The sequence below is a fragment of the Daktulosphaira vitifoliae genome, unplaced genomic scaffold (assembly GCF_025091365.1).
Source record: "Daktulosphaira vitifoliae isolate Bord-2020 unplaced genomic scaffold, ASM2509136v1 Scaffold_2, whole genome shotgun sequence".
Lineage (NCBI taxonomy): Eukaryota > Metazoa > Arthropoda > Insecta > Hemiptera > Phylloxeridae > Daktulosphaira > Daktulosphaira vitifoliae.
Genome location: NW_026099573.1, coordinates 20749149 through 20885937, shown reverse-complemented (window position 1 = coordinate 20885937; position 136789 = coordinate 20749149). Strand labels below are relative to the sequence as shown.

Sequence of the window (136789 nt, the reverse complement as noted above, 5' to 3'; positions counted from 1 at the left end):
TATAATCGTTGGTCTGGGGGACTGGACCGATAAGTATCCATCCAAACACTGAGCCAAAAGCCACTGGCAGCGACTCTCCGACGGAGACGCGATTACCGTCGAGTATACGTGCGAACAAGTCTGCGCCGAGCAATAAGTCCACATTATTAGGCACCGCAAATGACGGATCAGCTAAAGCTAGGTTATCATATTTCGCGGCTATGTCATCAGCAATACCTTCACTGGGCATCTGGACGGTAATAGTAGGAAACATCCATGCGTTGAATGTAAAAATAGGCTCTGTCGCGTATCTTGGTCGTATATCACACTTTACTAACCCTTGAACATTTGGTACTGATGTCCCTGACAAACCAGAAACCGGGGCCGTCCATCGTGTAACCCGAAGTCCTAATCGCGTAACACAGGCCGAAGTTATTGCATTAATTTGTGACGCCGAGTCAACAAGTGCCCGAACCGTGTGTAAAACGCCAACACAGTCGCGTATGTGTACGAGGACTGTTCCTAATAATACTGAATGACCAACAGTCGGGCCGTATCCAGTGAGTGACGCTGGAACAACAGTTTCATCTTGCAGTGGTTGACTATTGGTTGTAACATTGGACATCGGCATAATACGGACGTTAGCATCTGTGTGTAATAGTGGGTGATGTCGTTGAGTACAGTTGTCACACGCTATCGGTGCCCGACAATCGGGTGCCCAATGACCGACACGGAGACAACGAAAGCACGCTTTATTTTCACGTACCCATTTAATACGTGTGGCGGCGGCCCATGTTTTGAACGTTTTACAACTGGATACTGCATGCCCACCGTTACAAATTTTACACACACTGCTCGACCTATTGTTAGTGGATACTAACGACAACGACATTGGTTGTCTCCGATTTTTAAATCCTGTCTGCAACGTGTTTTGAAGTCTCGGCAGTTGCCTTTGAGTCCTTGGAGTAGACTCCTGTGGCACGCACTCAAGCACGNCACAGTAACTTTATTATACATATATATATTTATAAACTAATAAATATTCAATATATCAATATATTAACATTAGAATAATAATAGTAGAAAAAAAAACAAACAAAACGAAACATCACCCAGCCATCAGCTATCCATAGTGCAATTAACGTTGAATCGACTGCCAAAACGCTTCCCAAAGTAATTCTTCCTTTTGCGTTAGGAATGTGCAACCTCCGCTGCTCTATTTCCGTTGAGCACTCGAGTAATAGCACGTAACTGGTAATATAAAGTGTTGGTTGTCACCTAAACAGGCCAATACCAACCAAAAAACAATGAAACAAATTAAAAACACGCCAGCTCACTGGCCACGAGTCATCAGACTCAAGAGATGCGGTACGACATCAATCGCGTACACCGACGTAGTTAGTGACGGCAAACTGCCGGTAGTGCCGGACACGAGTGTCGTCATTACATGGAGAGGGGTAATGCGATTCGAGCTATGTGGGGAACTTGACCGGTACACACTTTAACTTTTGAACAAATAGATAGAGTAAAACTATGTTTTTGAATTAATCCGTCAATATAAGATGACAGCATTCAACAGCACAATTTAACAACAATCAACACTAAATGCAACAGGAAAGCAAACCTTCTAGTCAATTCTTTACAGGATATTTTATAATTAGAAATGGCTTACATCACAGATATGTCTTCTCAACATTTAATGTTCAATGAATGCGTCATTAAATTAATGCCTAAAAGATTTTTTAAAAATCGTATACGGCAGTAATTTAAGTAAACCTATGGAAAGTAAAGTTGGGAATATACTATAGCTAATCTACTACTAAAAAAGTTCCCACAGTACCTTGGTAAAAAAGTCGTAAAAAAAAGTATAGAAAATGTTTGAAGTATTATCAATAAAAATTTCGCAATAATCTTTCCAGTTTTCAAGAAATTATTTCAATATAAAGTGAATACTAAAAATATCAACATAATTATTTTACAATAATTTTTGGAACATTTCTATTTATTACGTGGATTAAGAGGAATAATTTAAAAAAATTACAACACCGATTATTTTAACTAGATACATTTATTGATCTTTTGACGAATCATTAGGCAAAATTGATCCCAGTAGAAGAAAAGTAACCTTGTGTAGTGACAAAAAAAAAACATGGCAAAGTAAAACAAAGGTAAAAGAGCTATTTAACAATGACTTTATCTATACATCAACATGGAATTTGATATAATCTTCATTTTTTTAATAAGACTTTTACATGTCTAGTTGTTCCAATGAAAATAACATCATCATTGCTTTAAAAGTGTTCTTATTTCCTATGATCAAACGAAGCGAAGGAAGTCATTTAGTTGAGATCTTGAATTATAACACCAAAATCAACTTACTACAAAAGTGAAATCTAGCAATCAAGAACAAATTATAATATTTTTTATTAATATATTATCCTCTTTTTTTTATTTTGTATAATATCTTTAATTACAATATTTACAAATCTATGTGCAGTGTTCAATAAAAATAGAAAACCTTTTTTTATATAAATAAATATATAGAACAAAAAAAAACATTAAAAAATGTACCATTTTAAATAAAATTAATTTATATACACACACATATATATAGATGTGTTTACACTTTACTAAATACTTTAGGACATTTTTTTTTTAGTTCTTTTGGGCAAAATTTGTCAACCACATCTTCAATTAAAGTTTTATAATCAAATATTTTTGATAAATGACGACTAACTTCTTCTAGTTGATCTCTAGTTACCCTACTTCTTTGAATATTATCCTAGAAAATATATATTAATAATCATAAATGAAAATATTCTTATTACATTTGTATAATATTTACCTTAATAAGTTCTACTATGTCATCTCGTAAATTTAAATCATTACATTCATGTTCAATTAATTGTAAAAGATCAGTCATCCTCTCAATGACATCATCTTCAATTTTTACCTGTAAAAAATTTAATAGTTACTTAGAAAATTAATATAAAATAAATATTATAAATATAAATATAATAAATAGGTGAAATATATGAAATAATCCAGAGGAGGTAAAATACAAGTAATTTAAGGAATAATAAAAATATATAAACAATGGTTAATTATAAACTACTCTATTACTTGCAAAATAAATACAATAATAGAAAAAACATTGTTTTTTTTTAGTAACATTTATTTTTTAGTAACAGCTCATAATTACTTTTTAAAATTATCCCTAATAACTTAAATGGATATCAACTTTTTATTTTTATAAAGGTGACATACATAATTAACTAACTTATAAAAAATAATGAAAATGACTGCTCGATAACAAGTTTTCACAACTGAATGTTTATAACTTTAGTTGTGTACATTTTCTTATTTTGAAGCTGGTTGAATTTATATGTTAACATTAAATAAAAACATAATTTGACAAAACTTTTAGGGGAAACTGGTAAAGAATTTTTTTAAAATTATAGAATGTATGATTCTATTGAAAAGAAAAAGATATAGCATGTTTTATATTTAAAAAAATACTATGCGAGTTATTGTTAAAAAATTACTTAGTTCTTAAAGAAATTGTTTAGTTTTTTAGTATTTAAATAATTTATGGATAACAAATTGACCATCAATTATTATTATTATGACTCATAAATTTATTTCTGAAATGTATATAAAATTTTTCAATTTACAACAGATTAAAAGCAATACCATTATAATTGATCTATTCATTAAAAAAAGGATAGCTAATATGTTTAAAATGTTGATTACAACTTTTGGATCAGTATTTCAGAAGTTTTAAAAATTTAAAGTAATGACTGGTGGTATGGAGTGGGTGCTGCTATATTTATCACTAGTCACTCTTCGTCCCACTTAAGTATAAAATTGAGAATAACTTAAAAATTACTGGTCCAGTTTCTTTATTAGATTATTTCCTTTTTTATACACTATATAAATAAGTATGTTGCTATTTAAACAATAAAATTGTACGAGATAATTTTAAAAAGTAATTATTAACTAATAAATCATTAAATATATGTAACTAAAAGAAATTAAAAAATTTCTTTCTAATATTGTATTTATTTTGCAATTAATTAGTAGTTCATGATAAACCGATCACTTTGTATTTATACATATACTGAATATAGGATGTTCAGTAAGTAAGGAAACGGGTTTCTATTATTCTCATTGTTTGTAACAATTTACTTGTTTCCTTACTTACTAAACACTCTGTATAAATTGAATATATAGAGAGGAGATAAAATATTATTAGGCTAATATTTTTGAGGAGTAATTCAACTACTAATGATCTCTTGAATACACCATAGCAATTATTTCAAAAATAAAAATTTTCAAATAACAAAATATTATACTTGATTTATTGAAAACTTTTTAAAGTAAATCAAATTTGTGATGTACAGTTATATGGGATAAGTCAAGTTTTGATTATTATTATACTAAGAACAATATAAATTAATATTTTTTTAGAATTTCTTATTTTTATATAAATTATTTAATATCACAATTATGTTAATAAGTTCTTGCATGGAATTTCACTAAATGTAACATAACATTGATGAAAATTATTGAAAATTTATTATGGAAATTATTTTATATAATAAAGAAAATTTTGTTATATACCTTAATATTGATGATAATTAATATCAAAGAATATTATACTTATTTAAAAAAAAATTATCTAATTAGTAATTGATTATCGTATAACTTTTATCAACACAAAACCAAACACTACAGANATGAAATAATCCAGAGGAGGTAAAATACAAGTAATTTAAGGAATAATAAAAATATATAAACAATGGTTAATTATAAACTACTCTATTACTTGCAAAATAAATACAATAATAGAAAAAACATTGTTTTTTTTTAGTAACATTTATTTTTTAGTAACAGCTCATAATTACTTTTTAAAATTATCCCTAATAACTTAAATGGATATCAACTTTTTATTTTTATAAAGGTGACATACATAATTAACTAACTTATAAAAAATAATGAAAATGACTGCTCGATAACAAGTTTTCACAACTGAATGTTTATAACTTTAGTTGTGTACATTTTCTTATTTTGAAGCTGGTTGAATTTATATGTTAACATTAAATAAAAACATAATTTGACAAAACTTTTAGGGGAAACTGGTAAAGAATTTTTTTAAAATTATAGAATGTATGATTCTATTGAAAAGAAAAAGATATAGCATGTTTTATATTTAAAAAAATACTATGCGAGTTATTGTTAAAAAATTACTTAGTTCTTAAAGAAATTGTTTAGTTTTTTAGTATTTAAATAATTTATGGATAACAAATTGACCATCAATTATTATTATTATGACTCATAAATTTATTTCTGAAATGTATATAAAATTTTTCAATTTACAACAGATTAAAAGCAATACCATTATAATTGATCTATTCATTAAAAAAAGGATAGCTAATATGTTTAAAATGTTGATTACAACTTTTGGATCAGTATTTCAGAAGTTTTAAAAATTTAAAGTAATGACTGGTGGTATGGAGTGGGTGCTGCTATATTTATCACTAGTCACTCTTCGTCCCACTTAAGTATAAAATTGAGAATAACTTAAAAATTACTGGTCCAGTTTCTTTATTAGATTATTTCCTTTTTTATACACTATATAAATAAGTATGTTGCTATTTAAACAATAAAATTGTACGAGATAATTTTAAAAAGTAATTATTAACTAATAAATCATTAAATATATGTAACTAAAAGAAATTAAAAAATTTCTTTCTAATATTGTATTTATTTTGCAATTAATTAGTAGTTCATGATAAACCGATCACTTTGTATTTATACATATACTGAATATAGGATGTTCAGTAAGTAAGGAAACGGGTTTCTATTATTCTCATTGTTTGTAACAATTTACTTGTTTCCTTACTTACTAAACACTCTGTATAAATTGAATATATAGAGAGGAGATAAAATATTATTAGGCTAATATTTTTGAGGAGTAATTCAACTACTAATGATCTCTTGAATACACCATAGCAATTATTTCAAAAATAAAAATTTTCAAATAACAAAATATTATACTTGATTTATTGAAAACTTTTTAAAGTAAATCAAATTTGTGATGTACAGTTATATGGGATAAGTCAAGTTTTGATTATTATTATACTAAGAACAATATAAATTAATATTTTTTTAGAATTTCTTATTTTTATATAAATTATTTAATATCACAATTATGTTAATAAGTTCTTGCATGGAATTTCACTAAATGTAACATAACATTGATGAAAATTATTGAAAATTTATTATGGAAATTATTTTATATAATAAAGAAAATTTTGTTATATACCTTAATATTGATGATAATTAATATCAAAGAATATTATACTTATTTAAAAAAAAATTATCTAATTAGTAATTGATTATCGTATAACTTTTATCAACACAAAACCAAACACTACAGATATATTTCATATAATAGTATGCATATAGTATACAGTATACTCATTGAAAATATTGAAAGTGCAGTAACTTAAATTATATTGTGTATATTGGGATATTTTGTTTTTAATTTGTATGACATTAAATTAGATTCTGTATTTAATTTTAACTTAAAAAAAGAAAAATATGGAAATATTCAACTAATAAGAATAAACATAATGTCGTTTATAATTGTTTTAAAAATTCCAAATTGTTCACCTAAAATAAATTATTTGTTTTATTTTTGTTACCAAAAATAAATTAATAACTTTACCTTTAAAATACACAAATATTAAATATAGTGGTTATTTTGATAACTGAATTATAAATTTTTGTAATATTCCTTTCTCCTCAAAATATAATATATTATTTATAAATATATATAATAAAAATACATTTATTAAACGGTTTACTATAATAATTCATTAATTTATTATTTTAATTATGTCAAAATTGAATATAAAATGATGACTTATAAAATTAAATGGTATTAAAATGATAAACGGTTACATTTGTGTAATCAAAAAAGTAATTATGCTACCAATCATAAAATGTGATAATTTCATATTATGCTATTATGTCTTACCATCTTAAGTCCGAATAAGTACTATTTTAATAGTACACTAAAATTAATTTGCATTTATGATAATTTTATAATACACAGATTCCCAAACAAACACAAAACTTTATTCTTAATATGAACATATCTTAATACCATTTTGTGACAATAGATGACTTTAAAAAAAAATTGATAAAATACAGATTACATAAAACTATATTTATGTAAGTAGTAGCTTTATATTGTGTGATGTTGCAACTCACCACATGATATGTAATAATCATCTATGACCAATCAAAATCATTCTCATTTTGTGTAAGTTTGGAGTGAACAATTAAACTATTTCTTCTCCACTTACTATATAATTTTTGCACTTTTTCTTGTATAAAATCATCATACCTGTTACCCTTTTAGTAACAGTTTGGATTCAATAAAATTCAATATACTAAAACATAGTCAATTTCCAAACATACCACTAAATAAATGTCACCTATTCATCTGAACCATGTATCAATTTAAAGTTTAAGAATTATAAATTAAATATATGGAATACAAAATGCATCAGTTTAAATAATAACATGATTTTTCCCATTTAAGCACAAGAAAATTAAAAAAGTTAAATTAACTTATATTTGGTAAAACAATTCAATTTTCTATATAACTTAAAATATGACTAGTAAAAATTAAACATGACTACTCACCATTCCATCAAATTGTTTTAACAAATGTCTAACTCTCCATCCAGATCTACTGTCTGGTGCCCATTTTTTAGCTTGTTGAATTTCAGCTAATTGTTTTTTATTTTCTTTTACTTTAAAATCACTATGTCTAAAAAAAGTTATTAAAAAATTATTTATTTGTATATTTTTAAAGTACTACTGTTTACTTTTGAAAGTGATGTGATTGACCACGCCAAGAGTTCTTTAACCTTCCTAAAAGTGTAGGTCTTTTGTTCGTTGGATTGTATGTTGAGCTACCATCACTTAAATCTGTTGATATTTTTCCATCCTCAAAATAAGTTTTATCAGCTTTCACATAGTCAAACCCTGAAATATTGATATGTAAAATGTACATAAAAAAAAAAGTAATATAAACAACATTTATATTTTTATATTATACTTTTATCTATTAAATACCTATAAGGGTAAGCAAAATTTAAAAAAATTTTACATGTACACTATCAATTTATTTATAAAAAAATTTGTATTCAAAAATATTTTAGTATATAATTTTTCAACTGTTTAATATCCCAAAAAAATATATAAAACTTATATAATCATTATATAGGATGATTCGGTTAAGCATAAACCACTCAATTGCTCAAAAAATCAACAATATTAAAATACAAAAAATTGATTTTTATTTAGTTACATATCTTGATAAATCGGCTAATAATTAGTTTTTATAACCTTATCCCTTATAACTTATAGGGTTGTCAACTTTTTTTAAAATAAGCTTATAAAGCAATCTAATTTAAAAAATTATTGTTCTACAACAAGTTTTGGACCTGTCTTCTGAATTGTCATTTAGTAGTTTTTATCATTTTATATACACTGGAGGTAAAGCATGATAACTGCTAATTTTATCATTAAACATTTTTTGGCTACATTTTTCTCCCTACCAAGATATAAAAATGAGAATAACTTCTAAAGTACTACATCAAAAATTGTTACCAACCAGTTATTTTCTATATTATATAATTTTATATTTTATAAGCAAATTATATATGTTTCACTATGAATAGTCAATCAAAAAATAGTGTTATGAATTGTGTTTACCAGTGGTATTTTCTCCCTAAAATTAGTGTCTGACAAATATAAGAAATCTGCATTTACCAAAATAAAATGAGTATAAATATTTCAGATGGTAAGTTACCAAAACTTTAATTACAACAAGTATGTATTCTGTCATATACAGCAAGTGGTTATCTGCTTATTGATTAAAAAAAAAAATGTATTACCAATACCAACCTGAAACTCTTTTAAACGTACAGATATTGAATATTGATTAGTCAATATAATACTAAAAAGCTAAGTAATATTTCTAAATAACTTTTGACCCAAAGAAGTCTAGTAATGTTATCAAAGAATAAAAATGAAACATGAAAAAATTCAAAGTTACACCAATAACAAAATTTTTATAAAATTTGGATTGTATAGAAAAAAAATGTAGTAAGTTAAAAAAATTAATATTAAATTTAAAAAAAATATATAAACATTTATACCACAGATTTTGTGATAACTTATTTATAAAAAAAAAATATTTGTGAAATAATATAAATTACCATTGTCAAAGTCATTCCCAAATACAGTATCATCTTCATCGTTTTCATCATAATCATCATCAGCTGGACAGTCATCATCAACATCCATATCATTATCATCTAGTTCATCCTCTAGTTCATCTTCAGCATCCCCATCACCACAATCATCATTACAATCCAACACATCATCATCTGGGAATTCATTTTTATTGTGTTTAATTACCTTATCTTCAACATATTCCATTTCATCACCAACAATTTTGAATGGACTATTTTGATTCACAGGGCTACAATATAAAAACTTATTTAACTTATTTATACTAGTTCAAAATTAAAGGAAAAACAGATTCCTACAGTAATTGTTTACGAGGTTTTTTACGTGGACTAATTTCAACCATTAATTGTGATTGTGTTCTCTGTAATGCAGCAATTCGAGGTAACACGACTTCTGACACTTGAGGAGCTGTAAGTAGTTCATCATGGCAAATGGTTGTCTCATTATAACCATTTCTACTAGGCATAGATTCTTCTGTAATACAGTCTTCTGGTTCAGGTTTTGTTAGAATTGGTATAAGGTTTTTTTGGGCTTTAAGTACACTATCAAAATTTAGAAGTATTTTTAAATAAATATAGTATAAATAAAATTTACATAAGTTAATTCCAGTTTTTCCATACCCATCTGCATCACGTTTTCTTAAAATACTAGGTCTTGGAGATATAATTGGTTTAAATACATGCTGGTTATTAGGTACATTAAGGTTTGATTCTTCACTACATCCTGCAGAACCTGAAAATATCAATTCCTGTTATAGAACAAAATAAAACGAACACCACATAAACATTGTAAAAAAAAACATCTTAGTTATTATTTTTTTCTATTTTTATTAACTAGTACCGTTTTTACATAGATACTGGTAATTATTACCATAACTATGTTTAAAATAAAACACAAACAATTTGAAATTAAACATTTCTTTACAATGGGGTTAACTGTATTAATTTAAACTATTTAATGTCATAAGAGTAGAAATATAAATCAGTTTATGTCTACATTGGAATTTCAACTTTTATTTCAGGGTGATTAAAATCTTGGAACTTAAAATTAAATTACCATGAACAGCTGTATTATTAACACTTGTTTTGAGGTGATAATTTTTGGAAGGAAAACAATTTAAATCATTCTGATGATAAATTTCTGGTGTACCAGGTATATTTGATTGATTACTTGTGTATTTTACTACACTATCATATGTTCCTTAAAAATAAAATAAATATAAAATAGGTGAGAAGAAAATTTTACACCTAATTCAAAAATACAAGGGTGGTTTGAAAAATAAGATTCTTGTGGTTTTTATAACAAAGGAAACCAAAATCTAAAGATGTTACTAAAAAAGATTTTTTTTACTGTGGAAATCTGGATTTTGTAATTTTTATAAACTTTAAATCTTTGTAGTGTGTCAAAGTATATCTAATGCTTTGCATTACACTTCTTAAATTTATCAATGAAAAATTTATAATCAGTATTTTATATTACTTGTATACAAACAAATTATTTATTTATTTTTCATAAAATTTACACTGTTGTATACTATTAATTATATATGTATATATATGTATCACTTGATCATTGTATACTATGCATCTTATTTTAAAATAATAATCAAGTTATGTTCAATTTAATACAATAAACTGAAAATCACTAAAAGTGCTCACGACAATATCCCAAGATGAAGATAATCAAAAATAATATAAAAAAGCTTAGTTATGCTTACACATCCTTGAGGGAGTCATTGAGAGAGCTACTTTTGAAGGTTCTAGAATCAATACAGAACTCAGAACTCTCTCGGCGAATTAATTCTTTTAACTGGCCGCGACCCCATGTTGTAATAGGTACATATTAGTGTGTCATTCATTTACATTTTGCGTATAAAAATTATTTATTATTCTTTCCAAAAACTTGGAAATGTATAAAAAAAATTATTGAAAAGACGCCGGTCTTTTTTGACTGTCACTAAATATTTTGAAATTAAAAGACAGGGTAAGTCAATTTACATTAATCTAAATGTTTACAGTTAACCCAACCCAACCTGAGTAAAAAAGGATAAAGCAATATATCAAATACTTTTATTAATTTTCAAACTTTAATTATCACTGATTAGTTTGTACCGTATATACCTAATCAAATTTCATGAGATAGCCACAATCTCATCGTTGCTTAAAAGAATTTAAAACTTAATGTGATTTCTACTGTATACATAACACTTCGTCTGAGTATTCATAAAACAACCTTTTGTTACCTTAGTGTTTTGCAGAGACTTACCAGTCAGCCTATTTAGATCATCTCTATAAAAAGGAACTTTAATTATTTCTTTTTATACCAACTTTTCTTTATTGTTCTAAGCCTTCAAACTATATAACCTAATAGAACCTCAATGCTAACTAATTGACCAAAACTCAAACACCCTACCTTGGTCATATAACCACATAACATATTACTTTTTTTTATTATTAAAAGTAGACAAATTATAAAATATAGATATTTCAAAATAATTACTGCATTTCTATTAACCAATGTGATTCTTATTAACACTAAAAATCTATTTTCTAGATTGGGGATTGTGATTGTAAAAAAAATCATAAAAATTTGTCATTATTATAACTTTTAAAAATGTTAAAACATTTATTTAAATGTTAAAATTTATATTAAGTATCTACTCTAAAAGGCTCTTTTAATACTAGACGATGAATTTTTTTTTAAATAATAATTATGTCGAAAAAATTATATTTGGTATTTTTTAATGTCATATATTTCTTAATTTAACAGTTATTAATTACTTTTTTAATTCATTCTTTATACCTTAATAGGGCGTTAAATTATTTTTTGTATAATTGCTATATACATATTTAAGTAGTTTATAAAATAAAAAATTACCTAATGAAAAAAAGACTAATGAATAACAATTATTGACCTATTATTTTGGAAGTTATTAACAATTAAAAAAAAGACTGGAATCAGGTGCACGTATGACAATTTTTAGTGTTAGATATTGCAATCCTATTGTATCTAGATATAAAAATGTAAATAACTTTCAAATTATTGATATAAAATTTGTTTTCTTAATTAGATAATTTCCTAATTTATAAATAAGTTAAAAATATATGTTATACTTTAAAAAATACCCTTATAAGGTATAGATTAAAAAGTAATTAATAACTGATAAATCAAGAAATATATGATACTAAAAAAAAGAAAAATAATTTTATTTATTTAATTATAATTAAAAAAAAAAATTGAATGTTTAAAATAATCATTCTGTATACATATATAGCACATATAGAGTATTTGAAGTAAATTTTATTTAAAGAAAAATATTTTTTATGGTAAAATGAATAACTTTGATGAATCTTATTATCTAGGAACTCAAACATATTGTATAAAAGTATAAAAACAGGACTCAAGTGATATGTTATCAATCCATTGTAAATTACATTAAAATTAAAAACTTACCAGTTTTATTTATAACTGAAAAATGTGGCACCATTGAATGAGCTGATACGGGTACCTTTTTTAATATAAACAAACAAAAAATAATATTAAATTATAATACAAAAACAACGTAAAATAATTATTTAATATCAATTACCTTAGAAGGTACACTTTCATTTGATGCATGAATGACATGTGCCATTTTAGAATGAGATGAAATAACTCTACAAGACTTCTTTATGTGTGGTGATGATTTACATGCTTTATATGCCTGTAAAAAAAAAGTTGTATATAAAAAAAAATAATGATAATGAATTCTATATAAAAGATATATTTATAACTAATAACATCAGAAGGGCTTTTTTAAAACTTTAAGAATGAAAAGGTTAAGAAGAGAGACTTAGATTTTTTTAACATCTAATAAAATGACAAATTTTTTGACACCAATACTCATAATTTTATTAAAAGTATTGGCCAATATATTAAAATTACTGATAATTATAATAAAAGTAATATTGTTATCTTCGATAACAACAAAATATATTGATATCTATTAAGTTTTGTTGAAACAAGCATTGTACATTAAGTAAAGCACTTTCAAAAGCAAAAATTAAAAGAATTAAAATAAAAAATAACATTTTATAGTATTATAAAATGTTGATTTAATATTAAGTTCCTAAAAAAAAATCTAAAAGTGTAATTACCTCTTTTATATGCTAGATTATTTATATATAGCATCAGATTTAAATTATAACTTAATAGCCTAGATGGAAACAATTTTTGCTGGAGTATATCTTTATGTTATTTAATACCACATTATATATTTCAGACATCCTCTACATACATTATTTTTAAACTTTTTAAGCAGTGGCCTGAATATTAGATAATTCACTACTTTTAAAGTTAAATAGTTTTTTATTTTTTTATATCAACAATCTTGAATTTTGTCATTAATATTTGAATCAATTTTTTTCATCAAATATGAATGAAAATTAAAAATATCATACAAACATTATTTAATATAAAATTTTAATGGGACATTTAAAATATAAAAAGTCAATAGTAATCACTAAAAGTTGTTTTAACAAAATTTTACTATACTTATCAATTAGACTTAATTCATAATAAATTTAATTGTTTAATAGTAATAATAAAATTTATAAACACAAATATATAAGAATGAAAAATTTTTAATTCAATAAATTTTAAACTAAATTACAACTCAAAAATGAATTTAGAGACACTATGACTTAACCTTAATGAAAAAATTACAGAAATTAAACAAATTAAACAAATTAGACATATGATTAGTGGTATTGTTTCTTATTCTCGTATATTATACAAAATAATTTAATTTGTAAATGTACCTATTTGATTCTAAAGATAAAAACATAGTTATTGGATAAACCCATTTTGTTATATTATAACTTGAACAGATAATTACTTTCATTTTCATTTACATATATATTTATAATTTTACCTTATTTAGTTAATAGTACACACTTTAAAAATTTTTATTTTTATTAATAAAGTTATATCAAACTTACTTTGGAAAAATACATCTACTATATTTTGATAATTACTCAAAACTTCAAATAAATCTAAATAATTATACAACTAAAACAGAATTTAAGCTAATTATGAAGTTTTCTTTTAACTTTATATTTGTGAAATTATTAATTTCCTAAATAAATTAAAACTTTTTTAATGATATTACTTTATGATTTTTATAATAAAATGTACTGAAATTAATTCCTTTTCATAATAGGTAAAAAATAATAATGATTAATTTCATAATAATGAGTAAAAATCCATAGAATAAATATACAATACCAACTGTATTATATCACAAACAAAAAAAAAAATTAAAAGTATATAATTTACCCAATTTATTATTATTAATAGAGGAGTTCTAAATTACAAATTTAACAATATGTTACATAAAGACACATTACACTGATGATTTTTAGTAAAAATCAGAATCTGAATGTAACTATCCTTAAAACTATCAAAATACTTAATAACATTTTAAAAATATATTCATTATATCAACAAAAAAAATAAATACATAAAATAAGATTTCTTACTGTCGTATGAGTCGAATTCAATCAATCTTATTTAGTAGCTAAACTATAGAATCATTGATTTTACCAATCTATACATAAGAAGATCCGTCTTCAACGTTTAGAAAACAACCACAATAACAATAATATTAACTCAAAGTACATAGGCCATAAACGACGCACTACAATCTGCAAACGAGTGTGGATATAATAATTCGTTTCCCAGTTATTTTTTGATAAGATAATTTCAATACGGCAGCCATTACCAACTTGGTACTTTTGATTATAAGTTAAAATACCAGCAACACGATCTACAAATAAACAGAATATCAACCACCAGATGTCGTACTATTTTAAAAAATCCTATCCACTTAGTTAAATTAATATAGGCTGATAAAATAAAATAAATAGACTTTTAATTAAAAATATCCGAGTTCTACTCATAGATTTGTTATCTATTATTTTTACGCTATGACCTTTACCCATTGACAGCCATAGCAGTCTCCCCTAAAGAGAAGGTTTCTTACCATGGATACTTCAGGACGGGTGGTTTTAAACTTTCTTAAATATTATTTTTTCTGAATATCTTTATAAAATGCATTATTTTGAAAATTATTTTACTTGTAAAAACTTTTATTTCTATTATATCAATATAACACTAACACAATTTTAATGAAAAAACTAGATTTTCTTAAATTAACGTATGACTTATTAATTACTAAAAAGGTATTCGTTTAATGAGCATTATTTTAACATTTTATAAAGATACTTGCATTTATTAAAAACCCGTATTAGGAAAGAGGCAAAGTTGAAACTAGTAAAGATTGATATTTGATAATCTAACATCACTATCACTAAATGCTTCAATGTGAATTTGCCTTAAGAAAATTTTGTTAAATTTTTTTTAATATAAGGAATTTTATTTTACTAAAGTAGAGTAAGCTCTACAAAATACGACAGTAGTGTAAGCAATATTTTATAGTAAAAATTACATAGAGAATATTTTATTTAAAACAAAAAAATGTTGACATATTTTTTACAAGTTCAAACCCCCCTTATACCTCGATTATAAATTTAATTTCCAAAAAAAGTAAATCGGTGGAAAGGTACTTGCCTATAGTATCAATAATTAAAAATAGTAATCCATTTTTTCTGTAAAAAGATGTATTAGTTTAAAATTACGAAAAAATAAAAAATTGCATTTCTCATGGATCGAATTTTTAAAAAAAATATATATATATATATTTATGTTTTCTTTAATTCCAATTTTTTTCTAATATAATAGAAAAAATTAAAAGTAAGTGTAGATGTACAAAAGTGCAATACCATTTTAGATGTGTTGATAAATTTATAAAATTCGTGCAATAAATAAACATATCGAACTCCAGAACGTTTATCAACAGTGCACTTAACAAATTCTTTCAAAGTTCTAGAATGATTACAACCCATTTAAAAAAATTTTTCTATATTTATAATATATATCTGGACTTCCTTTACAAATAACAAAAGGTTATTTTATTCAAGGGTCAAACAAAAAATTTTTAATATTTTTTGGGTAAAAATTTAAAACAATAGTGCATTACTGTAGTGTAAAATTATTAATCGGATATTAATATTAAATAATGTAGAGCATATTTAAAATTGTCCGCATTCTGTTGTTAATTTTAATTCTCTATAAAGTTTTCTAACCCAACTACTAGGTGACATAATTTTTGCTCAATGAACATTTTTATTGACAAGTACTTGATTTATTTCACAACTGGGTGACAATTTGAATGCGTTTTTTATGTATCCATTTTTAAATTAGGTAGTGAATAGACAAAAAAATTTCACCCAGTTCTAATTACATAAAATAATTTCTATAATAAAGTATAAATACTCCAAAATGGTTAACCATTTAGGAGATTCAGACACATTTCTGGATTCTGCACAATTTTAATAAATAAATATAACTTGTTATATTTTAATCACATTTTTAATCAATTTCTAAGTTCTAATAATATACAAGATATAGTTTATTACACAATGAAAATTCCATACAATCATCATTTTTAACTTTAATTTACTTTTTAGTAACATAATTAAATCTAATAACTGTTTTCAGTAGCTCACAACAATAAATAATTTATGAAAATAAATAAATAAATTTATAAGACAAACAGATCAGGCAACAAAATTTTTTTTCATACAACATAATACAAATGAAAATATATCATTTATATATACTTCTGTAAAATTACCTGATGATTACATAAGTGTAAAATAATACGGTGAAAAATATTATTTCTATTTAATTAGCAAATATATTCAAATTAACTAACAGTCTAATAAAAATAATACACACATTAATGTATTATTTGTACAGTTGTAACATTTATGAACATAGGAAAAACATATTCAGTTAACATCTGGAAATTATGCTATGGTTTTGGGTATTGTTAAAAATCACCACAGTGAAACAGTTATACTACAAATTTGATATTTACAACATTTTACTTAATGATTTGAAGTCACAATGAATATAAAAAATGTGAGGATGACAAATAGAAAAAAAGTAAACCTAGATCTAATAATTTTTATGAATTGTCTAAATACAAAACAAGGCATTTTTAATAAATAATTATTATAATTAAATCAAATTAATTATGTAATAGTCATTTTTTAAATTAAATCATAATTACAAAATTATAGATGAAAATTTTGCCAAGTATTTAAAATTTATGTGAGTATAAAAATGTTATTTTTAAATTATAATCATAAATATTTCTAATTTTAAAATTAATGGAGTACAAAAAAAATCTTAAAATATAGTTGAGACAAACATAACATTATGCCGATCTAGAGATCCTATAATCGGTAAATACCTAATTCAACAAATAATTCACAAATTTTAGTTTCTTAATAAATAATTAATCTACAAGTCTAAATTTATTTAGGATTACCTTCAATCAGGAATTACAACCATAATAAATATGTACAATATGATCAAATAACTTCTTACATAATGCATGTAGATGTAATCTGAGGCAATTTGCTCGATATTTGAGAACTCCTGGAATGCATAGGCAAAGTTTGATGATGGTTCGATTCAGAAAGTTTAACACGTAAACTAGTAGGAGTACTTTCTTGAGAATAATGTTGATGTTCAGTAGCTGGAGGTCGAGGAAGTCTACGACGCAACCAGCTATGCCTGAGTGCCATAGCTGGAGTAATACGTCGATCCGGATCCCATTCCAAACATTGAGAAATAAAATCTATAAACAGTGGATCATCACAGCCTTTTAGCGCTTTAGATAAGTCTTTGGAGTCTGGCGGTCCTCGAGGTTTTCCTTTACGGGATATACTTCCTTTAAGAACAGTAGTACCATCAGGTAATGTTGTTTGAGTACAATACCTTGGATATCCTCTAGAACTTATGAAATAATTAGCACGTTTAGAAGCATCCAACAATTTTTTTGGAGGCATTCCAAGAAGCTCTATGATGCATGCCAACTGATCTGTTTCATCTTCACCTGGAAATAATGGAAAACCAGTCAATAGTTCAACAAGAATACATCCTAAACTCCACATGTCAATAGGTAGTCCATATTTTGCTCCTAATATCACTTCAGGTGCACGGTAAAATCTACTTTGAATGTAAGTGTATACCCTTTGGTTTTCAAAGCAGCTTGAACCAAAATCAATAACCTGAAATAAAATATAAATATAAATAATCTAAAAAAATGATTCATTTCTATGATGAGTTGGAAAAAGTAAATGTTTCATTAGATTGGAAGATAAAATAAAAATGTATAACCCCTCTCATAAAAATCCTGAGCATACCAATATATTTTCTAAGAGGCTAATACAGATATTTATCAAAATTTATTTCAAATTAATTTATAAGTGTATATCAAAGAAAAAATTAAAAACAATTTTCATCCAAGTAGAGCATATTTTGAAAATAACATACATTCAAACATTTTACAGTAAACATTTATTTAAAAATCTATATTTATTTTCTTTTAAAAAATAGTTCAACTAAGTACCAAAAAAAGGAAATTTATTGTTTTATAACAATATAAGATATTGTTAGAAAAAATTAGTAATATATACAATTTTTATTAGTGTTTCTTTGGCTAAATACCAAAGAAAAATATGAAAATATAATTTAAACACATCAAATTTCTAAATTACATTAAAATATCAACTAGATTGCTAGGATCATAATAAAATGATTTTTAACCTATTCCAGCCCAAAAGTTATTGAATAAGACAAAAAAATAATGTCTACTATTAAATATAAAAATTTCTATACTTTATTTAAGAATTATGTTATTTATATCACTTAATGTAAATAACATATTTGCATACAATAACAAAAAGTTACGTTATAAATACAATAAGTGCTTAAGACACTAATTTTTTTAACTATTTATACCTTAATTCCACTTCGTCCATGTTGTTTGAGAAGAACATTTTCAGGTTTCATATCACAGTGAATAATTTTATTACGATATAATGCATCAAGGCATACTAATAACGAATGGCTAAATTTTCGTACTAACTGGAGACTAAATCCTTGGTACTTATTCTTTTTAATTAGTTCATAAAGATTAATTGACAAAAGCTCAAATGTAATGCACATATGTTTTCTAAATGTGAAACTGTCAAACATATGTATAATATTCATTAAATTATTCACATCTTGCTTACGTAAATGTTCCAATATCCTGATTTCTTCCTGAGCTTGTCGATAAAATCGTTTCTCATTTCTAACAATTTTAAGTGCTACGTATTCATTTAATTTATGATCATAAGCTTTAACTACTTGTCCAAAACTGCCTTTACCAATTACTTTGAGCAGTTCATACCGATAACCAACATGGTCATGGGCAACAAATATGTACCCTCCTTGTTCATTGTCATAAAATGAGTGTGTACCATTTACAGGTCCAGTTTTTTTTTCAGCTTCAATGCCAAAAAAATATACTTCAGGAAAACTAAATATTTCCATTTTCTCAAATTTACTTAAACTACTACTGTATTTACTACAAATGTAATCTGGAGTAAAACCTTTTTTTTTAGGTTTACTATTAGGATTAGCTTTTTTGGTACTTTGTCCATTTACTGTTTCTTCCTGTTTGGTATGGATTATGGGCTGTAAACAAGCTGTTGCTGATTTACTAACATTATATAAAACGTCTTTATTCTCTACATATAAATCTATACTATTAGGTTTTTGAATTTTATCTACAAAAATATCAAGAGAGCCAGGTTGCTGTTTTGAACACTTCTTTATCAGCTTATTTGAGTTAGATTTTTCTAAAATCTGTGAATACTTAAGTAAAGAAGGCAAATGATCACTACTACAATCTGACTGTGATATGCATGAATCATTTGATGTACTTGACGTACCAATGTTGTTGTTACTATTATTATTACTGCTATTTGATAGCAATATATGTGGTCGATTTCGAGATAAAGGCATCTCTTTGATGGTCGTTGACACAGGATTTATGGTAGTCACCGTAATACTCATAGTTGCCCAGTAGTATTATCGTACTAACCTGAATTCTTTAAGCGCTTATTTCACACACTTGAAAGATGTACTTTAATGAATTCATGCTTAAGCTCAGCAATAATGACTTAAATATTTAATGATAACGTATTTTCTTTAGATCAATTTGTCACAGTTGAAGTTGATATTAAGACTTGACTTAGACTATAGCAAAAACACTGACACATTTAGTAAAACAATCTTAAGTAATGAGAAATAAAATAATAAGTAGTAGTAGTATAAATTACAACACTAATAATTAATATGAATTATTCACAAAAAGTAATTATAACTAAGACATTTATGAACAAATTAAAAGAAAATAAATTGTACGGAAATCATTGTTGTCACTAATCTACAATAGTGAGCTAACACGAGAAGGAAAAAAATAGTGTTAACAATAATAATTATTTCTTAGTGCAATACACTCAGTAGTGGTGAACCCGATGATGTCAGTGCTGCCGATTTACGATAACTACCGTGAATATTATGAATAAAAAACAGAAAACTTATATTAATGTCAAAACTTTTCAGAGGTCAAAAAAACAATTTCGATTGATTTAAAATTACAAAAGTTAAATACTTATGATAGTTTCATGAGGAGTAGTTTTTCCCTCTAGGGTTTTCTTTTAAAAATTCGACCCTGAATACGGTAAAAATGTAACTAGTTTCACGGTATTTATGGTATACTTCGTCCACATTATACACACACACATGTACATTTTTAACTCAAAACACACGGCGATCGGTGATATCGAACTCTAGCGGCGATAGTGTTACTAGTAATGGTGAGGAAGTGGGGGAGGTCGGTTGTCGTCGCCACCGCGCACCAACTATTTGCTTCTACCAGACAAAGACCCGTTCCCTTTCTACGGCCGTCGCCCAGTTCAGGGCGGTGACTGCGCAACTTATAACCCAGACTTATGGAAGGGATGAATGCATGTGTTGTTAACCTATTTCTTAAATATTCTTTATTTTTTTAAAGATAAATTGTAATTTTACTTTGTACATTTTTTTATCAAGTACATACCATAAGTTTCCTAATTTATATTGAAAAAATCAGCTGTTAAAAAATTTAATATTAAAACTTCGGCTAAACCAATGTAAAAAGGGGAGGTATCACGGATATCCGGTCTGTACTAAACATAACCCATGTGTCTATTCCATATTACAATAAAATAGAATTCTTGAGATAACATCAAAAATAGCTAGTAACTGGTCAGTTTTTTAAACACCGATAGACTCAGATAGTCCTGATTAAACGGGGATAACAGTACACAGAATTGCTTATAAGTTCTACGTAAAAATAATCAAGGCTTAAAAGCTCATGCATTTTTTTTAATATTATATGTAGAATTTAATTAATATTCCAAAAGTTCAATTACTATTTTGGTTTTGATCATAGGCTCATTAAGGAGATTAAATTAAGTATAGTCCCTTAAAATTTTAAATATATATATATAATGTTAAATATATAATAAAGATCTGAATGTAACGTTTTCTATAAGCATAATTAGGAGACAAAAGAATGTTATTCCTCTGGACAGAATATTGTTAAACGCTAAATGATAATTTTTTTCTTACAAAAAAAAAGTCTTTTAACACAGTAAAATTTGATAAATTGAAACTTTCAAGGGCACACAATTTACACCCGATTGGTAAAATATTAATACACCTCTGATGTTCTCTTTGGTTATTTAAACAAAAATTGTCAATGATAAAAACTCTTTAAATACTAATAGAAATTAATAACATTAGGTACGATGCATTAAACGGCAGATACGTTAGAAAATTTCGAAAACCTTAATATATTTTAGATGAATTAATAAATCAGACGCTAATCAAAAAAACTTTTTGTTATAAATTTAGTTGATTTTACAATTTTATAACTAGATTTTTAAACCTATTTAAAATATTATAATAAAGTAGGAAATATTTATTTATTTAGAAATGTTTCTTGTGCATTAATTAAATCACAGAAATGACACGTGCTTTGTTTCATATGATGTCCGTTGGTATAGCCGAAATCTATAAAAAAAAAATCTTTTAAGGATATAATACATCCTTGCAATAAATTGTTGTGTGCAAAAATACACTAGTGCGCGTCATAGATGTTAAAGAGTATATTATTATCCGTTTAGTTTATCTCATGGTGGGATAGTAATCAAAAAATGAAATCGCTGCTCGCTACAGCAACAGCTGCCCAATTACTTTATTTAATGACTGCCTGATGTACTAAAAGAGAGATGACTGTACTCTTCAACTCGCGTTAATCATATTATGACTTAACAATCTATTTATTACCATACTATTTTACAAACATTTGACATACATTTAAATTTAAACTAAAATAGGAAAATTAAGTATAGAAGCTTAATAATAACTATTTATCTAAGTAGATTCGGCGGGACTCTCTAAAGGCATGTCTTATACTCTCTATTTTACACCATTTAATTTTACAGAATAAAAAAATCATCAATCGTTCAGTTAAAAACGTTATTCCTTAAAATTGTTAATAATTTCAACATGTTACTTTAATAAAATTTAGCTATCAGTATCATCATCCAGTCACTTATTTTAGTTTGAGTTCCAAAAACTCTGTTTAAAATTTCAGTCCTGATATTATTTTAATGAAACTAATAATTAATATTTATCGATAAAATTGTGTATAACATTATAAACATACATTTTTTCCTGGTGATATTTTAACTATAATAGTTGAAACCAAAACATGTTATTATGTTTAAAGTGAAATACACAATATACTAATAGACCAATGACATTACATACTCAAAATATTAAAAGGCAAGGTTTCAAAAAAACAGTAGTATTTATACGTCTTTAGAGGACCTTAATCTCAAAGCTCCTAAACTCCGTGTTAGGTAATTTTAATAATAATAATAATAATAAGGCAGTTTAAAATATTATATTTTATCGACTTTTCCCGACTATTATACATTTGAGTTAATATTTTGTTGATCACACCACATTATTTTACTTTTAGGCAACACAATGACTGTATTCAATACATTATACTATACATTTCAATTTAAAAATACAACCAATGAATACATTACCTTAACAATGTATAAAATTATTAACTCTAACTACTGCAGTCTGAATAGTGATTTGGGATAAAGTGGACTCGAGACCTCAATTTAAAGAGTTTTAATTTGAGGCATTGTTCTAAAAATGTATAATAGAAAAAACTCGTGTGAGAGAAAGACTATTATATATTAAGAAAAGGTGTCACATAGTGTTCATAAAAGAAAGATAAGTAAATTATAGACATTTTTAATTTACGTATCAATTTTTTAGGAAATTTTATGCTGAAAACAATATTATGTCCATGTAACTATTGATATCAAGTATTTAAAAAATAAAGTGTACGTTCTTATGAATGACGAATAATATTTTCCCTATATGGAACTGTTAACCACTTGTCCCATACATAAACTTTGTCCATATATATATATATAAATTCCTTTGGAATTAGTAGTAGTCTTTGTTGAAGCCCTTATTTCATAAATTAATTTTAAAAATTAGAATCTCTTGAAAACGCCTAAACTTGTAATGGAAAATAATATATAGCTGCAGAATCCTTAAATATCAAGTGTTATGAAACAAAATAGAATTGTTTATCAGCATATTATAATTTATTATTATTTTATCAAAGGAAGTTTATTATAATACGAGCTTCCTTTTGATATATAATTATGTCAATTGGCACAAAGGACACATAATTTAATTATAACTGCAACAAGAAATTTGGTAATTTGAATAGAAACTGAAAATATAACAAGCCATAAAATCATTGTCAAGAATTGAATGCTAATGTATTTACTACCATATTTAATCTATTTATATAGTAAAATACACAACCAAAATTGAATATTTTATAAATAATAATATATAATAAGTATTTTTAGATTTTTTTCTATTTATATTATTGACTGGTTTTATCATAATTTTGCAAATAACCACAAACTATACTTTCGTATAGTCTGTGAAATAACTATTATATAATGCGACTACTTTAAATGAAAATTGGAAAACTGAAGTTGAACAATCTCCTCTTAATGAGAGTATTCCAATAATTTACGCATGGATAGGTCATAGTCAGTGAATGTTAAATGGTTTCAATTCCAATAATTGAAGGACTTTAACAGATTATATTAAATTCAGAAAAATGTATCAATACTCAATGCGATTTTTAAGATAAAAATATTACCGAAATTATGGAAGGATGGTTATCTTGTTTAAAAGAGTAGCTACGCTCGTCTAAAAAATACTTGACAATTACGTGTTTATTACATTACAATATTGAAAATTGTCTCGCATAATTTTTATGATCGAGATAAATCGAGTATAATAACACAAATGGTAAGTAATTATTGTAATTAATAATTATTTTTATTCGTTCCTTGCGTCTGTTTATTGCCTACCATTTAAACCGTACCGAGTACATGAACGCCATCGCTTGTGTGTTATTACATTAGATGTAATCATTTTTACATGCGAGTGTACTTACTAGCGATCGAGGTAAAAAAAAAAAAGGTAAACGCGATGTGTCCAAGCGGAACAAGTTTGCAGCCAGTTTCCGCAGACGTACCACGGCCTAACGCACGCGTGGGTCGATAAACCCGATTTTTAGGGCTCCTCTCTAGTAGTGATAATCACAATAATAGATTTAGTGTACGCACCGCCGTCCGTGATCTCCTAAGTCAAGGTGAATAAGTACACGTGATGTTACTGTACACCAGACCAAAATCAAGTGACACAAACGTTTGAATTGTGTTGCATAATCGAGTTTTAATTAAATCACCTAATAAATATTTGATACTCGACCAATATAGTCGTATCGGGTGTTTTATTTTTAATTCACGTTTGATTGTTGAAATGAAGACAAGTAAATGTTAATGAGTAAGAAACATGGAAATAAACAAATATTGGTAACATTAGAGAAAATTAATAAAATATCTATCAAGTAATAATATATAAAAATGTGTTTTTAAGACTTGAACAAGGTTTTTATACGAATCGAAAAATAACACCCATAGAAATCCGGTCCAACATTACAAATAGCGTAATTAGTTGCATTCAATTCTGAGAATAAGAATTAAGTGGGATATCATTTTTATTTCCAAGCTCTTTATGGTATGTATAATATGTGTGCACACACACACACACACATACAGAGTTAACGTTGTATATATTTAAACATTATGCTGTTGTCTACGTTGTAGTGATGTTGAAACACTGCTGATCGCCGAGATAATAACCGTAGGTACCTGTTACGATAAAAGATGCACGTAACCATAAGTTTTAAAAACAATTGAAGGAAGCAATCTTCAAGTTGATATTGTGTTTTTACAGAGTTGTGTTTACAGAAGTTATCTGCATGGAATACAATTATATTTAATACATCAGAACGTAACACAACTATCTCATTTTAATTCGTATTGATGATTTAAATACATGACAACAATTTTTGTCAGTGAATCATAGCGTTCATTTACTAGCACATTTTCGGTGTAGATTTGTGCCATCTTGAGCTGTACACTTATATATATATATATATATATATATAGAGAGAGAGAGAGAGGATGTCGTGGCCTGTGTGATATGTGTATAACGTGCGGTATGCCGGCGGTTCTGGCGTGTGGTAAGGAGGAGAGCGAATAGGGGAATGTGGGACAACTCGACCAGACTGTTGTAATATAATGGAGGTACGGTGACGGGTGTTCATCAATGCGTTTTATAGGTACAACGACGTTTAAGAACCGACAGACTACTGTTATGTTAGGAACAATGCAGTACCCTTAGTTTTTGTCCAGGTTTTTGAGAATGACTTATATTATTTATTATTAACACTTTTTTCGTTATTATAATTAACAATATCATTCCATTGTGTAGTGTATTGTGAGCATAGCACTACACTTATGAAACTGTAGATGATATGTTAGGCATTCTTTTACTTATGTATATTTATTTTGTTGAAATCCGTTAGATCTCCTGAATTTTTTTAATTTTGAGTTCGTAATACTTTTAACTGTTTACATATTAAAATAGTTGAAAATAATAAAAACGTTTTAGAGGTGTTAAATATAGTTATATCACTTAAACAATATTTTTATATAAACATAAATGTAATTATTAAAAAAAATGTTTGGTTCTAAGTAGCTACATCACTCCTCTTTTTGTGCCAATACATATAATAAAAATTTAGTTTCAGTGCACCACATTAAATTAACTAGGTACTGACCCAATATCAGGAAATATATTAACTAAATTTTATTTAAAGTTTTGAAGTTTAAAAATATAATCTATTAAAAGTTGTAGCATACGGATAAATCCTTCAATGTAGGCTAATAACATTGGCTTGTGAACGCCATTTGGGAAACATAAATATTTACTATATTTGACATTTTATTTTTAGTTATGGTGTTAAGTTGTAAGATAAACGAATTTATATATAAAAAATTGGGTAATATGATCTATATTATTTCGTGAGATAGTATAATATAACAAACCAAAAAGAATATTAAAAGATATAGTAGTAAAACTCTGTTTGGTTGGTTTTTAACATATTTAAAATGATAAATGCTATTTTATAATAAATTATAGTTTTTGTAAATTGTTGTTAGATACTAACGCAGTTTGTTCGCCAAAAGTATTAAAAATATAATTTATTTTAAAAATATCGTAAATCATAATCACCAGACGTTAAGAACGACCATTCTGTTTAATTATTAATCGTCGCTTTAATACATAACAAGAATCGAATTATAAAACAACTATAAACTGTAACTAGTTGCCAAGTACAAAGCGTCAATTGTTTTCTTTTCTATTTTAAGTCAAGACATAGTATGTAGTATTTTACATAAATATACAGACAAAAAAAAACTTAATAACTGGAACTAAAATTTTCAAATATAATTTAAAACAATGCCAATCTCGTTTGTTTGATATAAAAACATAATTACTAGAACAATAATAACAATCTTAAATTGACAGATGTTTCTGATGATAATTGAATTAAAATACCATTACATCCATGTTATCTAGAAATGAAATATTGTGACAATACATTTTTTCATCCACGTTATTATTTACAATTGAGTCACGAAACCATGTAGTTAAATTGTAAAGTATTTTAACACTCAGGAATAAGTATTTATTTATAATTTATGTTGAATACATTTTAATAGACGCAATAAAAGCATAATTAGAATAAAATGAGAGTGCTAAATTAACTTTTTTCCACTCTAACCTTAAAACTTAACCTTTTAGCTTCGATGCGAAGCTGAGAATGTATTAATTTTACTATGATGTTTTTTTATTATTATTATGATGTTTTATTATTATTATTATTATTTTTTGTGACTGTTCCCACTTTTTCTCAGCTCTCACCGAACCAATTTCTCTCAACGATATGTCACAAGATCACAAATCGTATCTAGTCGAAGTCATTACCCTTAAAAATTGAAAAAATTTCCCTCGTTACCTGTAAATGGGGCAAATCTCCAAAAAATTAAAAAATTTTCAACATTTTTTGATAATTTTCGATATTTTTTCAATTTTTTTTACTTAAAATTGCTATAACTTTTTTAAAAATTAACATATCATGACATTTTTTTTTATATAGATGCATGATATCATTACCTTTTATTTGGTATATTTTATTTTATATCTGACTTTTTACCTGCCCACAGGGGGGATTTAAAATGACAACTTTTTCACAAAAAATTAATTTTTTCAACTTGATTTTTGAAAATGTTCCGGAAGGTCTGACACTTTTATATATATATTAAGTTAAAGCTAATGTAATTTACTTAATTATGCGAAAAAAAAATTTCGGACTTTATTTTATCTTCACGGTGAAAATGGCTACCGAATGCTATTTTTGTATGAAAATTCCCGATTTTATTTTTTACATTTTTAACTTTATTATGCTATAACTTATTGAAAAGTGTATGGATCAACATAATTTTTCTATGAGAAATACTATTTTTTAATAATCCCTTATTCATTCGACATACTTTATCTTAATCAGGATATTAATAAGGAACTAGCAGATTATGTAGCTTTTGGAATAATCCACCAATTTTTTTAAATTAAACACTATCTAAAGATTTGCATCGAAGCGTTTTTTTTTTATAGTGATTTTAATCACTGTCAGATATTGTTTTACTTGACTCAACTATTTCACGTCACCAATGTGCCGTGACCCCTCTGTGCTGGGTTTTTTTTATTTAATAATATTATTTTGAATAATTAAAATAATTTACCTTGATATTTGTAAAAAGGAGAATCCCCAAAAAATTACAATTTTTAAAATCGGTAATTTGGACATTTTTTTTTTTAGAACTGTTTTAATTTTATGAGAAATAAACAAATCAAAACAAATTTTATTTATATAAACATATTAGATATTTTTCTCACATTTTATGTAATTTTTTTGAAAATCTGTCCTTATATTTCCCAAAGGATGGATCAAAATAGCAATTTACGGACAAAAATTTAATTTTTTCAACTTAATTTTTGAAATTATTCCGGAAATACTGCATCCTTTAAATATATGTTAAATTAAAGTTTATGTTACGCGTTATAATTAAACAAAAAAAAAACAATTGTTCCGACAAACTATATTCTATGTACAAACTGTCAAAGTTGAACGAATAATGTAATTTTCGTTCAATCGTTATATTATTGTAGTACTTAAAGCAGCTATTACTTTTTAAAAAATTAACTTACCAAAATATTTTTTTTTTTTATATGAACACTTAATGTAATTTTCATTTATTAGATATAAATTTATTAAAATTCTGACCTTTTACCTGCCTACGTTGCCGCCTCGATAACACTATAGTCTTTCAAGCTCATGGTTTGAGGTTCGAACACCTTTTTGTCAAAATGACGTTTTTGCAATTTTTGTTAAATTATATTTAAGTTGGAAAAATATTCAAAATTTGTTTCATTTTTAACTCATTTAGATTGTATACATTTAATGAATATCAAGGACTCCATCATAGTGATAGTATATTATAGACTATAGTAGTGTCCCTCGTGAGAAGAAATTTCTTATTCATATTAAAATTATTTTACTATGTAGTTTTTTTTTGGTCATTAATTTTTCTAGGTTAAAAATCGTTCATTTCTAATATTTTCAAAGTAATATTATTTATTGTCGAATAAAGTTTGATATGATAATAGGTTTCAACTACAAAATTATTTAATTTTACTCTGTTGTCATTAATTTTTTGACTCTAATTGTGTAGTCTATTTCCGTTTATAGTATTCCAATTTTTTTGATAATATTATACCACATTAATAATTAAAATAAGAATATTTTGAGTTTCACTTGAATTTAAAAATGGATTTTTATAATTATAATCAATTTTTATTACACTTATTATTAAGTTAATTTTTAATTTTTAACCTGAAGATAAGAAGACATTGGTCTTTTATAACCTAATAAATTATAATAATAACATTTTTTCAATCAGTATAGTTCAAAATATATTTTGCTCAACCACGTATTAGCACTGATATAAAATCTGCAATTAGTTTTTTTTCATCGCCTCTTTTTTGGAGATTATAACTTATTTATAAAAACTAGTATTTACATAGAATAATTGAATTTGATTTTTAATATGTTCAAAATAATCCGTACAAAATTTCGATTCAAAATGTCATGTTTAAACTATTTTTTTGATTCTTTAAAGTTGATTTTTATGAAAGTTTATAATTTAAAAATATTGAACTTTTAACCTTTTTTTTAGTTTAACTTGCAAGCTTGCAAGAAAATTCAATGTAGTTTGAAAAATGGATTTGTTTAGATTGACGTAATATTTTCAAATGTGAAGTTGAAAATGTTAACTGTTAATAATTGCTTAAGGTATTTATTCAATAGATTCATCTACTTTTATAAAATTTATAAGAATTAAGTGATAAAAGGTTAAAAAATGTCACAATTTACTGATTTAAATAGTAATTAATAGTGATATTTATGAATATTAACACCACTTACAGAGAATGTCCAAGATTAATCATTGGGAAAATGTCCGAAGACAACTTATTAAATATCAAAGATCACTTTTTAAAAGTGGATCCATTGGAGCTAGATATATTATTTATGTGATTAAACTTAATAATATTATGTGAAAATTCCTTAAAAATATGTTTTCATTACTTCTTATAATGTAAATAATAAAATAATGTAATTTTTTTTGTAATATAAATAAATTTAAAATGTATGCAGCTGAATTATTTCACCATAATTTTAGTAATAATATATATAATTTTAATAGCTTTAATTGCGAATTACAAATATTTCAACTTTACATTACCGAGAAACACTATATTAAAGTATTGTCTACAGTCTATAGATGTATAACGGTAAATGTATTATTAACAATATTTTTGACATTATTATAAGTACCTATCCAAAAATTAATCCAATACAATAACTAAGCTATGCATTTTGTATACAATACAAATAGAAAACAATAAACAAACAAATGCAAAAAAAGATTTACTTACTTGAATAAATTACATTAATTAATTTTAAATTAATTTAGTTTTTGAAGGTTATCAGAAACTAAAGGGTTTTTACCTCTAAAATTAAATGTTAAGATAATTATGTACGACAGCGCTATAAATTTATGCAAATCCTAAAAATCTTCCACTTTAGTAATTATCTTGGAAAGTTTAGCAATAAAAAACATAATTATTACACTTAAGAACACACTGCTTAATGTTTTTATTTTATTGCGATAGCAATTTTCGACTCTTATGATTTTTCATACCTTCTGTTCAATAACAAAAACTTTTTTCCTTACATTCTTCTTGAAAAATGAAGTACCAAGAAACATTTTGATTTAATTAATTTTAATAAACACAGGAACGGACTAAGAACTAGATAAGCCACGAAACCTTCAAATTGGTACCTATCTACGCTCCTTGAGCTACAGGTCTTATCACTATATTAATATTTTTGAATATAAAAATTACAAGCTTTTTGACCCTTTTTTTTTTTACTCTAATCTAAGTAAAATTTTTTACTTGAATGTTTTCCTGGTATCTTATCAATTAAAATTTATTTTTGTCGCTTTCTCATATATCACTTCTATTGTTTGTATGTAGTAAGCTTTAGTTTATTAAAAATAATTTTATTATTTACGATTTAATGAGAAAATGTATGATGTTAAAATTACAAACAATTTTGATTATGCGTTTTATAATTTGTACAGTTAATACTAACAATGCAAATTATCTTTCTATTTGCAAATTACGATTCAGTGATTTTACATATACTATTATAAAGTCATAAAGTAGTAACTAGTAGAAATATTTAAATACGTACCTGTTAGAGCGATTAAATTAGTAATTTATCTATTCAATACTAGAGTTTTGGTTTTATTGTACAACAACTCAATGTTCATTGTGTATTATCTGCATAATGTTTAAATGCTATTTAATAGTATGAAATTACCTGTATCATCAATTTATACTAGTATAATTTATTAATTATGCGACGCATGCACCTTCATTATATCAAATTATATCATTATACACAAATATAGTGTGAAATGAATAGAAGTATTAAATGTCAAATTTGCATATACCTATAGCAAGAATAGTTCAGACAAGAATAATAATTCTTTTGTATTTTTTAAATGTAAACACTTATTTGAATATATATGCCTATTAATAACGCCCATATAAAAGAGAATCCAAATAAATAATTGAAACAAAATTACACCGCCAGTTAATAAAACGCTTCAAATATAAGCGCAATTTGAGGATATAAAATGAGCTCAGAACCCCCAAAATCTGCCATAGATTCTCCAAAATTTATGGAAATTGCATGTATTTTTATGAAAAAATATTTTTGAAATGAAAAAAATTAGACCCCGTAAATATTTTGTTAAAACTGCGTCTATGATTTCAAACTGAAGTTTAATTATTTTAGTAATAGTACGTATAACTATAATTTTAGGAAATAGCATTTTTTTAATAATATTTGAAATTGTTTTTAGTAAAGCAATTTTAGTGTCATAGTGAAAGAAAAATTTATTTATTCACTTGCAAAAATACAGATAAAAATTAATTACATTTTTTTTTTTTTAAATTCATCATGTAAGTTAATTGTAATAAACGATAAAAATAAAAAAACAATCAATTTTTTATTTCTTGAAAACTTCAATGCGAACCATACCCATAATACTAAATGACATATTTATAATGTTATATTAAGTTTCAAATCGTCCATATAAACCATAATAACAACAGCTTGATAAATGATATATTATTGTTAATTTATACTGTTGTACAAAAATCAAACCAACGTAAATGTATACAACTCTATTTTAAATTGCATCATCTTCCAAATCATTATATTGTACTGAATTTTATGAATAGTATGTGTTACTAAATGATTTTCTCTATATGAATGTTAATTCAAGAAATAAGAAGATTTTTCTAAAGTTAAGAAGTATAATTGTCAATGGACATTTATTTTGTCACCTCTGCTTATAATAAATCTTTATTAGTATAAATAAGAAGTATAAAGGGTTCTTTACATCATCCTTCCTTTAAAATGTTAATATATTTTTCTAATTAAAACAAGTGTTATTTTTAACTGAATAAATTATTTTTTCCTTACTTCTGAAGTATATTTCAGCAAAACCACTGTAATTTTATTATCAGTGTTGAAAAAGACGAGCAAATAACACTTTTTTCTAAATTTGAAATAAATAATTATGAGTTTACTTAAAAATGTTTTTACTCCCTTTCGGGGTTGCTGGGGTCGAAGCTACTGTCGAAAAAATCAAAAGAACGACTTTACATGGTACTAGCTAGACCAGTGATAATGTATGCATGTGAGACATGGCCCACGACCCAAGGAGATGAGAATAGACTAGCTATCATGGAGAGGAAATTCCTTAGGAGATTTTATGGACCAAAAAGAAACGAAGACCAAACATATGAAATTAGGACTAACAGAGAACTGCAGGAATTATTCGGAAAACCAGACATAATAGCGGAAATACGCCACAAGAGACTGAGATGGCTTGGACATGTACTAAGGGCTAAGTCAATAGCAAATGCGGTATTAAGATGGATTCCTCAAGGAAGGAGGCCAATTGGAAGACCGAAACAGAGATGGATGGACAAAAATAAAAAAGAACTAAATAAACTTGGGATAGACAATATTACTGAAGCGACTATGAACAGAGACAGATGGAAGGAGATTTGTTTTGCAGCAATGGGCCTTAATGGCCTTTAAAGCTGGAAGAAGAAAAAGAAGAAGAAGAGTTTACTTAAAAGTTTTTATACAATTCTACAAACTATTTTTAAAAATAAACACGTTAGATAACTAAAAAAAAATATTTATTATGTGAAAGTTGATTTATTATAAAATTTAGTTTCTAAATAAAATAAAAATATTATTATATGAAATCAGTTTTCTATTCTATTAGGACTTACATAAGTTTAAAATGTTCCTTATGATAACTTTGATTACTTTGAAGATTTGATAAGACTTCAAATTACATTCATATCTATAGTTATCAAATTTTATCCGTAGTCTTATATCTTGATTTTTGTTGAAATTTTATTATAATGAACAAAAATTTGTTACTAAAAAATTTTCTGTAACTATCACGATATCCAGGTTTATTTTGAATCCATTATAGCGATTCTGAAAACGACAAAATTCAATTTAAAGATATTTAGACAATTTAATAAGTAAATATTTTAAAGCTTTATTTACACAGTCTGTAATTTCTTTATATAGTAATTAATATAAAATAAAAATATTTTTACATGTCAGTAGAACATTTATATTACCAAAGAAGTCTCATTGAACTATTTAAAACAAATTAATACAAAAAATAGTCATTGGTAGTTTGTTATAGGTTATTGCACATAAATAATATTAGTATAACGAAGCCATAAGAATAAAATATATATTAGTATAAATATATTATCAAAAATAAAAGTATGGGAATATAAAAAACTAGTTTTTACAACGATGTCTTTATGAATTACAATAGTGCGGCGTTGTAAACTCTAACCAAAAATGATTTTGATTTAATCAAGTCAGTGTCTTTGGGATAGGCTAAGATTTCTCTTTAATTTATGCGAGTGAATAATTTATCTAGTATCAAAAACATGCATGTCTTTTGATTGACGAGATAATATATTTTATGACTTGGCTTTGTTTTAAACTGGACTAACTTATGAAGGACAAAAACAATATAAATGAATTGTAAAATTATCATTTTGTCATTTTTACGCAAAATGAATCTAATGAGATTAAATGGAAATAAAAATTTAGGATGAAATAAATGATATTATTTGAGGGGGAACAATTGCATGTGTCCCCTTCAAAATAAGCAAGCTATTAAATTAATTAGTGATTAACAAAAACAAAATTAATGTGTAGATACAATAAATTATACTCATATAATTGAAATGACGAGCATAGTGAGTAAATTTTTTTTTGATATTATTCAAAATTATGCTATCCCTTCTCATAAAAACTAATGTGACAAAACTGGATAAAATAACTGTTACAATCATAAATAAGATTTAAATGTTTGCTTATGAGTTTTGCTGATATTACCATAGGAGATCATGGAGGAGGTGTAAATAATACCAGTTGCCCTCTTAACTATAAGCTGGGTCAATTTATATTATCGTTGTGTATAGTAAAATTTTTTTTTTAAGTCGGTTCATTAATACATGTTTATTTTAAACACGAGTAGTATAATTTTGACATAAAATATCGAAAAATTGTACACAGATACAACATTTTTATTACTATTTATCAAAATTTCCTTTTGTTTGTGATTGAAACTTCCAATATGTCCATGTGAAAATTAGGTTTTATTTTTAGTAAAATAATTTTAAAATCGAATCTTACCTGTCATAAAAAAATCAAATTATATTATGCTACAAATTAAAAAATATAGTAGAAGTATGATTAAATTGTATGTCATATTAATGATTATATATATATAATTGCCATGTGGCATAAAGGCCCAAATTTGATCTTATGAACATATCTGATATATCATTTAAATAAGTTATCACATCAATACTTTTTTATTTATAAATAATGTAATGTTTGTATTATTTTTATTGCTCAGATTTTTCGATTATTAATGATTAATCTATAAATTATAAAATAACATAAATAATGAGTGTATGCTCTAATTTTGATTATGCTCATGATACATTTGCGATTGTAGATTTAATTATTGTCCCACAAATTTTTTGGTATTGATAATTTAATAAAACTTTTGATAAACAAGAATCATTGAAAATTATTGTTTACATCTTATTGCTTTGTTAATTAATGGAGCATATGATAGCTTCAGAAGATTAGTAATCTGTGTTAAGCCTTCATTAAAAATACAATTTTGTGAAATATACCAAGAAGGATTTAGTAAATAATATAGATGAAGTATTTCTGCTGCTATGAATGTGCAGTCAAAATCAAAATATCCAGCTATGTATTTTAATTTTAACTAGTAATGTACAATTAAATGTGTACCTGAAATATGTAAATCTTAGAAAGGCTTTACCTATCAAAGTATCGAAGGTACCATTTACTTGAGTAATATTAATTAATGAGCGATTTTAAATTTTTAGGAACTCCTATTATAGATGAAATCATATTTTGACTTGTAAAAATGAGTTGGTAACCCACAACGAATGCCAATGTGATAATAAGAGCACAAATGAAGGAGTCTAATAGGTGCTTACTTCTACACTTCTGTGCCACAAATTAATTCCTCCAGTTTGTTGTTAATTTTTTATACTTTTAAAGTAATGAAAAAATTGTAGTAATTTTAATTTTTTGTAATCGGTTTGAAATTACAAAAACGTTAGAACCCAAATACAAAAATTACTGTGTGCTGAAGAAGAATTTTAGTTACTAATAAATAGAGAGAATAACAATTTTGAGGCTTATTGATGATCAACAATTATTTTAAGGTAACCTAAATTAATTTAGTTTAATTGTCAACATTTATATATACTCGAAAGAGGATCTAGCGAGAAGAAACTAACACTTCTTGAGATGTATTGATTATACTAAAAAAATTGTTAATAAAGTCTTCAATTCAATTAGATTGACGCCCAAAAAAACGTTTTAAAGTATATTCATAAAAAACTCGACATATCTCTGATAATAATATTTTACATAAAATATAACGTACCTAGTCTAAAGCTCAAGATTTAAGCCAGTGGTTGGTAAATGTACAATGTCGCATTAAGTTTCACGAGCCACTAGAGGATTAAGAATTGTTTAAATAAATAACTGATTCATCTTTATCCGTCAAAACATTACTACATGGAAGTTTTTCTTTTTTTTGTTTATCTACTAATTTATAAAAAAAACCATAAAAGCCAAGAACTGCGAACACTAATAATGTAAGTATAACTAAAGATAATGTTGCATAAAGCGGAACATTATCGGAATTTGGAAAAGACATAACATTACACTAAGACAATCGTTAGAAATTTAGAAGTAACAATTATGAAATTATATAAATAGTAAAATAAATAAACATAAATATAAACCAACATATATTAATTTAATTTAAGTATAATTTATTTTAAAAAATCGACGAAGCATATAGTCACAACTAAATCAAATGTCTCTAAAAGCTCATAAAATATACTTAATTAATCCGTAAATTTAAACAATGTGAAGTGTAATATTTTTTTTTATTTTATACAATAACTGACTTAAGTATATTGACAATAAGTAAAAAATATAATTAGCCTAGGTATATAATATTATGTTATAAATGTATAACATATTAATTTCTATAGACCTAATGATAACAGTTTTTAATTTTATAAAAATAGTTCGCTTAAATCAATTCCATATCTTTTAACTCTCATTTTTGGAATTCTAATTATTATTTTTATTTTGTTATCAAAAAAGTTATTTAAAAATTAAGTTGAAAAAAGACTACTACAAAGCAGTTATAGGTGCAACTAAGGGCTAGAAATATGTTAAAACTGAAGAAGTATTAGTCCTAAAATTAAATTATATTAATTAATTAAGTTAATTAAATGAATAATTAAGTTTTACAATTCTTATAGTAATTTTAGTGACATTTCAAAATTAATTTAATATACTTGAGTTTTAAACAGGGCTTTGTTACTATCACTAGTTTAAGATATAGTGACTAGACATTTGTTCTCGACGAATTCAATTTATAATCAGAAAAGGAATCTATTCAAATAGATAGAGAATAATTCTCTGAAGCGAATCATTAAGTTAAAAATAATGTTTCTGGTGATAAGGTCCAATTAAGTTTATAATGTGAAGTATAAAATGAACTAGAAAATTACTTCATTAATTAAAATTTATAATTTTGTCCAAATTCGATACTACCTACAATACAATTAGAAAAAATGAATGATTCATAATTAAAAGTTGTATGATTCTTGAATCTTATTTATTTGGTGTAAGTTAAATTTTTTTGTAGATGCGACAATTTAAGTGAGTTATCAAGTACTTCATATTATTTGTATGAATATTAACCCAGCATAATAATGATAGGTGTGATAACTATTTGTAATAATTTTCTCAATTAACTCTATAACCTTATCACAATTATCTTATCACAATTTCAATGTCAGGTTATGTAGAATATCTGCACTGCGTCTCCCATTCTTCTAGATTCTGTAAACAAAATTTGTCATATTAGTACTAACGCGCATTTTATAATCATTAAATGTTTCATTTTATCACTTGTTAAATTTACTTTATTATTGTTTTTAACCGATTATGCGTCAAATTTTATTAATTTTCTGTTGTATTCTATGATGAAATTTCGGATGGTCCGGTGAAAGTAGTGCAAAAATATTTCGTAATCATGCAACTGTATAATATTAATAACTCAACTTTTGTTGTACTATCCAAGTGTAATTCAAGTAATTAAAGCGGTAATGTTACTTATACTACTATTGCACTTTATACTATTCTGTTACTAACGTTGTAAAATGGATAATGGATTGGATCATATTTGCACAAATTGGAAAAAAACATTGCCACTGACAAGATCTTTAGATAAGTTGTTTGAAGAAGCTAATTTGTGTGGTGAATTAAAACTTGGTAGCCGTAAACTAAAGTTTTTTCCCACATCATCAAATTATGATGTATCGGATATTATTGTTGCTGGTATTTTAATTCAGCATATTTATCATTATTTATTATTAACAAACTATTTTTAATTTTCTAGATCTTTCAAGGAATAATTTTACAATTCTACCCACTGAAATTTTTAAATTCTGGTCTCTAGAATTTCTAAGTTTACATGACAATATAATTCGATCAATACCAAATACTATATCAACTCTTCAATCATTAGTCTATCTTGATCTCAGGTAGTTTACTTAATACTATCAATTAATTTAATTTATATTAAAAAAAAAATTATAATTAATTTATCAGATATTGATAATTAATGTTTCTTGTTATTGTATTATTTTCAATACTGTGATAAATTACTGGTGTAATTGAAAAATATCAATGTCCAAATAATATTCTTGAGGCTCTTACTATGTATGATAATTTTATTCTTAATAATAAAACTTATCAACATATTTATTTGTATAGTATTACATGTATGTTGCATACAATGTAAAAATTTTATAAGTATATTTTAGTGTAGCTGAATATAATAAATAATTATAGCAATACATTTTTTACAGCCGGAATTTTTTGATTTCATTACCACCTACATTATTCCAGTTACCACTTGAAACATTGCTACTATCTAAAAACAAGTTAAAACAAATACCAGCTGAAATAGGATTTTGTAAATCACTATTAGAACTTGATATAAGCTTCAATAAGCTTACTCATTTACCTCCACAATTAGGACAATTACCTATTTTGAAATCTTTGAATGCACAAAACAATCTGCTTATTGAGTTACCACTAGGTAAGTTAAAAAAATTAATCTTGAATACTTAATAAGTTTAAAAAATAGGCACCTTAAAAATTAGTATCTTAGGTGATCAACTTTCCTATAATTCATACCTGATAATATGTAAAAGTAATGTATTGGCCAATTCTATCAATAATTATTACATTTATACTTTTTTACTTGATTTTAATGATTTATAGTATAATATATTATATAAAAATAAACATATTTATACATTTACTAATATAAATTAAGCAATCTAATTGCATGTCCTCTAATGTCTCTTTTGGATACGCCTCATTCAGTAATTTTTCAAAGTACCTTTTTTTCACATCATCATCATTCGAGAGTACCCTATTATCAACACTTTATACACCTTATATAATGATAATTTTTAGTCCTTTTCTCTCTTTTGCAAGTCTATAGATTTCTTTCTCGCCTTCCTTTGTTCCCAGCCTATTATACAACTCATCATACCTCTTTAACTTTGCCTTACTTACTGCACACTTGACTTCTTTGCACAAGCGTTTATACTCCATCTAATCTTCTCTCCTTTTGCTCTTCTGCCATACTTTTAATTGCTTTTTTTTACTTTCTATGATTATTTAATGTCTTCATCCCGGCACCAGGTTTCCTTATTTCCTGGCATTCTACTCCTACTCTTACCAACAATTTCCTTTACACAACTAGCATATAGAACTTATAAATAAAATCTTATTAAAAGGGAAAATTCCAAAGTAATGGAGGAATAATATTATGGTCCCGATATTTAAAGGAAAAGGTGACATATAGGAGTGTGGAAATTATAGAGGCATAAAGCTTATGAATCATAGTATGAAAATTTGGGAAAAAGTTATAGATAAGGGAATAAGAAATGAGACATCGGTATCTAAAAACCAGTTTGGATTTATGCCTGGTAAGTCAACAATGGAGCCATTATTTTGTGTGAGGTATCTAATAGAAAAGTTTTGGGAAAAGAAGAAAAAGCTGTGTATGGTATTTATAGATTTGGAGAAAGCGTATGATAGAGTGCCGAGAGAGGTTCTAAAGTGGGTATTACTGAGAAAAGGAGTTCCGAAAAGGTACATTAATTTAATAGAGGATATGTATGATGGTACTTGTACTAGGGAAAAAAGTGTGGGAGGAGTAACAGAAGCTTTTCGGGTAAGAGTAGGAGTGCACCAAAGTTTCTGCTTTAAGCCCTTACTTATTTTCTATAGTAATGGATGAAATTACTAGAGAAATACAAGGAGAGGTGCTGTGGTGTATGTTGTTTGCTGATGATATAGTGTTAATAGGAGAAAATAAGGAGGAAATTAATCAAAGGCTAGAGGTGTGGAGATCAGCTCTTGAAGAAAAGGTTTAAGAATAAGTAGGAGTAAGACAGAGTATATAGAGTACGAGTTTGATAAAGCAGGACATGAGGTAGGTGAAATGAGGAGATCAGTAAAATTAGGCGAGGACGTGATTGGAGAGGTCGAAAGTTTTTAGTATTATTTAGGATCAGTTGTGTAAAAGAGTGATGGTATTGACGAGGATGTAAGACAAAGTTTTAAGTGCGGGTGATTGAAGTGAAGAGAAGCGTCAGGTGTGTTATGCGATAAAAGTATTCCAATGAGACTGAAAGGTAAATTCTACAAGACTGTAGTGAGACCAGCTATGATGTATGGTTCAGTGTTGGGCGGTTGATAAGAAAGTAGAGCAGAAAATGAATGTAGCAGAGATGAGAATGCTTAGATGGATGAGTGGAGTGACTAGAGAAGATAGGATAAGGAATGAACATATAAGAGAGAGTATAGGTGTAACGTCAATCGTGGATAAGATGAGAGAAAATAAACTTAGATGAGGAAGAAGAAGAAGTAGAAGAACCTAATTGCATAAGAAGTCAAGTCGAAAATGCATAGTGTTTCTTTGAGTAAGATAACAGGTTTTGATTCCATTATGCTAGACTATTTCATATATTATATTTTTATTTAGCTGAAGTTCTAGTTGTTACAGAGATAGAAACAGACTGTCGCCTATTAATTCAAACCTGTAGATCCATTGTGTGCACTTTATATCAAATTATAATTGGTTTCATCACCAAAGTATTGTTACCATTGATTAACATATCTAGCAAGAATTCTTTGAACTAATATCATTTTTTTCAGTAGTAATTCAAACTTTGTCCTTGAAACTCCACTATTAATATTATTAATTGGTCTCAAATTTTGCAAAAATCAGTTTAAGACCAGATAAAATAAAAATAAGTCTGGTCTGTGGAAAAATTCTAAAATTTGTAACATTTCTGATACTGTAATGTATAATGTGACATCTATAAAAACTTTTGATCCAGTTAATATTTTGTGTTACTCTTTTAACTTCGATATGAAGTTAAGAAAGAATTAATTTTACAATGATGTAGTTATTTTTTTTTTTTATGATTTTTACAGTATTTAACTATGTTAAAAGCATTTTTTTTTTATTATTTGCCTCTAATAAAAATAATATTTTATTTAATTTTACAACAAATTTTTATGGGTTAATAACAACTTCAAGATAAGTACTTATTGATTTACAAGTATTTAAATACCTAGGAACATGGGTGGAATATAAGTACGTCTGTAAGAGTTGTACCCACCCGCCCGTGCTACATACTTAAGTGTAAACCTCCCCTCTTCCATAGGCAGGTTAATGATCAAATTAAAAAAAAATGTATATACCTATTAAAAAAGATAACCTAATGTTTTTATATTATTTACTTTTCCATTTTCTTAAATACATCATTATCTATTAAAAAAATTAATTTGACACCTCTATAAGTTATAAAGGATAATTCTAAAAAATAATTTATAGCTGATAAATCAAGGAATATACGTAAGAAAAAAAATGTTCTATTATTGCATTTATTTTGCAAGAAATCAAGTGATTTATGATAAACCATACACTCAATATATTTTTATAACATTTAAAAAAATATAAAATTATATATTTAAAAAACAATATTTAATATTGTTAATACTATAAAACAATTAATTAACAGATTACAAAGTGTACTTAAAAATCAGAAGAACCAATGTAAATTAGTCCAACCTTGAATTTACTCAAACTGAAGTGGGTTTCACATTAAAAATACAATATTTCTCACTAAAAAGTACTTAAAAATAGGCTTATGCAAAATGAAATAAATTGATTGTGATTACTCCTTGGTATTATACAGGATAATTGATTTATTGTTCGCTACTAGATTTCTCCTAAAATAATTTTTTTTTTACAGGGGGGGGTTGTGTAGTAGTATTTATTCTTTGATTTATAAGTTGTTAAATATTTTTAGAGTTATGCATTATCTATTATAAGGGTTCCAACTTCATTTTAGCATCAATGCAAAGCTGAGAAGGTATTAATTTTACTATGTGTTTTTTTTTTGTCTGTTACTATTTTTTTTTAGCTATTACCATAACGATTTTTTTTCAACAATACGTCAATAGATTATAAATTGTATCTAGTCGAAGACATAACCCTCAAAAATTGATAAAAATTTTCCTCGTTCCCTGTTAATGGAGAAAATCTCCAAAAAAATTATAAATTTAAAAATCAATCATTTTCAACAAATATTTTTACTTAAAACTGCCATAACTTTTTGAAAAATAGATGAATAGAATAAATTTTTTTTATTGTTAGATTAAGTATTTACCTATAATTTGGTATATATTTTTTGAAAATCTGACCTTTTACCTGTTTGACCCCAAAGTGGAATTAGAATTTTTGCATTTTTTTTTTTTAATTCTTTTTCAGTTAGGAAAATAATTTTCAACCAATTTGATTTTTATCACATTTAGATTCAATAACTTCAATGATTATCATGAATTTAAAGTATTGCATTAATCTCTTTAATTTTTATACACGATTTAAATGATAAAATGAATTTATTTATTATTTCTCCGTAAAAATTACAATATTAAATCAGTTAAACAAACTAAAATAATTTAAAAAAATTGATTTGAATAGTTAGCTAAAAAGTAAATATTACATTTCAAATATTTTTTTAAAACAATATCAAAAAAATGGGGGGTGATTAAAAAATAACTGTCATATTCCTTTTACTATTAAAAAAATTTTATTTTTATTCTATAAAAAATGTATTAATTGTTGATCTGTTAGCAATGAATTATTAATTGTGTAATTATTAATTTTATTTTTCAGAATTAACATACCTGAAACTTGTAAAATTAATATTCAGCCATAATAGAATAGCATCTTTACCCATCGAATTAAGATTAATGACTAGTTTAGAGAAATTAGATGTTGCTGAAAATCCATTGGTATCTCCTCCGTGTGCTGTGTGTACTAAGAAAAATTTTAATAAATTAATAATACTTAAAATAGTTGTTAAATTAATTATAAGATTTAGGTTTTATTTCTTTATTTTTTTGTTTGAAGGTTTGTTCAAAAGGACGAATTTTTATATTTAAATGGTTGGAAATGAAAAGTATTAAAGAAGGTCGTGGAAGAGCAATGTCTTCGTGGAAGTTCAACAGTGTAAAAAATAGTCATCATAGTTTAGATAGTAATATGGACAGTTTAAATATGTCAGAACCAGCTAGTCTAGTTCACTCTTCGGATGAGGTAAGAAAATTATTGTTTTAATTTGCGAAGAAAGTAAATAAATATAAAATAATTTCTAGGGTGCTAATGGTAGTTTAGAACATATTAATAAGGTGGATAAAAAAAATGGAGAAACAAATGGTTATAATTATAATGCTAGGTAAATTAAAGTTATTAATATATAAGCAACAAAAATTGAATTAATTGGTTATTTTTTTAGTCCTGAGTTTTTAAGAACAAGTAAAAGTAATGGCAGTACTCCCACTTATTTGAAAAAATTTACTAATGGTAGTAGTAACAATGATAATTTTGATGTTATTAAACAGAATGAGAAACCTACTATGCATACTCAAAGTTATAAGTATGTTTTTTTAAGATAATCCAGTGTATTATATAATCTTTAAATAATTTTGGTTCAAATTCTAGGGAGTATAAAGAGTTCCTTAAGCAACAGAGAACTCAAGACAGTATTTATAAAGGTAAAGTTCAAAAAAATGATCTAGGTAACGTTAATAAAAAAATAAGTAATATACAAGATATCCGTCCATATATCAAACCAACTGCACCAGAAATTAAACCAATTTCGAGCAATAATATTATTGCACCAGTACCATCATATCATCCACCCATGAAAGTTTGGTCCAATGACAATACAATACAAGTGACTAAAAGTAAATTACAATTCACAATGAAAAGAGAATATGAAAAGGCTAAAGAAGAGGCTGAACTTGTAAAACAATTAAGAAATGTGATTAATTATAAAATTATATTTTATAATATATTTTACCAATGAGTAAAATTATTTTTATAGACAATTGAATCACGGTTGAAAATGTCGCTACCAAGTGAATTAGCACCAGCTTTAAGTGATGGTGTTGTGCTCTGTTATTTAGCTAACCATGTCAAGCCAAGATCTGTAGCTAGTATCCATGTACCTTCTCCAGCTGTTGTAAGTTATATTAAATTAGAATATTATTAAAATCAATGCTAAATAATTTGTTGGTGCATTTTTTATTAAGTTTTTACTAAGCGACAAAAAACTTATAGTAAAATATGTATTTTTGTGACTATTGTGTGGCACCTAGTTCACTAGTTCAGAAAATCTTGTTCTAGATAAAAATAATAGCTAAAATCATAAAATATTATTTTTATTTTAATACTATATTGTTTTTTAATGTTAATTTTCAGTGAAACTTGGCTATTTCCTTTAAACACAATACAATTTTTTTTATTTTTATTTGATACTTTATACTACCTATATTAATAAAAATATGCATTAATATACCACACTTATTGCAGTATTTGGAGCATTCAACCAATTGTTATTATTCAATTATTATTCCTTAAAATTCTTTAAATATTTTTAGTGTATAAGCACAATATTTTAAATATTTGGTATTTAGATTTTAAAAATGTCAAATTTTATTATTTGTCATTTTTTCAAGTATAAAAATTACAAATATATTTTTTTGTATTGCTATCTTAAAATGGTCTTGCTTAAGTTTAGATTCAAAATTTTATGTTGTTGAATTAAGACGTGTTATATTTCTATCTCCTTAAAAATTATATAAAATATGCATAACTCTAATTTTATTGTGAATAAATCCATAACATTTAAATATAACTTTATTATCTAAAACATTAATATCAATTTTGAAGAATCAATTAAACAATAATTATGATAAATTTTTACTCATACTTTGTATAACAATACACCAAACATTTTGATTATAGCCTAAACTTACTATGGCAAGATGTCGACGTAATGTAGATAACTTCTTGGAAGCTTGTCGAAAAATTGGAGTTAATGATGTAATTATTTATTGTAATTAAAATTAAAAATTGTGCATCAGATTAAAATTATACATACATTTCAGAAACTTATATGCTGTGCAGTTGATATATTAGAAGGAAAAGGAATTGTTCAAATTGCTATTACAGTAGCAGAGCTTTTAAAATTTTATACACCAAAATCTCCTTCTCAGACACACCATATACAAACTATGGTAAATGTATAAACTTATTTTTAGAAAATAGAATAATAATCAAATGTATAAAATAATATATATGACTGATATTTCATGCTCATTAATTTTAAATGCTAGTTTAACATTAAAGACTGTTGTAATAAACCTAATTTAAAATATGAAATATCTCCCAAGTTTGATGGAGAGGCTAAATTATTTTGATAATAGATTTTTTAATCAAAAATTATTCAAATTAAATTTACATAGAATTAGTGTATAAACTACTCTATAATTTATTAGCTCTATAAAATCGTTATTAAAATAAATTTTTTGTAATTTATTTAAAATTAGTAGCTAATGATAATAAGTGAATATTCTTACTATATATGCCCTAAAAATGTCTGTGTTAACTAATGGTTTTGTCATTCCTAATTAAAAATAGTTATATTTATTAATCTACAAAAAAATGTATTTTGAACAAATTAGCTAATTTTAATCATTTAAAGTTAAATCCTTTTATATTATTTTTCACTCGTTTAAGATTTTCAATTTATTGATTAGAATATTCATTTTTATAAATAATATATTAATAAATCAAGTCACAAAAAATGAATTAAGTGATAATTCTCATTTAATTACTTATGCACCTTTAGATTCTTTATTATCAGGTAATCATAATTTTATCATTTTTTTCAAATTTAAATAAATAAAAATCTAATTAATAACTTATCTTTCTTAATATTTAAAATTATATATTGTATTGTATGTTATTTTAAAGTGATATTTAATACTACTTATGATTAGCAATCAATTATTTTAATTGTAACTTTTTATTTTTTTTATTTTTATAAAACTATTTTTTAGATGTAAATACTTTTGTTAATCTAATTGAACAATAATAAACAAAATCCATTGATGAAAATGAAATCTGTGAATAATATTTAATATATTCCAATCATAAACTTCTTATAATTAGTACAAATGAGTTTATTCATTCATATAAAGAAATTTGTTGACAATAGCAAGTGAGGCATAGCTGATTTCAATATTTTTGTATAAATATGAAAAAGACTCAACATAAAATTATTTTATTTCTATTCAAATCATGATTACTGTATCAAGTTATTAAGGATGTCAAAACCTAGTGGGAAATTCTGTACATATATATAAACCTATAGGATAAAGTGTGGCATAATGAGGGTGAGCTACAATAATTTTTCCTGGCTTTCATGAATTTTTTTATTAAATTTAAAATATCAATGAATTTAATTTAATTAATATATTTATTTTCTATACAAACTTATTGAATCTCAAAAATTAACTTGCAACATTTTGGTTCTATCTCATTTTGGTTATACATGTAAAGCGCTGTGTTTTGTTGAAAATACAATATTGTAATTGTGTTCTGAGAAAAAGAAAACTATTTTATCTGAATTTCTTCTAAAATATAGCCTTTAACATTATAATGATAATTCATAATTTATGAAGTATAATTTAACTCAATAAAATAGGTATTCTTATAAGTAATTTTTGTTATTGTAATTATTTATTTTCAGTATTTTATTGTTATTACAGTGTTTTACATTTTAAACACAATTTAAAATTGCCCTTCCTTTCATGCATAATTTTCTCTAATGCCATTTCACAAATTTTTATGTACTTAAATAATACACTAATCATTTTATTCACTTACATATCCTACATTAATATTATCTTAGATACTACACAATACAACATTTAAAATTAATTATTTAAGTTATACAATGCAGTAGTTCATAATTAACCCAAAAAAAATATACATTTAAAACAAAAGTAATTGGTATAATGACTAGAAATTTTTTTTTACATTGAAAAATTGGATTCAACTAGCTTAGATATAAATACTATAAGATGACGAGATGATGTGATTTTAGATAACCAATACATAATATGTTTTGGATAGTTTAATTAAGTCTTTATAAATTATATATGTCAAAAATCTTTCAGAACAAATTGCAATTGAAAATAATTTTTTTTGAAACTTTTTTATAACACAGTCTTATTAAAATGTTTAAAAATTTAAAAAACTAAAGCCCTGTTTTGGAGGTCATAAAAATTGTTTTGATTGTTTATAATAAAAAAAAATTTATAAAAAATTTGTTGAAAAACAGGCACTAAATTATATACTAATAATATAAGTTTCAATTGTAGAGATTAAAAATATTAAATCTATAACTTGTTTAATAGACATATTTTTTTTTATATGAAGAATTAATAAATTTCAAAACAAAAACCATTATTTATAAATTGTTATTAGAAAATGATACGAACATTAAACAAATTATTTAGAAATAAAAAAAATCTAATACTTTAATCGAAGTCATTATTTTTTAGTTAAAATGAATTTTTTTGACAATATCTACATTAGTTATTTGTGTGTTTTTTTTTTAATTTTTCATAATTAAGCTCAAAATTTGAGTTAGATCCAGTGTTCTTTACATTGGAATGTTTACTTATTACTATTTATACATCATTCATTATATTACACTTAATATTATAATAATAGTTTAAATCTCAACAAATTGAGTTCATCTTAACAATTAATAATATAAAATGTGTAGTCTTAACTTAATGCATTACATGATTACAAAGTTGTTGAACCAATATTAACAGTGATAAAAATGTTATCATAATTATAGTGATAATATGTTAGGATTTTAAAAAGTGAAATTTGATCATTTTCAGTGCAGCACTTATATCCTTAAGTAATACTTAGTATGCTAGCTATTCATTTATAAAATAATAGTTCAAACTATAGTTGCTGTGGTAGCCTGTGACCAGTTATTCTAGATTATATATAGATAGATAAAAAAAAAAGAACATTATAAACAGTGATATATAAACAAGGATAACAGACTGACCAGCGAGCACCTTTCGTATAATTTATTTAACTATTAATAAATTTTGTAAAAAAAAAAAAATATATATGAATATAAAAATGTAAAGAAAAAAAAATTCACTTGTACAAATTTTTAATGTTAATTTTAAACTTAAATTAAAGATTATAGTTAAATTTATTTAAAAATAAAACTAATTATATAAACTTATTATCATATAAAATTGGAACATCAAGTTTTAAACTAGGACAAAATTTCTAATGAGTTCTACATTACACAAATGTATACACAATAATAATAATAATAATAATTTAATTAATACAATAACAAACCCACATTAATTAAAGGATGAACATATACTGAAGAATGGGATGAAGGGAAGAGTACAACTCTTACTGTAAGTGAGGTAATTCTAATGTCAAATTTTCATTTTCTATAAAAAATGCTAATACATAACAAAAATATTACAATATATTGATAGAAAACTAATATTGAATATCATAATACTATGATTGATTAATTATATTTTAAGTTTTCAAATCAACGTTGATGAAATTATCACCAGTAGATATGTGCTGAGAGATTAAATTTAATTACATTTTCACACAAATAGATGATTAACTGCTATTCATAACTTATGTTATTTAAGAAATTTATTATTATTAATACGCATTTAAAACAAACTTTTAAAAAATATTTTTTGTTCAGCGTAGATTAATAATTTTATTGTAACAATTTTATTTTACTTATTTCTATAGTTTAAATTACCTTATAAAAAGCAAATTTATATTTATAAATGTAAATGAATTGTGAACTGTATATTGTGAATTGTGTATTCTAAGCCAAATTTGAGCATTTATTAAAAAGTAGCATTCACCCCTGCATTTATACTATTTATAAAAAATAGTAATTTCATTAATTTGACATTAACATTGTATATTTAAGCCTTTAAATAAGTAAATAATGTAAAAATAAAGAATGCAAAAATATACATTTTTAGTTAATGAGTTAAATAAATAATAATTTGGATGGCGGCAATCTAATTAGTAAACTAATAAATTTAATTGAAATTAATTATTCTAATAAGGTGAGATATGGTTAAAGCATTAATATAATGATACAATAACGTAAATGGCAGCCAAATGAGAATTTGAGATCGTTTTAATACAATTTAATAAAAAAAAATTGGGTAAGTTCATTTATAAAATAGTTATACAATTATGACTAGATTTTCAGTTCAGTGGATGTCAAAAATTGTACAGCTGACTAATACACAAAAAATGAATTTAAACAAATTACAATTGTGCATCATCTAGTTCAAGGTCACCAGTTCCATCTCTACTGTACATATCAGCTAACTTATCAAAATGAGATCCCCATGCCATCAAGTACTCATAGTCTTGATGGTCTTCTTCAGTACCTGTTATTATAAAAATATAGTGGTATTAAATAGTCAGGTGTAAAGAAATTGGTCTTAATTAATTACCTGTGTTCAATGAAGACAAGGATCCTGCAGTACTACCGCCTCCTTCATAAGCATAATTTCGTAGATCATCAAAAGGTGGAGCATTGGGGTCTCCATCAGCTCGTTTTTTGTGGTCTTCAATAAATATTCCAACATTGGGTTCAACACCTGTTGGCATTGTGGGATCTAAAAATTAAAAATTGTTTATATATTTATATTAAATACAAAAAATAAAAATTAGAAGCTTTAATATATCCATAAATATAATACACCAAAAAAATGATCAAATTTATATAATAAAAATTGTTAACTTGTAGCTAATTTTGTTTAAATATTAATTTAAACAGAAATGTTTAACTCAAAAAACCACAAAAATACTAAAACACCTGCATACACGTATGTGCGGTTTTATTTTTTATGGCTTTTTGAGTTTAATAATTTTAAATTAATATTTTATATATATTTTTATAAAATGTTAACTTAAATGAGTACTTGGAATAGACTGTATTGTTCTTCTTGAACAATGAATGGAAAAGTATGTCCAGAACCCTCACAATTTAAAGTCTTGGTACTAGACTAAAGAATTCCAAGTTTTTTTTTATTTGTAAAATAATGATCAAAAAAAATATCTTTAAATTATGATCAGTGTTTTGGTACTATTAGTCAATTTAAATTCATCCTTGTAAGATCTCTGGCCATGTTGGATAATTTCACAAGATATCTTATAAACTAGTGATAAAAAAAACAGAATTACATTTGTATTTTTGAGGATGCATATTATTAATGGATCCGCCTATGGGTATTTGTAAAGGTGTAATATCAAAAGCTGTCATGTCATCTTCACCACCACCTTCATCATCATAATTAATAATATTTTCTCTCACATCATCGTCAGGTCCTGGATATTTGATCTGTGATTCTCGTCGACGATTGTATACAACAAACATCAACACCAATACTGTAAACATTTGAATATTTAAGAAAAAAGTACATTATTTAGATTCTATCTTAATAAATAATTTAATTTAATTAATTAAAAAATTGTAAAACATTTTTAACATAATAATGTCAACAATTTTTTTTCTATTTTTAAGTTGATAATATTAACTTTTAATCAAAAATTCATCCTTAGTGGATTTTTATTAGCTGAAAGAGAAAGCTGTGAATAAGTAAATTAACAAAGGAAGTTTTTTAGCATTTTTCTAGGAAACAAATTTAAAAAATTTTTCAAACAATATAAAAAATGTTTTATTTTGATTTAAAATATGTGTTTGAGAAACACATCCAAAATTACATACTTTCTGTAGTTACTATGATGTAATTCTTAAAATCTACTAATATTTTTAATTAATTTTTTACTTACTGAGAATTATTAAAAGACAAACAAGAATTGCAGCTAAAGCACCTGTTCCAATTTTTAGTTTTTGACCTTCTTGAGCTAACTCACAATTTTCTCCCCAAAATCCATCTGGACATATGCAGCGATATCGCATTCTAGGATCTTGATTTAAACAAACACCACCATTTCTGCATGGACTATCAAGACATTCATTTTTATCAACGCAACCTTTACGGTCAGCAGTCATTATGCGTCCTTCTCCACAACTAAAAAGTAATCTTATAATTTTTAATCTTAAAAATTTAAGAAGTTACTCACGTGCAATCATAGTAATTCCAAAGGTCAACACACTCAAATGGCTCTTGACAAATAACATTGGCACAAGGTTTATTTGATGGGCAGTTTCTTTCTACATTTCGAGCCATTGTAGCTTGCCCCCATTGAGTGCCATTAGTAGCTGGTGGTAATGGCAGATATCTACCTTCCAATCGAATGTCATCCAAACAGCCTAAAGATTATATTTGTACAATTATAACTCGACTGTAAATTATATCAAATCTATCTTATTTACCTTTTTGGAAGTCCCCGTACACTTCAAATGTTCTAACACCTGTATATTCTGCTTTGCCTCCTGCATATACTCCTTCTTGTTTATCAACCATAAGCCATTGATGACCTTCAAATCTGTAAGTCTCATTGTAGTGTTTTCCTTCACCGCCATCGAGTTCAAGTATTGCTGATGAACCATATCTAGACACTCTAGCCAAGTGCCATTTACCATCATCTACAGTCACAGCACTTAGCCATACATCCTTTTCTTCTGTTCTTAAACTGTTTAAGTTATATCGAAAGTATAGTTTGCTGTCTTTTATCTACAATTAAAATTTCAGTTTAAGTAATATTACAAAGCTGAGAAAATTCTAGATACATAGTTAAATTATTGCTAAAGAAGAATGGTAACTCCCATAACTGAGTTAATCTCTCGCTCAGCAAATAGACCCTATTGTGACAGAATACATTAGGCACTGCAGTGTTACTGACTAGGCTATACTCTTTCGTCATTAATAAAAAAAAAAATACCTAATAACTTTTTCATTATAGTTTGTTTTTATGTTTGCCAACATTTATTTCAAGAAAAAAGTTTATATTATTATACTTAAAGATTATTACTTACCTCAAGGATAGCATATTCTCTATTGTGTTGGTCACTGACTCTAAACAACTCTCCATGTTCTTCTCTTGTTCTAAACCGTAACTGAATTTTGGTCATAAATTTGTCAGCATCAAACGACAAAGCATACTTGACATAACTCTGTGGTCGAAAAGTAGTAGGTGTAGTAGCAGTCATGCAATCAGCACCAGACCAACCAGGTAGACATTCACATCTTGCTTCATCCATACTTCCAACACAAGTTCCATGTTTCAAACATCCACGTGTACTGGTTGTTTGCAAACAAAGATCTTCTGTTTGAGGGCATTTTGCATAGCTATTTCGTGTCAAACCCGGTTCCGCCAAATCATAAAGCTACAATTATTTAGAAAGTTAAATTAAGTAAAAGTAAATCAACTAATATTATTATAATACTTACTTTACTATTGTGATACACATTTCTAATGCAGCCATCAAATCCTTTACCATAAGGAGCCGCTTGCCAATGATAGCGAGTTGGGTCAAAGTCTAACATATACCTTCCACCTAACTGAAGTGGTGTATTGATGTTCAAAAATTCATTAAATGGTGGTATAGTGCCTTGAGCTTGACAAGATGAGTCATCAAATTCAGGGTGAGAACCATCTTCCAGTTCACGTACATCAGCTGATCGACAGTTGTCAACAACTAGGCGTACATTCTATAATCAAGACAACATTTTTTTAATGAAATCATAACTATGATTGTCTATATTTTTTAGGAAATGGAAAAATGATTATTTCCCAAAATTTTTTTTTATCTAATTAGATTTAAATTACCTCAGTGTCCCAAAATATATCAATTTTGTGCCATTCACCATCTTGTAAACCTTTTTTAGTTTTTACATTAAGCTCTAAAGTACCTGAGCCAAAATCTATGAGCAAACGTGGTCTACCTCTATCTAGTTCCAATGAAATGAAATCTAACAATAAATGTTGATAAAAAATTTAAAAAAAAATTAAAAAAAAAAAAACAACCAAGTAGAATTAAAAATATGCTATACCAGATACTAAAGTTTCTTCAGGCTCAGGTGGTACAATCGGTCCATTATACAAAAGTAAACCATCAGCTTTCTTTGTAACAAATTCTAAACTCAAATGTGAATCTTCACACATTTCTAACGGTGGATACCATGCCCATCCATTTCCTCTAAAACTTCGTGATGTTTGCTGGCATCTTGGTCCATTAAAGTCAGAAGGACATTCACATATCGGACCATTTTTAGTGTCTGTACATCTACCGCCATTTAAACATGGGCTATTTCTACATGTGTCCATACTGGTGAAATTTCGTGCACCACATGTACATTCAGCATTTGAATCGATTCGAACACCAACTAAAGCTGTTTTGTTAGCATTCACCATGTATGGGAGTGCATTGATTTCTACTACATTGGTGCAACTAGCCTCACAAGTAGCATACTCATATAAACACTCGTCAATACCAACCATAGTGATATTGATACCAACATCTTTTTCAATCTACAATTAAAAAACATACAACAAATTCTTTTAATGATGTTTAATTAAGTATTTTAATAATCTATTGCCCGTTGATTTACCAATCAAGAAATTGGATAGAAAATATGTAAGAGTAAATTGTTGTAAATAATTTGAGGTAATGAAAGATTAGTAGAAATAAAAGAAGTGTACAGCATAAAGTACTTAACAATGATTGTTGAATGTAACACACATTTTGTTATAAATATACAAGTGATTAATGTAATGAAAAACACAGTCGTTATAGTATAAATAATGTGGAAGAGGAGACCACTTAAATACTAAAATAAATATATAATGGTGCAAATAACACAATTATGTAAGATTAAACAAACAACAAGCAAAGAAATATTCATTAATTTGGCCCTGTAGATAGCTTTGAGATAAAGTCAATCGAGATGAAGGATAAATGGATAGACAGGATATTGGATGAAGTATCATGCAAAACTTAATGACAAATTTGTAGGCGAAGAATGATGATAATAATGATAATTGGACAAGACGATTAAAACCAATGAGTCAATGGAGAAAGATCTATAAGAATTTCAGGATGACAGAGTTACACAAACGTCAAAATGTTTGCTGCAGGGAAAACAGGACCGTAATATCATGGTGTACAAAAAAATGACTAAGATAAAGAAAAACGTAAATTGCTACGCTGTAGAAAATGAACTTAGTTAACAGGGAAGCAGTCAAGAGGCGCATAGCTTGTCACCAGATGTCAATGTTGTCAAGTTAACTGAAATTTCTGTGGCAACCAAGTCTGACCAAATAAGTATATGTTACATAATTAAAAAAAAAGTTTATACTAATCGTTTTATGATAAGTAATTAATCATTTCTATTTTTTTAAAATTAGCTTACTTCTTCGCGGTGCATTAATATGAGCCCATTCAGTTTTACTGTTTTATAGTAAGGTGATCCATGTGCGGAAAACCTTATATCAGTTAACGGTGGGTATTTTCTTTTCAATTGAACACTGAAAACATCAATATTTTCTCTAGGTGTACTTAAAATATCAACTAACTTATCTTTAAATCTATCCAATTTGCTTCGGACCAAACTTTGAGTCTAAAATATTAAAAATGACAAAATATAATAGAAAAGTATAAAAAACAACATAACTTTACAAGAAAATATGTAATTAAAATATAGGAATAACTTACTCTATAGTTCCATATTCTAATAAAGTCTTCGTCGGTAATACCAGCAATACGAATGGATCCAGCATTTATAACTGCCTCATGAGAAATTTCTTTCACAGTTACAGTTACATTTGCAGAAATATCAGTTTGTGTATGCTTCCGATCATACACTTTAAAACGTAAGTGGTACTGCCCTTCTCGGGTACCATGTCGCATTGTTATCATTCCGGTAGTATCATTTAGTTTAAACCTAGGATGTTCTGTACCATCTGAATAGAATTTTTTGTCTGGCAAATCCCAGTCATCCAGATCATATACATATACACGACCAATCTCTGTATCGGGTGCTTGACCCTATATCAACAACATATAATAAATATTCATGATGCTGACTATAAGTAATAATAATATACCATATAATTGTAAACAAATATTTCTTTTGAACCCGGTTGCATCTTGTTATCATTTACATCTCTAATTACTACTGTTAATGTACTCGTGCCTGTCATAGCTGGATTACCAGAGTCTTTGATTACAATTGGTATAAGATATTCTTTTTGTTGTTCTCGATCAAATGATCTAAGAGATGACACTACAGCCATTCCGTCACCATTTGCACCCTCTAGAAAGAGTCGAAATTCAAACCATTATTTTAATTTCAAAATAATTTTTTTTTACTAATTGTTCGACTATACTCACTTTGATCATGCTCTACTTTGAAAGAAGCTCGAATAACATCATCTGCATTGGGATCCATTCGGAACGTAAAAGGTGGTCCATTGCTTTTAGAACGGTCGTCATCATCGGTGGCTAAAACTTCTACTACTTTGCGTGCAGGAACGTGTTCTGGTAATACCGGTCTATAATCTCTTAGTAATTTTGGCGCATTATCGTTGATATCCTGAACAATAACTGTTAGAGTAGCTGTAGCTGTTTTGGGCGGAATACCGTCATCAATAGCCAAAATTTTAACCTATATCCATCCAGACTATGTGAGTTAATAAAAATATTTGTATAGAACTTATATTATATCTTAACTTACCTGATGTCTGGGTGTTTCTTCTCTGTCTAACTGTCGTTGTATTGACACAGTTCCTTCTTGACTAATACGGAATTGTCGACGACGATCCGACGCTCGGTCAATAGCGTATGACACTTTGCTTTTACCTCCTTGATCTGGATCAGTAGCCTTAAATGTTTCCAAACTCTTTCCGATTTCTGCGTTTTCATAGACAGATACTTCAATGTTAGGTCTCTCAAATTGTGGTTTGTTGTCGTTTATATCACGTAATTTGACTACCACCCAAGAGTAAGCTACATGATATTTGTCGTTGTCATTGTCTTCTCCCTGAAATCCGATATATTTATAAATAAAACATAATGTAATTTAATATCCTTAAATTTTACAACAAAAAAAAATTTCATGATTTGCAATAATAGATACTTTATTATAGAGAAGTAAAATTTATTAAAAAAAAAAAACCAGCACAGAGAGGTTGCGGCATAATGGGAATGTGGCACAACTAAGAATAGTATAAATTATATCAAGCAGTCATTAAAATCACTATAATTAAAACTGTTTCATTAAATAAATTTGTACATAGTGTATAATTTTATAAAACTTGTGAATCATTCCTAAAACAACATCAACTCCTATTTCCTTAATTATATCCTGATTAGTAGTTCTTTGATTTATAAATATAATATTTGAATAAATACTTAGTAATTTATAGTTTTAGTTATAGTAATAAAACTTAGTATGAAATGATATTTAATAATTTAATATTGTAAATTTAGGGAGTAACTATAAAATAGTTATAAATTTTGCTATTTCTATGACAAACATATATCAAAATTAAAGAGCTTGATGCAAAACTTTTCAGAAAATAATTAAAAATAATTTGATCTAAACTGGTCTACAAGAATTTTCATCAGGGACCAAAATATACATTTCTAAATTCATTTTTGCGCTGCTTTCAAATCTGCAATTACATTTTTTCTACTTATCATCTACAAAAGTCATAACAATAACTTTTTTTAAATTGTGATTCATATTTTTCATTTAAAATACAAGAATAGTTTTAATAAATATGTGATACGAGTATATTCTTGTAAAATTATCTTACACTCATTTTTATAAAATAAAAATGTATAGTGATTTCCCACTAATCGACGTTTAAAATTTTTTTTTGGTTCAATTTTAAATTTATGTTTCTATTAGCTAAATGTTAAGTAAAATAATACAAAAAACAGTATAACTAAAAAAAAAAAAATGCCTAGATATTTAATAATACCTATAATTGTGAGACATATGAGAAGTTACAAGTATACTATGGGATAATATTATCACATTGTTGGGTTGACATCTCACATTAGTCCAATAATGTTATTGATAATAAGTGTGGGAGTTTACAAAAATAAGATAAATAATGAAGCTTTCAAGAAATCATTTGATCTAAGTAGTCAAATAAATTTTTGAGTGATAAATTTTTATTTACCCATAAAAAAAAAATGATTAAATTTACCATGCTCATATCGCTACTTTATTGTAACAAATTTTGTACACAAAAAGGTAAACCATATAAAGCTATATTAAAAAAAAAAAAAAAATGTAACTTGTGAGGGTTCATTTCTGGTGTCAAGAATTGTTCAATATATTAAATAGAAAATTACCTTATCATTAACTTGTATACGAAAACGGAATCCGTTACTTTGTAACAGATCTTCGTAGTCCAACGGCTGGACGATTTTCAGTGAGCCTGTACCATCGTTGTTGCGAACCATAGTGAATTTATCAGCACCATAACCGCTATTTTCAATTACCTAAAAATTGCAATTTATGTTATATTTGATATGGGTTTTATAAATTAAGGTAGTGATGAAATATTAAAGTATTGTCAGCTAATTTTATACCTTATATTGGAACTTATTTGTCTCGTCTTCGTCGTGGACCGTTACAGTCAAAATAGGAGTTTCTGGTAGATTTGCACCGTCAGTTTCATCAACTTCTGTCAACCATTCTTCTTTGGTGAATTGTGGTGGCATATCGTTGATATCCTTCACTCGTATTGATGCTGTACCTGTACCTTTTAGCCCTCCGCCATCCATAGCTACAACTTGAATAGAATAATCCGGTGTTCGCTCTCTGTCCAAACAACACACAGCTGTCTTGATCACACCCGTATCGGATTCAATTTCAAATATTGGTGTGCCAGTTTCTTCTTCAATAACATTTTTCTCTATCGAGTATATTAGTTTGGCATTAGTACCTTCAGCTGGATCGTCGTAATCCACAGCCGTCATAGTCATTACCACCATTCCTAAGATGAAATAAAGCATAAAATGAGGAAGTCACTAGTAACAGTTGATAATGATCGATGGATCATAAAATCGTTAATTTTCTATTATTTTTAATAAATTATCTAAATTATCGTCAATTATCTAAAATTAAGATAATTGAAAAAAAAAAATTACCAGCCGTTCCATTCTCAGTCACATTGCCCCAGTAAACACCCTGTGGGAACAATGGAGCGTTATCGTTGATATCCTTTAAATTCACTTGCACGTCCGCATATCCTACTAAGCCTTCGCCGCCTTCATCTTGAGCAAAAACAGTAAATCTCCATTGAGGTCTACCATTTGGTTGGTCTCTATCTAAGGGCTATAAATAAACATTGAAAATTTATTAATAATACCATTGAAGTATTATAAAATATATCTTATTATAATTACTTTGAGCACAAATATTTCACCGGATGTGCGGTTTATATCAAATTTACTATTGGCTGGATTATCGGGATCTATTCCCTGACCGGTGAGAAAATATACAATGTTTTGTGGACGATCCTTATCACCATCAGTAGCTGTAACCTAATTATAAGAGTAATTCGTTTAAATAAAAATTAAGTAATCTCAATGTTGCATTGATTTAGAATCGGGGAATGATAATTGCAATATAGCGACTAATATTATCTACTCTTCTAAAATTAAAACTTGTGCTGATGAATAAATAAATAAAAAAAAAATGAAAGGAGTACTATTTATAATCATTACCTGATATCCAGATAGTAAGGTTGGTAAAATATAGCTTTATCTTGTTACAATATAATTATAGACTTATGACACGTAGTTATTGTAAACACCCGTTAAAGAAGTAATTGCTCAAATTTTGGGTTAAATTCTATAAGATACTAACTTGTAACAAATGATGAGGATACTTTCCGACCAATTCTTCTTGCATTTCAGTGGCATACAAAGGAGAATTGAACACTGGAGGCATGTCATTCTTGTCGTTAATATGTATCACAACTGTGGTTTTACTGTCTTGGTAATTGTCGGAAGCAGCCAGAATCAATTCGTACTACGTTACACACATGCAAAACATACACTGGGGTGTCATTAAGGTAAAACAACTACATAGAACGCGGCCATGTGCATTTTATATACGTTTTTAACTCTATTTAAGAACTCTATATAATATAATTTGTACAATTTATTAGCTATAGGAATTTTTTTTTTTACATATCAATCAAAATTAATATGGCAATTATTTTATAAATCACATATAATTATTTTTTTTACAGATTAATTATTCGTTATATAGGATGACTAAAAAAATCGTGCTATATATTAATGGATGTCGAACATGCCAGTGGTAAAAGCTATATTACATTTTTAAACCAATAAATGAACTGGAACATATTTTTGTGGAAATAGAAATAATTCTTTAAATATCAAATCGATGATTTTGTAGGTTAAATAATTTTGACTATGAATCTATTAAATTCCAAGCTGAAATAATATAAGTTAAGTGAATTCATAATTAAAAAAAAACAGTTTTCATCTTTTTAGTTTTTAATTAAATTACTTAGTCCAGCTCATTTTTCGTTGATAATAGTGTGAATGTTTTAAATGATAACAAAATATTTCGTTTCATAAGGTATGGAAAAACATGCTACATGCAACGATCATGATGGGACAGGGGATATTATCGAACAGCGGACCTGTAATACGCGTTTAGGTAAATTGCGGTCGTCTTCTTCCGTGATCTGTGTCCTGTAAGTTGGCCGTTCGAACACCGGTGGATTATCATTGACATCTTTCACGTGTATCACCACTATGGTATGATTTTCTTTGAGGTTATCCGAAGCCGACAAGTGTAGTTCGTACTAAGCACACGAGAATGGCACACACGCGATCATCGTAAGTTAAATTATATTATAGTGTCAAATTTTTGAAAAAAAAAAAAAATAAAGGAAAAAAACGATATTAAAATAAAAATTATAAGTAATTTAAATAATAAATTGTACAAAAGAATCAATTGAATAATAGTTATCATTGGCGGGTTTAGTCAATTTTTTTTAAATTTGTATAAATTTAATAAGTAAAATTAAAATATAGTATTTTATAAAAATATAAATAATAATAACAATAATAATAATAATATAAATTATTAAGATAAAATAACTTTCATTAGATTCAAAATGAATGATGACTCACTCAATCGCTCGACCGTAATACATTTGTATGAATACAAGAATCCATTGTATGGAAAATAATTAAATAATGTTATTATTGATTGTGTTGTATAATCATTGCAGACGATAAAAATCAATTGCACTCGGCATCTTAATCTAAGAAAATTAAGATGAAGGCACGCAAAGAATTTTTTCGGTGGGTGGTCTAATATTCACTCTGGTGTTTGAGGTGTTTTGAAAAGTCTGTTACACATTGGTAACTTTTAAGAAATTTACAAATAAATTTAACATGACAAACATTTTCAATGACAATTCAAAATTTGGCACTATTATTATGTATATATAACAATTTAGAAACTTTTGTGATTTGATCTTGATACAACATACACTACTATTTAAGTCCTTATCATTTTTATATCTTTCATAGGTCATAAATAATTAGTTGATGAATAATATTACGGTCGTCGATTCAATTAACAAATTTCGCAGTTAATAATATATAAACTTACTCTTTTTCTAGTTTCATAGTCAAGAGGCCCAGCTACATAAATTGCACCAGTCATATTTTTAACAGCAAAAGCACCTCCTAAGTTACCCCCAGTAATTTCGTAACGAATACGGGACGCTATAAAAATTAAACATCGAAATTATTGATTATATAAACATTTGAAATAGTAAAACTAACATTCATCATGATCTTTGGCTGTCACAGTTAATACTGTGTGTTGAATATCTTCATTTTCGTCTACTTCAGCCTCATACAAAGCTTTATCAAAGTAAGGTGGATTGTCGTTTTTATCAGCGATACCAATACGAATAAACTTTGATACTATTCAAAAGATATAATTCATTTGAGACACGATATATGAAAGATAAAATGATGAGTATGGATGTTATTTACCCGAATTGGGAGCGTTATCATTTCCAGGTCGAGCTGATGGAGCTCCATCTCTAGCTTCTACTTCTAAGGCATAAGCTCCTTGTTTTTCTCTATCGAATACTACTTTAGTGAACACTTCTCCAGTTTCTGTATTAATTTCAAAATAATCTTTTCCTTCATTACGTGGTGAATCAACCACATAATAGTACACCTGTGGAAATAAATTATAAAAAAAAAATTAAGTAGGAAAATAAATAAACAAACAAAAACATTTTATTCCAATAATTTGAAGTTGATTATTACAGAAACTTTACATACCCGATTATTGGGAAATGTACCGTCTTTATCAATAGCGTTGACCTGAGTTACTTTAGTGCCAATAGGTTCGCCCTCGAGTACGGTTTCCTGTTCTCTTTCAGTAAACAATGGTATCTCATCATTGACATCTTCTAACATTATAAATACTGTCGCTTCTGACGCAAGTTGTTGAGCTCCGTTATTCTAAAAAAAAAAACGGATTTTTAGAAGGATCGATGAAAATATAATTAAAATAATAAATTTGTACATTGAACGGATAATAATTTGATATATACCTCAACACGAATAGTTAAATTATATTCTTTGTTTGTCTCAAAATCTAAAGGATGATTCACTTTGATGTCAGCCCAGGTAAATCCGTTGTCAGGTCTTTGTTGTAGATAAAAAGTGTGAAACTTATTAGTTTGAGCTGTTGATCCTGGCATTAAACGATAAAATACAGTTGGATTTCCTTCTATACCCGAACTAGAAAATGTTAACGAAAGCATTAAAAAAAACATGAAAAAAAAGATTACATTAAATAAAAAAATTGTTTAAAAAGTGTAAACAGTGATTGTTAAGAAATTATTAAGAACCATTAAAAATGCAATAATTTTTATAAAACGAATTAAATTAATTTTTTTTCATTGATTAGTAAAAAACAATTTTATTTAAATATTAAGTTTAAACAAACTAGATAAATAAAAAAAAAAATTTTAATTTATTTGACAAATATTGATTAACCTTAAATTGAATCAATATTTAAGTTAATTAAACGAACTAATAAAAATTCTAAACCAAAAAAAGTATAAATCATGCGATATTCAAAAAATGGCAATAAAAATCTAATGAATTTTTTTTAAATCATAAAAAACTTTTTCAAAAAACAAAAATTAAATATTACCTAGTTTTATTAGGTAAAATAAAAAGAAGTTATTCAATTTTATATTATGCATAATATAAAATGCAAAAAAGCAGTCATATAAAAAAAATCTACATCATCAAAGTACAACAACAAAAACAATTACATGTCACATAATTATGTGACTATCATTATAATTACTCAAATCAAAATACAAGAAAATTAAAAAAATGTAATCTAAATTGCACATCAATTTATTTTGAAAAATGAATTAAAATAAATATTTAATTATTAAAAATAGTACTGATAAATTTAAATGAAATATAAATAAAATCACAAATGCGTTGGATTACTGTGCGAATATCCAATACCCAGTCTTAAAGTGCTAGTTATTATTTCGTATTTAAGTTTTTTAGGTATACGGGGATGGAGAATTATAACAGCATTTAGTTATTCTACTGAATAATTCTAAAAGAGGATGATTGCTTGTAGCAAACTCTTGTGCTATTCTTCGGAGAGCGTAATTAAGTATTCAGAATCAAATATTCAAAGTACTAAGTCTAAAAATCAAAAAGAATTACAGATAGGTAAATCAACGAATTTTCAAAAAAATATATTTATACACCAGCCTAAAAGTAAGAGGAAAAATTAAACAACGGTTTATTATATAGAATATTAAGGCTATTAACTTTAAATTGTAATTCTAAAAATACATATATATATATATATTCTATACTTTTAAAGATAATGTGTGGAGTCATAGTTAAACAATTACTATATAGTGATCACGAGAATCATTGAAGTACCTAGACAATTAATGAGAAAATTAGCTTAATGTCGAAGAAATAATTTACCTTGCATCAAAATACCTTTATGAATAAATCAACACAAATAAAAGGTGATTCTTTTATCATTGACTGACCATTTAATTGATAAATAATTATAATATTGAAAATTTTACTTTTGATTTCTCTTAGTGATATATTTTTCTTAAATTATCAATTATGAATTATTTTTTATGTTCATCTATTATACATTATAAGGGTGCAAATTAAATTTTTTCAAATGGCTACATACTTATTTAACTAGCTTATTAAATAGAAAAAATTTAATTAAGCAATAAACCAATCGATAACAATTATTGGACCAGCATTTCAAAAATTATTAACAATTTTAAGTTATGGCTGGAGATGAGGTACGAGTTATACTAATTTTATCGCTATATTTTTAGGTCGCATTACTCCTCTTACCAAGGCATAAAAGTGTTAATAATTTACAAAATTCTGATCCAAAAATTGTAATCTACCAGTAATTTTCTAAATTCATCCTTAATAAGTTAGTTAATTATGCATGTTGCCATTTAAAAAATTAAGTTTGAATCCTTATAAGGTATAAGGGATAAACTTAAAAAATGATTCATAATTTGAGATAAATATGGAACTAAAAGAAACCAATTAAAATATTAGCAATATTGTTTTTATTTTGCGACCAATTTAGCGATTCGTAATAAAATAATCACCTGTATATTAATTTAAAAAAATAGTAAGAATAACTGAAAATTATTTTATTTACAATCCGCACATAGATGACAACGTGCACTATGCTTAGTGCGGACATGCAAATATATATTTACTCTCATGCACTATTTATAAATTAACATATTTTAATAGGCTCAAATTCAAGTTTTAATTATTTACTGATTATATAATAATAATATAATTATAAAACTAAGAAAATTTAATATAAATTTTAAATATCTATTTAATCAAGTTTATTTATCTGCACTATAAAAAATAGTGATAGAATTCAATTATTTGTTTAAAGGTTTACAATTATTTTTATTTTTTATTATACAACTGATTATTGATTAAAAAATAAATTTTATAACTTTAACTATCAACATTTTAAATTAATATAAATATACGCTTAAAGAAACGTTAAGTTTTATTTACTTTTTCATAAAAAAACAATAGCATTCTATTGAAAAATAAACTTCCAAAAAATAAAAATCATTAATTATAAAAGAATCCCTTAATATTTCTTATATTTTTATTTATTTTTTGCTCTTACTATTATTTTATACTATATCTAAAACAGTACTATTAAAAAAAAAATTTAATTACCATTAAGTAAAAATTTACATAGTATTAAAAATTCTATTAAGCTCACACTCGACAACACAAATTTAAATTATGCATTTTGATGTTCTATATTAAACAAAAAAATATATTACCCATATATGCATTTTAAAAGTTTAGTATACTAAGATATTTGAATCAAAAAGTGTACACCCATAAAAAATAATAATAATGTTAAAAGTTTCGTGCAAACAGATTTTATAATCTATTAAAAAAAATATGTATTTGCGGACAAAATATTTTTTTTTGACCGACCTGGCTTTAACGGATACCACTTTAGCCCCAACCGGCTTGTTTTCTTTTATGTAGATAGGCCCGTACACGACGTGGTCCCAAACCGGTGGGTTGTTGGCTCGATCCACCACGTCGATTTGCACTTCGACGCTTCTAGACAGAGGGGGGTAACCCTTGTCTTGGGCGGTTGCTTCCAGCTTGTATGTCTCGCGCTACAGTTTAAAATGCGGAAAGGGGTGACAAAGGGATGAAAAAAAAAACACAAAAATATTGTAATAAACCTGTGTAAAAAAATTTGTAGCAATTTTGCTACAAAACGTACATACAATACTAATTATTATAGTATGTTTGTTAACCAAAAACCGTTTTGCCATTTATAATCACACCACAAAATATAAAAACAGCACTATAATTATTATTCACCTATACGCGCTTTAAGGATCAAAATCAATACTTTCAATTTCATTTTAAATTTCAATAGTGATTATTTTTATTTACCATTATTTGCCATACTTAAATATAATAAAACTATTATTGAAATTTAGGGGCCTGAATACAAACCTAGCTTTCACCGAAATCACAATGGTACCAATTGTGACATTTTCTTTGATGTGTGTAGGACCGTACACGCTGTGTTCCCAAAGAGGAGGCTTATTGTTCCGATCGACTACATCCAACTCGATATCGACCTCAGCAAACGACGGTGGCTGACCACAATCCGAAGCTCTTACACGTAGACGATACCTTTCTTGCTACATGTATACACACATAATTGCCCCCAAGTTAAATACAAAATTTCGACAAAACAAAGTATTAAAAAATTATATGAACAAAAAATAAAATGAGAGCAGTAAATTATTTTTAATATAGACAAAACTAAAAAAATAATTAAATCAGAAATGTGACCTAAGTCATTAATTTACTTTGACAAACAACTAATCATTCCTTTACTATGCATTCAAAATTTTATTATTAATTAGCAATGGCTGTATATTAATATAAGTAAGCGAATAAGTATGAAAGTACTACCAACAATTACAGGATTTAAAAATTAAAATCATATCAATTAAACAAATTTAGCGGTATATATTTCTATAAAGGTTTAAATACGTTTTAATTTAAAGAGAGGATGCTAACATTTTTTAGTTATTATAATATGATTTTTTACGCGTTTGCACATAGTTTCCAAGAATCCATTGTCTTAAAAAAATCATCCATAGGCGGATAACCAGATCAACAACATTAATAGTACAAACAGTGATTAAAAAATAAAAATAGTTAAATCAATTTTTCTTTGAATTTTTTTTTAATATTTATAACAAAAAAATTAAAATAAAATATATAAAAACATGAAATGAAATAGCATCTTATTTATGATTTTGTCATTAAAAATACCCATATTACAATTTAAAATTGATATTTTGTTTATTAAATGTTTTAATTTAATGCATCTAAATTTTGTCACCTTTTATTGGGGAGACTTTTTGACGTTAAAAACTAATTAAAATTCTATAACTAAGTAGTAAATAACTAAAAACATGCTTCAATAAATTTACATGCTACGATAGTCAAAGAAATACAACATTCATAAAATGGATTAAAATAAAGCCAAATAAATTAACCAAAAAAATATAATAATAAACAAAGACAATAAAAATATTCCAATAAAAATTTTAAATATTATAAAATTAGTTTTTATAGTTTTTAAACTTAAAAAATATATCCAATAAAGTTATTAAAAACAAACTACCACAAAAATATGGAATATTTTTAATGATACAAAAAAATGATAAAATTTCAATTGAAATGTTGCAAAAAAAAAAAGTTAAAATTAAAAATGTAAGAAATTTCTAACAAAATTTAATAATTGGTTTGCAACATTTCTACAGGCTCTTTAAAATTACACATAAAAAAAATACTATAGCTAATGCAATTCAAAAAAATGAAACCTGTAATAGAATAACATTAGCACTACGCCTAAGCTGACAAGAAAGTCAGATGTTGAAAAAAATGTATTAAAAAATAAAAAAATAGTTGAGAGAAGCCTGATAAAAATTAAAAGCGCAATAACAATTTTAAGTAAAAATTTTGTTAGTTGCGTAAATATCACAGACCATGTACGGTTGTCCCAACACATTTTATCAATGTCACATTTAATTTGTATATCATACAACTGCTTAGAGGAAATAAGTCTCAAAAATAAAAGTTGACTTATTCAAAAACCTCTTAACACTGTTATAAAACTGGTAAAAATTCCACAAAAATACCATCATGTAAAATGTTAGCCAATGTTTTTACTCAAAAGTATTCATTTTTACCTTAGTGTATAAAAAATAAAAAATTAATGGAGATTAAAAAAAATGAGTCTTACAATACGTAATGACTATTATAGTTGTACAATATGCATACATATATATATATAATTTATCATATTGTAAAACATATTTTTTTGGCGAAAACAAAACAATTTTAAGGCGATATTAATCATAAAATGCAAATTAAATTAAATTAAAACAATGGTGTGCTTATAAATTCAAATACCGTGTTGGCCTATGATGTTAAGGATAGTGCAATTAATGTTAAAATATTTTATTCAATCTTGTGCCATTTCACAAATTAACAAAGAAAGAATGTGATAGGAAGTAAAATAAGTAGAAGCTTTTGGCTTTATTTACACAATAACACTCAACTGTATATGATTGAAAATTTACTACGATTAATAAAGCTTCTATAGTTTTTAAAAAGTAAACAGCATAAAAAAGAATAGAAAAATATTATTTTGTATTTAAAATATATTTATTTATATACAGTTGAATATTTGAGTAAAAATATTTATTTTTTTTTAATTTCAATTGAATCAATAATTTCAACTATATGACTAACATATCTAAATTAAGACTATTCTATATTAGCTGAATGTAGATTTATTCGAAATAATTTATGATCATAAATATCAATATAATTAAATTTATTGAATGAAGATAAAAACAAATGAGAAAACTCACTCTATATTCAGCTTAATTTCTTGCATATTTTGTTAATATTTATAATTGTTAGTAATTTTTATTGATGACAATGAATAAGAAACTTACATCAAGTGGTTTTTTCAATACAATCCAGCCAGATTCTGGTTGAATTTCAAAATAGTCCAAATCATCACCAGGATATGGTGCACTTAGTGTATAAACAATTGCTCCATTATTGTCCGCATCCTCATCAGATGCTGAAACTCTTAGGATATTGGTACCAATACTAGCATCTTGCTTTACATTCTCTACATATTTCTAAGAAATAAGAGAACATTTCAAGGTGTTATAGAAAATTAATTCTAGAACTATTTCAGTTTAAAAAAATAGTGCATATTAACCTACGACTTATTTTAAACATATCGAGTATTATAATAATTATTAACATTATTTTTTATACAATAATAATTTATAATGTTATTGCTTACTTGTCGGTCAAACAGCGGAGGATTATCGTTAACATCAGTTATTTCGACAGTAAATGAACAGACACCTTCTAGTGACGGATCGCCTTGATCAGTTGCTTTAATGGTGACTGAAACAAACTTACCATCGTCACCTTCTCTATCAAATACCTGAGGAAAAAATTTAATTTAAAAAATAAAATGATTCTATATAGAGGTAAGAACTTTGAAAAATGTATTAATAAAATTTACATTAAAGTAATTTTCATTAATATTTAAATTTTAACACAATAATTATTTTAGGTTGTGTGTAAAAAGTGTTCATACACAAATTAAATCCAAAATTTCTACTCCTTAAATAAAATTTATTTAAATCATTTAAATACCTTATTAGTGGATACTTCTCCGGTTTCTTCGTCAACAGTAAATTTAGTTCCTTTTTGATTTGGCTGCTGTACAATAGAATATTTCACTTGTCCATTTACTCCTTTATCTTCGTCCGTAGCGTGCACCTTTGGTATAAATCAAATTTTTTTTCAAATATTTTTTACAATTACATTTAATAAATTTATATATCAATAATTTAAAATGAAACTAATATCTCACCTTAAGCACAGGACTTCCGTTAGGAGCACCTTCTTCTACTTTAGGATTATATTTAGCACATTCTCGAAATACAGGCTTGTTATCGTTGACGTCAGTAATAAAAACCACCACAACTGCAGTACTCGTGTGAATAGTGGCGGCTCCATTAACACAACAAGCACCATCATCAACAGCTGTGACATTCAATTCGTACTTGTCTCGTTCTAATGATATAGACTTGGAATGGAGTCGTATGACACCAGTAATTTCCTCAATTACAAACTGACCAGAAGATGTGCCACTTCCAACGAATCCGAATCTGCGCGAATGTTAACAAATTTAAAATATACTTTTTAGTATAAAGATAAAAAGATAAAAAAATTATATTAAATAATTTTTAGCACTACTTTTTTATTTCTCAATAACCTCAATCCTACTAAAAAAAAAAAACTTTTAAGCACAACTTCTATGAATAATAATTGCGAAAGGTAAGTTGTAATTAACACAAAGTTAAATTACCTCACATTATCTCCATCTTTGTCAGATGCCACTACTGTAGTGACTAATGTATTTGGTCCTGCGTTCTCGTCAACATTAGGTGTGTACACTTGTTGTGAAAATTTTGGCTCTTCGTCATTTTTGTTTTTCGTGTAAATTCTGATGGTTGCCGTACCTGTTTTTGATGGTTCACCTATTAACAAAAAAACAATAGTAATCTAATGTAAAATGAAGTAATCGTTTAAAGTGAAATAAGAATAGTTATTTTAATTTTATCTAACAAGAATTATAACAAATATTGTTTTTTTCTTAAACTTTAAATCACTTTTACAAAGGTCATACCTTTGTCTTTGGCAGTCAGCACAAATTCGTAGTAAGCATTGTTGTTATCGGCATCCAGTTGTTTGTTATTATTAACAATCCCGGAAGAGTCAACAGCAAAGTGGTCATCACTAACGTGATATTCTATTTCAGCATTTTCTCCTGAATCTGCGTCCATTGCCTTTACTTTGAGTATAGATGTACCTAGAGGAATATCCTCATCCACATTGTGCGCTTGATAATCAGGCAATTCAAACTTTGGTGCATTATCATTAACATCAGTCACCCGAATAGTAAGCTAAAAATTATTTAAAAAATATATATTATATATATTTATCAATATAAAAGCCTCGTAAATACAATAACTCAGTTTAAAATACAATTGAAATTAATAAAATTTTACGATAAATAATCGAAAAAAGTATGCACATTAAATTTGGCTTCTCATTAATTTATAATACTTTTGAAATATTAGTATTGTTATAATATATAAATCCAATATTCTAAGAATAGGAAAATCACAAGATCTCAATATTTTTAGAATTTTTTTTTTTTATTGGGTTCTAATTTAAGAACAATTAACTCTCTAACTATAGTCCATAAAATAATAAAGGACATTGACTATTATCCACAGTACAGAAAGCAACGGAAAACTACTGCTCTTATTCCCATTTCCTAGGAAAAACACTAGTTCAACTATAGTTAACTGGATATGACAAGAATTAGTCTTTTGAAAAAAAAGAAAAAGATGACTAATATTCAAAAAAGACAAGATGTTAAATAATTACTAAGGTTCAATAGTTAAAGTATGATTCATTTAATAATTATATACCTCTACTGAAGTAGAAAAACCTCCAGAGTCTTCAGTGGCAGTGACAATCAAAGAATAAACATGTGGTTGTCTAAGATCTTCAAAGTCCAATTCTTTGGCTAGTTTAACGATTCCCGAAGTTGGTCCAATATTAAATGTACCAGCGCCTTGTCCTTGAGCTTTGAGTGTGTACCTTATTTCTCGATCCGCAAATGATTTAGCTTTCACTGATATAATACTGAAATAAATGAACGAAACAAACTTTTAACTAGTAAAAATAAAAATTTTACTTATTTTTTACTTTTAAATTGAACAGTTAAAAAAATAGGATAAGTTCATTCCTTGATTATAATAAACAAACATACCAACAAACCTTTACATTTTATGATTATATCTATTTGGGTTAAACTAACAAAATCATTGTATATAAAACGCTAAAAATAGAAGAAATATTTAGTGTTTGGTTCTCAATTAATATACTTACTCAGAATCTTTTTTTTGGTTTTCTGGAATTTCTGCTTCGTAAGATTGCATGTAAAATTGTGGAGCCCGTTTACCACCAACAATTGACAATCGTTCTTCGGGAGTAGATTGAAAACGCCGTTCATCCATTCGACCATTTTGGTCCTCAGCTTTAACATACAATACATACTCCATATCCAACTGGAATGGATCTGTTCCTCTGGTCCTAACTACACCAGATCGTTCGTCTACTTCAAACCTTCCACCAGCTATTTAACAAATATAATTAAGATTAATTAATAAATACTTATAAATATGTAAATCATATGAAAAATCATTAGTTTCTGTTGATTACATACTTCTATCGCGTACAATAAAATAATGAATGCTGTGATCAGTATCTGGATCTCTGGCTTGAAGCGTAAATATAGGCGTGTTTGGTGGTGCATTTAGCTGAACCACAGCTTGCATTGGTAGAGGACGATTTATAAAATACGGCGGTTCATCATTAACATCTTTTACATGGATGATGACCCTTTGATTATCGGTGTCTAGAAAATAATACAGCTGATTAATACATTTAATACAAGTTTACTATACTATTAAAGATTATATAATAACTACAAACATTGTCGCTAAATAATTACGATTGGAAACATGATACAAAATAAAAATAAAAATAAAAAGTATCTACTACTTAAAATTATGAACATTTTTTTTTTAAAAATTAAGCCTCAAAAGTATAATTAATTTCTAAACAGCGCAAAATTAAAATGTCCATCAATTGTAAAAATAGAAAAAAAAACTCTTTGAAAATTCATAAGATTTATTTTTCTACTAATTGCTATAATTTTTTATTGCATAAAGATCAATGAAAATTTACCGCACGTAAAATATGATCACGATGTGATTGTAAGTAATTTATCCAATGCAAAATATTTCATCACAATAGAATATCATGATTATCAAAAACGAAAGTTATTAAACAATCTAAAGAATAATAATTAAAGTAAAAAATTTAAATAATGTCTATTTTTTTTTTTTATGAATAAGTCATAGGATTTGCATCCCACATAATTATATTTAAAAAATAGAACAAAATAATATGACATGCTGCTTGATTTAAAGCTACGAAATATGAATGAATGTCTATGATGAACCCATAAACTCGTAATTTAGAACTAGAAAAGGTTATTTTACTTTATATTATACTTTAACTTCAATAATAACGCCTACTTTATGCATAGTATAGTGTTCATTCCGGTTTTTATTAAAATAAGAATGCCTAATTTTTATAGTTTATAAAGTAGAATTGTAACTGAGTCAATAAAAAAAAAACCAAGCGATGAAATTCAGTACCTATTATTATTATAAATGTGTATATATTTCTGATGAACCTACACATCAGTGGTAGAAATCAGGTCGATTCAAGCACATAAATCACAATTCGTGTGCATTGGCTTGGGGCAAATAGAAATATTTATAACAGTATTAAATATTAAAATTCTTTATTATTATATCTTTTGGAATTTCATTGAAACAAAACACACATTTTTTATGACGTTATATTACCTTTCGCTACTAATAAATGTATAGACCCTTAGGGGGCTAAATATTTTGTAATATTAGAAACGTGGAACACGGTGAAAAAGTTGTTAATATATGATCCGCTATAATTTGTGTCACACACTGCAGAATATATCAATGTCTCACAATGAAGGAGGAATATTATAAGTAGAACTTTTACAAAGAATTTGTTTGAAACATTTTTAATCATCGTGTTTAATATTACATTTAAGTATAATTTACACAAATCTTTGAGAAAGGATAGTTACACTGTTAATTTAAGAGCATTTCGCTTGGAGCAAATAATTAAGGGAAATTTAAGTTAATGATTAGAAAAGTGTGAACACTGAAGTAGCCAGAAAATGTTTTTGAAAAAATTTATTGCCAAAAATGTAATGAGTAAAAAAATATCAAAACCTTAATATGTATGTTCTTTAAATTTTTATATAAGAAATCTTTTATGTATTATTGTATGCAAAATTTCAAGATATTTTGCGAACTTAAAATATAATTTATAAAAATAACTCTTTTACTTTCACCATATCGCAAAAATGTATTATTTTATTAAATATAATAAGAATTGATCACTTGTGGATAATTAATTAAATAAAATTAAAACTAAAAATATTATTAATTTAAATAACTAAGAAATATTAAACTCAAAAACCACAAAAAAATTACTGAAAAGTCGCGGATATATATTTCGGAAATAATGTTACCATTATCAACGCTAAACACATACTGACAGTTTTAATTGAATTTAATTATTTTATTAAACTCTAAAAAAATCCAATGCATGCGAAAAGTATAATTTTTTTTTTTTTAATAAATTATATTTGATTAAATAATTCTAATAATATCTGTTATTTTATTTATTTTAATAGTCAAATTTTAAACATGTTTTTTAAATATTAAAAATATATTTATTTATTAGTTGATGTATATGAAATTTAATTTTAAAAAGATTAAGTTAGCACTTTATAATGAAAAATTATAACACAATGTTTTTGTAGGCACAAAGCTAGAAAGTGGTTCCTTTTAAAATTAATGAACATGAACGATATAAACAGTTCCTTTAAATTTTAATGTTTCTAAAAATGTTTTCCTTGTATCTAGGTGTTATAAATAAAAATTAATTTTCTATTAATATTTTTTGTATTGAAGTCTGACAACCCTAATTATATATCTGTATTATGTCTCCCATTATGTTATCAACATTTTATAATTTTAATATTCTACTACTATACTACTAGTGTAGTATATTATACTATAGTATACTTTTATTTATTTTTTTATTAATTTTTCAACAATATTAAATACATTTTTATACTAAAATCTTATTTCTTAAAAGCACAGGTTCATAGTCGGGCCTTAATTCTACCACAGGACCTCTCAAAAAATATAATCTATACTATAATTATAAACTATATTTATAATATTAATAAAATAATAGTAAGTATTTAGATAATTTTTTAACAAAAAAGGATATATAATGAGTTCTTATTTTAAAAATGAATCGTAGAAAGGAATAAGTTCCATTTAAAAAAGAATTTTTTTAACAATAAAAATAATAAATGTTTAAAGTACACACTACAACTCACTAAGAAATAAGAGAATTTCATTTTATATTTATAATATGCGGTAATGAGACCTAGAGTATATTTCTTTAGATGGAATTTTTATGAAAAAAAAAAAAATGTTTAACAATCTTATAAGCTATAATAATTATATAATCATATATAATATTTTCGAGATTTTCGAGAATTTAAATTTCAGAAAACGCGAATACTTTGCAAAATAATGTAAAGAAAGGATCTAATAATTTATCCTTCACGAATTACAAAATTAAACTAGCAATTTTAATTATGATTTTTTTATATTATATCATTTGATTTACACAAATCAACTAGCAGATTATTTGTTTGTAATAATGTTTGACACCTTTGGTACATTAACCAGTCAAATAACCGACATTAAAAGTATTTTACCGAGTAAGCTTTAAGACAAATCATAACAATAACGTATTATTATCTTTTTTGTACACAAAATGACTGAAAACAAATTGAATAAAAGCGGCATTACAATCGTTTACACTACATCTATACATGCATATACTAACAATACTGTAATACAAATATATTTTACAATAACGTTCTACGCGCACACACAAAGCCGAACAAATCGATAACAACAAAACTAATAACGACTACAAGAATAAATTAGTAAAAACTACTGTTTTTTAAATCATTATTTTCGATTTTTAGATATACTTACATTTGACTCCTTGAGGAATTAACATGAAAAAGAAAAAAATTATGTTAGTATACATTAATATTTAAAATACAACGGGAGTTTTAAAGTGTTACATTATTAATAGGATAGGTTTATACAATAGATAGCTAAACGAAAATTGTTCGTGGTTGTTATACACCCACATAAAACCAATAAAGAGTGATCTTGTCTAAAATAATAGTTTACTATTGTTATAATGTACTCGGCACATACTGATAGTCATCGGTCAGTATCGTCATGACGTTCATCATTTATATTCGTTTCAACCCTCGTGACAAAACTAATCATCTATTAAACATATATTTAGTGGAAAAAGACCAAGTCTTTGTCTAAATTAATGATAAAACTATTTAATAAACTTAACACTTAATCGAGTTAAGCAATTCAAAATAATCCTACGTTGTTTAAACCTTACAATCACATTGATTTCATTTCAATACTAAGGTAGAAGCAAATTACATAGGGCTTTTTTTCGTAATATTTAACAAAACCAAATATTGTATTTTTTTAACAATTCAATAATAGGGTGCTAATTTTAGTAATTGTTTATTTTTGTGTACAAATACACAATCATTATCTATTAAAATTATACGCATCTACCTTCACATATATTTCATTTCTTTATGCACTGCAATGAATTAAATAACAAGAGAAGTTTTGTTATTTGGACTTAGAGAAGCCTTCAAAGACAATGTCGTATTATATTTTTTATGTTTAATACGTGATGATTGTCATAATGGTGTATATTTCTTCTGACAAGAGTTGACAAGAAACAAGGAAAATTTAACACTGAATAATTCACCACCACAGCCCACCCATTTTTCACTGGACCATGTAATACTTAGTGATTTAGATGGCTTCGCCATGTCATTACTTAGCACGTACGCATATAGTTGGTGTCTTATTTTTGGAACAATTTGGCTTTTATGACATTCGATTGCACATTTTACGTCAAAATTAGGTTTACTGAGAACTGTAAAAGTTAGCCACGTTTATATTAAAACATGGTAATAAAAAGCAAAACATTTTTAAAGATTTCATTCAGTCAGATATCAAAAAATGCCAAACATACCTTTGAAAATAATATTAACTTGAATAAATTTGTACGGGCAGAAAACTAACACTGCATAATCAAAAACAGATTTATTACCATAAAATGTTTTAAAAGATATGTATAATTTATGAAACATTTTCAATGAAAATGAAAATGAATTCATTGCAAAATACATAGATAATATATTAAGGAGTGTAAATTTTAATTTTTGTCATCATCGTTTGTTTCTTAAAATATATCTTAAAATTTTAATCTCATGTAATTATCATGTTTCACGTATTACTTCTTAGGACCTGTGTTTAATTCTGTTCGATAAAATTGATCGCCTATCAAGAAATATGTATCTGTAATAATTTAGAAATGATATAGAACGCATAAAACAACATTAGCGTGGATTAACCACATATGCATCATATGTGGTTTTATATAATCTCATAGTATACATTATTAATAGAAGTTTTTCTCTTTTTATACTACTAAGTACAATTTTCAACTCATTTTTAGATTGTATATATCACATGTGGATCTTAATAAAAGCATAAGAAAATTTTTTAATTAATACAACTAAATGGACCTCGTCCAATGTTTTCTCACAAAATCCATAATGATATAAACCAGACCAACTTGAAATTTATAAAAATACTTGGTTACAATAAGTTTTAACAAGATAGATTATATTACATTTTTGAAAATCATAAATTGGAGATGAGTTCCTTTTGAATTAAAACAATATACCACATGCCTCTGTTTATAAGTGTTCTGTTTTACTTCAAGAACGACTTCCTGTTTATTTAAATCTCAAGCTACTGATCTTTATATAAAAATATTACTAAAAGTTAACGAATAAACTAATGAACAGTTGACATATATTTATTCATAAAAAAAAAAATATATATATATATATATACTTATGTTAATATACATTTATATTATAACGAACACATGCTAATCACTATATAAATTTCATTATAATTAAAAAGAAACGCTAAAAAAGTGAGATCATGAGAGAAAAAGTCTGTCAATAAAAACATAACAATACAGGAAAAATGTGTATTTTATTTTTTAAATGATTATTTTGATATGGTCTGTCATATTAGGAAATTTTTAATTATAATTTATATAGAAACAAATATTTTATAAGTGTTTAATTTATTTTAATAATACTATAAAAGAAAAATGTATGCATTACAAAGAATAAAAATTGTAGTTAATTCTAAGCGAAACTGCACAATAAATTTCAAAGAAGTTCTCAATAATTTTCTTATATATATATATTCTTATATATATTACAATAGACATGATATGAAGTAGCTTTTTTATTTAAGTCATTAAAAGATAAAACATAATTATTTACATGGTTACATTACTTCTATCATAAATATTAAGGAAAACAATCAAATTGATTTTTAGACGTTAATGGTTAGATTGTAATTTAAACATATAAATTTAACTATATGGAATTATATTTTACACGAAGATAACTTATGTATCTAAATAATATACATATTACAGTATATAATTATAAAAAAAGTTTGTAATGAGTAACTGTATTGCAAGAGTTAAATGCACTGAAAAAAATTATTTCCACTCTCTTTGGTGTTAATATAACACCAACCGAGTTATTCAAAAGTTATAATAGTTTTATTACGGAAATTCAAATTTAAAGAATATAAATATGTTTTTTCCCTTTTAGTTATAATAATAATATTTAGGAATGCACACGTAAAAAATTTGAGCATTTCATTTTTTTAGTAAAAATGTGTTTTGAAAAACAATAAACTGAAAGCCCGTTTTATTTTGAATAAAACGACGATAAGACTACATTGCAGTCAATTAACATAATTCAAATGAAGTCAGCTCAACCAAAATATCCGCAAAGGGATTTTGGATAAATCAAATTAGCAAAACTTTTAGTACACGTGTTCTCCTAAAAGAAAATTTAATCCCAACAAAAACACGGTACGGCTACTACAGCATCGCCCAAATGTGGGTGGATCGGTACAACTGCATGTATAGATAATAATTTTGTGAGTATGTGTACTAGTAAATAGGAGTGAAGGAAGAAGGCCAGGAGCAATTTTCACGTGGTCTCGAGCAGAACGCGTGTCAATGGAATGTGACGAGTAATCGTTACGGCACGAGTTTTCCTCTCCATCTCTTCGTTTTGAGATTCGACTTCGGTTTAATTTTTTATATACAATCACTCTTTGAATACAGACATAAGTATACGTGTGTGAATGTATATAACATTTGGAAACGGCTTCGTTCAACTGTACAGCTACAAGTGCGAACACTGCCACATAATTATCATCACAGTGGCTGATGCATCGATTGAAAGTAATTCGCTAGGTGTAACGCTATCTAACTGGTAACGCAGAGACTTTAACAATAGTAAATGACTTTAAAAAATGTATGTATAACGTTAACGTATTGTACAAAACCACATCAAAATTAGAATATATCTATAAATGAACTTATGGGTAAATAAAACACATTTAAATAGTCAGTAGTGCGTAAAAAGCAAAACTATAATTGAATACATATAATAATGAATGGTATATAATCGTTGGATTTGATTCAGCTCAAATAATTTCTATAATTATTTTAAATCTATCTATGTCTACAGTTATGGTCTGACGTTTCAAAATCGTTGCAGAGTCCATCTTCAGAGCGATGGTCACAGGTTCGATGTTGTAACTATACTGTCGGTTTAGCTTGTTTACGATATGTTATATCAGTTGATAATTGATAACGTTGATGTTTATTATCTGTTGTTGTTTTTGTCGCGTTGTTGTTGATAACAACTATTAATTTGTTGTTTTCGTCCATTTTTTGTATCTGTTGTTGTTTACGGCATTTTTGGCATTTAGCTTCACCTTTTTTGCACCGGTAATATTCTGATAAGTTGAATATAGTTTTTTCATACATTAAATTATTTTCTTTGTTGTTTATTGATTTTCTTTTTGTCTGATGTACGATAAACAACCAAGTCTTTCTAAATTTCTATCCATTTTCTCTATTGTAATTGTATGTATATCTTTCGATTTCTATTACTTCTTTGTGCATTCATTTGCCAAAATGAGCTTTTTTGTTCAATATATTGAATAACTTATTGAAATAACTTAATGTATGAAAAAACTATATTTAACATATCAGAAAATTACCGGTGTAGAAAAAATAAAGTTAAATGCTGTAAACAATAACAGATACAAAATACAAAGGAAAACAACAAATTAACAGTTGTTGTCAACAACAACACGACAATAACAACAATAGATAATAAACATCAGCGTTATCAGTTGTCAATCGATATAAAAACAAACACATAAACAAGCCAAGCTAGCAGTATAGTTAAAACAATAAACCTCAAACTATCGCTCCGAAGATGGACTTTGCAAAGCGTTCGAAACGTCAGCCCAAAACTGAAGACATGGATACATTTATAAACATTTCAAATAATACAACATTCCATGAAAGCTTTAACACATTCATAATTGTTGCAACTAAAGTCAAAAATCCCTTAATAATATTAAGCCCTACAATAAATTAACAAATTTTAAGTTAAATACATTGATAGTTTAAATGCAATTCTATTATTCATACAAACTAGGTAATCGAAATTATGCACTCTTTTCAATAACTATTACAGATACACGTTGTATTAAAAGTCGTTTTTTATTTCATTTAAATCATGATTTAAATGAAATAAAAAACGACTTTTATGCTATACGATTTCGAAATATTCACATTCTGACGAAAGAGTTATGTGAAGTTTTATTTTTAGAAAAGACATTAATAAAATAGGGAGCAGACGGAATTTTCTGTATGTAGGATATACCAACAATAACAATATCCACAAAGGTTTACCAGTATAATGTCACTTAATCACGTCATACATCATCACCACATTACACACATGTGCATCGGAATACATCAATAAAATATCGGAAGGTTTGGGATTACACATAAGCCTTAAATGCATTACGATATTTCCTTAACGATAATATATCCTTACATATAATATTTTTTAATACATTTATAAATTTAACAGGAAAAGGTATCCTCATCTGACGTAAAGTAAAATTTTCAAGGCTTGTATTTTAAGACAATATTGTATTGCATAACTAGAATTTATTTAATGATACAGGCCTTTCTTTAACAACCTGCATCATTAAATTAAATTTCGAATGAGTTAATAATTAGACTGAATAATAATAAAGTAAATACCAGCAGCATATTCAAGATTTTTTTAATGGGGACAAAAATCGAAATAATCGTTTACTAAAAAATTTTTTTTTAAACTCAAATAGTAAGTTTAAACGAAATCAATAACTAAAGGGTAGCTATTGTGTATCTTTTGGGTACGCAAATAATCAACACTATAAAATAATTTATACGTCACATTTTTGTTTTTTTGTTTTAACATAACATTTTAAGTAAAATACTATGAATTTTCTAAATTAATATAATAAAGAAAAAATATTTAATGAAAAGAATATGATACAAGTCCACTTTGTATCTATAAAATTATTTGGGTACGTACAATGACTACTTCATTTTTTCAATCACAAATTGTATGAAATGCAATACAATACTAATCGTTTTTTTAACTTGTCACTATAATATATTGATCAACAATTATTACACATAAAATATTGGTTTTCCAATTTTCGTTCAACTTAATATTGTAAATAGATATATGTGTGTACAATATTTGAAGAGGTTTTAGAAGAATACATAAGGGAAGAGCATGTAAAGAAATGCAATAGCCTTGAACAATAACGTTTGCACTCTGCAGACTTTTTGATATCCGACACCAATTCTACTGCAATTCAGCCATAAAACTCCAAACCATAGACATAAAGAAAAAAGAAATTTCATAATTCTAATTCATACCAGTTTTACTAAGTGTGTTATAGTCATACAAGTGTATGTTCTGTAGGCTCATTTTACATTACTTTATACTTTTTTTTTTGCAATATTTTTTCAAATCCCAAATAATATCGGCAAACATTAAAAACGCACTAATAATGAGTTTCGTCAGACCCTAACGCTATTCTGGAATTTATTATTCAAACAATTATTTTTTAAGTATAAATCAATGTGGTAACTCTATACTTTAACGGTGCTCTATTAAAATGGGCGAATATCTTAAAACACCAAAAGCTTTTTTTGGTAAAAAATTTTTTAGAAATATTTTTTTTTTTTTGAAAACTGAATATTTTACTTAGTTTTGGCTAACTTCCGAAAAAGGGTAATTTAGTGTACGCCCTTCTTTCTTATGAGGCAAATAAAAAAAACCGTCGTGTGTGTAGTATACTTTATATAAAACGTTGATACCGAAGTGAGTATTTAAAGTAATAATTTTTATAACACTTTTACGAATAGAATTATTAAGAAGTATGAATATTTATGTAAGTGTTATAATGTTTATACAACGAGCAACCTGTACGTTTTAACGAGAGACCATAACTCGTGTGTTTGTTTGAGTACAAGAAATAAAGAGAGAGGATTTCTAGGACGTGGTTGTCCAGTGCCCCAAGGCAAACCTTACGATTTTCCCATGGATCACCTGACAGCCTGTAGGTGCACAAAGCCTTCTACATAACTATGAACACGCCGCGGATCCATACACTGCGTATAGACGTAGCCATATAGGCACCTTACATTCATATCATTCTCAATTTGTCAATTAATTCTCAGCCAAAGCAATATTATTTTATCGTTAATGACCACCCCATAACATGATAAGGATAACAGTCAATCATGAATACTTTTTAAACATTATTTATTTAATAAGTACATTGGATTATTCTAAATTATTCAATTATGCCAACGACAGTAAAGAATGTTATTATTTCATGAAAAATATAGTCACTCATCAGGTGCGTTTATATGCGCTAGATTAAGTTAATGCAGTCCAAAATAAGTGATTTATGAATTATGTGATTCATATATTAAAAAAAACTCAATAATCCAATAGGATGGAAAAGGTGCTTAATACCACTAAGATATAATAATAAAATTATTGTAATTATATAAAAATATTTTTGTATTCAACATAATTTCTATCCAAAATTATCTCTGAGTAACAATAATATAATATTGTTTAGTGTGACAAATTTATATATATAAAAAAAAAACTATCATTGAAATCCAAATTTTCTTAAAGAACATCTTAATATATTTTTTGTTATTGTAAATAAAAGTAAGTAGAATTTAGACATTCCAATTTTGGTTTATAGCAAATGCGAAGCCGAGATTTTCTTTGGGGGACTAAAAATCTTCTTTTTTTTTTTGGCTTGTTAAATACTCTTCCTACTAATGCCCAAGTCATATATTGTTAATTGTAATAATTGTCCAACGGGGGTTTTAGTCACTTTAGCCCTTCCTTGGCCACGCCATTGGTTTATCGTTAAGTGATAATAGTTATATGAAAGAATTTACACAAATTTTTTTTTTTTTTATAATTAGGAATACACTTAAATGAAACATAAACAATGCAAGTTTTTAGAAATTCCACGAAACAAGTGTCATAATATGACATTAATATATGAATTAATGAATAAACGGCAACATTCGGTGTATTCTAATTACTCGAGCCAAATTAAGAATTACGCTCCAAAAAAATGTTGTGAACTAAAAGCATTTAAATTCGTCTCAAATAATGATTAGTATTTTCCAGCCAGCCAAAACTGAGTACAAATAAAATGTGCATAAAAAGAGAAACAAGCACATGACACACGCACAGGAATTGTAAGGAGGAAGTAGTATTACGATGCAGTGACGTAAATAGTAAACGTACATGGAACTTTGCAAGCGAAATAAGAGCTGGGAAAAACCGGAGAAGGTGTGCGAAAGGGACGCCGGCACGGCGGCGGTCTCGATCATGCGCCCCCTGTACCGGCGTATTGATTCGAATGCTCGCACCGGTGTAAAAACACTATCCACTTCTTTAAAAGTTTTCTAACGTATATATAAATATGGTCTGGCGGTGGTTACCATGAATGGTAGGTCATCTGTCGGCCCTACTATTAGCCACCACCCCATTTTACGCATGTACCTTCCACGGAGACGAGCAAAAATTAAAAGATGAAAAAAGTACTGTACGAGGGTGGATGAGAGCGATATTGGGAACAGACCCTTTATAGAAATGAAAGTATTTTTGTGCCGTACTGTCGCGCAACGTAGACGTATTCAGTAGGGAATTCACGTGAACGTAAAGAAAACAAAGATTGAGCCCATGAAAGAGTGCGATAGATAGACCACCGGAAGTCGTACGAGGTGAGTAGCACGCGCCTGCACTATAGGGGAGTGCGAGCGTATGGAAAAATATGGCGAAATTCATGCGGAAACAGGACGAACATAATGTAACACAATAAAAATAACCTAACGCCAGTCATAGTTTGCTAAACACGAATGCTATTCACATAAGACACACCCCGCAAAATAACCATTTCCGTTTAATGACCGTGTTGAATCTAATTCCAACAAATACAACAATTAAAATAAAATGATTACGCATTACAGTTCACAGAAGCGCAATGTTTAATAATTGTCGTTGGCTTTGTTGTAACTCATTTATTGTAGTTGCATTAGAGATGTGTCATGCAAAAAGTAACTTTGAGGTGTCAAACAAAAAGAAAGGAACACGTTAATACGACACACCTTATTTATTGTACTCGCATTTGTAAAATCGCAATAAGATAGGAAATGTACAAGGCCATTAGACCACAAAGGGATAAAAGGACAGTTTATTATTTTACCTATAAATTCATTATATTATCAATACTAGTTTAAAGATTTTGTTCGAGTATAAAGAATCTATACATTTTTGGACCTTAAATTCGGCATATTGGGGAACTGATTTATATACGCTCAATGTGGAGTGTTAAATGTGTTTGATATTCCAATGGACTCTTTCTATGCCATCTGTCTGCATTTAGGGAATACAAATCATTATGTGTTGCACGAGGACTCGAGTCTATTATATTATGTGTGTTATTATAATGACTGCCGGCGGTAGCGATTTTCAACTATAGAAAATAAATAACAACGATGAAAACTTGAATTGGATTAAAATCTACCCATCATAATGTACTTCCTGTGGTCGAATTATTTTAGTACGCATAAAAGAAAAGATTACGATTTTTGTTCTTAGGAACAATCCATTATATCCAAAAATGAAATAAATCAAGATAAACTTATTTCTATAATAAAAAACGCCAGTTTTTTTTTTATTTCACGAACGCATAAGTAGTAATTTTTGAACATGAGAGTATTTTCATGTTTTTTAGTCGACAAATCCACTAGATAGTAATATTAATCAAGTTTTCATCATTACAATTAAATATATTTGTATAAATTTATTAATTATTTAAAGTATAAAAAATGAATGCAATTTCCTATTACTCGCTAGAACAAATTGAATTTTTCAAAATTATATTCATCTGTGTCTATACATTACTAAGAAATGACAACGGTGTGGGTTTTAAGTCTATTCTTTAGATCATAATATTAATGATGATAAAAAAAATGACCAGACGTATAGAATGGACTATAGTAATGGTAGTAATAATGACGTTTTCCCACGTCAATTATTCCTCGCGATGGTTATCGCTGGGTACATATTGTATGTAGCATTGCGCCCGTGGTGGTCACATATCTGCTGTGTATGACCAACTGCCACAGAATATACGATAGACAGGTATACACTGTAAAAAAATAAAGTTCAACATTTTCTGGAGAGAGATAGTAATTATAGTGTTCAGACTCTGGAGCGACGATTCAACTACAAATATAGAGGAATATTTTTTAAATAGCACACAGTTCATATTGAATTTATTTCATTAGTTTGTATACCTATATAATACTATTTTTTACTTACAATATTATATTATAAGTAAACATTTGTCAGAATGAGATTAATAAATATATTTTTATTTATGATTACATATTTTAGAAAAAAATTGATACCATTCTATAAAACGGATAAAATAGCATAGATAAAAAACTATAATATAGTTTTGTTATTGCATATTAGTTAAATTTAAAAATAATTGATAATGATTATAAAAAATGATAGCAAGTTGAAAAATCTTAAAATAGAGTAAAGTCGTCCTTGGAAATGTTGTTAGCAAAGTTTTTACAGCTCGATGATTTTTGTTGACTTCTTAAAACATAAAATGTTCGCTCGCCTGTAATTTAAAAGGTCACGAAGGTTCTGTAAACTTTGTCCAATTATAAAAAAATTCGAGCACATTATTTATTTTACTTTTTCATAAAGAAAAGAAGAAAAGCGTTTTATTACATTGATACCCTTCAGTATAGCGAAATAATAACCCACCCACATACTGTACGTTTCACCCTAAGGTCGACGAAGAGATTGCTAGAAGTCTTCTCTCCCCCCGTTCCTACAACTCTATACTATATGTTCAAATACCCTGTATTTTTCCCTACACAGCGCACCGTGATACCTCTCTTTCCCAAATAGAAATATCCGTAAGTCTGCCTAGACTATACTGGGGAGAGTGAATCATTTTTGCTAAACAAATATTCGTGGTAAAAACTTACCGAGGGTGAAAATGTTCACATTCAATACACGAAATGAGAAAATATTCTGAGGAAGAAAAAGTTCAAATCAATGATTCAAACGAGTTTGATTTTGGACTCGTGCCAAATATACTTAAAAAAAGTACAGCTTAAAAAATGTAATATTTTGTTGTTTAATTTCAAATAAATAATCTGCATGTATGTATTAAACCATAGTTTGATTCCATTAGCTATTAAATTTAATCTAGAGTTAAAAATATATTTAAAATATTAATTTACACTAAAAAAATATTCAACAATATTTGACACAAATACTAGTATGTGTTTAGAGCTGATTACGGTAACATCGTTCCCGAAATATGTATACGCGGTATATTAGTATTTTTTGTGGCCTTTCGAATAAAATATTTTTTGAGTAATTAATAATTTTAGCAACAAGGGGTCAAATTGTATTATATTACTAAAGTTAATTTTTTAAAGCACATTCAAAATTAATCAACGTTATTTTATGAAAATTATTTGTTAATAACTATGCCGATATGAACAAAAATGTACAAGATCTCTTACATATAATTATTTTAAATTTATTGATTTTTGGACGTATTACTTGTGACAAGCGTTAGCTACAAATTAAGCTAACCACCAAAATTTGTACTACATTTTTACATGTAATAAAGGTAGATCATAGAGCCTATTGAAATATTGTATCTTAAGAATCTGTTTAATTTGTTTCACTCTCCGCCTTAACACTATATAGATGAGTTTTAAATAAAATTCTAGTATAAAGCACTTTATTGAATTTCCAAATAACAATTACTCGTAATGTTTAAATGTTGCATAACGTCTTAGATAGTAGGTGGAAAATTATTATCTTTGCCAACTATTAATCAAATGCACACAACACATTAGTTTTGGAATATTGTTCTTCGACCCAGATAGAGATAGTTAAGTGAATGTACATAACAGTTCTGACTACGAGGACATTAAAAGACCAACGAAGAATAATTAGACAAACACTTAACATAATAGTACGTTGCAATTGCTATTGATGGTATCTACCAAACTACAGTGACTGTTGACTCTTTGAAGGTTATAATATGACTTGATGAATTTTATTTTATATAAGTTACGTCAAAAAGACCTCAAAAGTTAAATTTCGAGTGAAAATTCCGAAGTATTTTTTAGCACCTAAAATATTTTGTTGAATAATTTAAGTATCTTAGTTTAATTTTTATGTAGTATACGCGTAATTAGTGTGATAGTCATTGTAAGATACAACCCTATCAACTGTATATAGTCGTTCGATTACTATTTGATTTCAGATATTTACTTCTCATCGAATTTAGTTACAACATTAAAATAATAGCACAACGAATGTCAATTACCCTACAATATAATTGAGTGATATTTTTCAGGTTAGGTAGTTATTAATTATTATTTTTCTATAGCCGCTGTCGCTTTGAGCTATTTAGTCTATACTTATTATGCTCTTTCGGTATTATTTAGATATACCAAAGAAGAATGACGATCATTAGAAACCATCAAAAGAAACATCAATTGTTGCTCATTGACGTTTAATTATTTTCACGGTAATCGCTTTACATTATCACCAGTAATTATAACAGTCATTAAATTATAACTCTTTTTGGTGCGCACATGTCGTACAATTCTTTTATAACTTGCCAAGATCATTGATCTAAGCAATTCGCTTAAGTGATTCACTGTAATTACAAAATGACCTTCACTTAATTCACAAAGTAACATTGGAACCATGATAACGAGATGAACTTAATATTTTACCGGAAGCCGGACGTGGCGATGGTAACCGCTTACTTGAGAATTCACGGTACACATATTATTACTTTAGTATGATTGCGTTTCTTTTATAGCAATATAAAGATACATATATGCAGTTACTCATACAAATGACAGAAGATAGATGGCACGTGTAATGCAAGATAAAAAAAAATTTAAGATACTACTTAAGCACATTGGATAGCACAATTCTTAAGTAAACACAGCAAGTTTTCTAATCGTAAATATCGGTTGTTTGGTCACGATCATCATCAATCAACTCAAAAAACATGATTTTATAAAAAAACATGTAACAAAAATGTTGTATTCATTAACACGACGTTCAGTGAATTAAAAATAGAATTGTTTTTTTAGTTATGTCGTTCTTGTTATAAACAAGATGTACAAAAAATAAATTAGTTCGTAAAAAAATTAAACTTTGTACATGTAAAAACCGTTGGTCATAATATTTCATCGAGAAAAAAGCGTGAAATAGTCAATAAATATAATTTAACAATGATTTATGAAGAATTAGACTGAACAAAAGAATATCGAAATTATTATGAGCTTTTTATTTATTTTATTGAGCCACTATCTAAAGTGTATACAATTACTAATCTATTAAGTTGACAATCAAATTACTACAAGCCAGTTGCGGTTTTACAAATTAAATACACATTCGGCGCCATAGAACAGTCTGTTTTTTTATTCTTATTATTTATATATAGACGTGAATACTTCTATCCAATTGTTGTACACAATTTTTTATAACCACAACAGTCACTTCTCACAAATCCGCTACGACAAAAATACACGAATTAAAACACTCTATCCAGCCTAATAAATGGGATTCGTAGAAAATAATCCAAAAACAGTAGCAGCATCAGGTACGATGACCGTACGGGAAACAAAAAATCATTTAACGAGCATGCAGGTTCGTCCACCTTTATGTAGTTAAAGTCAGCTGTTACGGGAAAAAACATCGCCTGGGCGATTCGGTCGACCGGAGACTGCCCTGATTAGTCATAGTAGCGTGGACAAGTCCGGTGCCGATGGGATTTACAATAATAACATATAATGTAATAGGAACCGATTGTTGGTATAAGCTTCACCGGAAAACACGTGATATAGAACGACTGTATTCTATTACCAATAATATTATTGTGTGGCAAGTTTTGTACGAAATGTATTGGATATTTTTCATCTTTAATTAATATTTTATGTATCATCATCAAGTTGATTTTTTCACAAAACTTTTACCTCTAAAGTACAATATTCATACATCGTTATTAATATTTTTTATATTAAAATTTAATCTACAAAATGATATGCTTTGGTTATTTACAGATGAAATGGCAAATATATTTTGTTCGGTACTTCACTCAAGAAATTCGTCTTATTTAGACCGAGTAAAGCTAGAAAATTCTTAGAAAGTATTTTCCTTTATTGAATTTTACCTACGTTAATGTTATGTAAGTTTATATTTTAAATAGCAAAGATGTAACAAATTAGATAGGCTTATAACTCAAAATGCTCTAAAACTTTCTCTAAAAACATATGTTAAGAAAACCATTTCATTGAATAATTACGGGGCGATTCAATAATTTAATGTTATCGGTCATTTCTAACGTTAATGATGAACCAATAAACTTAATTACAATCACATTGTTCCTGAAATGCAAAGGGAAACGACAAACGAATAGATTTCAACGTTGGTCAGATTCTCACGATTGCTAATACCCATTGAATTTTTTAATTATTATTGTTGTAATTTAGTTCGATTTTTTATTTTCTAAGTATTACTTTGAACGTTACAACTATTTTTGAGAATCACTGTGCGGAAAATAGTACTTATCTCCAACAGCGTTTTAAGTCTACTTTTTAGTTTTTTTTTTATTAAATTTTTTGTCATAGAGAGTTAAAAATAGTTATAGTAAGACAAATTGATTTAAAATGAAAATAATAAAAGTTTTAAAAAAATATTTTTTTTTATCACGATTCTAATAAAATGTAATTTAAATTGTCTTAAAATAAAATTATTTAACAATTGATCATTAAATAAATAAAGTCAGTCATTTACGAGATTTAAATGATTAATGAGCATATTGACACAATACAAATTTGATTAATCGTAGTCTTTATTAAATTGCGTTTCATCGATTGAAATGGAATTTATAATATAGTAATAACAATTCGACTAACATGATTTCAATTTCTTATAAAAATTCTGTATAAAAAATTACTATGAAATGTATCCTCAAAAAATATTATGAATAATATTCTTTATAATTTTTATTTCTAAATTTAAATAAAATCAACAATTTTAATGTAAATAATATTTTTTCAACGAATCTAAAAGAGAAGTATTTATTGGTGATGGGAAATATCGAATAGTAACTATCGAACTATTCGATAGGCATTCAAAAACTATTCGAATAGTTAAAAAAATATTTGATATTTTATGCTAAAAATAAAATATTCGGTGGTATAAACACAATTTGAATAGTTAAAATATTAAAATATTTGAAAATGCCCATCATTAATTTATTTTATTATTAATTGTTTTCTATTTATAACCATAGTACCCTGAATAAACAGTTTTAAACAATCCTATTTAGAATGTTAGTGTTATTAAAACAGCAAAACTATATATCTGACTATAATTTTACATAAGACCAATATTTTAGAAAATTTAATTTTACATATTTTTTTATACGAAACATTTTCTTATAAAATAATTATTTCGAAAATTAAGAATGATTTATATTAAAAAAAGGAATTTTAGCAAATTATTTTTTATTTTATTTTTTTGAGCAAGTAAAAATAATTTCAGAAAATTTTTGTAAATACCATTTTAGAATAAAATTTTATAATAATTTATATTCTATACATTATGTTATGCTAAGTGTGTTAGTTTTAAAAATAATAATCAAAAACTGAAAAATTACCTTTTTGAGCGAAATTTCAACCCCGATTCGGACTTGAAAGGGGTAAGTTATCAAAACCAAAATTTACATAAATAACTTTCATATAATAAAAAACAAAATTGGTGGGTATGGAGATCGATCAATCAAAGTTAATAAAATAAGTGCCACCCTAATATATACCTGCGACTCATCCCAGTTCATTTTTTAAAATGTTATAAATTCTCAAATAATAGTAAAATGGTACTTTTTACTATTATGAATTAGATAATATTTTATTTTAAGTATTCGTTAATTATCTTCTTATTATAATTAAATGTACTTAATAAAAATTTTAGATAGAACTAATCAAATATTTTTTGAAACCATTCGCTAGCCCATTCGAATATTTTTTAATACTATTCGATAGTTTATTTGAATAGTTTTAAAAACTCTTTAATAGTTTATGCTAAAAACACACTATTCGGTTGTATAAAAACAATTCGAATAGTTTAAAATATTCGAAAATGCTCATCATTAGTATATATGTATTATTACCGATATTAATATAATTTTGTATTTTAGGTATATTACACTAATATTTTCTTGAAAATACTTCGTTAAAAACAAAATAACAAGCAAAAGAAACTTCAACGAAAAATGATAACATACCTCCAACATCAGCGTTAGTTATTGTAACCCAAAAGTCAATTGTCTTTTCAGGTCCTAGTTCTTCATAGTCCCACTTCTTCTTGACACGTACAGCGCCGTACGGTTCAACCGTGACCCAAGGATTTTCGTCTCGGATTTTGAACGTTTCTTTTTCAGTCTCTTTTTCTAACGGAAATACACTATGACCTTCTTGTTCCCCGTCGGTTTCAGTGAATTCAATTCTTTTTGTGGGTCTTACAGCTCTAGTTACACGTCGTTTGTAGATACGATGTTCGGTACCAGCAGGATCATCATAAGAGGTCAAATCTTGCACTAACAGATCATCATCAAGTACAACATAATCGTATTGAATCCAGACGCGAGTAGGCTCGAAAGAACTTCTTGAAGGTGATCTTAAGTCGTGAGCTGATACTAAAAATTGACACTCGAAGTATTCGCGAGCCCTGAGCACGTCTTCAGATACAAGCAACTCGCCCGTCTGCGGCACCACCACAACAGCTGCGCTTGGTGACATCAACTTATATGCAATATGATCGCCATCAGCGTCTGTAGCAAAAATTCGTCCGACATTTGTATACCTTCCTGGTCCAATACCTGCCATTGATCCATTATCAAAGCCTAAACTAAACGCATCAATAGTAAATCGATAAAGGGTTTGAGCAAAAACAGGAGAGTTATCATTCTCATCCAGAACTTCAACATGTATTTTAGTATATGCCTTATCGATACCACTACCGTCGGCCGCCTGCACTATTAAATCATAAAATGATTTCTGTTCACGATCAAGCGGCTTTTTAGTCACTAGGTGGACACCTTTATAGTAAGACTTGTTAGTAATATTTCCAGCAATATTTTCGGCCGTCTTCAATGTAAAAGCGCCATCGTCGTTTCCATCTACTATGGCGTACCGTATCGGAAGACCTGCTACCCCTTCACCGAATGCGTGCAGAACTGGTATTCCCTTAACACGAGTTCCAGCAGGTTTGTTCTCCATGACCTTTCCATCTGGATAAGCATCATCTGAAAACCGAAGCATTTCTCGTTTCTCTAATACAAAAACTCGCATGTTATGATTGATAGTAGCATTTGGCGATTCTTCCAATATAACCAAATCAACAGGTTTCTTAACTAGCAATCCCAAATCTGTAGTAGTCATAAGCAGACCGTCCTTGAGCACAGAGAAAAATTGAGAAAATCCAGTTTCCAATAATCGAAAGTACGCGTACTTATTATCACTAGAAAATTGTTTGATACCAAACCCAGGATAGATATCACTAGGAAGTATCGCAATATTATGATGCATATGAGGTGATAACGTGCCACTTTCGCAATCAGCTCGTGACATTTGGCAAGCCAATACTAAAGCTGTCGCCAGAATGGCGATACTCCACGTTGCCATTATTTTCTTTATGTCTGCTCCTTTAAAATCTAAGCAACCAACCAAACTGCAACAAATAAAGAATAATATTAATAAAACAATTAGATTTATCAAATTAAATTATTATATAGAGAATATAATAGTTTAATACAAATTAAAATATAGAATAAAAATTGACTAAATGGAAAAGTTTATTTGATGTTATTTAAAACATTTAAAACACAAAATGTTCAGAAACAATTAATAATTTTGCTTACAAGGCTAAATAAGATTACGTTTGAATTAAACTTTTATAATTATTATATTAATTAGAAATGTTAATAAAATTCAAAAGGCCTAAGTTGCCTAGCATATTGCTCTGCAATTTTCTTCATCCCTACAGTTCAAAAAATTAAATATCACGAATGACAAATGTTTTTAAACAAAAAAATTTGGAATTTTTATTGACAGCCAACATTGCGAAGATAAAGACGAAAATCTACCCTATCGCAATTTTGATGTGCTATTTTAATTAAATATTCTGACATTGATTCAGTTTATATTAAATTATAAATATAAACTAAATAATAAAACACATTATCACACGATATTATGAACTTTATTAAGAATTCAACCAATAAATACTTATAAATAATAATTGTTATTACTAATTATATTATATAAGCGTAAGGTATATTTTATAAGCTCAAAAAACAATTTATTTGGTTAAAATGACTTAGCTATGACTTTTTAATTTTTAATAAATGCTTTATTGTGAATTTGATTACTATTATTTAATTTTGGCCAGAGCCAAAAACTAGAGATTAGTTGGGACCTTAAAAACATGGCTTGATCAGATCCGAATTTATTTTCGAAGCCTGAATTGACCCAACTAGAATATATATGTAAATTTTTATGCTTAGGCCAGTCCTAATACATAAAATGAAAACTATTCATTTAAAAAGTACCATAATTATAAATAAAAGGTTATACTTTTTTAAGTTTTATTCGTTAAATTCTATTTTCAAAGAAATTAATCAATCATTTGTTTTTTTTTTAAGTATTTTATAGTTTTATATTTATTGTATGATTTATTTAAAAAATATATACTATATTACTAGAAACTGATGTTTAAAGATGTCAATTTTCATTTACCAAAAAATTATATTTTTATAAATGAAATTCATTATCACAATAGTAAGTTATATTTTATTCATTGTTTAATCAGTAATAAAAATTATTTTGAAAAATATGTTTTTTTGGATAAGTTATTTTTGTTTATTAAAAATATTAAGCAATTGACTAGACACTCCAGTTGTATATTATTTGTTTTGAACTATAATTTAAAAAATAACTTTGGAGATAAATCAATTTAATCTAAAGATATCAGATATCGGATGGACAAGTCTTTTGGCCGAGCTAATCCGGCTCGAACTAATCTCTGGCTAGAAACAAATCAGTGCCTAAAACCCACAACCATATTAAGGTTCATGAAGATAATTATTAGAAAAGGCTTTAACAAGATATAGTGAAATCTAATACTAAATTCTTCAATTTTTGCATGAAATTATAAAAACCCATGTCATACCAATTTCTCAATAACTATATACTATGTTAATGATAACTCAATAACTGTATACATTTTTTAAAAATAGACTAATTAAATATAAAATTGAACTTAATATATATTACTTCAAAGAATTTTCCTTTAAAGTTTTTTCAACATTTATAACTTAATAATGAAATTTTAAAAAGAGATGTTAAACGTCTTTCTTTCTCATTTAATGTTTTATAATATTAATGTAATAATTTATCTTCATTTCAGCATCCTCATTTTTTTTAATCCACAAGACTTATTATGTATAATCCGTTTATGATAGTTGTACTGTAACAACAATGTATCATGGAGAAGGACTTTATGTGGTTGTTTACCTACCTGAAACAACTAGACTGAATTATAATACTATATGATTTTTTGAGCCCCCTACAGAGACATCCTCGGGTTTATACTACGTGTGGGTGTATAACAGAACTATATGAAGTAACGTTTTAATAATTTCGGGGTATTTTTCTGTGGTATATAAGATGTGTTTACATTTTAGGTTTTCATTTCATTTAATAAAAGAGATTACTAATACTACGTAATTTATTGCATATGAAGATGCTCCGGAGTTTGTCGAATTATAAAATATCAATAGAAGTAGGCAAAAGTAAATTACAAAAATAAATTATGAAAAATGGTTTTTTACACTCAAACTGTAATGGAAATAATTCTAAGTATAAGGGATAATGTCAAAAACTTTTTGAAGTATAGGTTAAGACTTTGATATTAAGGGGTACTCTCAATTATCTATGATCAATATTGATTAGTTTTTAAATTGAAGAATTAATTTAAGCATTTAACGTCTGTAAAACATCGTAACTATCTACCATATAAATAAAGATTCAATTGTATAAACATATTATATTTAAAATTTACTGAGTAAAATTTACTACTTTGTCAGAAAAACTAAAGCAAATAAAACATAATTTTTTTAATGGATTACAATATTATTTATCTATTTATTTAGTTTCGTTTAATATCAATGAAAATGTTTTTCGTTATAGGTATCAATCTGTTGAAAAAATACATTCAAGTTTATGTGAACAAGCAGCAACCCTAAACCAAATTTGCCACACATGTAGGGTTGTTTTACTCATTACGTGGTTTTTCGATTACGTTTACATTTAGAAATAACTCGTAAAAGAAAAGTAAGTCTAGAAGTGGTCTGAACCCCAAAAACTAGCTCTTTGCCGATAGTGTTGGTCATCTCACCCCATTCACATTCTTGTTAACGTCCCTCGCACGTTTTCCAAGTCTTATTACCAAATAAATATAATACATGCTATCCTATACAGTTGATATTGATTTCTTTAATTTTCCTATCCCTCCGATAAATCACCCTTAGAACTGCGTCATCATAGGGAATCCCACATCCAAAACGTAAATAGTGTAACTACTTGAATTTTTTTTACATACATGCAGTTAAAAACACCAAAAGAAGTTATATAGAAAACTATACAGACTTTTTGAATAGTCATCGCACTATTATAAGTAAACATTCGTAAATATTTAGTTGATGAATCTTAAACTAAAGTAAAATTTATCTTTTTAAATTCCATTGTGGCTAATAGAAAAGTTAGATTTCCAAAGAATATTTTTTTTTGCAATAACTATTACTCAGTAGTACATTTAATGATTCATTTAGATTATTCAAAATATTCATGATATTTAAAAAAACGATAGTTAATATTTCAATAATTAAATTTAATAATTTCTTTCTGTATAACCACTGCGGCTGGCAAAAATGTTATATTACTATTATATAAAAGGTTTAAAATAAACGAAATGTCCACGTTAGAAATATCTAAACTAATTGGCGTTATACATTTTGTAAAGCATGTCTTGACATTTTTATCTCCTTATAAATTCCCTCGTCACGTACGTCTGTATAGCTCATTTATGTTATACGTTTGGTACTTTTATTATATCGATTATTTGAATGCGTTTCCTGCTCATAATCCAATGGCTACCAAAACTCAGTAAGAATGTCTTTCAGGGGGAAAATAAATTAAATTTCTACCCTACTCTGTCGTAACTACAGCTAAATACTATCTAATAATAAACATTTCTAATCAACTTGGATTCTTTAAGTAAATTATATCACCAATATGACACCACTTTGTTTTCCTAAAAGAGCGATTACAAATATATTTTTTTGTTTGAATTATTAAAAAAAAAACTAATTTTGCTAACATCTCTTACATTGCAAACTGAAAAATACAATAAAATTCATAATTGAAGTTTTTATTCGTACTTTCATTAATACAACACTACATATTATATTCTAAAAATTATAATAATATCTACATATAAATATTATATTATATTATTAATATATATATATATATATACCAATATAATAAATAAGTTACTATTTGAGGTTAAAAAAGGGACGATAATGTCAGTTATAAGTGAGGTTAAATTAACTATTCGTATATTCAGTTGTTCAAATTAATTTTTATTAAGGTTATCACGAATTTTTTTACAATAAACGATTTCAATTCTTACTTTCTTTTCGTAAATAACGATGTATTCTTTGTAATAGAAAAACAAAAATGCTAATTTATAAACAATATGATTTTTTGTACCTATATTTATATAGTCTGTAGATCTAGTGAAAATTATAAGATTACAATAATATAGTTTCCAACACACCTGACCCACGTATAACGTGCCAGCGTGACTAACCTCTCGTCCACAAATATGTAGAATAGACATAAGACTTATATATATATATATATATACAATCATTCTCCTCTCATCATCCATATTTAACCAAGTAATAGCCATCAAATCTTCTCGTACAATATTTTGGAAAATTATCACAATATATTTCGCCCTTAGAATAATATTATGTTCTTGCAATGAGTAATTAATTTGGTGTACACTCAATTAAATCCGTAACCAAAGTTTTTTTTTTCATGTAGAGGTAAATAATAATATTATTAAATATAAACCTACATAAACTATCACCACATAGAGACTACGGTCAATCAAAATCTTCATGGTGGCAACCGGGGGCAAAGACCACCCACAGCAATGCGTGTACACATTAATCGGCAAGTATATCATACAAACAGACCACAAATCAAAATGATTATTATGTAAAAATTGTCAACAAAAGATAATTTAAACTTGTATAAAAATCTTTAGTTTGTAGTAAATACCTGATCTCTGCCCCTAAAAAAAGTCATCATCTAACTACGATCTCTTATAATGTCAGAAACGGAGAAAAATTATGACTAAATTTTAAAAAGATTTACTTGTTTAAATAACTTAAAATAATGTTTAAAACTTGAACTTAACTTAAAAACTTATATAAATGTAAATTACATTTACTTAATCATTTAAATGACTGGAATAATAACAATTTTTGTATTAGACATCGATATTATTTGACTGTTATTAATAAGTTGAATGCAAAGTAGTCAAGATGTACGAATAATTTTGAAACAATATTTGTCTGATCAATTTTCTAGTTTTTCCAGGTAATAGTGATGGTTTTCTAATTTAGGTATAAACGTAAAAAGAAGTAAATAAAGAAGATCCAAATTACCTCTAAAAAAGGTAAATTAAATTTTAAATGAGATGTAACATCATTTCCAAACACTTTAATATAGTTATTAAATCATTCTAAATACAATAGAACATGCGAAAATCGATGAAATTTAAGTTTTAATCAAAAAAGTAATAAACTATTGAAATCCTTTTAGCCAAAGTGCGAGATAAAATTGATAATCCATACATTTTTAGACTAACATGAAATTTTGGTTAAAACAAAAATTCATAATCAATTTCATTTCAACAGTAAAATAAGTCACAACATAAAAATGTATTTTAAAAATTGAAGACTTACCTAAACTAAAGCATACTAATAAAACATAAATAGTAAATCAAGTGTACGAGTTATTTCTGAATTAGCTCTGAAAAGTGTGTACTCCAGTTAGAATTTCCGCATACCATAAAATAGTACGCTGAAGTCTTCGAGGAACGCAGTTTACAATGAGGTACTAAATAAACACCCGAATACCGTCCCTATATTACAATCGCTACTGTCTTTGGCAGCCAGATGTTTCCCCATATGCACGTTTGTGTTGATATTGGTTCGATAACACACATTGAATGTTACATAATAACGTTTGTTTAAATTGCCGGCATCTTTTAAAAATGTTTCAAAAATCACATAAAACATTTTTATACAAATAATATTATTAAATTTGAAAATAAAAATAGATAATTTTTTACTGGGAAATTTTAAGGAAATGTTACGTTATGAAGAACAAAATAAACAGGCAAAATAAAGTATTTTGAGGGTAGTTCATTATCTGAAGTTGTTTTTATTTACACGACACATAAATTAGTAGAATGTTTACAATAAATAATATTTTTATTTAATCTGGAAATTAAATAAAAATAGTACAGTGGTCGTAGGCTAAATATTATATTTATGCATTCTATCGACCACCGAACGAATTAATTTTATGTTTACTTTACATAGTTCATTGTTTTAATGCTTTTCAAAATACACTAACATTTTTTAACACACTTTTCAGTTGAACTTTAAACTATTGAATGTTGTTGATACGTGTCCACCGAGGGTAAAAGGCAAACCCGACCCTCCTGAAAAAATTGGGGGAACGCATCAACCCTCCTATACAGTCTGTAATATTATATTGTATAATTTTAATAATAATGTTCATGCTAAACGTACAAAGAGTGCTTGGACGTCTGTCTCGCGTCATTGTAAAGTGGGCTAATGTTACCTGCAAAAGGGTTTACACTAAGGGAACGTGCACTTGTGGTTATCAAAATAAAATAATAATAGTCGGTGCATTGGTACACTTCCTAAACATCTTGTTAACCATATAAATCAAATAGGTAAGATATAGATAATACTATGACAAATATAAAATAGAATGGATTAATAAAAAATAATATCGCTAATATAATAAACCTGAGTCGCGTTAAAACAACAGAAAATATTTACATCTCTAAAAAATCTATTGATTTTTCCATCGTGCCTGAAGCCCGTAAAGGTAATGGTAAGAATATTAATCTAAGTTGTGTTGGCCGATAGAAACGATTATCAAGATAAAATGTATATAAAATTGGCAAAGAAATATATTTTGACGTAGTTTATACTAAGTTATACTAGTATAAATAAAATTTGTACGTAAAAATAATGAAAAATACCACGATACAAGAAGAAAAATCTTACATTTAGATCTTACAAAATCATGAATCATAACTCACCCACAGAAAATTTATTTGTCAGCATCATCTTCTTCACATAGTATATAACGGAACGACCCGTAAATTACAATCCTTAAGAATGAATCGTCTAGTCACTGCAGTACATCACTCAACAATTAACAAAGCACTAAACTTTATTTTATTATTACTAAGATCACCGCACCCGGAATGCACTGTACGTAACTCCAAGAAAGGCTCAGAGGTTTCCCGGTCCCGCCGAATCGATAATAATAGTGTATATATTATTACAAATCGACATCCCGACACAACACACAACCTGTAAATGATATTTCGACACTCTTGTAGTCAATATTTGGAAGAAAATAAATTTTAAAAAATCAACTACCGAATAAGATATAATTTTTTTGTAAATATTTCTAAAAAAAATTCTACGCGCCCACACCCACACAACGGATGGATCATGTGTACGCGCACAGATAGACGGCACGCAAAACTGGCAGGCGGCAGGCTACAACGACGGCGGCAAAACGTCGATAGCGTCCTCTTTCCCCCGCCTCCGACAACACCGGTAATGGTAACGCGGGACGCACTCTGTACGCGGTCATAAGGCCTGGATGGAAGTGCCAACAAGATCACGGTTGCCGTTGTCCGCTGACAATCTGCGGTGGCGGTGCAGTAACCGTGAACCGGAGTAAGCGTTTATTAGTGTTGCGGATACAGTGGAAGAGAGTCAATAGTGGCGAACGACCATCACCGCATAGCGACATCTAACGGAGACAATATTCACAGTCCCTTATTTATCGTATATTCAGTAGTCATGGTTATTTATAGAATTTATTATTCTGGTGGACAAGAAAATGTATTACACAATATTACCTTACCTATTAATGTATTTTTTACATTTTTTTTTTAAAGCTATAACATTCAAAAAATCTTAATATCCAATATGTTGATACCAAAATTAGAAAATATAAAAACAGAACTTTTGCGTTCTTAAGTATCAACTTATAAAAAAACCAATATGAATTCATTATTATTAATGAATCAACCTTGAAAAGATCATTACAATTAGCCAAGGATGGGCAAGATAATCGAAATAATTAACTTAAGTTAACTATGAAAAATATCGATAAATTATTGACATTAATTAAAGTCACCAAATTATAAATTTAACTAGCAAAGTTAATAGACAAGTTAAAATTTTTTTTTAATTTTTAACTAGTTTGAGAAATGTTTATTTCATTTAAAATTAAGTTTTCGGCTAAAATCTGTTAAAATCATTTAAGAGATCATAACTGAAGAAAGCTAAGTTATTTCAATAGAAAATTAAATAGTTAAGTTAAAAAGTTTATTAAAAAAAAAATTAACTAGTTAAGTTGAAAAGTGGGAAAAAATTTATTTTTTAACTAATTAATGCCCACCATTGCAATTTGCTTGTATTTTATGCTCATATAATATAACAAACATAAATAGAGGATATTTTAGCAACCAAACTACCTTTTAGCCCCCTCTAAAACCCTCAGATTGCGCTGATGATATTTTATACTATTTTTTAATAACTATTTCATTAACCATCATGAAAATATATTTTAATTAAAAAATTTTAACTGAATATGTATTTTTAAAAAAAAGTCAATCAATGTGTAATCATGGGAAATGTGTTATATTTACTCGGTACTTTTCACATGTCTCTGTTAATAGGAGATAAGAATACTTCCACGGCCCCTCTACCAGTCTAGGCTAGACTTGTATATAAGGAAAAAAGATATAAAGTAAGAATAAGTTCTTGAAATATTGGAATATCAACTGTTAGAAGTAGAGGATTAGTAGAAGTATTGAAAAGGAGTAAAGTAAACATTTGTTGTGTGCAGGAAACTAAGTGGGAGGGAGAGAAATCAAGGGAAATAGGCGAGGGTTATAAAATATTATACTGAGGTAAGTCTAATACAAAAAATGGTGTAGGGATAATAATGGATGAGGAGATGAAAAGTAGAAGTAGCTTGGAAAAGTGACAGAATTATAGTCCTAAAATTGATATTCGAGAAAAAAGTGTTGAATGTAATAAGTGCCTATTCACCTCAAGTAGTATGTGATGAAATAGATAAGGAAGTGTTTTGGAGAAAGATGGATGAGGTGATGCAAGGAATACTTGGTAACGAGGATGCAATGATAGATGGAGTAATGAATGGATATGTAGGTAATGAGAGGAGTATATGGAGGGTATGGTTTTAGTGGGTAAAATGAGGCCGGAGAAAGAATCTTGGATCTCGTAATATCATATGATATTGCTGTAGTTAATACTTATTTTAGAAAGAGGGAAGAACATTATATAACATATAATAGTGGGAGTAATAGATCACAGATTAATTATTTTATATGGAAGAGAGAGAGAGTAAAGCGAGTAAAAAATTGTAAAGTTATACCAGGCGAGAGTATAACTTCACAACATAGACTGGTGGTAATGCAGTTGTGGTGTAGTGGGAAGGTTGAGGAAGACTAAAAAAAGATGGAGGGATGTAATTGAATGCGATATGAGGACGGCTGATGTGAGTGTAGATTATGTGGGTGATTTTGTCGAGTGGAAGTTTAGGATAAGATTAGTCGACAACCTTTCACCATTACTACTCCATGCAGTACCTTTTTAGGGGCTACATTAAAAATTAAAATTAAGCTAAAAACAAGTAGGAAATGGGATAAGTCCGGTAACAAAATTCTGTATTTACGAGTTCTTTTTATTATTTTTAAAGCCGTTGACTTGTTAAATCCATAAAAAATATTAAGGGTAGTTTGGAAATGGTATTCTTTGTCTGTATAAATTACATTTATTATGTTATTAATACTATAAGGTAGGATTTACTTATTATTTTAATTTTATAACATAATGTCACTATAAACATATTACTTTGTAATTATTACAAAATCTAAGATTAACTAATCCAGATTGAAATAATTCTTTTTTTTTTTTTTTAATTAATTAGTTAATCAATAAATTAATTAGTTTTGGTATATATTTTTTCATTATTTATTGTGCAATTTTACGGTAGTTCACTAGTTTGCGACGGTGCTACCACTCATATTTATGTCTCATTGTTGACTTCCGTCATATTTCATCAGCAGATTCACATCAACCATCAGATTTAATTTTTGTAATGTTGGTATCATTTAAAATTAAAACGTTAGAATTCAATCACAGATATAAAATGCTTAGTAACTAATCTATAAAACAATGAATCGCTAACATAGCAATTATTATTTAAAATATTTAGTCTGGCATTTATGTGCAATTTTAGCTCAATTTAACGTGTAAAACTTAAGCTGATTATTTAATTAGTACGTATTAATTTGAAATTTAATTAATGTTTTCTTTAAATATGTTGTTAATTACATTAATACAGAGTAATTATTTTAACGTTAGCCACTCGATTTCTTTTTAAATGATAATTATCTTTAGAAAATTATTTTTGTTAATTTTTAGTATCATATTTCTCTATCAGTTATTAATTACTCTTTTAGTTCATCTTATATCTTACTGGGTGTTAACTATTTTTTTAAATAGCAACATGCATATTTAACTAGTTTATAAAATAAAAATAAATTTAATGAAGAAAGTGACTGGTCAATAACTACTTCTGACACATTATTTTGGAAGTTATTACTATTTTAAAATGTATAATATAGGTAAGGCACAAATATGTCAATATTTAACATTAGATATTATTCAACCATACTTCTCCTGTCACTTAGATGTGAAAATAACTCCTAGTATTGAATCAAAAGTTGTTATCAACCAGCCATTTTCCTTATTAGATCATTTTTTATTTTAAAAGTTAGTTAAATATATATGTTGTTATTTAAATTGATACTTTTATGAGGTATACATACATCTAATGTTAAAATTATTACCTTATATATTTAATTTATTTTTAATTTTTATCAAAGCTAATATTTCTTTGATAAATAAACAACATTGTTTGCTTGCTAGTTATTAACAGTAACATATCTAGGGAGCTATAAAAGGTTGACTATATCATCGATCCTGCTTAATTTAAAATCAAGATGAAAATAGTCTAAAAATAATATTAAAATTATCAAGAAATTAATTTGGTCTTAATCTCCCTCCCATTAAATAATTCTGAATATGCTACAACCCTTCTTCTTTTTCATTGCCTTTATCCCAACTACTTGGGGTCGGCTACCCTTACTCTAAACTTTCATTTGACACAATCTCGCACACATCAGCTGCATCATAATTTTCAATAACATTCCTCCATCTTTTTTGGTCTTCCTCTTTTTTCCCTCAACATTCAATAACTTTTCTTACAACTTTCGATTCCTCTCTCCTCATAACATGACTAAACTATCCAAGTCTATTTTCTCTCATTTTATCCTATGATTAACGCTACACCTATACTACCTCTTATATATTCGTTCCTTTCCTGTCTTCTAGATGTGCTACTGGTAATTTAATTAAAACATCTGTATTACTTAAATAATCTTAATATAAGCTTTTATTTTTAGAAGAATTTACCTTTATGAATTATCATTATATATAAATAATTTTTAAAATATTTATTATTGAATTTTTATTAATTTTAATGAAAAACATAAAATTTATTATTTGATTAAAATGTACTATTACTTTTAATTTATGATCGTTAGTTTTTTTATTATCAACAAAGATTACATGTTATTTTTTTTTTTAATGATAAGTTTTTTTTAATTAAATTATAAATTATTGTATAATGTATATCAAGTTGTATGTATTATTCGATAGACTAATTTGCATATTAGCCATTTACTTATAAACCATTGATTAATAAGTATTCAGTTAAACTTAAAATATAAAATTTACTAAAAGATATATCTAATTTATATTTTAGTTATATCTATTATATTATAATATTTAATACAAAAAGATGATTTGCTTTCCAGTTAAGCAAATGATTTGTAAGTAAATGGCTAATATGCAAATTAGTCTATTGAATAATACATACAATATGATATACATTATATAATAGTTTATATTTTAATTTTAAAAAGCTTATTATTTTTTAATGACTGTTCAGACAGTCTTCTAATGATGAATATTTATATTTAGCTAATATATAATGTCCTAATAATTATAATTATAATAAAGGTTATTGATGTATAATATACTTTGGTAACAATTTATTAATTGTTATTTTATTCACAGAAATTCATTTAAAAACAATTTTACTCCATTAATAAACTAAATGATTTATAGTTTTTCAATGACTGAAAGGATGGCAGAACATGATCAAGATTGTAAAGACTCAGAATTGTTTGATGAACCTGAAGAGGAACAATTTTATGTAGAAAAAGTCGTTGATAAAAAAGTAATTGATGGCAAAGTTCTTTATTTTTTAAAATGGAAAGGGTATGATGATAGTGAAAATACATGGGAACCAGAAGAACATTTAGAATGTGAAAACTTAATTAAAGAATTTGAAGGTAAACTAGTCAACAAAGAATTAGATGACACATCATCGTTGAGCAAAAAAAATAACAATAATTCATCATTACCATCAAGTAGTATTGGAACACCAGACAAAAGTACAGGATTTGATCGTGGACTAGAGCCTGAGAGAATATTAGGTGCTACTAATTGTACCGGTAAACTTATGTTTTTTCTTAAATGGAAAGGACTTAATAATGCCGAACTGGTGCATGCTGAAATTGCTAATATAAAATGTCCTCAAGTTGTTATAAAGTATTATGAAGAAAGACTCTCGTGGAAAATATAATTTAGTTATTATCTGTTTTCGATACTTATGAAATGTTATTCTGGTTGAATGTTAATTTTTTTTTTTACATAATTTAATATAAGATTTACTATTGCGCTTGTTATACTCATTTATTGAACAAATGTTATATTATGTAAATATTTTCTATTAGTGAAATTTCATTGTGTAAATAATTGTTAAATTGAACACTTGGTTTTATAAAAAAAAAATTTAATTAATATATTTTTATACTTTTACAAGTTCAGAAATTGAATCTATAAAATGAAAATGAATAATTTTCTTCTCTCATTTGCAAATAATATCCCTTAAATATTATACAAAACTTTTGGGTGAATTTCTATAGATTTTTATTGACCTTTGTCCTGCTATATAATAAAATAAAAATAATTTATTTCTAAAAACAATAATATCATCAATATTAGGATTTAGAAAAAAGAACTGTCCAAGTTACATAAAAGACCCAATAGTAAATACCATTTAAATGACGAAATAAAATTATGTTACAATAATAATTATTTTTATTTTTTTATGATACATTATTCAGTAGGATCTTTTAGGTATGGGTATGGCAGTGTGGGCAGTAATCGTATCTATTTTTTTAGAAGCTTACGAAGATTATCTTTCATAATATGATAATTCGAAAAAAAATTCGGTGAAGTCGGAACCAAACATTGTGGGTATACGTCATAGTAGACTACTACTAAACATTTTAATTGGGACACCTTTTTCTAAATAAAAAATATTTTAATATTACAGTAAATTCTAAAAGTTTTAATTTGTTTTCGGTTTAAAGAATGGGAACGTTATAAAACATAAAAATACTTACATTAATGTAAATTTATGGTACTAATAGTCTGCTAAATTTAAAAGAAGCCAAGGGTTTTGGGCGGCCTACCTAGCTCGGTAACGCGTCGTGCCTCGTCACCGGTATGGGTACCATTGCGCTGGTCTATGTAGGCTTTTCCCCATCTTCAGCATAAGCAATAACAGAGGACGTTTGATAAAACTAAAAAATATATATTACTGCAGTAGCTTTACTTTTAAATGCGGCAAATAATACAATACAACAGTAACGAAAACAATACTAGATATTCATTAAATTATTTAATATAGTCAAATAATAGTCATAAACAAGAGCTACGTAAAGTTTACATTAAGTACTCATTAATTAATAAAATACACATAAAAAGTAGGTAATAGTTATAATTACTCGATAAAAACCTGAAATGTATATAACATTTAATTTATCTATGGAATAATGATTTATACATTACTTAAGGAGATTAATATCTTAGACAAAAATGATCAATAATTAACTAATAATACATTTTTCTAACATTATCAATAAAATATGTGACAAACTCATACCAAACAGTACATTATAATTAAGCAATAATTTAAATCAACACGGTTAAATATTTTTTGTATCATCTTAAAAATTGGAGAGTCTATTAGTATAACAACCAAATTAATTCAGGATTTATAAACCTACCTAATAATTGAGATTTTATGACATGACATACTTCAATTCAAAATACAATGGATGAATACATTATTTCCATTCTTAAAATGTATAAACAACGATTTTAATAAATATTTACCCAACATTTATTATAAATATTTGATATGCAATAAAGAGCTTCAATTATTGGAAAAGTAAACATTATATGAAAAGATATTTATTAAGAATACAAAGTGTATAATTTTAAGTAAATAAGAATCGAAGTATCAGTGGTTTTAGAAAAATCCATAGTAAAATATATATTTTGTGATGTAGAAAAACAAAAATAGTTATATTTTATCACAGATATGATATAAATAGTAAAAATAAATTATAATAATATACAAGAGTAAACAATATTTTTAATGAAGAATTTTTATATATTATAATTTTCATACAATTGTTTAAGAACCATTAATTAGTCTACTAGTTTTTATGTATATTAATCTTCAACTAACCAATATACATTATCATTGTAAAGATTTATTTACTATAGTTAATATTTAACATTATTTTTAAAATAAACTAACAGTGAAAGAAATAAAATTCTATTGTATGTAATACATTTATAGATTATATTCTTTAAAGCATATAGTTAAGCACAATAAATAAGGCAGTAATATTCAATTTTGAGATTATAAGTTACTTGAATTTAGGTTTTAATATTTTTTAAATAACTTTCATTAAAATATCAAAATTTTGGTTTAAATCAGAATTAAACTATTTAGAAAATTAATAAACATATAAGTTTTAATGAAAGAGGAAATTTTATTTTTGATCTGCTAAAAAGTGAGCAAAATTGAGTAGCTGCCTTATTTGTTGGGCATATCAATATATAAACCATAAATGTATACATAATTTGAATAAAAAGAAAAAACACGTTAATAAAATAAAACTAGCATTATGTGAAATAATTTCTAGAATGATATAAAAATATTCTACGGTTGTAATAATAAAAAAGTGAGAAATTATCAATGAAGTAATTCTTCAGGAAAGAAAATCTGAAGGAATGATTCCGGAGTAAATATTTAGTTATTATGAAATAAGAATATAATTTTTAAGTTATAATTAGAAATATTTATTTATACATTTTTTACTACATTTAAAAGCCAAAATAAAATGTATATCAGAATATTATTATTATTTTTTTTTTGTTTGTAAAAATAATGATTTTTATTTGTTTTTGTAAAGTGTATTTCTTATTTTAAGAATGTTTTAGATGATGGGTTGTGAAAAAATACTAAAATGTAGGGAAAACAATATATTCTAATAACAACATTACACATTGTGATCCTAAAATAGCATTAACATTAGACGTGTTATTTTTTAATAAAAATAGAGTGATAAATGTATCATATTACAAATATCCTCTGTCAAAAACACTGATATAATTTTTATAAAATAAAAACAAATAGTTTATAAACAATCAGGACTGTACTAAGGACTCCAGGGATACATTACAAAATAGTTAATTCTTCCACAAGAAGAGTTCCACAATCGCAATAAAAAAAAAAAAAATTGCAATAGGGCGTCGTAATATATTTTACTAATTGTAAAAATATGTAAATAAAATAAATATTCATTTGTAAATTTTTAGAAGGAGCTTATTTATAAATTAGGGGAATAGACAGCCTAGTACTCTTCTAGTATTGTTAGTAGATAACTTATTTTAATTAATTGATATTAACTTTGTATAATAAATTGTATCTATAAAAACAAAAAACATTATTATTAATTTGTTTTTTTTGTGGTATAAATACCTAAAACAACACTATTTTCTCCGTTTTACATAAAATCTTATTATATAGATACTTTTAAATTATTAATAGTCAACATAAAAAATAAATGAACCATTTTTCCAGTAATTATTCAAAGAATAATAACTTAATAGACTTATTTCAACATAATATATAAATAAATAAATAAAAATGAAACAATAAATCACATTTCAAATAATATCATTCATTCATAAGATTCAAGCTATTTGACAAAAATTATAATGAAAAAAAATATTTACTGTTTTAACATTTTGGTCATTCATATCAGATTAAGCCCACAAAATTTGTTGGTCTTAGGAACCATGTCCCTTTATCAGGGCCTGCAAATAATCTACATATATATATTTAGTAATTATATCATTAATGGTATTAAATAATATATTATAAAAGCAAAATGCAATAACATCAATAAATATTATATTTTTCTCTGCCTAATATAAAGAAATAACAAATTCTATATAACAAAAAATAAATCTAATTAAAATGATAATCAATATTCTTATTTTAGTATAATAAATATTAAATTTACAATGAAAACATTTTGGAATAAAATTTGGTAACAATCATAACAGCAAGAAATGTATGACTATGTAATAATATAATATAATAATAATATATATAATGTACTGAAAAATATCATTTAATTTGAAAACAAACGCAATTAGATAGCATAAGTTTATATGTAAATATAATATTATTTAATGAAGAATATCTTCAAGTATCTTTTTAGTTTTGGGACTAAGAAAAACTAAAAAGTAAAAATAATAGTATTTTTGGTTTTATTCAAACATTTTTTTTGTATAAATCAAATCTTTGGCCTTTGATTAATAATGGCATAAAATTGATTAAAGTATAGAAACCTCTTAAATATATATGTCAATATGTAGGTTAAAAATCTACCTAACTACAAAAAAAAATCCTTAAAAGAAGTATAACAAAAGGAATGAATAATTTTCAACCGAATCTTAATAAAATTGTGTTTTTATTTTTATTAAATAAGAAGTGCTTGAAAAATTTTAAATCTGATAAAATCGTCTTAGATTATTATGAAAAAAAGCTAACTTTTTTTGTTTATTGTTATAATAAATTAAAAGCTAAAAACAAAGTAATAAATAAAATTAATTTAGGTAAAATTTTAAGTACTTTAACAAAAATTGTAAATCAGTGAAATTTGATTCAATTTTCTTAAATAATTTCCATAAGTAATATAACTATCAGTGAACACAATGTTATGTTCTCGTTGATCATGCTTTTTTTTAATGAATACTTAAAATTGAGTTTATTTATCACTCATAAAGTATCATCTTCAATCAATAAAATATACAGTCTGCACCAATATAATAGAGTACCAGAAATAAATGGGACATTTGGAACATTTATTTAGTTATTTATTTGTACATACATAAAAAAACTAATATTTCTCAAAAGTTAAATTACCTATTAAAATATAAAACAAATAAATAAAATAAAGTATTTATAAATGTATGATAAATTATTTGACGATATATGATGCATTTATTATTCAAATATATTTTTGAAAGTTTAATATGTCAATATTACAGTAATTTATTTTAAATTGTTCTTAAACCTAGCATTAAAATAAATTTTAGACTATCAAAATTGACTTAAAATTAAACAACAAAGATCATTAAAAAAAAAGTAAGTTAAATTTTTTTAATGGTTAACCAATTTTTAAATTATATAAAACTAACCAATGTTTTTAATGATAAGATTGCAATCCTAAAATATTAAAGTCTTTAATAAAATATGTTGTATATTATTATGAGTTAATATAACATGATTTTTAGGATGAAATTTCTTATGTTTTACAAACTTCACATAAGTAATTTTTATTTATGAAACAGACTGTATTTATAATCTAGCAAAATAACATAATAATTAACACAATCAACATTTACATAACAGCAGCATTCTTAATTAAGTATTTTTTTTCAAAAACCAGGAACTAAAATTCATCATGTCATTACCATGATACCTCTTAACAACATAAAAAAATTAACAATAATTTATTTTCTCTTAATATCTAAATGAGAAACAATACAAAAAGTATAAAAAAGAGTGAGAAAGGAGAGAGAAAGAGAGATAAAACATGACTAGTAAACTTGCCTCTTGAAAATGTCATTTTATAGAATTCTGAAATTATATATAAGAACACATAATACTGTGATATTATTTAGAAAAAAAAAAATTTAATTCGATTTTCAAATAAATTTAAGTACTTACACTCCATCAAAGCCATAAACTTCCAACACTTTAATTTCAAAATCACGACTTTTACACAAAGGAGGGTTATTAAAAGTGGAACAACTTTCAGACTTTCCATATCGCACATTTTCATCCATCCAAATTGCTTGACCATCACTAGTTTTTTAAATATAAGAATGAGGATAAACATAAGGGTGTAGTATTAATAAAACAAAAACAACTAATTTGATACTTCACACACAGTAAAATTAAATTTAGTACCCCAAATAAATTTAATTTAATGTATTAGTTAATTATTAATATACTGTTCAACATTGTATACAGTTATTTAAACATTTATAAGTATAGTTAAGGTACATAAAGTTAATAATATATTAAAGTAATTAAGTATATAACATTTTTTTATTTAAAAGTACACAATGATTCTCTTGTTGCTAGCCATTTAATATCTACTAAAATAATAAAGATATTGACAAGTTTTTTCTGAATTTTATCTTTGATGTAAAGATAAAAAGGTATCGATTTTACTATGGAGTTCTTATTTTTTTATATCTGTTATCACTTTTTCTGAGCTTTCATTCAACTGATTTTGTTTAATGATATATCATAAGATCACAAATTGTATCTAATTAAAGACATTACCCTTAAAAATTAAAATAACTTTTCTCATTTTTTGTTAATATGGAAAATACTCAAAAAAAAATTAGAATTTTAGAAATTGCAAAATTTTGTTTTTTTTACTTAAAATTACTTTTATTTTTTTAAATATGAATAAATAAAAGCAAAAATATTTTTTGGGAGCGTCTTATATATGTTCCTTTTATAAAGCATATTTATATTGAAAATCCGACCATTAAATGTTTCCAGCCAAAAACACTACGTTCTTTATATATTTGTTAAATTAAAGCTTATTAAACAATTAAGAAAATGACATGTTGAAAACAACTTTTATCCAGTATTTCCCAAGTGTTAAACATTTTTATACCTAAGGAAAAGTAGGATTATGATGGAAAAATGTCTAATGATAAAAATAGTCATACTTGCACCTATATATATTACCCTAACATATATTTTAAAATGATAATAACTTCCAAAATAATAGATCAAAAGTCGTTACGGTGATGTAGGGTTATTTTAAATGTATTTTTTTATATAAATGTACAATTTATTATTTTGAATTTCCATTTTATATAATAACAACACATATAAGAACCTGAAATTTTCAATTTAAAATTAAAATTTGGTATATATCTAAGAGAAAAAATTAATATAAATTACCTTATTCATTAATATTTATCATATTTCACTCTACTACCAAACATTTTCTTAATCATATTATTTTTCATTATACAAGTTGCTTAAATATATATGTTACCGTTTAAAGAAATAAAGTTTGTACCCTTTTAAAGAATAAGGGATGGACCTTAAAATTACTTAATGATTCATAAATAAAAAATAATATGAAAATAAAAAAATTGTGTGGTATTTTTATTATTTTAGGAGATATCTAGTGGCTAATGTAAAAAGAATGTCCTTGTTTATAATAATAAATTAATAAAAATAATATCAACAGCTTATTTATATCAAATCAAAAGAATGAACTGGCATAACTATGGGGGTGGTATGGATGTCCCTTTCATGATAAAAAAAACAATTATATAGTGAAAATACACTTCATCATTAAATTGAATACAATACATACAATCATTGAAGAATAAATAAAAATTTTGTAGAAGGAAAATGTTCAGATCTTGAAAATCTATTGAAAATAGATTTAATTATTTTTAAATTGAGGCTATAGATAATACCGTTTTTACATTATTTATTAAATATTGTATACTTAAGATATTATTTTTAATACAATTTAATATTAAGTAATAAAATTTGAAAAAGAGTTTAAACCCTCTATCCTTCCTTATTTAGTCTAAATATATGATAGATTTTAATAATTTTTTTAAAATTCTAATGAAATCATAAAATTTAGGAAAATTCAATGATTTCTACATACATTACTACATTTTCTAGACTTAGAGCAATCATGATATAGTATAACTAATTCATATAATTATTTTTATCTACTACTTACCCTCCACCAATTGTTATCATTTTTTGATCAGCAGCCATAAATAACTCATTGGCATGATTTACATTATCCACTTCCATACCAACCCATGGATACTTAGCTTTCCCAGGATAAAGGCTAAATAAAAATGTTTCTCCTGTTCCAAAATATGCAGTACGATTACCACGATCATCCTTCTTATTCCTTTCTAGCCATTTTGAAGAACAATAAGCACCAAATACCTTTAGATGGAAAATTTATATAAATTATTAATAATCCCATTAAAAAATCCTTATAATACTCAAAGTAAAATGACTTTTTTATGCATACTTCATTATTACAAGTTTTAATAAGCATAAGAGTAGGTTCATGATGTTCAACCCTCACATAAAAAGTAGTTAAACTGCAGCCATGTTCTTCTGTGGTATAAAGAAGTATTGGTTGATACATAGTTATCCTAACTGGTAGCCACGACCAAAGAGTAAAAAGCTAAAAAATCAGAAAAAAAATAATATTAGTAATGATACTTAATACACAAAAAATCAACTTGCTAAAGGCAAATAACTTTATCAAAAAAAAAAAAAAAATCAAACTAATGAAATAAAACTAAAAATAATAATTTTATAGGAGACTTTAAAAACTTAATGAATCAAAACAGATTTAGAATTTATATTAACAACATAATTAATAATTTAAAAAAATGTAATTATATTGTGTTATTCAACAAAAAATGGTTTAAATAAATTGCATGTATACATTTTACCTTATCGAAATGAAAATACAATAAAGATTGTCATAAATAGAATAATAATTTTAGTAGAACAAATAATGAGAATATTAGAAAAATTATTATTAAAAGGGCTACATTATCAAATTAGCTTTTTTTTTTATTACTGCAAATATAAGAGTTCCTCACATATTTTACTAATTTAATGACTATATTATTCAAAAGTTATTTAAAACTTGATAATGATCAAAATTATTCTTTAATTTTTATTTATTTTGCTAATAATAATATAATAATATGATAGTAACCAACTATTGTGAATAGAAATTAATTTACAACAAATAGCAATAAATAATTATTCAAGAATAATTTTATCATTTAATATTTTGAGAAAAATTTAATGCAATGATAGAAAGTGCAATTTTTTGGGAAGTAATTTTTGTATAATGCACATTTAATAAAGTTAAGATAAAAAAACAATAAAAAAATTAAAATTTTTTTCTTCAATTTTACTTTAAAAAATAAAAAAAATATTAAAAACTGGGTATAAGATAACCAAGAAAGTTCAACTTAATTTCCAAAAATTTAACTTTTGATGTTTCTGAAAAGACAGATTTTATTATATTTGAACTCATTTTCATCAAAATTGTACTTTACATATTTTAACTTAGTCGCCATCAATATCAGTTATAACAAATTTAGGTAAATAAACCAAAACTATAAAATAATTACAAACAATAAATACATAATTTTCACACATTAAAAAATAAAAATATTAAGTTGACCTGTGATTGAATACAAGTAACTTACATCCTGATGGTTAGCTATCAACGATCTTATATTGTTAATCGGATAACTTGCCATCGTGGAAGCTCTAGGGCTTGGCGAATGCTGTCCCTGATTGCAGCATAACACACAAATACACATATTACATTTAAAGATAATATTATATCAAGAGTAACGTAAATTTTAAATTTAGCTATAAATAAATTACAGACATAAAGCTGAAATTAAGTTTAGAAAATATTTAGATGGAATTTTATAAAGAATAAATTTTATTTTCTATCCTAGATAGAATGAAATAGTTATTTATAGTTTAGGAATCACTGTATATAAAGAAAAATAAATTTGCACCTGGAATATATTATACCTTGATTTAGTTTTGTGAAACCAGTTTTAATTTTATAATTTATAACTAGAGATTTAATTGTAAATTTAGTAGTTTCAAAATAAAAAAATATTGAAATATGCATACATTAATTATGCCACACAAACAAATACCTAATAGTTTTAGCAGGTATAAATAAAAAGTATCTAAATTCAACAAGCTATATGAAGCTAAATTTAAAAAAAAATTTTTATTCACTCAGGATTGACCTGGGCAGTACATTCTAAATTAATCTAAGGACAGAATTAAACTAAGTTTTTAAAATTTACTGAAGATGTGATTTTTAATAAAGTTTTTGGACTGAGTTCAGATCAGAGAACTTTAATTTACTGAGAACTTGTCGAGATTTGCATTTAAAAAAATGATAAAATTTAAGAAAATAAAAGAGATTTATTTTTGGTTTATTAATTCTGTTTTTATGGTTAAAACATTTATTAAGTATTTTTTCTATAAAAAAATATTTTAAGAAATATTTTCAGAATTCTATATTAAGTTGAACAAAATCAATATATATAATATACAAATTTTATAGCTGAAAATAAAAACCCCTAATATTACAAATAACTAAAAATATTATGTTTGTTAAAATTTTTTTTTTATATTAATTCATTATTCTCATTGCCTAAGCTAAAAAATATTTCAAAGTAAAAAAAAAAAATTTAAAGGGCTTAATTAAAAACTGAAATGATATGGAAATATATAAAGAGAATCTGTTAATATGTCACAAAAAGATATAATAAAAGGGTTGAAATTGCAAGCCAATACTAGACTTCAGATAATGTTTCTAAGAGCTTAGAAAAAATATAATTTTTGTTTTTTTTGTTTTAACAGACCATTAAAAGCCATTGCAGCTTCTTCGAAAAAGCAGGTTACTAGCCCATTTTTACCTCTGGATGGTGAGTATAAAATTTGGTATATCAAAACTCAAGTTAAACGTTAATATTTTAATAGAATTACTTTTCCACTAGATATTTAATAATTAAAAATAATACTTTTAAATGAATTAAAATGTTGTTAGTTAATATATTATTTTAGTGTATTATATAATTTATTTTATATTTACAATTGAACTATAAATACCTCTCTAATAGTTAAAGTATGTGATGCCATTTGTATGTTCATTTGAGATTGACTAGTGGGTAAATTTTCACTAGAACAGGAACGATTTAGTTGTTTAGAACCGGACAAAACAGTCTTACTTTTCAAAGTCATCTCAGTCTTCACAAATACTCTGTGAATATATGTTGAGCTAAGACCACGAATTTTAAAAGCCACTTTAAGCATTTTTTGTGGATTAGCCTGCAAGAAAAAAAAGTGTAAATATATATATATTTAAGTATGGTCTAAGTAAAAGTTAAAAAAATTATTTATTTGTATTAATTAAAAAATTTAAAAAAAATACGTATGAGCATTTACAAACTGTTAGATACCACTGCAAACTATACAGCTGTATAAAATGGAAAAATTGTACTGAATGTTTGTTTTAATCATACCTAAAATATAACTTATTTTTTAAACCAATAAAAGAAAATGAGATACAACTAGAACCCATTTCTAATTTATCGCAACCATTAAGGAACAATGATTTTAACATTATTAATTCATCTAAAAATTAATTATTAGAAAATCAGAACCAAGTACCTTCTACCTCTTTTACCGTATAGTGTCAATATACAGTCAAACCAAACCAAATCAAACCCTCAAAGACAATTATTCAAATCCTTCAAAATAGATTGTCAATTAAGACCTTCAAGATTATTTTACTGTTAACAATTGCGAACAAAATGAAAATATTGCTTTTTATAAATTACTTTGTATATATTGTGATCTAGAAAAACATTCATTAATGAAGATTATGTTTGACAGAAAACATATTAATGGACAAATAATCTATAAACAATGATTATTGTAAAACAACAAGAAAAGTATTTTGTGAACCTAGTATGTTATTTCAAGACAATAACAACAATTCATACTTAGCATCTGAAGGGTTTAATAACCTTAAATTTGTATCTGTACAATTAAAAGAGCACAAAAATTTCTCATATCATTGAACTTATATTGTTAAATTTTTATTGGAATAAATATAAAGTATCAATTCAAAATGAAAAGAACAAGTAAATCAAATATATATATATATATATACTTGTGAAGTGTCTCAACTAAAACTGTAGAAGTTGTTAAAAAATATCAAAATAAAATTTCATTTAGATGATAAGACAAAATAATAGGGTCCAATAACAATGGCAATTTTTAATGATTGTAGAATTACTCTCTAAATTCGATAATTTTTCATCTCAACTCATAACCCAATTTAAAAATTATTTAAATAGAACTACTTCATATTTATCATTTTCAATATGAAGAAGATAAATTAAGAAATTAAGAAGTTAATTGCTAACAAAATAAAAATTTATTGTCATTCAAATAAAACCAACCCAATACTATTCAATTATTATAGACTCTACCCCCAAACAGTTATCTTTTATTATACATTCTTAAATTTAGATTCTTTAAATCTTTTATAGACAATGCAAGTCATAAACCTGAAAAACTCACATACATTGTTATTGATATTTTGGACTGTGTTGAAATTAATTTGGTTGATTGTCAATATTAGTCACTACATAATGTAAATAACATGTTAGGTTTATATAAAGATTTATAGACTAGAATAAGAGAATTCAATCCATTAGCTTTTAACATGCTATGTGCAGCGCAATCTTTAAATTTAGTAGAAACATACTCTGTTGAACATTCAAATGAATCAGTTAAGTATTTTTATTTATTGCAAAATTTGTAAATTTCTTTTCATGCAAAATATTCAATATATATTTTTATGTAAGTACATTTTACAGTACACAAATCTTTTTTTTTTTTTTTAGAATAGGGGCAGCAAAGTTCTTTTAGCATAGCATAAATATACACCTCTTTTAGCACCGTCAAAATAACATATAGTATCCCCAATTTTTTCTTTTTACTATTTGTGCTTATAGAAAGGATGTAAATAATATATTCATAATTAATTTAACACATTGATCATCTGGAGAATCCATCTAGTTCTTTAAAAATTATACTTTCTCAAGACATATTTTAGAATTTTGAAAAGTAATACTTGGATGCTCTCTTTATATCATATGTCACTGGAAAAGTATTTAGCTTTTTTACATACTGGCATCTGTCGGCAAAAATTCATTAATGCTACATCTACTCCATGACTTATTATCTCTTCAGCCCAAATGGAATTGCTTGATGATGAATACTTATAAAACAATTGCAGTATTGCCATTGATACTCTATATAGAACTTTGATACCTTCATGAAGATAGCAATCCATGACTCTAACCTAAAATTATATTTATATAAAATTTGTCACATAATAAATATTTAAGCTAAATGTAACTAACTGCATGATGAAAAGGAAGTCCTTGAAATATCCACCATATCCAATCCATGTACATTTTTTCAGACTTTTTGATTGGACAATGTTTTCCAATATGACCAGCTGCAGATTTCTATGAATTTAACATAAAAATCTCTAAGTAATTTATTTAAATAGGTAGTATTTGTGAGAAAGTGATTATATCAAATTAAATAATTTGTTAATTGTATTAAGAATTTTCTATTACATTAAGTGGTGTTACTTTTATCCCATAATTAGGTTTTATAATTATTGTTTTATTTGTTTTTGAATTTGATATATACAGAGTAAACAATAAAATATAACAAATACAATAACTTTTGACTAATTTATCATTTAGTTGAAATTTTTTTTTTTTTAATATTACTTAGACTATGTTTAAATAATACTTTATATCACTAATAAGAAAAAAAGTAAATGTAATAAAAATTTGTATTTTAGCCTTTTTTTTTAAAAAAAAAATTTGATGGGTATATAACAACTTTAGGACAAGTACTTATGAAGTTACAAGTATTTTAATAAATAGAGTGAGTATATAACATAGTTGTGTGTAACCTGTACTGGTGTATGTACAGTCCACTTGTCCTAAAATTGTTATATACCCATTAAATTTTTTTATAAGAAAAATTAAAAAAAAATAATAATTTAAGTTTAAATGAAATAAACAATTTAATTTTTTCTTATTAGTGGTAAATAATAAAAAATATGATTTGACTGTAATAAAAGAAGGTAATAATTATTAAGAAAAAAAGATAACTAAATGATAATTAGATCAAAAGTTATTGGATTTGTTATATCATTATGACAATAACCCAACCTGAATATAATATTTATTACATAGTAAATATTATACTTTTAGTCTTCTAAAAAGTTAGTGTAAAAAACTGTTAGTGACTTAACCATCTTTTAATAAAAAATTATTCAAGTATTTTATGATACAAAACATATATTGAATACTTACAACATGCTTTCTACAAATGTGCATTACAGTTTTCCAAGTTACTTCATATAATAACTTAGTTTGAGTTACAAAAACCAATTTTTTAGATGACATGAGACTAGTTAAACTGTTATAACATTCTTCTTCTACAGAACAAATAAACATTTCATAATAATGACATAATCAAATAACAAAAAAAATATTTCAAAAGCCTAAGACTTATCAATTTTTTTTTTTCATATTTAAAATGTTATGTGAAATAAGTACAAAAACTTTGTTTTGTGTTAAAATTGATTATATTAAGAAATCATTTTTCTTATGTAGGAGTGAAAGTTAGGATAGTTTTAAGTTCCAAACCTTCCTATAACAAATTTTTTTTACTTTTAATCAATTTATATAAATAATTATGGAATGAATGCACATGTATTTATTTCTTCCTCTATAAATAATCTATATCTAGTAGATATAAACTATTTATAGAAGTGTCAGAAGCATAGATATTATTTTATGTCTCTGACTTAATGTTCGAGTATAATATCATGTCATTTATTTAAGGCATTAATGCATTTTACTATACCATCAAGTACTTCAAAAATATTTTTTAGATTAAGAATATATACAAATTTGTTGTTAAAAAACCAGTTTAAAAGTGTAAGATTATAAAATTTACTACAATGTGCAAAAATGTAAAAATCATCAATTTACCCCCTCAACGGAAAACTTATTAAAACATTTTTAATAAAAAATGATAAGTAACCTGGCATAAAATGTAGTAACAATGACGCTAATGAATATATTGCTGGACTGTAAGTAATATCTGGACAAGCAAATCCCAACACACATACTACTCTGTCAGTAATATCTTTTCCTGTAGAGTTGAGATGATATAAATGTCGATGTTTGGCATCAACAAATGGTGGTAAAATACTTGATTTATTTGAAAGGTCTAAAAAAATATCAGTTCATGATATAATTTTAAAAAAGTAATTTTTATAATTGTTAAATTACATATATTATTATTACTACACTTGAGAAATAAAAAATCTGATTAAAATATTTCAATTTTTTTTTTATTAAAAAAGTTTATTAAACTAATACATTACATTAAAGTACTGTAGGAAAAATAACCATATATTTATATGTCCTAGAAAAAGAATGTTTGTATTTATAAAGATACCATTACAAATAAATTATTATATAATTGTGCAAGTTGTAATTATAATTATTTTTCCAATAATATTTTAATGTTGTTATCAACAGTTATTTTTTCCACCCATAAAAATCATAAAATTGTATGATCTATTGACTTATTACTTAAATATTTCTTTTATAATTTCAAAGAACTAATCATAATTAAATATTCTTTTAAAAGTGTTGTTTGGTAAAGTAAAAAAAATCAGCTAAAAACTGGAGATGATTCAGCTTGTGATAACGTTAGGGGCAGTTTAATAATGATTAATGTATATAATTTTAATCAGATTTATTTTTATAAAAAACAATAAAAGCCATAAATGGTTGACCGCCAGTGTAAAAATTGGTCTGTGTTCACTCTGATTTATGGGATAAATAAAAAATATAACAATTGAATTATCAAAACATTTTTTTGAAAATAAAATATTGTATACATTTTTTTTTTTTAATTACCAGTCGATCCAAACAACTGAGCAACAAGATCCCAATAGAATCCCTCTTGCATATTGTTACTGTTGTCAGAAACATGTTGTTTACATAGTGCTGGCCATAATTGTGATCTTATTGGATGATTAGTTGGCCAGCAATTATCACGTAATATTTTTTTAACATCCTTATGATAACCAGATACTATAAGATTTTGTATCTCACTATAAGTCTTCAATGTCTGTTTTTTAGGCGTTTTAGGGCTTCCGGGAAAAGATGATGGTGCTGCGAGTACTGTTGGGGGTGGTGGTATGCTGTCTATGTTAACATGCAACTGATAACCTTCAGTCAACATCTCCTCTTTTACTATTGGCAACATGATGTCAAAATTAGCATACAACCACCATAAGATAGCATTTAGGTATAATCATTGCCTGTGATGAATTTAGTTTTCCTAGTATTTGACATTACTTGTGATTTTTCTAAAACTTATATTGTTTAAAAATACATTAAAAACTCACAGTATTCTTGAAGTAAACATGTATCATTAGTATTAGCAAAGTTGTTACAATAGTCTGTCTGGAAAAACTATCAATAAAAAAAGTTTTCCTGCTTTACCAGGTTAATCGTATAAAGTCCAAATATTTTTCTCATTCAAATACACTAACATAAATGACATAAAAAAAATTTGGAAAACTATAATCTGTTTTCTGTAAATTTAACATAACTAGTTTTTTAAATACTAACACACAATTTATAACTAAAAATTCCTTTTTCAATAGAAATAAAAAAATTTACAAGTAATTGATTAATTAAAATATTATATTTATGTAATTGATTAATTTTAATTTTATTTATAATTAAAATTTAACGTTTTTGTTAAGGTAAATTATAATATAGCTGAAAACTATGATTCAATATTATTGTCAAGTTAAATAAAAAAAAATCGTGATAGCAGCCAACACCTTATCTCTTTATTGATTAAATTTTGTGTTCTAGTGAACCGCCGCTGTTGACGCTATCTACAAAAACTCATAACCCGAATGAAAAACAAAAAACAACTGAAAAGATCGCATTTAAACCTCATATAATACAACTTATAACACATTTTATCCTTAATAAATATCAAAAGCATCTTATAATACTAGAGAAATGTTTAATCTGTATTAGTATGAGTTTTCTGTCAACGTTTAGAACGTTTAATGATCTAAACACTATTATTTTTCTAAATGTTCATTTATGAGCATGTATGTAATAATAATACTATAATTATACAATATATTATAGTTTTGTATACTAGACTTCTGTAAACTATATTCTCGTTATTTACGATTTAAATTCCGTTCTAAATAGTTTTTTTTTAATAGTACAGTTTTGCAGAATACATCTGTCAAAATGCCAAAAATAAAACTCTTCGGTCATGTTTACAAGAAAATTTTTTTTACAAATACCTCTTTATTTTTAATAGCCACCAATCACTATATCATATATATAGTTAGTTTTGACAATGAATTATTTGAATACAAATTGTATTACTTCATCTAGTACTGTAATAATTAATATTTTTTTATTTTATAATAACTTAAGCGCAGATTCTGTAGAGACTTGGCCGCTTAAAAAATATAATTAGACACCCAACGAAAAAAAAACCAACACAGTGGGAACATGGCATAGTTGGGTCAAGTATAATGATATCTGACTGATTAAAATCACTATCAAAAAAAACGCTTCGATGCAAATTTATAGATAGTGTTTAATTTAAAAATATGGTGGATTATTCCAAAAGCTACACGATCTGCTAGTTCCTTATTTATATCCTGATTACAAGTTATATATATATATATATTAGGCTGGTCCTTAAAATACAAATTTTCAAAATTCGATTTACGCGCACCAAAAAATTGTTCTACTACTTGTAAATATAAGCTGTGCAAAATTTGGTCCCGATAGATTGACGATAGAACACGTGCAGCAAGAGTGTTAAAAATTTGATCAAAAGGGTAGTTTTTCAATTATTGTGATTTATCTCAAAGTATATGATTCTTACGAAAAAGTTTATAAGAAAGAAATTATACATGTAATTATTTTACATAAATAAGGTTATTAGCAAAAAACTAAAATAAATATTATGTTTACCAGTTTAATATATAATTGTCTGTAAGTTTTGTAGAAAAAAAATTGTTTTACGTGTTATCTGACATTCTAAACATTTTTTATTTCATTCAAATAAATTTTTATAATATCTTCATACAGCATAAATTTATGCAGACAAGATGAAATTTATTTAGTAGGTTATATTACAAATCAAACTGTAGGCAGTAAATTGTCGTCGAATAAACAACTTTCAAGTATTTTATTTTACATACTTAAGACATGTAAAGTTAAATTTGCTTGTAAGTGCTAACTTAGTTATTGTTGAAGTGTCATTATTCTGGCATAAAGCTAGAATTCTGATTAGGAAAACCTCTCTGTATGTATTTACTTGAAAAATTGTACTCAAATTTAAGAGAACTTCAAAAATTGTCAAAAAGAACTACCAATAAACATCTAAATAAAGTCAGTCAATACACGGAACAGTTGAACGATTTATTTGATATTTCATATTCTAATGTATTATATATGATGAAAATTGAGGAAGATTAAACGTTTTTGTTGTTACTAAGACAGAAAAGTAGACCTGGTTGAATGTTAGGCATTGTCAACAAGTTGTCTTTAAAGGAAAAAAAGAACAAAATAAACGTTCACAATCAGAAATGGAATCTACTGGTATGGTGGGGTAACTTAATTTTCTTTAAAAAATTGTTTAAATTGGAAATTTCTTTGTTTAGATAATGTTGTTGAGTTAAATTTTTCTAGTTCCTCAGAGTATGAAAAAGATGATTTGTCTGATTCATCAAATTCTTCAAAAACAAAATGTTCTATAACTTTTATGACTCCTAAGTTACTTGCTGCATTAGATCGATGCAATATATCTGACCGCGATGCTGTGCATTTAATTATTTCTACTGCTGATGCATTAGATAATAACGTATCAAAGTTAATATTCAACCGATCAACTATTTGACGGGAAAGATTATTTAGTTTAAAAGTTAAAAATCTTCCCTGTGGGCAGCTAAAGGGTCAGATTTATAAATAATATATACCAGATGATAGGTAAAGACATCAAGCTTCTATAAAAAAAATTATAATTGATTTGATAATATTTGAAAAAGTTATGGTAGTTTTAAGAAAAAAAAGTGAAAAAAATTTCAAAAATTAGCGATTTTTAATTTTTTAATTTTTTTGGAGATTTCCCCCATTTACAGGGAACGAGGGAATTTTTTTCTATTTTTGAGGGTAATATCTTCTAGATACGATTTGTGATCTTTTGACATATCGTTGAAAGAAATCGGTTCGGTAAGAGCTGAAAAAAAGTAGTAACAGTCACAAAAAAAATATAAAAAAAACACATCATAGTAAAATTAATACCTTCTCAGCTTCGCATCGAAGCTAAAATTAATCATGAAATAATGAAGTTTTATAACATACCCAAGGCAGTAATGAGAATATATCTCTAGAGAACAAAATACTCCAAATCCTTAGAAGTAATTCTCAAAAACGTTAGCACAGTGGGGTCGCGGCATAGTGGAGACATTGCATAGTTGGGTTCAGTATAGATTTAATCTGACAGTGATTAAAATCACTATCATAAGAAACGCTTCGATGCAAATCTGTAGATAGTGTTTAATTTTAAAAAATTGATGGATAATTGCAAAAGCAACATCAACTTCTATTAAAATAAAATACAAAACCCATAATTTTCATACAAAAATAGCATATTTTTGAATATGGTAGCCATTTGCGTATAGAAGATAGGTCGTCGGGACAAATTTTTTTTTTTCATTTTGTAGTACATAAAATAAGCTTTAATTTTATATATGTTTAAAGGACGCAGTATTTCCGGAACATTTTCAAAAATTAAGTTGAAAAAGTTATTTTTTGTAAAAAAGTTACTATTTTAAATCCCCCCAGTGAGCAGAATAAGTGTTAGATTTTCAAAAAAAATTATATCAAATGAAAGGGAAATATCTAAGGTTTCAATACAAAAAAATATTATTTTTATTTGTTCATTTTTGAAAAAGTTATGGCAGTTTTAAGTACAAAAAACATCCCGATAAAAGGTCATTTTTATCGCAAACATTACATTTTTTTTTAAATTTTCGACAGCCATTTGCACATAGAAGATAAGATGTCGGGACAAATTTTTTTTTTTGATTTGATAGTACATAAAATAAGCTTTAATTTGATATATGTTTAAAGGACGCAGTATTTCCGGAACATTTTCAAAAATTAAGTTGAAAAAGTTATTTTTTGTAAAAAAGTTACTATTTTAAATCCTCCCAGTGAGCAGAATAAGTGTTAGATTTTCAAAAAAAATTATATCAAATGAAAGGGAAATATCTAAGGTTTCAATACAAAAAAATATTATTTTTATTTGTTCATTTTTGAAAAAGTTATGGCAGTTTTAAGTACAAAAAACATCCCGATAAAAGGTAATTTTTATCGCAAACATTACATTTTTTTTTAAATTTTCGACAGCCATTTGCACATAGAAGATAAGATGTCGGGACAAATTTTTTTTTTTCATTTGATAGTATATAACATAACCTTTGATTTGATATATGTTTAAAGGACGCAGTATTTCCGGAACATTTTCAAAAGTTCAGTTGAAAAAGATCTATGTTTTTTACAATATTTTAAGTTTTGAACGCCCCCTATATAAGGGGAAATTGTCCAATTTTAATAAAAAGTATGTCAAATGAAAGATGTACTTATAATGTATTTAGAAAAAAAAAATTTGTGCTGATATATACATTTTTCAAAAAGTTATAGCATTTTTAAGTTGAAAATTTAAAATCGAAAATCGAAAATTTTAACACAAAAATAGTGTTATTTAATTTTCGACAGCCATTTGCATATAGAAGATAAGATGTCGGGACAAATTTTTTTTTTTCATTTTGTAGTACATAAAATAAGCTTTGATTTGATATATGTTTAAAGGACGCAGTATTTCCGGAACATTTTCAAAAGTTCAGTTGAAAAAGATCTATGTTTTTTACAATATTTTAAGTTTTGAACGCCCCCTATATAAGGGGAAATTGTCCAATTTTAATAAAAAGTATGTCAAATGAAAGATGTACTTATAATGTATTTAGAAAAAAAAAATTTGTGCTGATATATACATTTTTCAAAAAGTTATAGCATTTTTAAGTTGAAAATTTAAAATCGAAAATCGAAAATTTTAACACAAAAATAGTGTTTTTTTAACTACGGCAGCCGTTTAAATGTAGAAAAAAAATTGTCGGGACAAATTTTTTTTTTTTCATTTTATAGTACATAAAATAAGCTTTAATTTGATATATGTTTGAAGGACGCAGTATTTCCGGAACATTTTCAAAAGTTCAGTTGAAAAAGATCTATGTTTTTTACAATATTTTAAGTTTTGAACGCCCCCTATATAAGGGGAAATTGTCCAATTTTAATAAAAAGTATGTCAAATGAAAGATGTACTTATAATGTATTTAGAAAAAAAAAATTTGTGCTGATATATACATTTTTCAAAAAGTTATAGCATTTTTAAGTTGAAAATTTAAAATCGAAAATCGAAAATTTTAACACAAAAATAGTGTTTTTTTAACTACGGCAGCCGTTTAAATGTAGAAAAAAAAGTGTCGGGACAAATTTTTTTTTTTCATTTTGTAGTACATAAAATAAGCTTTAATTTGATATATGTTTAAAGGACGCAGTCTTTCCGGAACATTTTCAAAAATTAAGTTGAAAAAATTAATTTTTGTAAAAAAGTTGCCATTTTAAATCCCCCCCAATGAGCAGGTTAAGTGATAGATTTTCAAAAAAATGATATCAAATGAAAGGTAAATATCTAAGGTTTTAGTATAAAAAAAAATTATGTTGATTTGTTGATTTTTCAAAAAGTTATGGAAGTTTTAAGAAAAAAAAGTGAAAAAATTTCGAAAATTAGCGATTTTTAAATTTGTAATTTTTTTGGATATTTCCCCCATTTGCGGGGAACGAGGGAATTTTTTTCAATTTTTAAGGGTAATGTCTTCAACTAGATACGATTTGTGATCTTTTGACGTATTTTTGAAAGAAATCGGTCCAGTGAGAGCTGAGAAAAAGTGGCAACAGACATAAAAAAAAAAAAAACACATCATAGTAAAATTAATACCTTCTCCGCTTCGCATCGAAGCTAATAAATGGATAGACAATAATTACCATAGTGAAGTATGAACAATATCGATAAATTAACAGTTAAAAGTTATCAAATTATAAATTTAACTAGCTAAGTTAAAAGATAAATTAAAAATTTTTTTTAACTCAACTAGTTTAAAAAAAGTTTTTCATTTAAAATTAATTTTTTTTGCTTAATTCTCTTAAAATCATTATTACTGGCCAGTGATGCAAGGAAAAGCTAAGAATTGAAGTTAAATAAGAAGAAAATATTATGATAACAAAAATTTTTTTATTAATTTTGTAAATTTTGTTATTGATTGCACTCTTTTATCTTTTTAAATATCTATCTAAAATTAGTTATTAAAAATAAATCAGTTAAAAATCGCATACATTTTTGATAAAATTTAGAAAGTTATATTTATTGATATATAAATATAATATTTGGGATAGGGAAAATTCTTTTTTTTTTAAATTAATCTACGTATGAAACGAATAAAGACATATATTGAAATTTTGAGTTTAGTTTAACTGTTATTTTAGCTAATTTAACTGAAAAAGTTAAGTTATTTCAATAGGAAATTAAATTAGTTAAGTAAAAAAGTTTATTAGAAAAAAAATGAACTAGTTAAGTTGAAAATTAAAAAAAAATTAACTATTATTTTTGTTAGAATAAAAAATTGATTAAAGTAACAAATAATTTGTTTAATAAACAAAAAAAGTGGTTCAACTAATAAAAAAAATTGTATTTTGTATAAATATTGTTCTATATGGTTAAAAATTTGTTGTTTACTGAGAAGTTTTTTCATTGCGTGGAATCAACAGTTTAAAAAAAAATCGAAAAGTATGTTTTCATTACTATTTTTAATCGATGTGTTTGTATAAATGATAAACATAAAAATGTTAAGTACAGTATCCAATCATTGGCGTAAATTTATGAATTTTTTTTTTTGTTTAAAAATTCTTACAATTTTCGGGGCTACAAGAACTTAGGGGAGGCTAAGTCCCCTTCCTGATGAGTATTTGAAATAATTGTTTAAAAAATTAATTATATTTACCAAAATTACATCATATTTTTTAACTTGAGAAACCGATTATTTAAAGAAGACAAGTAGTCGGAATGTATTTCTTTTTTTATTCGTATATAGATGAAACATACATACATAAAAATTATGAAATCATAGAATCATATTTATCATAGAAGATAATTATTCTCTATGAGTATACCGTTGCAGTTACTGAGGTGATCGGGATATTTTTCCATTTGGAATGGCCTAAAACAAGGACCGTCCGCTACTGACAAGAACTTCCTAATTCCAAGGGCCGCAGTTATACTGTATAATAACTACCAACTTTTACGTCATTTCTGTCCGTCTTCTGCAGCGTGTTCGCGTTGCAGTCGCGTGACTTAAACGTTCGACCACCTAAAATATGTTGTGCGCTCAAATAATGTAAAGTGTAATCTATACGTATTTATACAGGCATAGAATTAAACGTTTAGCATCATCTATAAATAAGCGTTGTTAATTAATAACACTAATCAACCCATTTTCTCATTTGATGTTTTATTTTAACATTAAAAAAAAAAAAAATCGATACTTTTTGTAGGTCTTATTGATTATTAAACCATTTGTTATAATTAAGTTCTATTATAATAGTTCATATCCAAGTTGTTAAAAATTATTATTTTTTAATTTTACACATATTTTAGTTTGTTTTTTTATTAATATACTCTGTGCTTGTGTGTCAATATGTGTCTTTGTTATGCGCTTTTTTATGAATACTAAAAACGTTATTTATTTTCTAAATAAATATTACAAAAATATAAGAAATATTAATAGTATATGCTTTATTATTATAATATTGATTATTATAATATATATCTATTAATATAATATTATATGAATTATATATTTATATATTTAGCTTCACCTTTTTTACACCAGTAATTTTTCGATAGGTTAATAATATAGTTTTTTCATACATTAAGTTATTTTCTTTGTCTCAATCGAAAAATGTCCAAAAAATTAAATCTGAGAATATGGATGGACTATTAGCAAGACTTGGTTACCTATCATACACCAGACAAAAAGAAAATAACTGAATATGTGAAAAAACTATAATTAACATAACAGAAAAATGCCGGTATAGAAAAGGAAGAGCTAAATGCCAGGAATTCCGTAAACAACAAAAACAAAAACCGGATATAAACAACAAACTGACAGTTGTCAATAACAACAAATAAACAACATCGATGTTATCAGTTAACAACTGATATAAAAACATTACGTAAACAAGCTAAGCTGACAGTATAGTTACAACCACGAGCCTATAACTATAGCTCTAAACGAGTCCGAAACATCAGCTCATTACTGAAAATGTGGATATATTCGTACACATTTCAAGCAGTATAAATATATATATATATATATTTGAGATTATGAAAAAGTAAAACAAAGCGTAATTTAAAAAAAATTGACTATGGGGACTATTTTATAATATTGAAGTATAAATTAGAATATAGAAAGCTTTACCATATTTCTTTCATCACCCACTCTTCCCAAAAATTATCTTTATTTATGTAGGCTGAAGCCATTACAGCTTCCATAATAACTACTCTAATGATCTCAACTTAATAATATAGTCTTTTTCAATATTATTTAATGTCCTCTCAGCTAAAAAATATTATGATTTTCTTTTTTTTTTTTTTTTACAAATAGTGGTTTCCAGCTAGCGCTCTCCGAACGAGTGGGTGGGCCTGATAGCCTAGTAAGGTGACCACCTAGATGGAGGCAACGCCGAAAACAAATCAGGCATGTAACACACAGGCTAAAATTTGCCTTAAAAATCAAATATGGAAGGTAATCATTTAAAAAAAACCGTTACAGTTCCAGGAGATTCGGAGTCTCGAGGGCCGGCTGGGAAGAGTGTTTGTGCAGGCTCAACTCGATCGTTACCCAACGACTGCACCGAAACCGTTGGACTGTTGAGGCAGGATCTAGGGGCGTTCGTGCCCATGTTACTGCTGGAGGATGTGGAGAGCAGGCATCCTCGGGTGGCATTAAGGCCACTGAGGTTACTGCCGAAAGTCTTGACTTTAACCGCGATCTGGTTGAGGAATGCTAGAGCATTAGGGATCGTTTCTGCAACGATATCCCTATGTCCCGCTCCAAATTCGAGCGGTGGTCAACGTTCACGCTGCGCCTGGATGGCGAAGGGATGGAGTGTTTACCACACGGAGGTTTTCGGTTCCCGAAGATTTCCGCAGTTCGGTAACCTCCATCCACAGAATGATGAGAGAGGACCTTGATACGGGTCGTGGATTTGGCCCGAAGAAGGTCAAAGCCTATGATCCTTTTGAGGGATTGGTGGATGAGACAGAAAGGGCCAACCTGATGTCTCGCTGCGTCTCTGCGCTGAAGGGTGGGAGCGACAATGCGGTCGACAGAGTCGTACAAGCCGCTAGACTCGCCTTCAGCAAGATCCTATCTCGGCACAAGAGTAACCCTACTCTTGAGCCGCAGATATGGATCTTAGGGACGCAGTCGAGGCATATGACTATGCCAGCTGGCTGCCAGTAAGGAAAGGCGGAATCTCAACGAATGTTAGCGTACATCACCCAGCAATGTCCGTGTCGTTCATGCTTTTGGACGTGGAGGAGTGCATAGTGGAAGAGGACGTCGTAAGGGCGATCAGGGATCCTACGGACAACCTGTCGGAACAAGATCGTGAATTGGCGACTCTTCGCAGAAGAGTCGCCGAACTTGAAGGTCTCAATGCCAACAACGGGACACTTGGTGAACCATCCACTAGCAAAGAGACAGCAACGTCTTCAAATGTAGACCAGGAATCGCAAGATCAACTGGGAGCAGTAGCTGACAAAATCGAGGGTCTAAAACTTAAACCTGAGAAACTGAGCGGCAGTCAGAGACGCAAGCTGAAGAGGAGCCGAACAATCATGGAGGGACAGAAGAACCTACCAAAGGAGGGAGACAAGGGAACCGATGACTTGAAAAAATCAAAGGGAACCGAAGCTCAAAAACCTGAGGACAAGGGTCAAGAACCTCCATGTAAGAAAACTCATTGGGTACCGACCTACAGGGACATGGTAACTGATGATAAAAATGTGGCTCTGGTCCTCGCAGGCTACCCCACTAACAAGTTGACCACAGAGCAGGGACTACTCATTGAGTCTTGTGTTGGAGACTAAATACTGTCGGGTACTGATGGAACCAATGTACCAAGGTTTGAAGACACCAGACTCACTGATGGAGCACTTGTGATCAGTACAGCCCAAGAGAGCTCTCTTAAGTGGCTCACTGACCATGTCAACCTGATAAAACCTTAGGACGGTGCAGAACTCCATTTGGAAGCCTACAACCCGATCAAGTACAAACGGATAGTCACTCATATACCAGGGCTGCCAAAAGAGTCCAAGAAGATCTTGGAAATTTTGGCAAAACAAAACCCAGGGCTGAACATGGCGATCTGGAAAGTCCACCATGAGACAGAGGTTGGCCCGAAAGGACAAACTTTGTTCCTAAGTGTGGACGAAAACAGCATGGTCAAACTGGAGGAACTGAAACGCAATCCATATTTTGGAATGGGCAGAGTTTGCTTCACAGATTATGTTGCCAAGCAGCCACTAGCCCGGAAGGATGTGAAAAAATCCACACCTCAAAAATCTGGGAAGAGGAAGGCTGAGGAATCACCAGTGCCACTCGGGAAAGGAGGTAAGGCACAGGTAAGGGGCAAACGGACACACTTTACTCCTGCCTCGAAAGGGAAGGGAGGAAGTGTGTTACGTAAGGGAAAGGGACCCAGGAAACCGCCACCCTCAACAACGGCCACAGCTGAGGGGAACCTCTCCACAGATCCAAAAGGAAATGTGGAGAGCGGACCTATGGCACGGTCGCCACCTGTGGACGGCGGTGGGACACCACCCACAGGGGGGGCTGTGTGACACTGGGACTGTGTCAGATACCTGTATCACACCCAGTACAGCATGCTTTCTTAAGCGTCAACATCAGTTTTCCTGAATGGCTGACAATAGAATTCAATTCACGCAAATAAACCTGCATCACAGTAAAGGGGCCAGCAGTGTATTACTAAGGACCCTAACTGAGAGGCATACAATACCCTTACAAATAGCACTTATTCAGGAACCATGGATAAATGGGGACCAGATTAAGGGGCTAAATCTAAGGGATTTTAAACTGTTTCATAAACAAGCAGATAAACCAAGAACTTGCATTTTGGTTAATAATAAAGTTAAAGCCATGAATGTGTTAAAACTTTCAGATCTGACTTTTATGAAGAGATGTAGAGACAAAAGAATAATACCACAATGCGTTGTTATTAATCATCCGATGAAAAACACAGGTGCGAGAAGAATTTAAGAAATGGCCAGTCAAAAACTATTACGGAATGAAATCATGTGCATCAGAAGGAAACTGGCTAACATTGATAATGACCTAACTGAAGTAAAAAACAAACTGAACACGGAACTTGAACAAGACACCCTATCAAGATTAACAAATATGGTCGAAAAACAACATACTAAAGTGTACATAAAAAGGAAAAACAAACAAGTAGAAAAATTCAAAAGGCTTTAAGGGAAAATCCAGAATAAAGAAAAGCCAAACCACAACTCCAATAAGAAAACTGCAGTTGTCAATTTAACTGACAAGGAATTGACTAATAATGAACTAATTATTCTGGAAAAAGGTTTTAACTTTTCGTTAGTTCCAAAGAAAATCCCAAAGGAGGACATTATAAGCAGTATAGAAAACTCGCTATACCAACTTGAAGACCATGAGAAAGAAATCATCAGGCAAGAAAGTTGCAAAATTCTAAGAGAAGCAATCTTACCGAAACAAAACTACAACAAAGATGAGTTAACTGCACTCAAAAATTTAAGGAACGACAATAATGTCATAATACTTAGAGCAGATAAAGGGAACGCAACAGTAATCATGAAAACCACAGAATATAACAACAATATGAAGAAATTACTGGAAGAGGGACCGTATAAAATCATTAAAAGAAATCCACTGAACCGAATAATCAAACTAGTTAATGATGAAACAAAGAAAGCAATACTAGATGGAAAAGAACGAAAACAACTACTAGTGACAGTTCCAAGATTACCAAGAATATACGGAGTCCCAAAAATACACAAGAATGATGTGCCGCTCAGACCTATAGTCAGTGCCATAAACTCGCCTACATATAACTTAGAAGGTCACTTAGCAAGAATTCTGAAAACTAACACAGGAAAAACGTCTTCTTATGTGAAAAACTCAACGGACTTTGTGGAAAAACTACAACAATCAAGGCTTATTGGAAATATGCACCAAAACAACAGTTTTCACATACCAAAACACTATCTACGAACCAACTGTTGGAATGGCGATGGGATCAAGACTAGCACCAGTATTTGCCAACATATTTATGGAATGGTTTGAAGCGGAAGCAATGAGCACGTATACTCAAAATCCAAAAATGTGGTTGTGATATGTAGATGACACATTCGTTTTATGGCAACACGGCGTGGACAAACTACAATCTTTCCTGCAACACTTAAACAGCATACACGCCAATATACAGTTCACAATGGAAACTGAGGAAAACGGAAAATTGCCATTCCTAGATGTGATGGTAAAAAAACAGCCTAATGGGAAATTCGGCACAGGAGTGTATAGAAAAACTACACATACAGATAGGTATTTACATGCCGATTCACACCATTGTCCCTCACAGAAAATGGGATTATTACACACAATGGCAACAAGAGCTGTCAGAATAACTGATGAAGACCATGTGAATGAGGAAAAAACATACTTACGACAAGCACTAAAGAATAATGAGTACAAAATTAAAAACATTAATAAGGCAATTAAAAAAGCAGAGAAAAGAAAAAATGCAACGCGTATCATGGATGACGAAAATAATGAAGATGAAAAGAAAGGAACATTAATATTGCCGTACATACAGGGAATTACCGACCGCATATCAAGGATCGCACAAAAATTCAAATTAAGAACCGTTTTCAAACCAAACACAGTTGCAAGATCACTACTCCGAAACCCGAAAGATAAACTGCCAGAGATGCATACACCAGGAGTATATGAAATACCGTGTTCATTTGGTAAATCTTATATTGGACAAACAGGAAGAGCTATTGCGACAAAAATAAAAGAACATTAAAAAGATGTGGAGTACCAAAGAACAGAAAAATCTGCAGTAGCTGAACATGCCAAAAACAAAGGACATGACATACAATTCGTTAAAGTAAAAATACTTAACAAAGAAACTCATTTTGGCAAACGGATGTACAAGGAAGCAATAGAAATCGAAAAATGTCCGGAAAATTTTAACAGAGAAGATGGATGGAAAATCAGCAAAACTTGGTTACCTATCATACACCAGACAAAAAGAAAATTAACCAACAACACCGAAAATAATTCAATATACGAAGAGGCTACAATCAACATAACAAATAATTGCCGGTGTAGGAAAGGAAGACCGAAATGTCAAGAATGCCGTAAACAACGTTAGTCAAAAATTGAAATGTTGTCAACGACATTAGTCAAAAATCCGAAACATTCAGCAACATTAGTCAAAAACCCGGATACGGTAAACTAAATTAGTCAAAAACCAGATGTGGTCAACAACGTTAGTCAAAAACCCAGATACGGTGAACAACGTTAGTCAAAAACCCTGATACGGCAAACAACGTTAGTTAAAAACCAGATGTTATCAATTTTATAAAAGCAGACTGTTATCAAGATAAGCCGCCAGTATATTTGCAGCCACCGACTAACAACTACCACTCTGAAGATGGACTCTGTAATGAGTCCGAAACGTCAGAACTCAACTGTAAACATGGATATATCCTCAAGCACTTCAAGCAATAAAGTTAAAGCCCGCCTGATACTTAATCTATCAAGTGCAGACTTGACTATTATTAGAGTAACACTAAATGATGGTAAAAATATTATAGTAGCTTCAGGATACTTGCCATATGAGGTCACAGACCCAGGTAGGGACCTAACTATGCTCTTTAATTATTGCAAAAATGAAAAATTAGAACTAATCCTAGGTATGAATGCTAATGCACACCACACTATTTGGGGGAGCAGTAACATCAACCAAAGAGGAGAGGTTATAATGGATCTATTGCTGACTACAGACCTAAGTATACTGAACAGAGGTAGTGAACCTACTTTTGTTATCAGTAACAGGCAGGAAGTCATTGATCTGACAGTTTGTTCAAAAGGGTTACTTCAAAAGATAAAAGGGTGGAAAGTGTCCTCCGAACCTTCTCTTTCTGATCATAGGCACTTACGATTCACTTTGGAAATTAACAAAGTTGAGACGGAGTACTATAGGAACCCGAAAAGAACAAACTGGGACAACTACTGGGATCTCTCTCGTGACCTGAATAACCTACAGTTTAGATTGGGGTCGAGACAGAGTACTGAAAGGGCTGTAAATATGCTACAGGACTCCTTTGTCTCGTCTTACAAAGAAAACTGTCCTTTAATTGAAAGGAAAGGTACAGGGAAGGGTGTAGCTTGGTGGAATGCTAACCTATCTAAATTAAGAAAGAGTTCACGTAAGCTCTTAAATAAAGCAATGAAATCAGGTTTGGAACAACACTGGGAATCCTGTAAGGACACCCAAAGGAACTACAAATCTGCATTGAAAAAGTCCAAAAGAGAAAGCTGGAAGAAGTTCTGTGGGGATATACAACAACTCCCTATAGCAACTAGACTTCTGCGATCACTAAGGAATGGACCAAACAAAACTGTCGAGGCAATACTACTGCCAGACGGAATGTTCACCAATAACGATAACGAAACATTATCACATTTGATGAATACACATTTTCCTGACTCTGCAATTAACAACAGTGAACAGGAACATGATGCACAGGACAAACGTGTGACCTGTACTGATTGGAGACTAGCCAGGAAAGTGATAACCCCAAGGGGAATAAGATAGGCAATAAAAGCCTTTGGCAGTTTTAAAGCTGCAGGCTGTGACGAAATTTTCCCTGCACTTCTGCAAGAAGGGTTAGAAATAATCGTCCCCCATCTCTGCAAAATATTTAGGGCATGCCTTGCCTATGGTTATCAACCAGAAAGCTGGCGTAAGGTTAGGGTAGTGTTTATACCCAAACCTAACCGCACTAACTATTATGAAGCAAAATCCTACAGACCAATAAGTCTTACTTCTTTTCTTCTTAAGACTATGGAGAAACTTATTGATAGGTACATCAAGGAGGGGCCTCTTAAGGAGAACCCTTTACATGAAAACCAACATGCGTATCAAACGGGGAAATCTACTGATACAGCTCTACACTGCTTAACTACTAAGATAGGGAAAGCTGTAGAGAANTTACATTGCTTAACTACTAAGATAGGGAAAGCTGTAGAGAATAAAATGTATGCAGTAGGTATATTCCTGGACATCGAAGGGGCTTTTGACAATACTCCCTTCGATGCTATGTGTGAATCTGCACAACAGCGTGGAATAGAACCACTTATTATTAAGTGGATAGAATCCATGCTTAAGGAACGCTTCATTTTGGGACAGCTCAATGAGACCAAAGTAATCAAGAGTGTTAAACAGGGATGCCCACAAGGCGGGGTTCTATCCCCCTTGCTATGGTGTCTAGTATTGGACTCGCTTATTAGAGAGTTAAACAAATATTGTTATACACAAGCCTATGCGGATGACTTGGTTATAGCAGTGGTGGGTAAATTCCCAGACACTATTATTGACTTAGCACAACAGAGACTTAACACTATACAGATATGGTGTAGTAAGTACGGTCTATCTGTTAATCCAAATAAAGCAGAGGTTGTTATGTTCACTAGAAAGAGAATAGGACTAGACAACCTGGACACTCTTACTCTGAATGGACAAGAAATTAGCTTAAAATCAGAAGTAAAATACTTAGGTATTAT

General features: G+C 26.8%; 7 protein-coding genes and 3 long non-coding RNA genes across 30 annotated transcripts in view; 5 read left to right on the top strand and 5 right to left on the bottom strand.

Annotated features, from left to right (window-relative positions):
* Positions 1-1767, bottom strand: part of LOC126899662 (cytosol aminopeptidase-like) — a 14392-nt gene extending 12625 nt beyond the window's left edge. For 2 of the 4 annotated variants that reach the window (XM_050674738.1, XM_050674730.1), the window contains exon 1: positions 1092-1767. Coding sequence is in view for 1 of the 4 variants with exons in the window: in XM_050674730.1 (XP_050530687.1) it covers positions 1092-1099 (8 nt within the window). In the remaining 3 variants the exon portion in view is untranslated. Of the gene's footprint in view, positions 1-1043 lie in introns of all 4 variants that reach the window. The other 2 variants (XM_050674736.1, XM_050674733.1) reach the window with 2 other exon arrangements.
* Positions 1768-2440: 673 nt separating this feature from the next.
* On the bottom strand, positions 2441-15045 carry LOC126899666 (uncharacterized). 4 transcript variants are annotated; one of them, XM_050674747.1, is made up of 11 exons: positions 14835-15045; positions 12905-13018; positions 12769-12823; positions 10372-10515; positions 9936-10047; positions 9615-9857; positions 9282-9547; positions 7884-8043; positions 7699-7825; positions 2825-2932; positions 2441-2761 (listed from the first exon to the last, which is right to left on the bottom strand). In XM_050674747.1, the coding sequence occupies exons 2-11, from the start codon at positions 12947-12949 to the stop codon at positions 2600-2602; spliced, it is 1422 nt and encodes a 473-aa protein (XP_050530704.1). In that variant the 5' UTR covers positions 12950-13018; positions 14835-15045; the 3' UTR covers positions 2441-2599. The 4 variants fall into 4 exon arrangements, 3 of the variants coding, with proteins under 3 accessions (XP_050530704.1, XP_050530705.1, XP_050530706.1); XR_007702664.1 differs by lacking the exons at positions 2441-2761; positions 2825-2932 and adding exons at positions 7017-7173; positions 7261-7442; XM_050674748.1 differs by lacking the exon at positions 10372-10515 and having other exon boundaries at positions 2442-2761; positions 14835-15044.
* A 1602-nt stretch (positions 15046-16647) lies between these two features.
* Positions 16648-21062, bottom strand: LOC126899657 (dual specificity tyrosine-phosphorylation-regulated kinase 2-like). 2 transcript variants are annotated; one of them, XR_007702662.1, is made up of 3 exons: positions 19231-21062; positions 17753-18497; positions 16648-17674 (listed from the first exon to the last, which is right to left on the bottom strand). XR_007702662.1 is itself a non-coding variant. In XM_050674717.1 (2 exons), the coding sequence occupies exons 1-2, from the start codon at positions 20329-20331 to the stop codon at positions 17808-17810; spliced, it is 1791 nt and encodes a 596-aa protein (XP_050530674.1). In that variant the 5' UTR covers positions 20332-21062; the 3' UTR covers positions 16648-17807. The 2 variants fall into 2 exon arrangements, 1 of the variants encoding a protein (XP_050530674.1); XM_050674717.1 differs by having other exon boundaries at positions 16648-18497.
* A 3948-nt stretch (positions 21063-25010) lies between these two features.
* Positions 25011-30502, top strand: LOC126899700 (uncharacterized). Of its 2 annotated transcripts, XR_007702680.1 has the most exons (5): positions 25011-25301; positions 25366-25506; positions 25596-25632; positions 30135-30250; positions 30385-30502. It is a non-coding gene; the product is annotated as an uncharacterized LOC126899700 (long non-coding RNA). The 2 variants fall into 2 exon arrangements; XR_007702679.1 differs by lacking the exon at positions 25596-25632.
* Positions 30503-38034: 7532 nt separating this feature from the next.
* LOC126899658 (leucine-rich repeat and calponin homology domain-containing protein) lies at positions 38035-47265 on the top strand. 2 transcript variants are annotated; one of them, XM_050674718.1, is made up of 12 exons: positions 38035-38563; positions 38625-38769; positions 39097-39329; positions 43497-43633; positions 43734-43919; positions 43979-44058; positions 44119-44259; positions 44325-44646; positions 44710-44847; positions 45633-45710; positions 45776-45904; positions 46888-47265. In XM_050674718.1, exons 1-12 carry the CDS (start codon positions 38386-38388, stop codon positions 46903-46905), a joined length of 1785 nt encoding a protein of 594 aa, XP_050530675.1. In that variant the 5' UTR covers positions 38035-38385; the 3' UTR covers positions 46906-47265. The 2 variants fall into 2 exon arrangements, with proteins under 2 accessions (XP_050530675.1, XP_050530676.1); XM_050674719.1 differs by lacking the exon at positions 46888-47265 and adding an exon at positions 46730-46750.
* A 124-nt stretch (positions 47266-47389) lies between these two features.
* On the bottom strand, positions 47390-99952 carry LOC126899651 (neural-cadherin). 7 transcript variants are annotated; one of them, XM_050674706.1, is made up of 38 exons: positions 99765-99949; positions 99419-99695; positions 91206-92650; positions 71732-71923; positions 71395-71641; positions 70932-71148; positions 70121-70397; positions 69800-69971; positions 69302-69599; positions 69082-69207; positions 68720-68866; positions 68358-68549; positions 65287-65477; positions 62328-62517; positions 62053-62235; positions 61756-61945; positions 61540-61683; positions 61364-61479; positions 60381-60545; positions 59110-59247; positions 58852-59038; positions 58291-58697; positions 58051-58200; positions 56420-56725; positions 56077-56350; positions 55791-55999; positions 55399-55731; positions 55097-55303; positions 53738-54215; positions 53514-53656; positions 53135-53395; positions 52720-53070; positions 52117-52417; positions 51864-52053; positions 51570-51811; positions 50961-51164; positions 50228-50392; positions 47390-50161 (listed from the first exon to the last, which is right to left on the bottom strand). In XM_050674706.1, exons 3-38 carry the CDS (start codon positions 92602-92604, stop codon positions 50037-50039), a joined length of 9117 nt encoding a protein of 3038 aa, XP_050530663.1. In that variant the 5' UTR covers positions 92605-92650; positions 99419-99695; positions 99765-99949; the 3' UTR covers positions 47390-50036. The 7 variants fall into 7 exon arrangements, with proteins under 7 accessions (XP_050530663.1, XP_050530661.1, XP_050530665.1 ...); XM_050674704.1 differs by lacking the exon at positions 65287-65477 and adding an exon at positions 65827-66017 and having other exon boundaries at positions 99419-99952; XM_050674708.1 differs by lacking the exon at positions 60381-60545 and adding an exon at positions 59573-59737 and having other exon boundaries at positions 99419-99951.
* LOC126899708 (uncharacterized) lies at positions 59691-60457 on the top strand. The gene is made up of 3 exons (XR_007702687.1): positions 59691-59780; positions 59961-60031; positions 60317-60457. It is a non-coding gene; the product is annotated as an uncharacterized LOC126899708 (long non-coding RNA).
* A 2592-nt stretch (positions 99953-102544) lies between the features above and the next one.
* On the top strand, positions 102545-105383 carry LOC126899688 (chromobox protein homolog 3-like). Its single transcript, XM_050674794.1, has 2 exons — positions 102545-102709; positions 104625-105383. Exon 2 carries the CDS (start codon positions 104632-104634, stop codon positions 105142-105144), a length of 513 nt encoding a protein of 170 aa, XP_050530751.1. The 5' UTR covers positions 102545-102709; positions 104625-104631; the 3' UTR covers positions 105145-105383.
* Positions 105384-110154: 4771 nt separating this feature from the next.
* On the bottom strand, positions 110155-121568 carry LOC126899659 (GTPase-activating protein skywalker-like). Of its 6 annotated transcripts, none has more exons than XM_050674721.1 (12): positions 121106-121391; positions 120612-121066; positions 119725-119913; positions 118989-119113; positions 118014-118121; positions 117779-117952; positions 115687-115905; positions 114249-114335; positions 113042-113200; positions 112736-112953; positions 110668-110805; positions 110155-110577 (listed from the first exon to the last, which is right to left on the bottom strand). In XM_050674721.1, exons 2-12 carry the CDS (start codon positions 120961-120963, stop codon positions 110568-110570), a joined length of 1779 nt encoding a protein of 592 aa, XP_050530678.1. In that variant the 5' UTR covers positions 120964-121066; positions 121106-121391; the 3' UTR covers positions 110155-110567. The 6 variants fall into 6 exon arrangements, with proteins under 6 accessions (XP_050530678.1, XP_050530679.1, XP_050530677.1 ...); XM_050674722.1 differs by having other exon boundaries at positions 120612-121038; XM_050674720.1 differs by having other exon boundaries at positions 120612-121391.
* Positions 121569-125693: 4125 nt separating this feature from the next.
* On the top strand, positions 125694-126821 carry LOC126899703 (uncharacterized). Its single transcript, XR_007702682.1, has 2 exons — positions 125694-126112; positions 126364-126821. It is a non-coding gene; the product is annotated as an uncharacterized LOC126899703 (long non-coding RNA).
* The last annotated feature ends 9968 nt before the right edge of the window (positions 126822-136789 follow it).

Excerpts from the sequence above, each read along its gene's own strand:
- LOC126899666 (XM_050674747.1), bottom strand. The coding sequence starts at position 12,949 with ATGGCACATGTCATTCATGCATCAAATGAAAGTGTACCTTCTAAG. Across the intron at positions 12,824-12,904 it reads ATGAAAGTGTACCTTCTAAG|GTACCCGTATCAGCTCATTC; the intron begins GTAATTGATATT and ends ATATTAAAAAAG. Across the intron at positions 9,548-9,614 it reads AAACCTCGTAAACAATTACT|CCCTGTGAATCAAAATAGTC; the intron begins GTAGGAATCTGT and ends TTTATATTGTAG.
- LOC126899657 (XM_050674717.1), bottom strand. The coding sequence starts at position 20,331 with ATGAGTATTACGGTGACTACCATAAATCCTGTGTCAACGACCATCAAA. Across the intron at positions 18,498-19,230 it reads ATGGACGAAGTGGAATTAAG|GTTATTGATTTTGGTTCAAG; the intron begins GTATAAATAGTT and ends ATTTTATTTCAG.
- LOC126899658 (XM_050674718.1), top strand. The coding sequence starts at position 38,386 with ATGGATAATGGATTGGATCATATTTGCACAAATTGGAAAAAAACATTG. Across the intron at positions 38,564-38,624 it reads ATCGGATATTATTGTTGCTG|ATCTTTCAAGGAATAATTTT; the intron begins GTATTTTAATTC and ends TTAATTTTCTAG. Across the intron at positions 45,711-45,775 it reads GAAAAATTGGAGTTAATGAT|AAACTTATATGCTGTGCAGT; the intron begins GTAATTATTTAT and ends CATACATTTCAG.
- LOC126899651 (XM_050674704.1), bottom strand. The coding sequence starts at position 92,604 with ATGGCAACGTGGAGTATCGCCATTCTGGCGACAGCTTTAGTATTGGCT. Across the intron at positions 61,946-62,052 it reads GTACATTTCCCAATAATCGG|GTGTACTATTATGTGGTTGA; the intron begins GTATGTAAAGTT and ends TTATTTCCACAG. Across the intron at positions 52,418-52,719 it reads GAGAATATGCTATCCTTGAG|ATAAAAGACAGCAAACTATA; the intron begins GTAAGTAATAAT and ends TTTTAATTGTAG.
- LOC126899688 (XM_050674794.1), top strand. The coding sequence starts at position 104,632 with ATGACTGAAAGGATGGCAGAACATGATCAAGATTGTAAAGACTCAGAA.
- LOC126899659 (XM_050674720.1), bottom strand. The coding sequence starts at position 120,963 with ATGTTGCCAATAGTAAAAGAGGAGATGTTGACTGAAGGTTATCAGTTG. Across the intron at positions 115,906-117,778 it reads ATTTTTGCCGACAGATGCCA|GCTAATCCACAAAAAATGCT; the intron begins GTATGTAAAAAA and ends TTTTTCTTGCAG. Across the intron at positions 112,954-113,041 it reads TTAAAACTTGTAATAATGAA|GTATTTGGTGCTTATTGTTC; the intron begins GTATGCATAAAA and ends TTCCATCTAAAG.